Genomic DNA, 144,179 nt, shown 5'->3' on the forward strand with positions numbered 1-144,179 from the left:
TGAACCCGGACATATCCCCATTTTCATCCCTCCGGCCCCCCTCCCTTGCCCTGTGCTGGATTGCGCAGGGCAAGGGCTGTTTGTTTATATATTTTACACTGCTAAGTGTGGGTTTCCGCCCAGCAGTGTTCCCGGTGACAAGCTAGGGCAGCGCTAAAGTCCCCCCATTAGTGCCCGTGATGTCACCGAGGTCACTGCTAAGTGAACGCCTCCACTTCGTTTACCCACAGAGAGCCCGGTATTTCTCCGGATCTTTAAAAGGGTTGTCTGACCCCAAAAGCAGTTTTAATTAGGGAGGAAATATTGTTTATTGTTTAACTCTAGAATGGGGGGGTCAAAACCAGGTGTGTGTCTTTTTTCCTTAAAATAGGATTTATTATCTAGAGAAAGTTAATACAAGCCACTTACTAATGTAATGTTACTATCCATAATGCTTCCTTTGCTGGCTAGTTCCATTTTCCCATCATATTATGCACTGCTCGTTTCTATGGTTGCGACCACCCTGCAATCCATCAGCGATGGCCGTGCTACCATCATGAGTCTGATTGTCTGGTCACTTGCACTGAGAGCTTTTAACTCCTCATTTTATAAGTTGGTGGGGATCTCAGCACTCAGATCCCTAATGCTCGAAACCATTTGATATATCACAATATTAAACGTTTTTGTAAAGTGTAGCAACTCTTAAAGGGAATCTGTCACCTGGTTTGAGCATATTAAGGTGTTACTACTGCCATGTACAATAAAATACCTTATTTCTTGCTGTAGTCTTAATTTTTTGTTTCATGGTTTCATTAGCGATAAAATCCACTTTTTATGTTATGCAAATGAGTGTCCAAGGTGCCCAGAGGGGCGTTATTATCCTTCTCTGGAGCCCAGGAACTCCCCCGTACAGTGCCCAGCCGCCTTCCTTTAGAGCCCAAGCACGCCTCTTCCAGCATAAGTAACTGCCCACACCCGAACTCTGTGCTGCTGCCCCCCTCCGCTATGTGAAATCTCACGCAGGCGCAGTACCGCGGACTGCCTGCGCGATGTAGAAGCTCCTGAGGACAACAGCTTCAAATATGTTACTGGGTATGCGCCGAGCCCAGTGACAAATTTAAGGCGGGCTGGGCACTGTACGGGGGAGTTACTAGGCTTCAGAGTAGGATAATAACGCCCCTCTGGGCACCTTGGACACTGATTTGCATAACATAAAAAGTGGAATTTATCGCTAATGAAACCATGAAACAAAAAATGAAGACTACAGCAAGAAATAAGGTATTTTAATGTACATGGCAGTAGTAACACCTTAATATGCTCAAACCAGGTGACAAATTCCCTTCAAAGGAAATCACTGTCACCAGTGACTTCACTCATCCAACTGTTTGCAAACACACATAGCTGTGGTTAACCTAACTGTGGCCTGTTTCACACTGTCATTACTCGTTCCGGCCTGCCGGGTCCATAACTACAGTGTACATTCATCAGCTGACGGAAGTCCTCCCGGCCCCATTCACTATAATGTGGAGCGGCATAGATCCGGCCGCAGTACGGCAAATATGCCAAGAGGTGGGCGTTCAGTTCTGCTTTCTCCTTCCTCTATTACTTTTCTCTTTCACTATGGCTTCCCCCATTTTATACTAAACCAGTGCCTGCTCCTATTTCTAAGAGTAAAAGGCCAAAATCTGTATATTATTTCCAGCGTTCTGATATTTCCACTTGCCGTTTTCTTATTTGTTCATTGTTCACATTCATATACAGGCTGTACAAGTGGATCTTTCTCTTCTTACAATGTACCTTTATTATCACAAAGTTATATTTATGCTACAACTTGGAAGAAACACCAACAATAGGGTCTTTGTTTTTGCATTATAGAGTCTGAAGAGTTCAACTTTCTTTGGAATGTGCATTTTTTCAATCCTATCCCTGAAATATAACATTGCGGATGATGGTTATTACCTTTTAATGGGTACTAATGAAAAAATGTGTAACGTTTGTAGGGTATATTTGGTTTTAAATCTTTTATTTTTATGCTGAGTTATAACCAGTTACTGGCCTGAAGCTAATGTCTGCACTAATGAGAAACTGATTCGAACATGTCCCCCTCTAATTACTTTCTGGTTCAGTCCATATGAATTAAAGGAATCAATATCTACATATTGAGAGAGAGAGAGAGAGAGAGAGAGAGTATGTATGTACTGTATACCTGAAAAAAACATTTGCAGAGACCAGGCCACAGGGGCATGCATGAGACTGGCCAGAGGGGTGTGGTGGTAGTTGTGGTACTTATGGTTCTGGTGCTCCCTGGGCTGGCATGCAGTGATGTGAAGAGTGTAAAGTTTCTTCCCTACGGGGGCATTCTGGTTCTGGGGTTCTCTTGCCTGATGGCGGTTGAGGTGCCCTTGAGGTTGAAGTTTTTAAGGTGCAAGCCAAGATCTCATTTGTGATGATGCCACCACTTTGCAGTGTAGTAGTGCAGGAAGCAATGATGAGGCATTTGTGCATCAGAACAGTTCTTTACTGAAGAATTAAAATGCAAACAGATCAGGACAGTTCTTATCTTGCAATGGATCAGCAGCTAATAAGCAGAATGTCTGACTCTGTACTTCGCTAGCTAACATAAGCGTAAAGGCATGAGGTGTACTAATTCTCTTGTCAAGCAATACAACACAACCACAGGGCAGTCCCCTCCACAGCAGGCAAACTCTTCTGCACCTTCTTTGAACAGGTTGTGGATCCACATGTCCACAGCAGGATGTGGGAAAAGTAGTCATACAGTTTTCCAATCTGTAGCAGAAGTGTCTAGGTCCAGAAACTTTTATGCAACTGGACACAAGGGCCGTGGAGTCTATAAGCTTTCAGCAATGCAATTCACCCCTCAGAGATGGTTCTTTATACAACCACAGAGATGGTTCTATATGCCTCTATATTCTTTATTTTCATTCATCTGGTCTGCTTCAATGTTTTTGTGTTCTTTCTGGCCTCCCCATGGCTGACACCTTGGTCTAGGGGTGGATACCCTGTCAGCGACAGACATGGCTTCCTTCTGATAGCTCTACCTAGGATAGACTACTCTGGAATGTTCTAAACCTTGTGGGAAGAGGAAACAGCTCCACCTAGTGTCTGATGGAGGATGCAACAGCCTATTAACATATGCACGCTACATACAATAAATACATGGTTTACACAAAAATATATTCTTTTTCACTTTACAGTGTACTGCCAGTCTGCAGCAGGATGCTGCACATTGATGTGGATTGGTGATCTATATGAGGTCTTTCACAATGCATTTGACAAAAATCAGAGTGTTGGAATTAGTGCAACCTTATAGATTGATTTCTGAACTGGTGTACATGTGTTCCATTATTATTTTTTTTTAACTCATTTTATTGAAGTTTAACAAGAAAGGCATGTTACATCATCAAAAAGAAAAGATTAATGAATCAAGGGTAAATCCCATGCAGGGGATACAGTGTTAGCTCAGTACTACATGACAGTTCTGCAGTAGGTCCGATACAGAGAAAAAGGGTTTCCAAATCAAATAGCGTCGGGAAGCAGCATGAAAGAGGAGACATTGCCTCAGTACACACAATTTACATAATATCATACATCAGCTACTGAATACATGCAAGCATTATGTACAGTCAAAGGGGAGGCACACCATTCACCCCACACTTTGTCAAACTTTTGTGGACACTTCCTGTGGATAAAGACAACCTTTTCCATGCTAACAGCCTGATTAACCAACGACTTCCATTGGCCTAACGTAGGCGTTCTATCATCCATCCATCTCAGGGCGATAGCTTTCCTAGCAAAGAATAAAGTTTCACTCAGAAGGATCCTGTGATGATGGCCCCCAGACCTCCTCTAGGATGCCGAGTATACAGCTTTTAGGGCATAACGGCACTGCATTTGGGACTATAGTGGACAGTACTCCTACCACTGCTACCCAGAAGCTTTTCAAATATGTGCAATCCCACATGAGATGCCAAAAATCAGCCCCTTCCTGATGACATCTATGACACCTGCTATGTGGCAGTCTACCCATTTTATGCAGCCGAACAGGCGTGAGGTAACTTCTGTGCAAAATAAACAGCTGGATCAGCCTATTAGTGATTGACGGGGAGACCCTCGGAGACAACAGTGCTTCATTCCAATCGTCAGCCGATAGGGAAGGGATGGAATTCCTCCATTTCCCTTCAACAGCAAGGGGATTCATCAGCATGCGATTATTAAGCAGATGCGTATAGAGCACAGAAATTATACCTCTTGGGCCCTGTGATCTAAGAACTCCTATCAGAGGATAATTCGAAATTTTGCGGCCACCTGCCCCGAACTGTGCCGTTAGCGCATGTCTCAACTGTAGATATCTGAAAAAGAGAGTGCGAGGCAATTCAAACTTCTCTTGCAGCTGAGAGAAGGAGCACAGACTACTCCCAGCATATAAATCGCTCAATTTACTAACTCCCTGCGTCTTCCACCATCCAGCTCCCTCCAGATCTCTCAAGTGGGCAAACATGGGATTATCCCACAGCGGCATGTCATCTGGGATATCTTTAAACGACCACATCTTCGCAGCATTCCATACCTGATGGGCCATTCTATGAATGGGGAGCAAGCGCATGGAAATAAAGCGCGGTCCTTCCAAAACAGGCCACAGGGAGGACAATCCCAGATACTCCCTAAGATAGTATTCTGCATTAGGCAAATCAGACGTCTGAACCCAGGGAGATAGAAATTTCAGCTGCCCAGCTAGATAATAGAGAAAGAAGTCAGGCAAAGCAGCACCACCTTCTAGCTTGGGTCCATTTGTTCCATTTTTATATAGCAAAATATGAAATAATATGTTGTTCGGCTTTAACAGGCCCCATATCCACCATCAAATCCTTTTTGAAGACAATCTTCAGATGTTTCTTAGCGTCTTAAAAATGCCACAGCTGTGATCTGGATAGTCTTGTATGCATTTTTTATGTATGATACAAAGGTAAATCTGCCTTGTTCAGCCACATAAAGTACATTAAAAATAAAGTGACCCTTGTTCCCTTTAGCAAAAACCTCCCAGTGCATGTTAGAGAACAAGAGCTGAACTTTGGCTGAAATTAGGCAACATTGGTCCTGAAGGTCAGCAAGTATCCCAAAAAAATACATTTCAAAGAACATGCATTGTATCTGATCAAGCATTGTTGGCCATTCATCTTTCACCCTCTTAAAGGAATATGTTGATTCTGCTAGGTTCTAACAGCACATGCAGAGTCCTGATATTCGTGAGTTTCTGTTGTTCTCCTCCCCCTGCCACAGATTTTTTTCCAACTGAATTAGCAGCAGGGAGGTTAAGAAAGCCAGGGGCTCATAAATATTATGGACTCATCGTCATGAGCAGGAGCTGGTTAGGGCACCATAAAACTGGTGAGAGTCTCTTTAATTAGCAGGAAGAAAAGAATGCTTCTGAGTGAATGAGGTATAATACAAAATTCTACACATTTTTGGTCCCATATTTACATTTTGGTGGACAGCTAATTGAGAGCTCATGAACCCATTGTATCTATGCTATAAAAACATCTGGTACTTGTTTCAATTTAATGGAATCTTTCTTTATCTCGTATGCCTCCATTTTAAGGCTTTATTGCAGAGATCATACCTTGACCTTTAGGCCTCATGCAGACGACCGTTGTTTTGGTCCGCACAAAAAAATATAATCTGTCCTATTCTTGTCCGTTTTGCGGACAAGAATAGGCAGTTATATTAATGGCTGTCCGCGCCTTTCCTGAAAATTGCGGAACGCACACGGACGGCATCCGTGATTTGCGGATCTACAATTTGTGGACCGCAACACACACAACGGTCATGTGCATGAGGCCTTACTTTAGAAGTCTAATACCAGTAGCAGTAATACCAGTAGATGTCCATTCAAAAAGATTGTTCTTGGAGCCTTTCTTGACCCAATACCTTGACCCTGGATAGGTAGAACATACACTCGAGTCATGCAACTTTGAGCAAGATTGTCATTTTAATATTCATCATGGAATGGACATTTTGGATGGTCTGCCCATCTACAGAAAAGAGAAACAAAATATTTACCGTCATTACTAAGGATTGTGAATATTTATTATTGAAAAAATATATATATAACACTCATAACGAGACCTGACATAAATTTCATTCTAATTCTCTAAATCCTCTACAAGATGGGAGTACTACGGAAAGTCTGTTTTAAAATATCTTATAAAGGGAACTAGAGCTAATTGAAGCTGATATGTCCACAAATGGGTGGTAAGTAAGTCACATACTAAGACGTTACAGGTATACATTCTTCTTCTGGTAATTTTTCTATAAAGGTTCTTCAGAAAACTAAAACAACACTTAAAGGGGTTGTCTCACTTAAGCAAATAGCATTTATTATGTAGAGAAAGTTAATACAAGGAACTTATTAATGTATTGTGATTATTCATGTTGCTCCGTTGCTGGCTGGATTAATTTTTCCATCACATTATACAATGCTCGTTTCCATGGTTATGTCCACCCTGCAATCAAGCAGCTGTGGTCATGCTTGCACACTATAGGAAAAAGACCTAGTCTATGTGTGCTGCCATGGTCCCGGCCACCAGAGAGGCTGGCGCTTTTTCCTATAGTGTGCAAGCATGACCACCACTGCTGGATTACAGGGTGTTCGTAACTAGGGATGAGCGAATCGACTTTGGATGAAACATCCAAAGTCGATTCGCATAAAACTTCGTTCCACTTGGAACAGAACCAGAGTTCGGGAAATGTGTTTTTACAGTACAAATTCATTTATGAAGTTATTACACGAAGTCTTGTGAGACTTCGCGAAGCAATAACTTTGGCTCATCGGAGCCAGTACATTCTAAGGCCTCCTGCACACGACAGTATTTTTTAACGTCCCGCAAAACGTGGTTCCGTTGTACCGTGATCCGTTTTTTATTCCGTGGGTCTTCCGTGATTTTTGGAAGATCCACGGACATGAAAAATGAAAAGAAAAATCTAAGTCAAGTTTGCCATTGAAATCATAGGAAAAAACGGACACGGATCACGGACACGGATGACAATCTTGTGTGCATCTGTGATTTTTCACGGGCCCATTGACTTGAATGGGTCCGTGAACCGTTGGCCGTGGAAAAAATAGGACAGGTCACATTTTTTTCACGGCCAGGAAACACGGATCACGGATGCGGCTGCCAAACGGTGCAGTTTCCGATTTTTCCACAGACCCATTGAAAGTCAATGGGACCGCAGAAAAACACGTTAAACGGGACAACGGCCACGGATGCACATAACGGTCGTGTGCAGGAGGCCTAATACTTTATGGCGCTCATGCTTCGTACAGTATTGGAACAAAGTTTTATGCGAATCTACTTTGGATGTTTCATCTGAAGTCAATTCGCTCATCCCTAGTTGTAACCATGGAAACGAGCAGTGCATAATGTGATGGAAAAATAAATCCAGACAGCAAAGCAGGTAATATGGATAATAACAATATATTAGTAAGTAACATGTATTAACTTCCTCAGCATAATAAATCCAATTTGCAGAAGCGAGACAACCCCTTTAAGAAATCTGCACTCAGAAGGTCAATATTGTAAAAAGTTACCAGAGCATGCCTGTGTAAATTAAAAGTACTTACAGGCGTCCAGTTGTATAGCGCATATTTCTGTCAAGATGATTAAGAATGTCCATATCTTCTTCACTTAACTGAAAATCAAAAACCTGAAACATAAAATTTAAGAGAAAACTAAGTGGTACATATAGCAACGGGTGTATTCTTCCCACAGTTCCATGAGTATCTATAAATAGAGATGTCCTTGTGGTTCGCCCAGCGGTCGTTTTGCGGCGAATTTTGCTAGTTCGCGGAACATGCGAACATATGGTGATGTTGGCCGGCGCAATATTCTTTTGCATTGTGCCAAACTTTGACCCATGACACATCCATCAGGTGGGACAGGACAACCAATTGAGATGTTTCAGCACATGGACACACCCCCTACCCTATAAATAAACCCGATCTGGCAGCCATTTTACATTCTGTTTTTGTCAGTGTGGGAGAGGTTGCTGTGTGGAGCAGGGACAGACTGTTAGGGACACCAAATGCTAGCTAATAGAAGTAGCTAAAGTCCTTAAAAGAACTAGCTAAAAGTCCTTTTAAGTACTGGTATAGGTGTACTATCAATAGGTGCGACATACTGAGGGGTGTGATATACTTTCTAACATACAGTCGTGGCCAAAAGTTTTAAGAATTACACAAATATTAGTTTTCACAAAGTTTGCTTCTAAACTGCTTTTAGATCTTTGTTTCAGTTGTTTCTGTGATGTAGTGAAATATAATTACACGCACTTCATACGTTTCAAAGGCTTTTATCGACAATTCCATGACATTTATGCAGAGTCAGTATTTGCAGTGTTGGCTCTTCTTTTTCAGGACCTCTGCAATTCGACTGGGCATGCTCTCAATCAACTTCTGCGCCAATTCCTGACTGATAGCAACCCATTCTTTCATAATCACTTCTTGGAGTTTGTCAGAATTAGTGGGTTTTTGTTTGTCCACCCGCCTCTTCAGAATTGACCAAGTTCTCAATGGGATTACGATCTGGGGAGTTTCCAGGCTATGGACCCAAAATGTCAACGTTTTGGTCCCCGAGCCTCTTAGTTATCACTTTTGCCTTATGGCACGGTGCTCCATCGTCCTGGAAAATGCATTGTTCTTCACCAAACTGTTGTTGGATTGTTGGAAGAAGTTGCTGTTGGAGGGTGTTTTGGTACCATTCTTTATTCATGGCTGTGTTTTTGGGCAAAATTGTGAGTGAGCCCACTCCCTTGGATGAGAAGCAACCCCACACATGAATGGTCTCAGGATGCTTTACTGTTGGCATGACACAGGATTGATGGTAGCGCTCATCTTTTCTTCTCCGGACAAGCCTTTTTCCTGATGCCCCAAACAATCGGAAAGAAGCTTCATCAGAGAATATGACTTTGCCCCAGTCCTCAGCAGTCCATTCACCATAATTTTCTGCAGAAGATCAATCTGTCCCTGATGTTTTTTTTTGGAGAGAAGTGGCTTCTTTGCTGCCCTTCTTGACACCAGGCCATCTTCCAAAAGTCTTCGCCTCACTGTGCGTGCAAATGCGCTCACACCTCCCTGCTGCCATTCCTGAGCAAGCTCTGCACTGGTGGCACTCCGATCCCGCAGTTGAATCCTCTTTAGGAGACAATCCTGGCTCTTGCTGGACTTTCTTTGACGCCCTGAAGCCTTCTTAACAAGAATTGAACCTCTTTCCTTGAAGTTCTTGATGATCCTATAAATTGTTTATGGAGGTGCAATCTTAGTAGCCACAATATCCTTGCCTGTGAAGCCATTTTTATGCAACGCAATGATGGCTGCACGCGTTTCTTTGCCGGTCACCATGGTTAACAATGGAAGAACAATGATTTCAAGCATCACCCTCCTTTTAACAGGTCAAGTCTGCCATTTTAACCCAATCAGCCTGACATAATGATCTCCAGCCTTGTGCTCGTCAACATTCTCACCTGAGTTAACAAGACGATTACTGAAATGATCTCAGCAGGTCCTTTAATGACAGCAATGAAATACAGTGGAAAGTTTTTTTTGGGGATTAAGTTAATTTTCATGGCAAATAAGGACTATGCAATTCATCTGATCACTCTTCATAACATTCTGGAGTATATGCAAATTGCTATTATAAAAACTTAAGCTGCAACTTTTCCAATTTCCAATATTTATGTAATTCTCAAAACTTTTGGCCACGACTGTACAAAGCATAATATAGTGCATTTGTATTGTGCAGCAGTTGTGTGCTGTTCTGCTGCGATACTGCATCTAGATAGAGGGACAAACGCTAATGGAATAACTACTTGCAACTGGTGGGATATACCTTTTGCCCCCCCCCCCCCCCAAAAAAAAAAAAAAACTGATTGAGGGGTGTGATATACCTATAATATACCTTCTAACATAGAAAGTATATTATAGTGCATTTGTATTGTGCAGCAGTTGTGTGTGGTTCTGCTGAGATACTGCAGCTAGATAGAGGGACAAACACTATTGGAATAACTATTTGCAACTGGTGTGATATGCCTGTTTCCCCCCAAAAAAATGATTAAAGGGTGTGATATACCTGATTCCACAAAATACTGATTAAGGTGTTTGATATACCTGCTTCCACAAAATACTGGATTGAGGAGTGTGATACACTGGCTTCCACAAAATATTGATTGAGGACTGCGATACACTGGCTTCCACCAAATATTGATTAAGGGGTTTGATATACCAGCTTTTAGAAAATACTCATTAAGGGGTTCTATGTACCAGTTTCCACAAAATACTGATAGAGGGGATTGATATACCGGCTTACACCAAATTTTGTTTGAGGCCTGCAATACACCAGCTTCCACCAAATATTGATTAAGGGTTTGATATACCAGCTTCTAGCAAATACTCATGAAGGGGTTCTATATACCTGTTTCCAAAAAATACTGATAGAGGGGTTTCATACACCTGCTTCCAAAAACACTGCTCTTCTATAGGGACTTTGTCACAGGGTCATTTTGAAAATAACAGGCAGAGGAAGAGGCAGGCCATTCCACAGGGGTGGTAGGGGTCGGGCAGGTGCAACAGGCCGGAGCCTAAGTGGGAAGTTGGAGAAGGTGCATGCGATTATGTCAAAGGACACACCAGAGTTGGTTGAGTGGCTCACTCAGCCTTCCGCTTCTGCACCCTCCTCATCCTCTGTATCTGCACCCTCCTCACTCTCTGCTATGTGCACCCCCAAAGACACCACCACCACCATAGCCCCTCCACTCGAGTCAGAAGGAGGAGAAGCAGGCAGAACGCGCAGTGCACAGAAGGCAAAAAGCAGACTGCAAATGTATCTTGAGCGAGCCATCCACCATGCACAGTCACATCTGGCGCTCCCAAGATGCCAGCACATGGGTCTGCAGTGTGGGCTTTTTTTTAATCTTGTCAGCTGCTGACAATAGTGTTGCCATCTGCAGCCTATGCTGCAGCTAAGGCTGTCAACGCATAAGTTGCGGTAAGCCCTCACCCAGGGACAACCGCCTTAAGAAGGCACCTGGCCTCCCATCACAGAGCCCAGTGGGTGGGAGCAACACCATCAGAACCCACGAAGACACACTCCCAGCGCTCCATGTCCTGCCTCTTCTCGTCCCTACTCCCATTTGTCCTTCACTCAACCTTCCATCGTGCTGTCGTCGAGTTCATCTGGCAAAATGCAGGCTTCCGTGGCCCAAATGTTTAAAACGTAAAAAGTTGAAGACGCCGGATAACCCTCTTGCCCAATGGCTAGCCCGACAACTACTGCCATATAAACTGGTGGACTCGGAGACCTTTAGAAAATTTGTTGCCATTGGCACACAGCAATGGAAGGTCCCTGGAAGGAAATATTTATCCCAGAAGGGCATCCCAGAGCTATATGGCCATGTTCAGCGGCAAGTGAATGTATCTCTGCCACACAGTGTCGGTGCCAAGATACATCTGACCACTGACACGTGGTCTAGCAAACATGGGCATGGAAGGTACATAACTTTTACTGCCCACTGGGTGAACCTTCTGATGGCTGTCAAGCATGCAACCCGTGGCACCCATGTGGATTTGGTATTACCGCCACGAATTGCATGCAGGCCTGCCTCTTGTTCTTCTCCTCCTCCTACTCCATCCTTTGTCTCCTTGGCTGACTCCTCCTTTTCCACTGCTATACCCATTTCCGCTGCACCCCCAAGCTCCCCAGAACCTATTTGACGTGCCAGGTGAGACATTGCCATGCTGTGCTGCGGCTGTTGTGCCTGGAAGCCAAGAGCCACACCTGTCCTGCATTGCTTTTAGCTCTGCGGTCACAGGCTGATCAGTGGCTAACCCCACTCAATTTGACAGTTGGTAAAGTGGTGTGCGACAATGGTGCCAATCTGCTGAGCGCGCTGAAGCAGGGCAAAATGACACACGTGCCGTGCATGGCACACGTCCTGAACTTGGTTGTGCAGCGATTCATTGCCAAATACCCCGGGGTCCAGAACGTCTTGCGGCAGGCCAGGAAAATCTCTGGCCATTTTAGAAGATCTTACACGGCCATGGCTCACCTTGCTGACATTCAGCCGCGACACTACTTGCCCGTCAGACATCTGATTTGTGACAGCCAGATGCGCTGGAACTCCACCTTGTACATGCTTGATAGGTGTTGAGGAAGGGTTGAGACGTATGCATATATATCCATGCATGCCTGCAAACACGTGCGGGCATGTATGGTATATATGTGCATACATTAACCACAGCATCATGGGACGATGTGCGCAGATGTGCCCAGCATCTGCGCACGTCTGCCCATGGTGATCCCCAGGGGCTCATGGTGGCCCCTGTGGGAAATATGTGGTCCCTGGAAGCTGTGCCCCCTTATATTAGTATATATGTGTCCCCTTATAGTTAGTATATATTTCCTGTATGACCGTGTATATATTGGCCCTGTATGGCAAGTGGGGACATATGCATGTCCCCTGTATGTGATGCCCCAGATATATGCGAGGGTGTGTGTATATATAGATATGTGTGTATGTATTTGCACATGTGTCTATGTATATACACTTATGTCAGTATGACAGTATGTATGTGGGCTTATTGCTGCCCATTCATACCCCCGGTTCAATTCCAACTGTTATCAACAGAGTTGTTTAGAGTAAAACTTGTGCTGATAGCCTGTAGGATAACAGCTGATTAGCATCTAGTCCCCTTTTGTTCAGGCCTAAAGCAATCAGACACTTTGGCACCATTTGTGAGGGGACCTTCTAACCAGAGACATCAAAAACCACACTATGATGTCACATGCCTGAGCAAGGAGGAGGGGGCTGTTTTGGGGCTATAATAACCCAAACCGAACAGAGGCCTTGCCTTGCAACCAGACTGGATTCAGAGACACATGAGGACTGCTGCCTGAAGGAAGAGAGGCCCATTTGGCCCTGGAGATGGCTGAGTATACGCTGGCATGGCATTGTACCTCCCTTGCAGTGCCAACCATATTCTGTGCCCCTGATGTCCCTAACCCATTAACCCCTTCCCTGCCAGAACCCCAGCTCTCCTGCTGGTATTAACCTCAGCACTCACTGGCAAATAACCCTTGCAGTGCTGAATCTATACCCTCTTGTAACCCCGTAGGCACAGTATAGAGCTAGGCGGGTGGGTTGTTATACTTGTATGTGTGTATTGTATAGTTAGTTTATGGGTGGAATTGGGAACTTGTAGCGTAGTTTGAGTATTGTATATGTGTAGTGCTGTGTATTGTTAGTGTATTGCGTGCTTAGTGTGTTAAATAAATACCGTTATATTTGTACCCTTTGTGTAGCGTGTACTTGTTAGCGGTAGCGAGTTAGTAAGGCGCATGCAGCTAGTATTAGTGATTAGTGTAAAGCATAGTGAAAGTATTGTGTTGTTATTATATAAAGGTATAAATAGGTGGAGTCTTCACTAGACGGCTCCTCCTATTTAGGAATATTAATTATCAATATTCGCATAATATTGGTGATTAATATTCCCCCTTTACATTGGCGAGTCAGGCCCACTGCTTAGATTTTGAAATCTGTGTTTGGTTTTGAGGCTAGAGGTCGGTTGTCCTGTGAATTATCAGGCAAGAGAGACGTGGTCAGCAGTCTGAGCGTCTAGGAGAGACGTGGTCAGCGGTCTGAGCGTCTAGGACCTGATAATTCGGACAGGTAACGCGACTCTTCCTCACAGCACCAGGCGCAGATCAAAATCTTTAGCAGAGAATCTATAATTGTTCTGTGAATTAATATTTTGCTATTTGCTTTATACGGTCACTGCATCGCTCAAGTGATTGCGAGGGTGAAGAGGACACGTCACTGGAAGAGATCCATCTTCGTGGGAGCAGCGTACAAAGTCAGGCTGGTCGGGAAGAGGCGTTCCGGGAAAATGGACTTCTTCCAAGCAGCTGCGAGGAGGTACGGCCCCAAGGAGAAGATGGATGCTCAAACGGTGAGTATGGACTTCCCCACACTGCAACACTTGAGCAAACACAGTACATTCAATCCCATCCTCCCCACCACATACAAGTCAGCAGAAATGCTGTGGTCCGATTTGTTGGCACAGGCTTGTAGTTATGACAAGCTTTGTGTTAACAAACGGACGGTGTTGAATAAGGCCACTAAACGGCTTCGGATGCTGGCCAAACTCGTTCATACGTTTGAGGCTAGCATCTGTAAGCCAAAGGAAGTGGCGCTGGTGTCTCAGTCAACAGAGACAATTCCTCCGGCTGTTCACTGCCAGTGCTGTGCCAATAGTTCCGACCAGGTTTCGGCATTGCGGGCACAGCTGGCGGAGAATGTGCAGTCTACTGTTGACCGAGATGCGCAGGTGGCTCGAATACAGTCACAATTAGTGGAAATGCAGAAGCAGAAGGAGGAAATTGAGGCTCAGTTGACTCAGTCTTATACTGAGGTCAAGGCCTTCAAGGAACGCACTGCCTCTACTAGTGTGACGGTAGCCAAATTGAAGGCTCACGTTGCTGTAAGCTCCCAGATAATAACTGGCATGCAACAGGTCATCACCAAGTTGGTGCTGGCCCTTTCTTTTCCCATAAAGTCAGGGTCGGAATATCCCAAAATTTTGCCCTATGCAGGGCAAATAGGGGGGAGAGTAGTCTGTGATAGGCCAAATCACCAGACCAAGCCTGTCCAGACTAACAGAGATTTCTCCCTGACTTTGGGGAAAAGAAACATCGTGAAAAGTGCCTCCCTGAAGATGGAACAATTCAGGGAGCGCGGTTGCAGTGTGGACGGACCTAGGCCACACCGGGCAAACATCAAATGCTTTGCTTGTGGTGGCTTGGGTCATATAGCGAAGCACTGCAAAACACACAGGACAGAAAGCCCAATCAGGTGCTTCAGGTGTGGGAACAAAGGACACATTGCAAGGAATTGCCCTTGTGCAAGTAATTGCAATGTGTCCAGTGATGGGATTCAGGTAGCAAATCGTGCAGCGGGGTCTAGTCAGCTTGGCCATAAAGGGGTAACCTCTTGGCAGCATCATCAGCTGCTGAGGAGCCAGAGTGGCCAAGCTAGGCTAGGCAACATTTGACACCCCTGTACTATTTGTTACACCGTTTGTTCCCTATACATGTCCATGTTGTGTGTTTTTGTTGTCCATTGTAACGTTCTTTTTGATGTTGATGGTGGTCCTTGTCTATGAGTGTGTTCCACCAGGCTGATTTATGTAGTGTTGTAATGTCCCGTCTGCTGTCTTGTTTCATTCTGTGTCCCCTTGGAGTGGAGCAGTGTTATACTGTGGATCGAGAACGTATAGGGTCGCGAGCAGATAATATCACACGGGAAATCCTGCTGGTCGGGAGAAGGCATAAGGACCTTCTTCATGCAGCACACAAAGGATGATGTGATATTATTCTGGGCAACCAGGGTCTCGGATCGATACAGATAACACTGTTGTGCTCAAGGTTTTCGGTAAGGCTGTGTTGCGCTGGGGACTGGGGCGGACAGACAACATTGGTGTAATGTTGTGCTGCGCACTTAATTCTAGTCCGAGCAAGTAGCACAGCTCTGTTAGGGATTGGACGCGGAGTGTTTGGCAGCAGAGTGTGGACTGTGTTCTTGTGTTCTGGGGTCCTGAGGAGCCGGGGCATGCCTATGCCGTTGGTTCTGCGGGCCTCCACAAGATGGGATCACAGGGGGAGGTCAGCCTGGGTACACATGAGTGGACAGGGATGCGGTGCCATCAAGATGGTGCTTTGTCCACAGAACTCCAGTTATCCTAACCTAGTAGGGAGGCCATCCTTATCTGTTGGTGCAGAGGGATGTGTAGCAGAGGACACGCTCCTCTAATGGTAGGGTGTTCAGACACCAGTGTTGGGATAACGAGGAGTCCTGTGAGACAAAGGGCAGCCCAATACCTTTCTCTACCCATGGGTCAAAGGTATTGGTGCTGGGAATTCTTGTACATTTAACTGCACCGTTAGGGGAGAAATTCCCCTGGGAGCGCCTGGTATTTTCTTCTGCCATAGGTTTTATATGGAGCGGAAGAAAAACCCAGGAGAGGCCACGGAAGAGGCCAGCTATTCCCCCTGACGCTCTTGGGAGGCTCCAGAGGATCCCACTGGATTTTGGCAACCAAGCGACCTCTGCCTAGAGGTGTTCTAGAGATGGAAGACTGTGCCACAATCCAGCGGGAGCATTATTTAAGGCTCTGGAGGAAGATTCGGAGACGTTCGGGTGGAAGAGCACTTGTTTCACCCAGTGAAACTTCTTCTGGTTCTGGTGATCGTCATCTACAGTCGGAGGGTCAAGGGACTTATTGACCAAAATACACCAGAACCAGACAGAACTGTACAGAACTATCCGGAGGAGGAGGCTCAGGACATAACCAAACATGGTTCCTGTAGCCAAATATTATTGTATGGACACGTTTTGTTTTCAATGGGGGTTCGGGACGTATAACATGTACTACCCTGAAACCCCATAGCACATTGTATTGGATTTTGTTTGTCGGTCGATGGTGTACCCATAGACACTCTAGGTACAAATGTGTGACAGCCCAAAACTCGCCCAACGCACTGCGGTGAGCTATATTTTGACTGTACACATTTGTATCCTATAGTCGTTTCCCATTGACACAGGGGTCTACGACCTACCTGTGTCTTTGGAGGTAGAGAGGAATGCCAGGTTGCATGAATCTCTATGGGTACACATACATATAATGATTTTGGTGGTGTTGGGAGGGATGTGACATGTATTTTGTGTGAATGGGGATAAGGTTAGGTCACGATAGGGACAGGCATCATTCATTTGCCACCTTGAACCCTGGAACAGTGAAGTTCTTAAGGGAAGGGCTGGATGTGTAGTGTGGCGGAGGTGTTCTCCGCAGTAGAATTTAGGTACTATGACATCACCGCTTAAGAGTCTGACCTGCTATGTAAAGACCTATTAATCTGTCCACGGGAGAACCGCACCCGTCAAGATGGAAACAGACGTTGGAAAGTTGTGATAGAAGAAAGTTGGGACTGAGACTGTGAGGGTGAACCCGCTCCAGATTCCTTGGAGGCGGGCCATACCGGAAGATCGGCATAACTACCGAGAGACTGTGGGGGTGTGGTCACTCCAAAGTGGGGGTGGATGACACCAAGAGACGGATAAAAGAAAGGCCAGTTAAAGACTGTAAGGGTGAACCCGCTCCAGAATTGGGGGGGACGAAGATACCTGAAGATCGGCAGAATTACCGAGAGACTGTGGGGGTGTGGTCACTCCAAAGTGGGGGTGGCCGACACTAAAAGACTGTTAAAGAGATTGTGGGTGTGTGGTATCCTAAAGATGTCAAGAAGAAGACTGGGTATCCTGTTGACGGAGTAGTAGGTTACGGTGAAGGGCAGGTCGGAGGAAAATGGATTAGGGATGTCTAAGTACCTAAAGAACAGTGTACACTACAGTTCTTCCTGAACTTCCACCTAGGATGGGGTTGGGGGGGGGGGCAAATATATCTCAACCCGTTCCCCCAATATATTGTCGTATTATATAGTCCGACAACAGGGGGATTGTTGAGGAAGGGTTGAGACGTATGCATATATATCCATGCATGCCTGCAAACACGTGCGGGCATGTATGGTATATATGTGCATACATTAACCACAGCATCATGGGACGATGTGCGCAGATGTGCCCAGCATCTGCGCACGTCTGCCCATGGTGATCCCCAGGGGCTCATGGTGGCCCCTATGGGAAATATGTGGTCCCTGGAAGCTGTGCCCCCTTATATTAGTATATATGTGTCCCCTTATAGTTAGTATATATTTCCTGTATGACCTTGTATATATTGGCCCTGTATGGCAAGTGGGGACATATGCATGTCCCCTGTATGTGATGCCCCAGATATATGCGAGGGTGTGTGTATATATAGATATGTGTGTATGTATTTGCACATGTGTCTATGTATATACACTTATGTCAGTATGACAGTATGTATGTGGGCTTATTGCTGCCCATTCATACCCCCGGTTCAATTCCAACTGTTATCAACAGAGTTGTTTAGAGTAAAACTTGTGCTGATAGCCTGTAGGATAACAGCTGATTAGCATCTAGTCCCCTTTTGTTCAGGCCTAAAGCAATCAGACACTTTGGCACCATTTGTGAGGGGACCTTCTAACCAGAGACATCAAAAACCACACTATGATGTCACATGCCTGAGGAAGGAGGAGGGGGCTGTTTTGGGGCTATAATAACCCAAACCGAACAGAGGCCTTGCCTTGCAACCAGACTGGATTCAGAGACACATGAGGACTGCTGCCTGAAGGAAGAGAGGCCCATTTGGCCCTGGAGATGGCTGAGTATACGCTGGCATGGCATTGTACCTCCCTTGCAGTGCCAACCATATTCTGTGCCCCTGATGTCCCTAACCCATTAACCCCTTCCCTGCCAGAACCCCAGCTCTCCTGCTGGTATTAACCTCAGCATTCACTGGCAAATAACCCTTGCAGTGCTGAATCTATACCCTCTTGTAACCCCGTAGGGACAGTATAGAGCTAGGCGGGTGGGTTGTTATACTTGTATGTGTGTATTGTATAGTTAGTTTATGGGTGGAATTGGGAACTTGTAGCGTAGTTTGAGTATTGTATATGTGTAGTGCTGTGTATTGTTAGTGTATTGCGTGCTTAGTGTGTTAAATAAATACCGTTATATTTGTACCCTTTGTGTAGCGTGTACTTGTTAGCGGTAGCGAGTTAGTAAGGCGCATGCAGCTAGTATTAGTGATTAGTGTAAAGCATAGCGAAAGTATTGTGTTGTTATTATATAAAGGTATAAATAGGTGGAGTCTTCACTAGACGGCTCCTCCTATTTAGGAATATTAATTATCGATATTCGCATAATATTGGTGATTAATATTCCCCCTTTACAATAGGCTGCTCCAGCAGCAACGTGCCGTTAACGACTACCAGTACGAACTCTGCAGTAGGACAGGTTCTGGGTAGCTTGGTTTCTTTTCACCGCGCCAGTGACTGCTCATGCGCGACGCATGCAGACTTTTGCGGCCATTTGATGGGATAACTAAACTGGTCGGTCGCAGCCAGGGCACCATCAGTGACATCGTACCTTACGCCTTCTTTCTGGAGCGTGCATTGCGTCGTGTCATTGATCAAGCCATCGAGGGGCAGGAGCTGGAAGATGAGGAAGTCGTAATGCTGAATGAATTCCCAGGGAGGGCTACTCCATCTCAGACAAGTCAGCAGGAGTCTGAAGTGGAGTCAGAGGAGAATGGTGGCTGGGGGGAGGAGGAGGAGCAAGAAGAGCAGGCTTTAAACTTTTCGGGAATCCCTGGTGTTGTCCGTGGCTGGGGGGGGGGGGAGACTGAGGACGACATTCTCCTGGGCGATGAGCAAGAGCCAGGGCGCTCCACCGCTTCCAATTTAGTGCAAATGGGGGCCTTCATGCGCCAGTGTTTGAAGAGGGACTCCGTATAAAAAGCTTAAAGGTCAAGAACCTGTACTGGGTGGCAACATACTTAGACCCCTGTACAAACACAAAATGGTGGACATGTTACCAGCATCACAGAGGGCTGTCAGAATGCAGAATTTCCAGGCCTTGCTGCGAGAAATGCTGCATTCTGTTCTTGCGGGCACTGGCAGAGGAATTTCCACCCACAGCTAAACAGTTGTGGGTACCAATCCTACCGCGCCTACAAGAAGAGGGCAGTTTGAAGATGTGTTGGTCACTTCGGATATGAGATCATTCTTGCAGCCAACCCATCGACAGCCACCCTCTGGATCCAGCCTCAGGGAACGCCCAGACCGACAGGTGTCTGACTACATCGAGTTAACGGCCGATGTGGATGCTCTGAGAAGCGAGGAACCCCTGGACTACTGGGTGTGCAGGCTTGACCTGTGGCCAGAGCTGGCACAATTTGCCATGGAACTCTTGGCTTGCCCTTTGTCGAGTGTCCTGTCCGAAAGGATGTTCAGCGCAGCAGGGGGGATCGTGACCGATAAGCGCATCGCCTAGGTCACAACAGTGTGGACTACCTCACATTTCTAAAAATGAATGAGGCATGGATCTCGGAGGAATTCAACACCTGTGACGACTACATTTAATAGACTTTCCTCATGACAGCCCACACATATCCGCCACCACCCAGAACGAAGAATGGTCCCTGTCTTATGTAAATACAGTGGCATAAAAGGCCTTTTCTGTCCAGTGAATGCCTAATGTTTGGGGCCTGTACTCCAGTGGGCTACAGTAAAATTTTTATCCATTGACCACATAATGTACCTCAAGCCACATAATCATTTGTTCTTTTATGTCAGGTAAATGCCTAATTTTTAGGACCTGTACTCCCGTGGCCCAAAATAAAAAATTTCTAGGCTCCAGGGCACATTTTTGAGAATTTCCCTTTAAGACGCATAAAAATGGCCCCTGATTAAAATACATCTTTTTTGTGGGAATTTTTGTCATTTATCCCCCTCTAGTATGTCACTGTCCATGTTGTGCGACTTTTTGTGCACTTCTAGTAAGTATTTGGTGGCTGCAAATATTATCTGAAGGTTTTCCAGGTTCGCCTGCCATTAAAGTGAATGGAGCCCGCCGCGAACTTGCGGTTCAACATTTCATAGCATTCGCGAACCATCCCGGCCGATGTTCGCCCATCACTATCTATAAAATGTTTCATCTAATTGGTTCAGGTAGTGAAGATACACCCTTAAAGGGAACCTGTCACATTGAAAATCGTGTCTGAGCTGCAGGCAGCATATTATAGAGCAGGAGGAGCTGAGCAGATTGATATATAGTTTTATGGGAAAAGATTCAGTATAACTTGTAATTTATACATTTAAATTCCTGCTCTTTCTGGGCTTTAAAGTCAAGGAGTCGGTCCTATCAGTGACTGACAGCCTTCATTCTATGACTGTGGATACCGAGAGAGCTGTCAATCACTTATAGGACCGCCTCATTTATTTCAAAGTCCAGAAGGAGCAGGAAATTAAATGACTGAAATACAAGTTTTACTGAATCTTTTCTTAGAAACGATATATAAATCTGCTTAGCTTCTCCTGATCTATGGCATGATGTGTGCAGATTACTTATAATTTTCATGTTGATCAGTTCCCTTTAAGATGGTTGTATAAATAGTTATTTGCAAGATTGAAAGTTAAAGGCTATGTACAGTTGGGGGCATTTTTCTTTATTGAAATTGTACTCATTTTAAGATTTTTTTTATTTTTTATTGGTCTTTATTAAAAGTATGGAGTCCTTTTTTTGTGTACAAAACTGACATGCTCTAATAGCACCCTTTTGGATTTTCTGTCAGACTCCTTCTCTCTCTGCTCTCTGACGTCTTAAAACTTATTATAGCTCAGTTCTAATCTTACTGATAAGAATTTGGTTTAAATAAGTGTTTATGGCCTCTCAGTAGTTTAGAGATAAGGTTTATTAGATGATGGCACAAAGTGAAAGTGAAAGTACCAGTCACACAGTAAAAAAAAATGTTAACCCTTTGTGACAGAATGGCTCAATATTTTTAATAAAAGCCAATTGAAAAAATGATTTTTAGCCAAAAATTAGCAAAATTCAAATTAAAACAAAATTGCATCCAAAGCTGTACATAGCATTTAAAGGAAAGGTGTCATCAGAAAATTATCTATTATTTAAATCAAGTTTTTATATTAAACAGATTTGTTTAGAATTTTTGTTGATATTTTTTGACTTTCAGTGCCAGCTATATAATAATAATAATAATAATACAAAACTTCTAAAATCATGCAGTTTTACAGTGGCAACTAGGCCTAAAATATGTTGTTCCTGTTCTTAAGAGCAGTCACATGGGCAATTGACACAATACAGGAGTGGACCTCATTGACTTCTGTGGGAGAATTTTCAAGGCATGCTGTGACCTGAGCAGAGGTTGGAAGGGAGTAGATAAGCTGTGATATCACCTATTGTCAGTGGTGTGGTAAAGAGGTGGGCAGTCCGCCCAGGTGTCAGCTATACAGGGGGTTTCTGTGCTGGTAGCTGCACTGTGCTGGCCATCTGTGGCACTTCTGGAGGCGCACTGCGAGAGCGTATCCCACCATTGCCATTAAGTGAATCACTTACTGAATGGATCCAGTGGGATGAGTGCAGCCAGTGCCAGAGAGAAAGAACAGAGGCGGAGGGTTTCAGCAGCTACTAAGTTCAGCTACGAACGAGCGTGTGCAGGTTAAATGACCACATTAGTAACACCGGAGGCAAGGGGTGTGGCCATTACCAGAAACAGCACAGACGCCTATTAATCCACAAGGAAAACCTGTCAGATCAAACCATGTATTGCCAGTCTCACCGATCTCCTGCCATCTGTCGCGGGAACGTCCATGACAGCACCCCCCTCTGGGCACCCAGGACCGACCTTATCTAGGTGAGACCTGTAAAAAGCTTTTACCAAACAATTGGCCTTCACGTCAGATGCCGGTACCCACAGCCTCTCCTCTGGTCCATAACCCTTCTAGTGAACAAGATACTGAAGAGATCTACTGAGAACTGGAGAGTCAATTATCTTGGCGATCTGAAATTCCAAACTACCGTCCACCATAACAGGAGCGAGTGGCAATGAAGACAGCTCCATAGGTTCAACATATCTCTTCAACAAACACATTATGGATTTTCAGGGCCTTAGGAAGTTCAAGACGAAAACCTACAGGATTAATAATGGCAGTAATCTTATATGGACCAATAAATCTTGGACCCAACTTCCAAGAAGGTACCTTCAAATTAATGTTTCTTGTGGACAGCCACACAGAATAACCCACTCTTAAGTCCGGACCATTCATACATTTCCTGTCAGCCACAGGTTTATACTTGTTGCCCATATTCATCAAGTTATTTAGAATTTTCCGCCATATAGATGACAATGATGAGAAAAAACGTTCCTCCTCAGGGATACCAGAAGTATCAGAACCAGAAAATGTGCCAAACTGCAGGTGAAACCCATATGCCCCAAAAAACTGTGACTTTCCAGTGGACTGCAGCGATTGTTTATGGCAAACTCTGGCAAAGATAAAAACGAAGACCACTCCTCCTGGTTCTCAGAGACAAAACATCTCAAGTAAGTCTCCAGACTCTGATTAGTATGCTCAGTCTGTCTGTTCGACTGAGGCTGAAAAGTCGAAAAAAAGGACAGTTGTACCCCCATTCGAGTACAGAACGCCTGCCAGAATCTGGAAACAAACTGAGTCCCACGATCCGAGACCACGTCAGAGGGAATGCCTTGGGGTTTCATAATGTTGTCAAACACTTGTGAAAGTGTTTTAGCATTAGGTAGGCTCCGCAACGCAATAAAGTGCACCATTTTAATAAAGTGATCAACTACCACCAGAATAGTTGTCTTTCCTGAAGAATTAGGTAGATCAGTGATAAAATCCATGGATAGGTGAGTCCATGGTCTGGACGGGATGGGCAACAGAAGTAGAGATCCGGAAGGCCGGGTATGTGTCACCTTAGCACATGCACAGGTACTGCAGGCTGACACATAGTCCTCAACACACTTATGCAACCCCGGCCACGAGACTCTACGAGAGATAAGGTCGGCAGTGGATCTACTTCCAGGGTGTCCCGTAAGAACCGTACAGTGATGTTCCTCAAACACCTTATGACACAATTCCAATGGCTAAACAGTTTCCCAGAGGGACGAGAATCCGGTGCGTCTCCCTGGGCCTCTAACACCTTCACCTCTAGGTTGTCCCTTCAAACCAATGACGCCATTCCTCAAAAGCCAACTCAATGGCCAGTAACTCTCTGTTACCCACATCATAATTTCTCCCTGCGGAAGAGAGTTGTTTTTTTTAGAAAAAGGCACATAGACGCCATCTACCAGGTGACAGGGTCTGCGATAAAACTGCTACTACCCCCACCTCGGACGCGTCCACTTTCACAATGAAAGGTTGTGTGTGATACATCCGGCTGCACCAATATAGGGGCAGAAGAGAAGCATTCATTAATCGCAGAAAAAGCTCGCAACGCAGAATCAGACCACACTGAGACATCTGTCCCTTTCTTAGTCATTTCAGTTAAGGATTTTACTATTGTCAAATATTCTGAATACATTTTTGGTAATAGTTGGTGAACCCCAAAAACCGCATAAGAGCCTTCAGATTTTCGGGTCGATCCCAGTCCAATACAGCATGGACTTTCTCTCGATCCATTCGAAAACCAGAAGATGACAGCAGGTAGCCCAAAAACTGTACCTTGTGTACAGCAAAAATACACTTCTCTGATTTTGCATACAATTTATTGTCCTTTAAGATCTGTAACACCTGTCTAACGTGATCCTGATGTATCTCCACGTCTGTCATCCAAATACACGACTACAAACCTCCCCAGAAGGTGATGAAAAATGTCATTCACAAAATGCTGGAAAACCTCAGAAGCACTGGTCAACCTGAAAGGCATGACCAGATTCTCAAAGTGCCCCTCAGGAGTATTAAAAGCCATCTTCCATTCATCCCCTTTCTTGATCCTAACCAGATTACATGCCCCCCTTAAGTCCAACTTGGAGAACACCTTGGCACTAGGGATGAGCGAACTCGAACTGTATAGTTCGGGTTCGTACCGAATTTTGGGGTGTCCGTGACACGGACCCGAACCCGGACATTTTCGTAAAAGTCCGGGTTCGGGTTCGGTGTTCGTCGCTTTCTTCGCGCTTTTGTGACGCTTTCTTGGCGCTTTTTGAAAGGCTGCAAAGCAGCCAATCAACAAGCGTCATACTACTTGCCCCAAGAGGCCATCACAGCCATGCCTACTATTGGCATGGCTGTGATTGGCCAGAGCACCATGTGACCCAGCCTCTATTTAAGCTGGAGTCACATAGCGCCGCCCGTCACTCTGCTCTGATTAGCGTAGGGAGAGGTTGCGGCTGCGACAGTAGGGCGAGATTAGGCAGATTAACTCCTCCAAAGGACTTGATTAACTGATCGATCTGCAGCTGTGGATCATTGAGCTGCTGATCCTCAATTGCTCACTGTTTTTAGGCTGCACAGACCGTTTGTCAGTCTCATTTTTCTGGGGTGATCGGCGGCCATTTTGTGTCTTGTGGTGCGCCAGCACAAGCTGCGACCAAGTGCATTTAACCCTCAATGGTGTGGTTGTTTTTTGGCTAAAGCCTACATCAGGGTGAAGCTGTCACACCAAGTGCATTTAACCAGCAATAGTCTGTTCATTTTTTGGCCATATACAAAATCAGGGGCAAGCTGCGCCTGTCACCAAGTGCATTTAACCCTCAATGGTGTGGTTGTTTTTTGGCTAAAGCCTACATCAGGGTGAAGCTGTCACACCAAGTGCATTTAACCAGCAATAGTCTGTTCATTTTTTGGCCATATACAAAATCAGGGGCAAGCTGCGCCTGTCACCAAGTGCATTTAACCCTCAATGGTGTGGTTGTTTTTTGGCTAAAGCCTACATCAGGGTGAAGCTGTCACACCAAGTGCATTTAACCAGCAATAGTCTGTTCATTTTTTGGCCATATACAAAATCAGGGGCAAGCTGCGCCTGTCACCAAGTGCATTTAACCCTCAATGGTGTGGTTGTTTTTTGGCTAAAGCCTACATCAGGGTGAAGCTGTCACACCAAGTGCATTTAACCAGCAATAGTCTGTTCATTTTTTGGCCATATCCCAGTCTAATTCTGTCACTAAATCCATACCGGTCACCCAGCGCCTAAATACTAGGCCTCAAATTTATATCCAGCTAAATCTGTCCCTAGTGCTGTAGCTGGGCGAGTTATTTAGTGTCCGTTCAAGCACATTTCTTGTTCTGGGTTGAAATACAATTCCCAATTTAGCAATTTCATAATTTAGTGGTTCCTGCTATATCAGAGCTATTTGAAATCTATCCCAAAAAGGGTATATAATATTGAAGGTGCACATTGGGTCATTCAGAATAACTTCACACACACCCGCTACTGTGTATTTCCAAGTCTAATTCTGTCACTAAACCCATACCTGTCACCCAGCGCCTAAATACTAGGCCTCAAATTTAAATCCCTCTAAATCTCTCGTTACCCACCGCTGTACTGTTGTTGCTGGGCAAGATATTTAGTGTCCGTCAAAGCACATTTTTTGTTCTGGGTTGAAGTACAATTCCCAATTTAGCAATTTCATAATTTAGTGGTTTCTGCTATATCAGAGCTATTTGAAATCTATCCCTAAAAGGGTATATAATATTGAAGGTGCACATAGGGTCATTCAGAATAACTTCACACACACGCTTCTGTGCATTTCCAAGTCTAATTCTGTCACTAAATCCATACCGGTGACCCAGCGCCTAAATACTAGGCCTCAAATTTAAATCCCTCTAAATCTCTCGTTACCCACCACTGTACTGTTGTTGCTGGGCAAGATATTTAGTGTCCGTCAAAGCACATTTTTTGTTCTGGGTTGAAGTACAATTCCCAATTTAGCAATTTCATAATTTAGTGGTTTCTGCTATATCAGAGCTATTTGAAATCTATCCCTAAAAGGGTATATAATATTGAAGGTGCACATAGGGTCATTCAGAATAACTTCACACACACGCTTCTGTGCATTTCCAAGTCTAATTCTGTCACTAAATCCATACCGGTGACCCAGCGCCTAAATACTAGGCCTCAAATTTAAATCCCTCTAAATCTCTCGTTACCCACCAGCTGTACTGTTGTTGCTGGGCAAGATATTTAGTGTCCGTCAAAGCACATTTTTTGTTCTGGGTTGAAGTACAATTCCCAATTTAGCAATTTCATAATTTAGTGGTTTCTGCTATATCAGAGCTATTTGAAATCTATCCCTAAAAGGGTATATAATATTGAAGGTGCACATAGGGTCATTCAGAATAACTTCACACACACGCTTCTGTGCATTTCCAAGTCTAATTCTGTCACTAAATCCATACCGGTGACCCAGCGCCTAAATACTAGGCCTCAAATTTAAATCCCTCTAAATCTCTCGTTACCCACCGCTGTACTGTTGTTGCTGGGCAAGATATTTAGTGTCCGTCAAAGCACATTTTTTGTTCTGGGTTGAAGTACAATTCCCAATTTAGCAATTTCATAATTTAGTGGTTTCTGCTATATCAGAGCTATTTGAAATCTATCCCTAAAAGGGTATATAATATTGAAGGTGCACATAGGGTCATTCAGAATAACTTCACACACACGCTTCTGTGCATTTCCAAGTCTAATTCTGTCACTAAATCCATACCGGTGACCCAGCGCCTAAATACTAGGCCTCAAATTTAAATCCCTCTAAATCTCTCGTTACCCACCACTGTACTGTTGTTGCTGGGCAAGATATTTAGTGTCCGTCAAAGCACATTTTTTGTTCTGGGTTGAAGTACAATTCCCAATTTAGCAATTTCATAATTTAGTGGTTCCTGCTATATCAGAGCTATTTGAAATCTATCCCAAAAAGGGTATATAATATTGAAGGTGCACATTGGGTCATTCAGAATAACTTCACACACACCCGCTACTGTGTATTTCCAAGTCTAATTCTGTCACTAAACCCATACCTGTCACCCAGCGCCTAAATACTAGGCCTCAAATTTAAATCCCTCTAAATCTCTCGTTACCCACCGCTGTACTGTTGTTGCTGGGCAAGATATTTAGTGTCCGTCAAAGCACATTTTTTGTTCTGGGTTGAAGTACAATTCCCAATTTAGCAATTTCATAATTTAGTGGTTTCTGCTATATCAGAGCTATTTGAAATCTATCCCTAAAAGGGTATATAATATTGAAGGTGCACATAGGGTCATTCAGAATAACTTCACACACACGCTTCTGTGCATTTCCAAGTCTAATTCTGTCACTAAATCCATACCGGTGACCCAGCGCCTAAATACTAGGCCTCAAATTTAAATCCCTCTAAATCTCTCGTTACCCACCGCTGTACTGTTGTTGCTGGGCAAGATATTTAGTGTCCGTCAAAGCACATTTTTTGTTCTGGGTTGAAGTACAATTCCCAATTTAGCAATTTCATAATTTAGTGGTTCCTGCTATATCAGAGCTATTTGAAATCTATCCCAAAAAGGGTATATAATATTGAAGGTGCACATTGGGTCATTCAGAATAACTTCACACACACCCGCTACTGTGTATTTCCAAGTCTAATTCTGTCACTAAACCCATACCTGTCACCCAGCGCCTAAATACTAGGCCTCAAATTTAAATCCCTCTAAATCTCTCGTTACCGCTGTACTGTTGTAGCTGGGAAAGTTATTTAGTGCCCGTCAAAGCACATTTTTTGTTCTGGGTTGAAGTACAATTCCCAATTTAGCAATTTCATAATTTAGTGGTTCCTGCTATATCAGAGCTATTTGAAATCTATCCCAAAAAGGGTATATAATATTCAAGGTGCACATTGGGTCATTCAGAATAACTTCACACACACGCTTCTGTGCATTTCCAAGTCTAATTCTGTCACTAAATCCATACCGGTCACCCAGCGCCTAAATACTAGGCCTCAAATTTATATCCCGCTGAATTTGAATACAATACATTGGGCCAAATAATATATTTGTTGTTGTGGTGAACCATAACAATGAGAAAAACATCTAGTAAGGGACGCGGACGTGGACATGGTCGTGGTGGTGTTAGTGGACCCTCTGGTGCTGGGAGAGGACGTGGCCGTTCTGCCACATCCACACGTCCTAGTGTACCAACTACCTCAGGTCCCAGTAGCCGCCAGAATTTACAGCGATATATGGTGGGGCCCAATGCCGTTCTAAGGATGGTAAGGCCTGAGCAGGTACAGGCATTAGTCAATTGGGTGGCCGACAGTGGATCCAGCACGTTCACATTATCTCCCACCCAGTCTTCTGCAGAAAGCGCACAGATGGCGCCTGAAAACCAACCCCATCAGTCTGTCACATCACCCCCATGCATACCAGGGAAACTGTCTCAGCCTCAAGTTATGCAGCAGTCTCTTATGCTGTTTGAAGACTCCGCTGGCAGGGTTTCCCAAGGGCATCCACCTAGCCCTTCCCCAGCGGTGAAAGACATAGAATGCACTGACGCACAACCACTTATGTTTCCTGATGATGAGGACATGGGAATACCACCTCAGCATGTCTCTGATGATGACGAAACACAGGTGCCAACTGCTGCGTCTTTCTGCAGTGTGCAGACTGAACAGGAGGTCAGGGATCAAGACTGGGTGGAAGACGATGCAGGGGACGATGAGGTCCTAGACCCCACATGGAATGAAGGTCGTGCCACTGACTTTCACAGTTCGGAGGAAGAGGCAGTGGTGAGACCGAGCCAACAGCGTAGCAAAAGAGGGAGCAGTGGGCAAAAGCAGAACACCCGCCGCCAAGAGACTCCGCCTGCTACTGACCGCCGCCATCTGGGACCGAGCACCCCAAAGGCAGCTTCAAGGAGTTCCCTGGCATGGCACTTCTTCAAACAATGTGCTGACGACAAGACCCGAGTGGTTTGCACGCTGTGCCATCAGAGCCTGAAGCGAGGCATTAACGTTCTGAACCTGAGCACAACCTGCATGACCAGGCACCTGCATGCAAAGCATGAACTGCAGTGGAGTAAACACCTTAAAACCAAGGAAGTCACTCAGGCTCCCCCTGCTACCTCTTCTGCTGCTGCCGCCTCGGCCTATTCTGCTGCTGCCGCCTCGGCCTCTTCCTCCGCCTCTGGAGGAACGTTGGCACCTGCCGCCCAGCAAACAGGGGATGTACCACCAACACCACCACCACCACCTCCGTCACCAAGCGTCTCAACCATGTCACACGCCAGCGTTCAGCTCTCCATCTCACAAACATTTGATAGAAAGCGTAAATTCCCACCTAGCCACCCTCGATCCCTGGCCCTGAATGCCAGCATTTCTAAACTACTGGCCTATGAAATGCTGTCATTTAGGCTGGTGGACACAGACAGCTTCAAACAGCTCATGTCGCTTGCTGTCCCACAGTATGTTGTTCCCAGCCGGCACTACTTCTCCAAGAGAGCCGTGCCTTCCCTGCACAACCAAGTATCCGATAAAATCAAGTGTGCACTGCGCAACGCCATCTGTAGCAAGGTCCACCTAACCACAGATACGTGGACCAGTAAGCACGGCCAGGGACGCTATATCTCCCTAACTGCACACTGGGTAAATGTAGTGGCAGCTGGGCCCCAGGCGGAGAGCTGTTTGGCGCACGTCCTGCCGCCGCCAAGGATCGCAGGGCAACATTCTTTGCCTCCTGTTGCCACCTCCTCCTTCTCGGCTTCCTCCTCCTCTTCTTCCACCTGCTCATCCAGTCAGCCACACACCTTCACCACCAACTTCAGCACAGCCCGGGGTAAACGTCAGCAGGCCATTCTGAAACTCATATGTTTGGGGGACAGGCCCCACACCGCACAGGAGTTGTGGCGGGGTATTGAACAACAGACCGACGAGTGGTTGCTGCCGGTGAGCCTCAAGCCCGGCCTGGTGGTGTGTGATAATGGGCGAAATCTCGTTGCAGCTCTGGGACTAGCCAATTTGACGCACATCCCTTGCTTGGCGCATGTGCTGAATTTGGTGGTGCAGAAGTTCATTCACAACTACCCCGACATGTCAGAGCTGCTGCATAAAGTGCGGGCCGTCTGTTCGCGCTTCCGGCGTTCACATCCTGCCGCTGCTCGCCTGTCTGCGCTACAGCGTAACTTCGGCCTTCCCGCTCACCGCCTCATATGCGACGTGCCCACCAGGTGGAACTCCACCTTGCACATGCTGGACAGACTGTGCGAGCAGCAGCAGGCCATAGTGGAGTTTCAGCTGCAGCACGCACGGGTCAGTCGCACTACAGAACAGCACCACTTCACCACCAATGACTGGGCCTCCATGCGAGACCTGTGTGCCCTGTTGCGCTGTTTCGAGTACTCCACCAACATGGCCAGTGGCGATGACACCGTTATCAGCGTTACAATACCACTTCTATGTCTCCTTGAGAAAACACTTAGGGCGATGATGGAACAGGAGGTGGCCCAGGAGGAGGAGGAGGAGGATGAGGAAGAGGGGTCATTTTTAGCACTTTCAGGCCAGTCTCTTCGAAGTGACTCAGAGGGAGGTTTTTTGCAACAGCAGAGGCCAGGTACAAATGTGGCCAGCCAGGGCCCACTACTGGAGGACGAGGAGGACGAGGATGAGGAGGAGGTGGAGGAGGATGAGGATGAAGCATGGTCACAGCGGGGTGGCACCCAACGCAGCTCGGGTCCATCACTGGTGCGTGGCTGGGGGGAAAGGCAGGACGATGACGATACGCCTCCCACAGAGGACAGCTTGTCCTTACCCCTGGGCAGCCTGGCACACATGAGCGACTACATGCTGCAGTGCCTGCGCAACGACAGCAGAGTTGCCCACATTTTAACCTGTGCGGACTACTGGGTTGCCACCCTGCTGGATCCACGCTACAAAGACAATGTGCCCACCTTACTTCCTGCACTGGAGCGTGATAGGAAGATGCGCGAGTACAAGCGCACGTTGGTAGACGCGCTACTGAGAGCATTCCCAAATGTCACAGGGGAACAAGTGGAAGCCCAAGGCCAAGGCAGAGGAGGAGCAAGAGGTCGCCAAGGCAGCTGTGTCACGGCCAGCTCCTCTGAGGGCAGGGTTAGCATGGCAGAGATGTGGAAAACTTTTGTCAACACGCCACAGCTAACTGCACCACCACCTGATACGCAACGTGTTAGCAGGAGGCAACATTTCACTAACATGGTGGAACAGTACGTGTGCACACCCCTCCACGTACTGACTGATGGTTCGGCCCCATTCAACTTCTGGGTCTCTAAATTGTCCACGTGGCCAGAGCTAGCCTTTTATGCCTTGGAGGTGCTGGCCTGCCCGGCAGCCAGCGTTTTGTCTGAACGTGTATTCAGCACGGCAGGGGGCGTCATTACAGACAAACGCAGCCGCCTGTCTACAGCCAATGTGGACAAGCTGACGTTCATAAAAATGAACCAGGCATGGATTCCACAGGACCTGTCCGTCCCTTGTCCAGATTAGACATTAACTACCTCCCCATAACCATATATTATTGGACTCCAGGGCACTTCCTCATTCAATCCTATTTTTATTTTCATTTTACCATTATATTGCGATGCTACCCAAAGTTGAATGAACCTCTCCTCTGCCTGTGTGCTAGGCCTAAATATATGCCAATGGACTGTTGCAGTGGTGGCTGACGTGAAGCCTCATTCTCTGCTATGACATGCAGACTAATTCTCTGCTGACATGAAGACAGATTCTCTGTTACGGGACCTCTCTCCTCTGCCTGGGTGCCGGGGCCTAAATATCTGAGAATGGACTGTTCCAGTGGTGGGTGACGGGAAGCCAGATTCTCTGCTATGGAACCTCTCTCCAATTGATTTTGGTTAATTTTTATTTATTTAATTTTTATTTTAATTAATTTCCCTATCCACATTTGTTTGCAGGGGATTTACCTACATGTTGCTGCCTTTTGCAGCCCTCTAGCCCTTTCCTGGGCTGTTTTACAGCCGTTTTAGTGCCGAAAAGTTCGGGTCCCCATTGACTTCAATGGGGTTCGGGTTCGGGACGAAGTTCGGATCGGGTTCGGATCCCGAACCCGAACATTTCCGGGATGTTCGGCCGAACTTCTCGAACCCGAACATCCAGGTGTTCGCTCAACTCTACTTGGCACCAATAATCTGGTTAAACAAATCAGGAGTGAAAGGAAGAGGGTAAGGCTCATGGGCAGTAATCTGACTGAGTTCATGGAAATCCAGACATGGCCGAAGACCGGCGTCCTTTTTTATTAACAAAAAATAACCCTGCTACCACTGGAAATTTGGAAGTTCTTATGTGTCCTTTAGCCAAATTCTCGGCAACATACTCTCTCTTGGCCGGTCTTTCAGGTTCAGAAAGGTTATACAACCTAGATTTTGGCAATTTAGCTCCGGGAATACGATTGATAGCATAATCATATTCCCGATGTGGAGGTAAATCCTGGCATCCACTCTCAGAAAACACGTCGGCAAAATCAGATATAAAAGAGGGTAATGTCTTAGTAGTGTTGATCACGAATATTCAAATTGCAAATTTTAATTGCGAATATCGGCACTTTGAGAATTCGCGAATATTTAGAATATCGCAAAATATATTCGTAATTGCGTATTTTCCCTTTTTTTATAAATACCAGTTCATGCTAATTTTTATGCTAATTTTTATGCTAATTTTCGGAATCAAGAGAATAATGCCTGGAGATCACAAATTCGTGAATTTTTAAATATATGGCGAATATTCGTCCATTCGCGAATTCGAATATTGCCCCTGCCGCTCATCACTATGTCTTAGTAGTTAAAACAGAAAAAGATGTGTTCAGACAATTGTCAACGCAATAATCACCCCAACCCAGAATCTGTTTAGATTGCCAATCGATGATTGGATTGTGCTTGTTTAACCATGGTAAACCCAGAACCACCGGTACAGGGAGACCCTCCAACACAAAACACGAGATCAATTCTTGATGAAAGTCACCCACTCTTAATCTCATATAATGCACCACTTGAGGTTAACACTTCTGAGCTAGAGGTGCAGAATCAATAGCAAAAACAGGAATGTTTTTTTACTCATGCACTCGGTGACAACCCGTGCATATGGACGAACTGAGCATCAATCAGGTTCACCCCTGCCCTGCTGTCGGTAAAGACCTCAATCCCCACAGTTTTTGACTCTAGCACCACCTCAGCAGCCAGGAGAGATCGGGTACTACCTGTAAAAGACAAAAGCACATTTTCTGACTCTCCTCTAACCAGGGGTGTAACTATAGGGGAAGCAAGGGAAGTGGCTGCTTTGGGGCCCTGACCAGAAGGGGCCCATCCAGGAGGAGGAGGACTAAAAGATTTAGTCAGGGCCCCCTCAACAGTATTACACAATGAAATAATATTCAGTGGCAGTATAGACAGTGTAGAAAACGGATGGAACAGCTGCCAGGCCTGGTCTGAGAGAGTGATCTTTACTAGCCACAGGAATGGAGGCGGCATGAAAGGAAGGGGTTGCAAACAAATTACTGGAGGAGGGGGGCCCCATTTAAAAATTTGCTGTGGGGCCCAGTCATTTCTAGCTACGCCACTGCCTCTCACCCCTCCAAGAGTCAGATGGGAATTAAATGTCCTTCTTTTTTCTTTTTGCCATTGAAAGCATGGACATACTCTTCCTATTACCAGTATGCTTAAAAGCGGGTCCAGGAGTGGCTCCCCCTAATTGCACGGGTTCGCCCTCTGACATAAACCCAGGAGTAGCTTCACCCAAAGTATCAGAGGCGGACGATACATCATGTGATAGTACGTCATGAGAGTGGGGGCCCCTAGATCTCTCTCTCAGGCGTCTATCCATGCGTATAGCCAGAGAAATGACAGCCTCCAGAGACACTGGGGTTTCATGAAAGGCCAAAGCGTCCTTCAGCCTCTCTGATAACCCTTGACAAAACTGGCTATGGAGGGCAGGATCGCACCGCTCTGTATCCATAGCCCACCTCTGAAATGATTACCCTGACGAAGGCCGTGCAGCTTGGTTTCGGCTAGAGAGGATCATCATAGATAAGACTCAAAGCTTCGAAAAATTAATCTACCGACCGGAGAGACTGCGATCCGGTCGGCAAAGAAAAAGCCCATGACTGTGCATTCCCCTTAAGCAAGGAAATAACCACACCAGCTCACTGTTTCTCATCCCCAGATGAGTGTGGACGTAGCCTAAAATACAGTTTGCACGCCTCCCAAAATAAAATGAAATTATCATATCCCCCAGAGAATCTGTCCGGGAGGGCAACTTTAGGTTCAAGACAGGCCTGGTAATAACCACCACCACTAGGACCAGCAGCCTGTGGTCTCTGCATCTGCGAGACGGTCGTGTGGAGGTCAGCTACCTCCAAAAATAGCCCTTGCAGCTGACCTGCCAGTGCAGCAATAGGATCCATGGCTGCACACAAACAAAAAATTACTGTTTTGGCGGTTTATAATGTCACACTTTAGTGTGGGAGAGAAACACCACACTGAGCATAAGTGCGAAGGGGGGGGGGGGCAGGGAATCAGGCCTGGGAACTAGGGAAGGAAGATGAACATCTCCTAATAAAACCCTAGCCAAAATCCTGACTGACTACCAGTATGAACAGACCCCAGAGGTAGGTGAGCTCATACACAGGAATACCTAGAGTCCTATCTAGCTCTATAGGACCCTGGTACTAATGGCAGGGACAAGACTACCTGTTCCTCCAAAAGGAAGGATGAACAGGAGTCTCCTTCAGGCCTAATACAAACAATAGGGAAATGCAACACACAGAACTCAAACAAAATACAAAAGGGAAAGGAAAGACTTAACTTCAAAGGGTCTATAGAAGCCCCATTAATTCCGCTGAGATTTACACAACCCCAATCCACAACTGAAACTGAAGATATAAACCGTACAGCACTGTGGGAGAAGCAACAATAAATAAGGAAGGTTAAATGACCACATTAGCAACAACTGAGGCAAGGGATGTGGCCATTACCAGAAACAACACAGACGCCTATTGATCCACAAGGAAAACCTGTCAGATCAAATCACGTGTTGCCAATCTCAGTGATCTCCTTCCACCTGTCGCGGGAATGTCCGTGACAATGACAAACAGAAAATGGGCTAGGTACTTAACCCCCTCCCGCATTATCACGTACATGTACGTGAGCAAATGTGGCTCCTTCAGGTGCATGTACATGATAGGATCGTGCCCAGTTGTTACTGATAGCTGGGCCCCTGCAGCATCTGCCGGCATCGGTGTGTGTGGTGATGCCGGCGGATTAACCCTTTCATGTGCGGCAGTCAGCGCTGACCGTGGCATGTGCAGAGTATACAGAGGAAGGGGGCTCCCTCGGACTACATCGCCCCAAAAATATTAGTGTATAAGACTTTAATAAATAAAAAATATTAGGTATTGCCACATCAGTAACGACCTGCTCTAAAAAATATCACATGATTTAGCCCCTCATGTAAACACCTTAAAAAAAACTGTAAAAAAGGAATTTCTTTGTCACCTTACATCACAAAAAGTGTAATAGCAAGCGATCAAAAAGTCATACGCAACCCAAAATAGTTCCAATCTTACCGTCACTTTATCCCGCAAAAATGGGACTGTACCTAAGATAATCACCCAAAAACTGAAAAAACTATGGCTCTCAGACTATGGACACTAAAACATGATTTTTTTGTTTCAAAAATGAAATCATTGTGTAAAACTTACATAAATAAAAAAATATTTACATATTAGGTATTGCCGCGTTTATAATAACCTGCTCTATAAAAATATCACATGACCTAATCCCTCAGGTGAATACCGTAAAAAAAAAAAACACTGTAAAAAAAAGCAATCTTACATCACAAAAAGTGTAATAGGAAGTGATAAAAAAGTCATATGCACCCTATAATAGTACCAATCAAATCTCATCCCCCAAAAAAATAGCCCCTACATAAGACAGTCGCCCAAAAAATAAATAAAACTACGGCATTCAGAATGTGGAGACACTAAAAAAATCTTATTTTTTTTCAAAAATGCTTTGTTATGTAACACTGAAACAAACAACCAAAAAAAGTAGTTATATTTGGCATTGTCGCGTCCGTAACAACCTGCTCTATAAAAATTCCACATGAGCTAACCTGTTAGATGAATATTGTAAATAACAAAAAAAATGGTGCCAAAATAGCTATTTTTTTGTTACCTTGCCCCCTTGACGCCAAAAAAAGCCTCAAATATAGAGCAACCAAAAATCATATATACCCTAAAATAGTACCAAAATAACTTCCACCTTATCCCGTAGTTTTCAAAATGGGATAATTTTTGGGAGTTTCTACTCTAGGGGTGCATCAGGGGGTCTTCAAATGTGACATGGCCCTCCAAAAACCATATGGCATTCCTTTCCTTCTGCGCCCTGCTGTGTGCTCGTACAGCAGTTTACAATCACAAATAGGGTGTTTCTGTAATCTAGAGAATCAGGGTAATAAATATAGAGTTTTTTTTTTTGGCTGGTAACAAATTTATTAAAAATGGAAAATCTGCCCAAAAAGTTAAATTCTGAAATTTCATCTCTATTTTCCTTTAATTCTTGTGGGACACCTAAAGGGTTAACAAAGTTTGTAAAATCAGTTTTGAATACCTTGAGGGGTGTAGTTTCTAAAATGGGTGGTTTCTATTATGTAAGCCTCACAAAGTGACTTCAAACCTGAACTGGTCCATAAAAAGTGGGTTTGGGAAATTTTCAGAAAAATTTCAAGATTTGCTTCTAAACTTCTAAGCCTTCTAACGTCCCCCAAAAATAAAATGACATTCAGAAAATGATCCAAACATGAAGTAGATATATGGGTAATGTAAAGTAATAACTATTTCTGGAGGTATTACCGTCTATTATAAAAGTAGAGAAATTAAAATTTGCTAATTTTTCTAAATCTTTGGTAAATTTGGTATTTTTTATAAATAAAAATGAAATTTGATTAAATTTTACCACGGTCATGAAGTACAATATGTGACGAGAAAATAAGCTCAGAATGTCCTGGATAAGTAAAAGCGTTTTAAAGTTATTACCACATAAAGTGACACTTGTCAGATTTGCTAAAAATGGCCTGGTCCTGAAGGTAAAAAGTAGCTTGGTCTTGAAGGTGTTAAAGAGGTTGTCCTCTTTTTAATTGATGACCTATCCTCAGGATAGGTCAACAGTATCAGATAGTCAGGGGAGTCTGACTCCTGGCACCCCTAACTGTTTCAAGAGAAGGCAGCACTCGTACTAGTACTGCCTTCTCTTCATTGTTTGCCTGCTCGCCTTCACAACTGCAGTGGTGAGCAAGTGTAATTACAACTATGGTGTCCCCATTCAGTTCTATGAGACAGCTCTGTAGTATTCACTGAATTGAATGGGGACACTATACTTGTAATTACACGTGTTCACCGCTGCAGTTGCGATGGTGAGCAGGTGAACAGAGAAGAGAAGGCAGCAAATGTACAAACGCTGCTTTCTCTTCAAACAGCTGATCAGTGGGGTTGCCAGGAGTAGGACCCAATAATCTGATATTGATGGCCTATCAGTGTTCTTTCACTGCATCCATTAATAGAGTGTTGTGTGTCTGTATGAACTCTTTAGAGGGTAAGGTCAGAACAAAGACAAGAAAAGACCTGCACATCTAGCGACAGCCAAACAAGGAACAACAGGTAAGTAAAATAGAAAGAGGAGAAATCATAGTGTGGGGGATAAAGGGGTCAGTCTGTTGCAATGTTACAGTAGAGCTACTGTAGAGCAAACTGCTGAAAAATGTCATGCTAGTTATGAAAGCATGGGTGAGAATTAAAAGTATATGAAATTACTCAAATATATGGTATTTTACCTGGAAGTTCTCCTTAATCCTTTGAAGTTTGAAACTTTTTGCAAGCACCACAACACCACATTGCAGAAGATGTCTTATTGCCACCTGAGCAGGTGTTTGTCCATATTTTATAGCAACTTCAACCAAGACTGGATCTTGAAGAACATAGGGACTGTTCTGATCTATCCTGGAGGAATAGATTTGGAATAGGGAGGACATCTCCATATGTTATAGATTTTTAGATAGTCCTAAGGTCTCATGTAGCCAATGTCATTATGGGTCTCTGTGGTAATTATACATTATAGGATACCCATAGCCTCTACCCCATATGGTAGCACACAGAAGTCTTATTAGTCCAGGCCTATAAGGACTCGGTTTGTCGCTATACAAGTTCCATGCACTTCAGGTCTGGTTGGTAGATATCCATTATACAATGCACATACAGTTGCAAGAACAAGTATGTGAACCCTTTGGAATGATATGGATTTCTGCACAAATTGGTCATAAAATGTGATCTGATCTTCATCTAAGTCACAACAATAAACAATCATAGTCTGCTTAAACTAAAATAACACACAAAGAATTAAATGTTACCATGTTTTTATTGAACACACCATGTAAACATTCACAGTGCAGGTGGAGAAAGTATGTGAACTCCTAGACTAATGACATCTCCAAGAGCTAATTGGAGTGAGGTGTCAGCCAACTGTAGTCCAATCAATGAGATTAGATTGGAGGTGTTGGTTACAGCTGCCCTGCCCTATAAAAAACACACACCAGTTCTGGGTTTGCTTTTCACAAGAAGCATTGCCTGATCTGAATGATGCCTCGCACAAAAGAGCTCTCAGAAGACCTATGATTAAAAATTGTTGACTTGCATAAAGCTGGAAAGGGTTATAAAAGTATCTCCAAAAGCCTTGGTGTTCATCAGTCCACGGTAAGAAAAATTGTCTATAAATGGAGAAAGTTCAGCACTGCTGCTACTCTCCCTAGGAGTGGCCGTCATGTAAAGATAACTGCAAGAGCACAGCGCAGACTGTTCAATGAGGTGAAGAAGAATCCTAGAAGGTCAGCTAAAGACTTGCAAAAGTCTCTGGCATATGCTAACATCCCTGTTAGCAAATCTACGATACGTAAAACACTAAACAAGAATGGATTTCATTGGAGGATACTACAGACGAAGCGACTGCTGTAAAAAAAAAGAGCACCTGGATGTTCCACAACAGTACTGGCAAAATATTCTGTGGAAAGATGAAACCAATTTGAGTTTTTTGGAAGAAACACACAACACTATGTGTGGAGAAAAAGAGGCACAGCACACCAACATCAAAACCTCATCCCAACTGTGAAGTGTGGTGGGGGCATCATGGTTTGGGGCTGCTTTGCTGTGTCAGGGCCTGGACGGATTGCTATCATCGAAGGAAAAATGAATTCCCAAGTTTATCAAGACATTTTGCAGGAGAACTTAAGGCCATCTGTCCACCAGCTGAAGCTCAAGAGAAGATGGGGTTTTGCAACAGGACAATGACCCAAAGCATAGAAGTAAATCAACAGAATGGCTTAAACAGAAGAAAATACGCCTTCTGGAGTGGCCCAGTCAGAGTCCTGACCTCAACCCGATTGAGATGCTGTGGCATGACCTCAAGAAAGCGATTCACTCCAGACATCCCAAGAATATTGCTGAACTGAAACAGTTCTGTAAAGAGGAATGGTCAAGAATTACTCCTGACAGTTGTGCACGTCTGATCTGCAACTACAGGAAATGTTTGGTTGAAATGATTGCTGCCAAAGGAGGTTCAACCAGTTATTAAATCCAAGGGTTCACATACTTTTTCCACCTGCACTGTGAATGTTTACATGGTGTGTTCAATAAAAACATGGTAACATTTAATTCTTTGTGTGTTATTAGTTTAAGCATACTGTGATTGTCTATTGTGACTTAGTTAAAGATCAGATCACATTTTATGACCAATTTGTGCTGATCAAATCACATTTTATGACCAATTTGTACAGAAATCCATATAATTCCAAAGGGTTCACATACCTTTTCTTGCAACTGTAGCTTACAGCGCCATATGGTAGCACAGAAAGGGCCTGTGGGTCCGTAATACAGACCCATAGAGACTCTGTTTGCCATTGTACAGATCTGCCTGAACACTAAATTATGACATATGCTATACATTGTTTTGTGTGGATTTGAATGGTTGAGATGATAAAAAATATATTGCTACCAATGAATTTGTTTACTGCAAAAGGAGACGTATATGGTATATCAGTATTTTCATTTACATTACCAGTTGGCATCTCTACTAGATCCCAAAGCACCAAATGCCACCAAAGCGATTTCATGTGACTTGCAGAACTGCAGTAATTTACTCTGATTAAGGTAGATGTGACATTCCACCTGAGAAAAAACAAAGTTAATACTGTAGTTCAGATGTGTGAAAGTCTACACATACATTTCTATCCATAACTTTTCTTTTTTGAAGAAAAATTGACAGGGAAAGATATTGTTAATTTAATTGTCCATTAACATGTGCAGCAACCCAGAGGGAGCAGAGGATGGGAGTGCTAGTCACGATACTCATGCTGGCTGGATCCTTATCCTTAATTCCCAGGCCTCATGGTGAGCAGTTGCAGTGGCCAGGTAGGGGTGGATAATATTGTGTATTTGTAGTGACGCCAATTGCAGCGTGCACAGGGTACTATCCCAGGGCCCTTCCAAGGTATTATAACGCACGTCCCAGATTAGGAATGCCAGAATGGTGAAAATGGCCTATTATGTCTCTGTAATTTGGTGGTAGTTATGTCACGGTGTCTCCTACCTGGGTACGGCCGGACTCCCGGCTCACTTGCAATAATTTTGAGTGTAGTGATAGTGAGAGTAATAAACATTGCTTTACTTGAAATAACTTGCATCCATATGCAATACAGCTTTGGTCTCTTGGTTCCAGCAGGTTTTGGCTATGATTGGCAGGGATGAGTACTTCTGCTTTAAATGTGGAGCTTGCATGATAAAACGTCTGCTTGGTAGCTGTGTTACTGTGGCAGGATTAGCTTCTGCACTTATCTGCAACTTCTGCTGTGTGGGTACAGACTAGCTGAGGAGGAATAAGCTTCTTTTAGGATTCTGGACTTATCTCTCAGATGGATTCTCAGGGGATGCTTTCGTCCTGGAACTTCTGCTTTCCTAATCCAGCAGAGCTGAAGGTGCTCAGACTGGGTATATGGCCAAGTCTCAGCCGAGACTATGTCCTTGCCGTCCCTATGCAGGGGGTAAACTATATCTGGTTCTAACAGTTTTTTCCCTCCCTTGCTGCAGGAAGAGGGACAAGCCCACTCTCTCTAGAAGGGGGGGGGGGGCAGAATAGAACAGGATTATTCCACTCTGAACTGCCATAACATTAAGACTATCTCTGCCAATGATGCTGCCACCTGCTGGTAACCAGGCTAATTACATGAACCATTACAGTTAACATAGTTTTATATGTACATTTGTGGAGGACATGAGCAAAATCATATCTGATGACAGTATAAAGGCCCTTAGTAGTGGGGTAGAGGCGTGTAGTAAGGCTACTTTCACACTTGCGGCAGAGTGATCCAGCAAGCAGTTCCGTCGCCGGACCTGACTGCCGAATCAGGCAATCTGCATGCAAACGGACAGCTTTTGTAGACTGATCCGGATGCGGATCTGTCTCACAAATGCATTGCAAGAACGAACCAGTCTCTCAGTTTGTCATACGGACTAATGAATTTGTTTCTATATTTTTTTCACATTTTTACTGGTCTGTGCATGCACAGACCGGAAGGACAGATCCGGCATTCCGGTATTTTTAATGCTGGATCTAGCACTAATACATTTCAATGTAATATAATGCCGATCTGGAGTTTTGGACGGAGAGAATACCGGAGCATACTGCAGTATTTCCTCCATCCAAAATGCCGTTCAGTGACTGAACTGAAGACATCCTAATGCATCCTGAACAGATTTCTCTATTCAGAATGCATGGGGATGAAACTGATTAGTTCTTTTCCGGTATTGAGCCCCTATGACGGAACTCAGTGCCGGAAAATAAAAACGCTAGTGTAGGAGTACCCTAACACAACTCTGGGGTGTTACACAGTGAATGATAAGCAGGAGACCGAAGTAAAGTAAAATAGTTAACTGACAGTCTTTACTGAGCAGAAAGATGCAAAACTCTTCCACAAATGGATGCAGTCTTGGCATTTGGCAAAAAAAAAAAGGCTTTCCAATGTCATCTGAAACGTAATTCTTTAAAGGTTATGAACACCTTTGGGGGTGTTTTTTATGATTGTATTTTACTCATTTTGGGACTAAACTCATTTTTGAATTTATATTTATTAAATATTGTCAACAGTTTCTGATTACAGCCTTCACTTTCAACATATCTGCAGCCTTCACTTTCAACATATCTGCAGTTTATCTTACTTTCTGTTCTACAGAGAATCTGTCAAGCAGCTGCTCTGAAGGCTCCATGTGAAGCTCTTATCTTTGAATTCCTGACAGGTCATAAACACTCAATTAAGCAATATTCTTATCAAATTGATAAGATGCTCCATTAACAGTCTAGACTTCACTGCCTTCATTATGCAATGAGGGGCAGGCCTTTATTACATTTAGCTCCATCTTCCTCCTAGAACACATCTCAGTAAAGTATTTCTATGCCAATAATGGTAAAACTGTGGAAAACATTATGGAACATCAGAAATATGCACTTATCAGCCACTAGTAGTGTCTAGTTGCATTGCACAGCATTACCTGGTTACAGACAGGCTTGTGCTTCAATCCTTCCATGTTCAGTATAAGTTCCAACTGCCGCCGGTTGAAGCTTGAAACCCCAATTGATTTGACCAGTGCAGATTCTTTGCACTCCTCCATTGCCTGTAAGTTACAGATACATAACATACTTCATACTAGTGATGAGCGGGAGGTGCCATATTCGATTTCGCGATATTTCGCGAATATTCGAATGAATATTCGTGTTATATTCGTCGAAATCGAATATTCGTAATTATTCCAATTATCGCGAATAATATACGAATATATTTTTTCGTGTATTGCGATTATATATCTTGATAGTATAAGGCAACGTTCCTATGCTAATTGACAATGGCTAGGCTAATATGTGTTTTTTTACGAAATTTCGTGATTTGCTCTAACTTCGTCTCTTAGAATATTACGAATATTCTAAAAGACGAAGTTAGAGCAATATAACGAAATTTCGTAAAATACACATATAGATTGTAATTTAGCTAATATAGTGCTATAATCCCTTTTTTTTCCTCTAATTTTTTTTTGCCTCTTCTGAACTTAAGTTTTGTAAAATATGTACACTATTAAAAAATATTACTATAGCAGTATATTAGCTTAAATACAATCTATGTGTATTTTACGAAATTTCGTAATATTGCTCTAACTTCGTCTTTTAGAATATTCGTAATATTCTAAAAGACGAAGTTAGAGCAATAATAAGAACATTTGCAAAAGTCGAAATTGCGATGCGAGTAATATAATACGAAATAATCGCATGAAGATTTCAACTTAGCACTGCTATAGTCCATATTCTAGCCTAATATGGAATATAGCAGTGCTAACTTAGAATTACGAATATTCTAAAAGACGAAGTTAGAGCAATATTACAAAATTTCTAAAAGACGAATTTAGAGCAATATTACGAAATTTCGTAAAATACACATAGATTGTTTTTAAGCTAATATACTGCTATAGTAATATTTTTTAATAGTGTACATATTTTACAAAACTTAAGTTCAGAAGAGGCAAAAAAAAATTAGAGGAAAAAAAAGGGATTATAGCACTATATAAGCTAAATTACAATCTATATGTGTATTTTACGAAATTTCTTAATATTGCTCTAACTTCGTCTTTTAGAATATTCGTAATATTGCTCTAACTTCATCTTTCAGAATATTACGAATATTCTAAAAGACGAAGTTAGAGCAATATTAAGAACATTTGCAAAAGTCGAAATTGCGATGCGAGTAATATAACACGAAATAATCGCATGAAGATTTCAACTTAGCACTGCTATATTCCATATTCTAGCCTAATATGGAATATAGCAGTGCTAACTTAGCACTGCTATATTCCATATTAGGCTAGAATATGGAATATAGCAGTGCTAAATTGAAATCTTCATGCGATTATTTCGTGTTATATTACTCGCATCGCAATTTCGACTATTGCGAAATTTCGTAAAATACACATATAGATTAGATTGTAATTTAGCTAATATGGAATATAGCAGTAAGTTGAAAACGCCACTGACTGGAGCAGCCAGGAAGCCAGGAATCCAAAGGACAGGTAAGAACAACTTTAGAGAAGAGGGAAAGAAAAAAATATAATAATAAAAAAAAAAACGCATATTCGAATTCGCGAATATATAGAACGATATTCTAAATATTCGCGAAATCTCGAAATTGCGATATTCGAGAAAAAAATTCGCAATTCGAATATTCGCGCTCAACACTACTTCATACAAATAAATACAGACTTAAACCCAGAACCAATTGGTCTGGATTTTTCGATAATCCATCACTGATCTAAAACACTTTTAAAGAAAATAGCCAATGGTCTGAAATCTCTTGGGCAAATATGAGATTGCCAATGACAAAAACTTGAAAAAAACGAGGTCCGGGGTCACAATGAAAAATCTCAATGAAAATTTGAACTGAAATATCACACATCATTTATGGTATTGCTTTCCTGATATAGGGCAGAAAGACTTTGTAGGCCTGCTAAGGTTAAAGAGTCTATGTTCAACAGCAACTTCTGCACCCTTTATTGGAATTTCTAGTATGATGAAAATTATACTATGGTCACTTGAGGTTTTGCATTTGGCGCATCAAACCTCAGGTGCTATGCCAGAAAGAAAACTTGAAAGGGCCTCATGAGTATTTTAAATTGAAAAACATACCCATCTCCTCTCTTCCGTTTCCAGGTCTTAACCAGAGGTCAAATGAGCCCTTCTGAGACAATACTGATGCACCATGAGTTAACTGTTTTTCAATAATCTTGGTGGCCCCACATGTATTATGTGACTTTTAGATTTAGGGTTTTGAGAAAAATGTTCAATTTTTTTTTCTTAATGATTGAATATAGCATTATGTTCACTAAAAGTATACCTTCCATATGTCACGAATGTCTGTGTTGTGATAAATCACTTTTTCATTTTCATCTGTTGGATAGCGATCATCACCTGGCTTTTCAGTAGTTAGAAAAAAAATATTTTTTATATATAGGAACCTGCAAAATATGCATGTTATAGAGAAGGAGTTGATGAAATGAATATATAGTTTTAACGGGAAATGATCCTATACAACTTTTATTTTACTCTATTTTTTCTATGCTTAGTGGTCACATAGGTGACACTGCATGTACAATGCAACAGGTTTCCTTTGACATGAAAATGGAAAATAGAATAGAGATATGATATGATAAAAATGTGTGCAAATGATGAAAAATCTAAATCATTAAATTTTTACCTTCATCAAAAAAGAAACCTTCATGTTAAAAATGTCAAACATCTACATCATTATCTTTTTTTTTTTTTTTCTTAGTTTAGGAATTGGAATGATGTAGCCCTTTCTACCTCTTAGCAGGAAATCCCAGTATGATCTGAAGCACAAATAACCAGCATAATTTCATTGAAGCAACAGGCCAAAAAGGAATGTGTTTTCTAAATCTAAAAAGGTTTAAAACAACCTTAGCACATAAATCTGTTTTGAAATCCTATTGTTATGTCAACCATACCCACCTTGAGTTCCATAGGGTTGTGGATGAGGAATAGGTCAATGTAGTCCAACTGTAGATCTCTCAGGGATTTCTCCAAAGAAGGACCAACCCGCTCTGGACTTTGGTCAGTCAGCCACAGCTGAAAATGTCACACATCTATCAGTTTTGGCAATGAATTTCAGAAATATTGCTGGTACCAATGGGTCCCACAGTTCCCCCTCATGAGAAATCTGGTTTCTTGGATTTCAGGTAATACGATGGGATGCTAATTTCAGTGTAAGCCCAGGAAGATCTTGAAGCCGGCATGTGCATTGTGATGTGAATGCATGGGTTGCAGATGGTCCACTTAATGTGCCAGGAAGACACACGATTGGCCTGTGTAACATGCTGGGACTTGTTCATCAATAGTGTGTTAGTGAAATGCATAACTGCATGCCAGAGTGGCTTTCTTAGTGGGCTGGAGGCCTCACCAGTTTGTTATTTGGGAGAGTGTCAGTGGACTAGTGGTCAGTACAGCTTGTTTGTCCCAAGAAAGGCAGTGGGATGGAGACAGGAATGAGTGACAAATGGTTGTAGTAAAACTGTGTAGTTGGTCACCCGGTGTGCTCTTGGGAGACCCATAAGGCAAGAGATTATATCTTCTAGTAAGGCCTGGAGAATGTCACTGGAAACTATACCAACTGTTGCAGCTTTAGTGTAGAAAGCTGTGAAAGTCTAGCCAGGGGAAGGGACATCAAAGCACTATGGACTGAGCATGCTGTCAACCTTGGGAGGGGTAAGTTCTGCAAAGTCTACTGTTAGAGAGGTCAGCTTGGAGGAAGAAACCAGTTTGGGTGGTGCTAGACTCAACTCCGAGACAGTTTACAGCTGGTCTAGGAGTGGATGTTTGAGAGCATGTAGTTACATAGTTACATATAAAGCATTAATGTTGTTTACTTTTAAGAATTCATATAAACCCTGTTTAAAACGGTCCACTGTTCCTGCTGTGACCATGCCCTGAGGAAGTCTTTTCCACAGATTCACAGTTCTTACAGTAAAGAAGCTTTGACGCTTCTGGAGACTGAACTTTTTCTTCTTCAGTCGGAGGCAGTGCCCCCTTGTCTTTTGAGAGCATTTTACATGGAACAGTTTTTCACTGTATTTTTTGTATGGCCCATTTATATATTTGTATAGGTTAATCACGTCCCCCCTTTGACGTCTCTTTCTTCATAACTAAGACCCTCCATGCCCCTTATCAGTTTAGTCACTCTCCTATGTACTTTTTCCAGCTGTAATGCGTCCTTTCTATGGACTGGTGCCCAGAACTGAACTGCATCAACCGCACCAACGCTTTGTAAAGTGGTAATATTACATTCCTGCCCCACGAGTCCATGCCTCGTTTAATGCATGACAATATCCTAATGGCCTTAGAAGCAGCTGGTTGACATTGTATGCTGGTATTTAATCTACCATCTACAAGGACACCCAAATCCTTCTCTATAAGTGTCTCTCCCAGTGTTACATCACCTAGGACATATGAATCACAGAGATTATTACTACCAAGATGCATAACGTTACATTTATCCACATTGAACCTCGTTTGCCAAGTTGATGCCCAATCACTCAGAGATGTTCAAGTCAGCTTATAGTATATGGACATCTTCCATAGACTGTACAGTACTACATAGCTTGGCGTCATCTGCAAAAATAGAAATGGTGCTGTTAATCCCGTCATCGATATCATTAATAAATACATTAAATAATAGAGGGCCCAGCACTGAACCTTGGGGTTAACTGCTTATAACCCGGGACCATTCTGAATAGGAATCATTGACCACAACTCTCTGGACACGGTCCTTTAGCCAGTCTTCAATCCAATTACAAACTATACTTTCCAAGCCTATAGACCTTAATTTACCTAATAAATGTATATGAGAGACAGTATCAAAAGCCTTTGCAAAATCCAGAAACACTACATCCACAGCCACTCCTCTGTCCAGGCTACTACTCACCTACTCATAAAAAAAATCAGGTTAGTCTGACAACTTCTGTCCTTGGTAAACCCATGTTGGTTATCACTTATAATATTATTTATAGTCACACACTCCTGTATATAGTCCTTTAAGAGTCCTTCAAACATTTTTCCCACCACAGAAGGTAAACTGACAAGTCTATAATTACCTGTGAAGGACCTAGATCCTTTTTTGAATTTGGGCACCACATTTGCCAATCACTTGGCACTGTACCAATACCTAGAGAATCTTTAAAAATTATAAACAGGGGCACAGCAATGACTGAACTGAGCACTTTAAACACTCTTGGGTGAAATTCATCTGGACCCGGAGCCTTGTTCACATTTACCTTATTTAACTTAGCTTGGACCATATCTACAGTTAGCCAATTACTGTAGATACCGTATATTACTGGATGTGCTAACAGCCCCAGCACCACAGATATCAGCTCCTTTCTCTTTCTTTGTATATACAGAGCTAAAAAAAAAACATTTAGTAACTCTGCCTTTTCCTTATCTTCAGTGACTACCTCCCCCCATCACAATTATTTAGGGGACCTACCTGCTCGGACCTTGGTTTTTTAGCATTTATATATTTAAAGAATTTGTTGGGTTTTGTTTTGCTCTCTTTTGCCACCTGCTGTTCGTTGTAAGCCATGGGGGGGTTCAATTTTAGCCGTTTATACTTGTTACCTAAAGGAATACATTTTTTAGTGCAATTACTCAATGTGGATTTAAAGCTCTCCCATTTATCCTCATTATTATTGTGTGACACTAGCTGCTCCCAATCTTTGCCCTGAAATGCTGTCCTCAACCCAGGGAAATTAGCCTTTTTAAAATTCAGGGTCTTTGCTCTGCCTGACAGAATTTGCTTCTTATAGTTTAGGGGGAATATAATTATATTGTGGTCACTATTACCTAGTGTTTCTTGAACAGTAACATTTACAACAAGCTCTGCATCATTAGAAATGACCAGATCCAACAGAGCATTGCCCCTAGTGGGAGCTTCTACAAACTGGCTCATAAAGTGGTCCTGCAGCAAGTTGAAGAATCCTCTTTGCGGTTGAGGCAGAACCATGACCCCAGTCAATGTCTGGGAAGTAAAAATCTCCCATTATGACCACTGTACCAGCCTGTGCAGCCTGCTCTATTTGGTTATACAGTTGCATTTCTATCTCCTCTGTGATGTTAAGGGGTCAACAGATTTCACCAAGTATTATTTTTTTAGTGTTTATATCCCTTTGAACTTCCACCCATAAGGTTTCCACATCCTCTACATTAATCATGGTCACTAACAATATACATTAAATAAGTCACTATGTTATATTGTGCATTAGGTGGAGTGTATGGATTTACATTTTTTAATATTTTTTTTATTTCTGTTTATTTATCTTCTGTTTTGTGGTTTTGTGATTTATGAGCATAACCTATTATGTATTTATATAGGGTTTTATGTTCTCATTTGCATTCAAGTATTGTTTATTTATGTTAATTGTCGTTGTCTGTTCGTTTCTTTACTTTTCTTGTTTTGTCCCCTCGCCACATTGTATACAATGATTTTAAGCTACTTTTTGTTGTGTCTGTTGTCTTGAATAAATTTGATATATTTTTAAATGTGCGGCTCCAATCTCGGTATTCTTTGAACTATATTGCATATTTCATACCGTATGCCGGCACTCTTATTCTAATTTTGATGTGCCCCCGTTTTTTGAATTACATATAAATAATATACCCATAATTAATATATATATATATTTATAGAAAAAGAAAAACAGTGGCAGCACCGTCCCTGGTATGAAGTGGTGGATGCAGCTGGCCCAAAATGGATTAAAGCCAATCCAATACATATATTTATATATGTGTGATATATATATATAAATGCGTGTAAATATATATATAAATCACACATATACAAATATATGTATATATACAGTACAGACCAAAAGTTTGGACACACCTTCTCATTCAAAGAGTTTTCTTTAGTTTCATGACTATGAATTAACACATGTGGAATTATATACATAACAAAAAAGTGTGAAACAACTGAAAATATGTCATATTCTAGGTTCTTCAAAGTAGCCACCTATTGCTTTGATTACTGCTTTGCACACTCTTGGCATTATCTTGATGAGCTTCAAGAGGTAGTCACCTGAAATGGTCTTCCAACAGTCTTGAAAGAGTTCCCAGAGATGCTTAGCACTTGTTGGCCCTTTTGCCTTCACTCTGCGGTCCAGCTCACCCCAAACCATCTCGATTGGGTTCAGGTCCGGTGACTGTGGAGGCCAGGTCATCCGGCGCAGCACCCCATCACTCTCCTTCATGGTCAAATAGGTGTTACACAGCCTGGAGGTGTGTTTGGGGTCATTGTCCTGTTGAAAAATAAATGATGGTCCAACTAAATGCAAACCGGATGGAATAGCATGCCGCTGCAAGATGCTGTGGTAGCCATGCTGATTCAGTATGTCTATAATTTTGAATAAATCCCCAACAGTGTCACCAGCAAAGCACCCCCACACCATCACACCTCCTCCTCCATGCTTCACGATGGGAACCAGGCATGTAGAGTCCATCTGTTCACCTTTTCTGTGTCGCAGAAAGACACGGTGGTTGGAACCAAAGATCTCAAATTTGGACTCATCAGACCAAAGCACAGATTTCCACTGGTCTAATGTCCATTCCTTGTATTCTTTAGCCCAAACAAGTCTCTTCTGCTTGTTGCCTGTCCTTAGCAGTGGTCTCCTAGCAGATATTCTACCATGAAGGCCTGATTCACACAGTCTCCTCTTAACAGTTGTTCTAGAGATGTGTCTGCTGCTAGAACTCTGTGTGGCATTGACCTGGTCTCTAATCTGAGCTGCTGTTAACCTGCGATTTCTGAGGCTGGTGACTCGGATGAACTTATCCTCCGCAGCAGAGCTGACTCTTGGTCTTCCTTTCCTGGGGGCGGTCCGCATGTGAGCCAGTTTCTTTGTAGCGCTTGATGATTTTTGTGACTGCACTTGGGGACACTTTCAAAGTTTTCTAAATTTTTCGGACTGACTGACCTTCATTTCTTAAAGTAATGATGGCCACTCGTTTTTCTTTACTTAGCTACTTTTTTCTTGCCATAATAGAAATTCTAACAGTCTATTCAGTAGGACTATCAGCTGTGTATCCACCTGACTTCTCCGCAACGCAACTGATGGTCCCAACCCCATTTATAAGGCAAGAAATCCCACTTATTAAACCTGACAGGGTACACCTGTGAAGTGAAAACCATTTCAGGTGACTACCTCTTGAAGCTCATCAAGAGAATGCCAAGAGTGGGCAAAGCAGTAATCAAAGCAAAAGGTGGCTACTTTGAAGGACCTAGATGATGACATATTTTCAATTGTTTCATACTTTTTTGATAAGTATATAATTCCACATGTGTTGATTCATAGTTTTGATGCTTTCAGTGGGAATCTACAATTTTCATTGTCATGAAAATAAAGAAAACTCTTTGAATGAGAAGGAAACTTTTGGTCTGTACTGTATATCACATATATTTATTAATTATATATATATATATATATATATATATATATTTATTAATTATGGGTATATTATTTATAAGCGTTGGTGGTATAGTGTGTCTAAATATACTTTTTGTAAAATAATGGCACCCCATTTCGTTGGTGGTTGTAGTGGCTGCATGCTTATTAAGCAAATACTTACCTGAATCAAGCATCCAGCGACATCACCGGACTCTCCACCTCCTTACCAGCGATGCTGGCATCTTCTCTTTCGGGTGTAGAGCTGACGTCATCAGCGCAGGCGCACTGAGGAAGGAGCAGCCAAGCGAGCGTCCTTCTCTCAGAGCGCCTGCTGCGAATGAGGACCGGTACGGCGCAGGCGTGGGATTTCAGCTGCATACAGGGCCAGCAGAAGGAGAAGAGCGCTCGCTGGCCCTGTCAATCAAGTGGAGGAGGGGGCTTTTTTTAGACCGAGGATGCGGCGGCTACCAGCAAGTCCACCCAACTTGCTGGTAGTGAAGAAATTTGCATATCACAAAAGTACTATTTTTAAAGAATTTAAAGCACAGCCAGAGGTAAGAGGGGTATATATGGACTCAAAACAAACCCATTGAAAAGCAATTGCTTAACGCATTTAGTTGAATTTAGTTTAGATAACATGTCTCATAAAGCATGTGTGTTAACCCTGCTACATCCGTACAGCCCAGTCATGCGAAGAATCCAACTATGTCTCAGCCACACCAACTACATCTATGTGTTCTTCTAGAACTATAGCCTCCAGCTCCCCCATTTTGCTAGCTAGACTTCTGGCATTTGTGAAAATACATTTTAAATTGCTATTACCTGTAAAGTGAATAATTTGAATTTTTACCTTGGTTGAGGTTTGTATGTAACAGGTTCTTGTTACCACCAGTTCTATTTTTCATAAGTGTATAGTTCTGCCCAGTCTTTTCCCTATTTTCCTGACTAACCCCTAGCCCCACTAAATCTCCACGGTCCCCTCCTATATCCCACTCTCTATCTACACTATCTACCCCGTATTAGTATGACCCCCTACCCTCCCCCCCAGATCCTAGTTTAAAAGCTCCTCCAGCCATCTAACCATTTTTTCCCCCAGAGCAGTTGTACCCTCCCCATTAAGGTGCAGCCCATCCTTACTGTAAAGCCTGTAACCGACAGAGAAGTCGGCCCAGTTCTCCATGAACCCAAACCCTTCCTTCCTGCACCAGCTTCTGAGCCACTTATTTAACTCCCTAAGCCCCCGTTGTCTCTCTGGTGACGCTTGTGGCACTGGTAGTATTTCTGAAAACACTACCTTGGAGGTCCTGGACTTGAGCTTCTCTCATAGTTCCCTAAAATCATTTTCGAGGACCTTCTATCTCCCCCTGACTTTGTCATTGGTGCCAATGTGTACCATGACCACCAGGTCTTCCCCAGCCCCACCCAGCAATCTGTCAATCCGATCCGCAATATGCCGAACCCGAGCACCCGGGAGACAACACACTGTTCAGTATTCACGGTCTCGGCGACAGATGACCCTGTCTGTCCTCCTAATATTAGTCCCCTACCACCAGCATCTGTCTAACCTTTGCTGCACTCCTTTTCTCATCCCTCCTGCAGGGGGAATCCTCCTAGTTTCTAGGAGAAATGCCCTGCTGCAGTGTTGCTGGCCCTGGGCTTTCATCCCTAATATCAGCCAAACAGGCATATTTACTAGGGTGTTCCGGCTGAGGACTAGCCTCCCTGGCACTTTTCCCTCTACCCCTTCTTCCTACATTGACCCAACTGCTGACCTGATAGTCCTGATCTTGCCCTCCTCCTCCCACCTCCATTTCACTGACCCCAGTCAGTGCCTGCAGTGAGGTCTAAGCCTCTCTCCAGGTTTGCAATGCCTAAGTATTTCAAGCTGCTTATTTAGATCCAAGATCTGGGCTTCCAAATATGCAACATGATTGCATTTAGTACAAATGTATTCACCCTCGAAAGGCTCTTGAAGGCACACATACATTGCACAGGACACACACTTGGTAGCATTGTCCATGGAGCACATGTTTAAATGGGGATGAACAGTAAAGAAGGAAAACAGTACATATGAGTTAGAATTAGACCCTGTCTGCTGTAGTTAGAGGACTAGCTAGAATCAAGTCAACAATACACAAGGAAAATCTATCACACCTTAGTTTGTTGCTCCTTGTCTTAAACTCTGGTTCTTTAAACTCCACTTATTCACAAGCCCACTTTAAGACAGCAAGCCCAGGTAAAACGAACTCAGGAGGAGTTCAGTGGTTCAATTAATAACACCTGGTAGCACAAACCACTCCCCTTAACCAGGGACACAGCAGAGATAAAAAAAAAATGGGTTTAAATGTCAGTACCAAAATCCAAGCATTTAACTCACAATGAACTTTGCTATAAACTAATAAACTATATGCAGCAATTTGCAATCACTCCCACAAAATCACACTTGGCACCAGCGCTCCGGTTCTTTAAACTCCTCTTATTCACAAGCCCACTTAGTACAGCAAGCCCAGGTAGAGCGTTAGTGACATGGTAGATTCAGTCCTGTGGTGTAGTAGACAAAATGGTAAAGCTAGGAGTTGTTGGCTGAAAAAGGGCCGTGAGGAATACGGCTAGGAAAAGAAGTGACCCTTGTCCTGTTTATGTAAAGAAAGTTGTTTTCACAGTCGTTACTTCTGACTGTGACCTTCTGTCTATGCTCTCGCTGCAGCTCCGTTCCTGTGTGTTATTTGTGGTTCTTTATGGGTTTAACTCCCCTGTGTGCCTATTAGGAGTAAATCCTCTCTGTCTGCTCCATGGGTGTAGCCTCTCTGCTGCACCCATGGAACCTGTATTTAAGGCTGAGGTTTCCTCAGTTCTGGGTCAGCTCTCCTGGTGTGTGTTGTCTTGTCCTGCTCCTTGTTTGTACTCACTCACCCATGCTGCTGACCCATGGGATGCGTGTCTGTGCTCCTGTGGGGTTCATTCCCGTCCTCTTTCCTGTGTTTTGTTATCTGTTCTGCCAGTTATGTTTTAGTCACCTAGTTTGTATTCATATGTCTCTGTTCAGCAAGCCTTTGCTGCACCTTTCTTTGCAGCAGAGTGCCATGGGTATGGCCATGCAGTTTACTTCTGGTGGATCAAGTCCTTCTCTGCTCATTGTCACTCCTGTTTCCTTGCTATGAACTCCTGCTTGTGTTTTTAGCTGCCTGCTTGTATTTGCCTGTTTGTTATGTTTGCCTATGTACCGTCGGTACCTTCTGGTACCTGTTGTCCGTTTGCTCCTGTTGTCACTGTCTAGTTCACGCTCCAGAGTGGACCCTGGCAACTCCCTGCGGCAAAGCCTAACCCTACCATCTGGGGCCCTAGTGAATACCAGGAGTTGCTTAGTCACGCCCCTCTGGAGTATTACTAGACAGTGGCGCAGTAGAGCTCTCTATTTCCCTGTGTTTCCCTCCTTGGATTCTGTTTGTACAATAAACTCTTGTGTGTCTGTACCGTATTGCTGTTTGTTTATTGCTTGATGACACAGAGGTCTCTCCTGGGACCTCCAACTCGTGACAGTTGTGTTACTAAGTTATGAGTGAATATTCAAATGTGACAAGTGATAGGCAGTGCTGTTACATCAATGCTGCCCTAGAGATCTGTGTAAAGCTCTGCAGAGCTAACAGTGTCTTGCCACAGTTATATTTACAGCAATTTTAAAGATTAAGTTGTGTTTAAGAATGTTCAATCATTCGGCATCAAGAGTAATAGCATCACCGAAAGTGTGCTGCAAACATTACGTTTCTGTCTCTCATATGAGAGTTGTAACTATCAAGAGTACTTGTGCTGTTATTGTGCAAAGGCAAAAGTACATCTTATGTTTACAGTCTACAACATGAAAGGAGAACCTTTTGACCACTCTCTTACAAGGAAACTGACTTATTGTCACCTTGCTGGTATAGAAAACATCTTCCCTCTTCAGTGTACCATCTGCAATCTTTGTTCTGATCGCTCGGCCAACTTCAACCTCGTTACCGTATATAGATGCACAGTCAATGTGACGGTATCCAACATAAAGGGCCAATTTCACCATTTCCTCTGCCTCGCTCTTGGGAACCTTAAAAAAATGAGGGTAAAGTGCAATGTTAATATTGGTCAATGAAAGCCAAAGCTCATGGAGGAATTCTGCCAACTGAGAAGCTTTTTGAACATGGAGAGGTTTCGACTTACTGTATCCATGTGAGAAAGACTTGTAACAGTACATTCAGGGAGGACCTCAGAGGCACCACATACAATACGGCCTCGCATAGACTTGTGATCACTGTATATGATCCGAATTGTATTGCAGTTTTAAGGCACTGTATAGCAATATTAAAGAAGCTGTTATTTTGTCACTATGTATTTTGAGTGCTTTATGGCATTATTTACTTGGGTATTGCATGTCCATACTACTTAGGCACTGCACATAATACAGTATTTTGCAGTCTATGGCGGTGGTAGCACTGTAGAGCATTTAGTGTGGAAATATTTGAGTAACATAGAAACATAGAATGTGTCGGCAGATAAGTACCATTTGGCCCATCTAGTCTGCCCAATATACTGAATACTATGAATAGCCCCTGTCCCTATCTTATATGAAGGATGGCCTTATGCCTATCCCATGCATGCCTAAACTCCTTCACTGTATTTGCAGCTACCACTTCTGCAGGAAGACTATTCAATGCATCCACTACTCTCTCAGTAAAGTAATACTTCCTGATAGTTTTAAATTAGAGGGGCAAATGTTTAAAAGTATGTCCTCTTTTACCTTGTTGATTCCCTTTATGTATTTAAAAGTTTCTATCATATCCCCTCTGTCTCGTCTTTCTTCCAAGCTATACATGTTAAGGTCCTTTAATCTTTCCTGGTAAGTTTTATCCTGCAATCCAAGTACCAGTTTAGTAGCTCTTCTCTGAACTCTCTCCAAAGTATCAATATCCTTCTGGAGATATGGCCTCCAGTACGGAGCACAATACTCCAAATGAGGTCTCACTAGTTTTCTGTAGAGCGGCATGAGCACCTCCCTCTTTCTACTGGTAATTCCTCTCCCTATACACCCAAGCATTCTGCTAGCATTTCCTGCTGCTCTATGACATTGTCTGCCTACCTTTAAGTCTTCTGAAATAATGACCCCTAAATCCCTTTCCTCCGATACTGAGGTTAGGACTGTATCACTGATTTTATATTCTGCTCTTGGGTTTTTACACCCCAGGTGCATTATCTTGCACTTATCAACATTACATTTTAGTTGGCAGATTTTTTACCATTCCTCTAGTTTTCCTAAGTCCTTTTCCATTTGGTGTATCCCTCCAAGAACATCAACCCTGTTACAAATCTTTGTGTCATCAGCAAAAAGACACACCTTACCATCGAGGCCTTCTGCAATTTCGCTGATAAAGATATTAAACAATATGGGTCGCAGAACAGATCCCTGAGGTACCCCACTGGTAACAAGACCTTGGTCTGAATATACTCCATTGACTACAACCCTCTGTTGCCTGTCCCTCAGCCACTGCCTAATCCATTCAATAATATGGGAGTCCAAGCCCAAAGACTGCAATTTATTGATAAGCCTTCTATGTGGGACAGTATCAAAAGCCTTACTAAGGTCTAGATAAGCGATGTCTACTGCACCTCCTTCATCTATTATTTTAGTCACCCAGTAATCTATGACACCATACTACATGGCACTAATCATTGTGCACTGTGTATCATTGCTATTTGTACACTGTAGGGCAGTAAGCATCTTCAGAAGCCCCAACAGAGGCTACCACACAGGGTACCGTTCAACACAAGGACATTAACCATTGCAGATGACATCACGCACCTTTCCAGACTCCTGACTGGTAGAACTGCTCTTTTATCAAGGCAAACTTCTGCTCTAGACGCTTTCTTATTAGTTATTCCAGACTGTAGGAAAGCTGGGTGACAAGCCCTGAAAAAGATATTATGGTAATCCCATCAGTTGTCAAACAGCTTTCCTAGTGTCCTAAATGGTACCTGCATTGTATGTAGCAAAAAACTAGATTTCTCTCTCCACAGTGATCAAGTTTTTCTGCTCTACTAGTTGACTGTGTAGAACAACGTCAAATGTTATCTGATATCCTTGTAAAAGGTTAACCCAACTCTTCATTCTACATGATTAAACATTAACTAGTAAAAAATTATATACTGTAGGTAATAGAAAACGTAAATGAGGAGATGAAATACACTGAATATATACTGTTTACATATGTATATGGCAAATATATCACAATTTTTGGTTATCCTGTGAAATGAACCACAATAGGTGTCTGGCTTGTTTCACAAAAGAGTGGTTTTGGGATGTAAAAAAGAGAATCCTTACAAGATGTGTTCTCTCAACCTTTTGTTCATCTGTCTCATGTGCACCCTATATTTTGAAGTGGCTCACAATGGGTTAATAAATTGTGATCCATTACTTTTGAAATGAGCCCCTGAGGAGCTAGTGTAGAGGATGGAAGTGGTAGGTGTATGAGGTGCCGTATCATGGTGTACTCCTTTAGGCCATTGCTCCCTGGGGATCAATGCAGTGAAAAGATAGTTTGAATAATCAGGCCAGAAGTAAATGTATTACAGTCTGTCTACAGTCTCTTCCGAGCATTTAGTGCAAAATTAAATTTGTGGCACATCCAGCAGTATTAAGTACAAAGTACAGTTTCTGCCACCAGATGAGGAGGTATGGTGGCAGGTTGGATGGCAATAGATTGGCACTTGCAAGCACTTGTGGATATAGGTTTCCACTGTAATACAGGCTTGATGTTAGTCTGGCCTAGTGATGGTTTAGGTAGGTGGTGGTGTCTGAACTGTAGTCCCTCACCCTCATTGTTATATGTAGAAAAAGTCCAGATCCCAGACACAGGGCGGTGCTTGGAATGCCATCCCAGCAGCAATGACACAATGTTGAAACAAAAAGAGATGATTTAAACATTAAACAATTGCAGATACCCCCAGGTTGGGGGTACTTCACTCTTGCCCATGATTAGAGGGCCACAACCTTTATATTCTGTGCCTTGTTACAAAGACTTTGCTATGACTTAGAACACAAATTTTGTTGTTCAAAATGTATAAACATCTTTTAACATATCTGTAATGTTTTTAAGGATGCAACAATAAAGGTTTTTCATTTTTTCAAAAACTGCTGAAGGTTCTCTTTCCTGTGCATCGCGCTGCCAGTTTGGGTTTTTCTTCTTGCACTCAAGCCTGTGGTGAGCTGATTCCTGTTTGCTTATTTTCCATGTTTTTAGGATGCTTTGTGGCATTTTTGTAAGGGTAAGGGGCTACAAATATCATGTGCATGGGAATATAAAGGGGTTAGCTAATGCTCAGATTAGGTAATCATTAGGACATCGGAGGGCATCCGAGTCCCAGCACCCCCACCGATCAGCTGTTACAGGGAGTTGCCACGCTCACCAGAGCTCTGGTAAAAGCAGCCAGCTCTCTACAGCGCCATGCATAGTATTATGGCTGTGCTTGGTATTGCAGCTCAGTTCTATTCACTTTTTTTTTTTTTTCAATTTAACATCTTTATTACTATGAAAAGCAAATACACAAAGTACAGCTAAGGCTTATTAAAAATGTTCTCAACATTTTCCCTGCTTAACCCCATTATCCCACCCCCCACCCTGCGATGCGGCCACCCCCCGCCTCCACCCCCACCCACCATCGAAAAGAATAAGGAGAAGGGAAGAGGGAAGAGCAAGAAAGAAAAAAATAAAAATAAATAAATTCCAGATACTACCAGCCAGCCCATATCTTAACCCATTTCTCTAATCCACCTCTCTGCTTATAAAGAATCTGTTCATAGTTTTTCACCTTATTAACCAGGTTTATCCAATTGTTTACTGAAAGAATATTATCCTTCTCCCTATGCACCGTGATTCCTTTCTGTGTCCCCGAAGACAGACGTCTGGAGAACGTGTCAATGACAGAGGCAGAATGATGTCAGAAACAGTTCTATTTATTGTTCGTCGTACAGGGCCTTATATACTTTCAAACATACATACAAGAATAGCTGAGCTTTCATTACAATAATAGCAGTTCCTTATAGAGAGAGAGAGGCATCTCTCATTATAATAAATGCTGACGAGACACTTCTCCTTATAAAGACAGAAGGTAAATTTATACATAGTCACCCTTCAATATGATGTCACCCAACCTCTTGTCCTTCATACAGTTCTGTTTAACCCTTCATTTACCTCTGGGACATGACGTGCAAACCAGTTCCAAATAATCAGGAGCCTGGCCAATAGTAATGTTCTACCTAGTAGGATATTTTGGGGTTTATGGCTACTTAATGTGGAAAGATCGTTCAGTAAAATAATTGTGGCTCAAGAGGAATCTGTACTTTTAATTTATGGGTGAGGAGATTGATAATACCACTCCAGTATGCCCCAACTGTTCCATTCACTTAAATGGGGCTGTACTGCAACTTGGCCATGGGACCAATGTATGCTGATGGGAGGGGGAGGCTCGGCCACTTCTCAGTTATTATGCTTAGAATCCAAATGGATTTTTACTTTGGACACGGTGGCTCCCCATGGACTAAATGAAGAACTTACGTTTACCGGTTTCTACAGCACTTAGTCCTTTTTTTTGAAGGGGGGGGGGGGGGGGGGCTATGAGAATCGCTCGTCAAGGGTTATGCATATATTGCACATATTCATCTTTTGCTCAGGGATTCTTTGTTAGGGGCCAATCATGTTCTATTAGGTATATAGTCATGTAAGGTCTATACATATTTCATATAATCAGGGATTCATTGTTAGGGGCCAATCATGATTCATTAGGTATATAATCATGTATGGTTAAACTATACATATTTCACACTTACGTTTATTAATTTTCATATATGTTGTATAATGGGTGTAATTTTTATAATAAGCATATTTATAATAAGCATGGGCGTCATCGCTTATTAGTGCCCTAACCACACAGGGTGTTTGTATATATACTCAGTGCTGGTTTTTGCAACATAGTAGTAGTACATCAGGGTTGGGTTCTAGTTCACATCATCACTGTCATAATTTATATGCTATAATTATGTCATTATTCATATGCAATAATCATGCATTTAATTTTCAACAGGTCTTATTCACTTAGAGCACTTTCACTTCCTTCTCTTTCACCCCTTGCAATGTCTTTGTCTGTGTTTTTGTTCTTGCTTATGTTATACATGTACACACAACTTCACATTGTTCACCTAATATTTCTTATTCTAATACACCTCTTATGTATTATCCATCATGCAATAATCTTTCATGAATTTATGAATTATGATTTTTTTTATGAATTTTTTATGTACTTTCATTGATTAATGGTTTATTATCAATTAATGATTTTGTTATTCTGTGGTATATTTATAAAAAAAGCTGCTATTCATTTATCCTGGCCCTTGTTATACATATCCATATACATCTGCTTTGCATATATATATTCTATACTCTATAATGTATATTGGCTTCTATACCCTATAAATGTATATTGGCTTCTATAATGCGCAATCCCCTCGCTCAGTTGTAGCGCAGCCTGCGTTCCACGTCGGCTTGTTCCGCCTATGGATTCTGCTTTCCACTGCGGCCCCTCACTTCAGGTCACGTGATCTTTCGTACATCCGGTCCGCGATTCTTATAGAGGTTTCTCTATTATGTTCATTTCCTAGACTTTGTGGTAAAATTCTAGTAATTGGCGCATGCGATCCACATCCCCCATAGGTCCTCTAGGTGCCTCCGATATTCATTTATCCAGCCGCACTCTATAGCAGTGATTTGGGCTGGTAGAACGTATACTGCGTTCCACTCGCGTTTGTCAATTCCGGTCATGTGACCTTTTTTTTTTTACTTCCGGTCTTCGCTGTGTTGCTCATTTCATGACATGCTGCTACACCCCCACATTTCTATTACACAGGTGAATTTTATCATGCCTTATTGATTGTTTTCTATATCCTGTATATACAGTTGCAAGAAAAATTATGTGAACCCTTTGGAATGATATGGATTTCTGCACAAACTGGTCATAAAGTGTGATCTGATCTTCAACTAAGTCACAACAGTAGACAATCACAGTCTGCTTAAACTAATAACACACAAAGAATTACATGTTACCGTGTTTTTATTGAACACACCATGTAAACATTTACAGTGCAGGTGGAAAAAGTATGTGAACCCCCTAGACTAATGACATCTTCAAGAGCTAATTGGAGTGAGGTGTCAGCCAACTGGAGTCCAATCAATGAGATGAAATTGGAGGTATTGGTTACAGCTGCCCTGCGCTATAAAAAAACACACACCAGTTCTGGGTTTGCTTTTCACAAGAAGCATTGCCTGATGTGAATGATGCCTCACACAAATGAGCTCTCAGAAGACCTACGATTAAGAATTGTTGACTTGCATAAAGCTGGAAAGGGTTATAAAAGTATCTCCAAAATCCTTGCTGTTCATCAGTCCACGGTAAGACAAATTGTCTATAAATGGAGAAAGTTCAGCACTGCTGCTACTCTCCCTAGGAGTGGCCGTCCTGTAAAAATGACTACAAGAGCACAGCACAGACTGCTCAATGAGGTGAAGAAGAATCCTAGAGTGTCAGCTAAAGACTTACAAAAGCATCTGGCATATGCTAACATCCCTGTTAGTGAATCTACGATACGTAAAACACTAAACAAGAATGGATTTCATGGGAGGATACCACAGAGGAAGCCCCTGCTGTCCAAAAAAACCCATTGCTGCACATTTACAGTTTGCACAAGAGCACCTGAATGTTCCACAGCAGTACTGGCAAAATATTCTGTGGACATATGAAACCAAAGTTGAGTTGTTTGAAAGAGACACACAACACTATGTGTGGAGAAAAAAAGGCACAGCAGACCAACATCAAAACCTCATCCAAACTGTGAAGTATGGTGGTGGGGGCATCATGGTTTGGGGCTGCTTTGCTGTGTCAGGGCCTGGACGGATTGGTATCATCGAAGGAAAAATGAATTCCCACGTTTATCAAGACATTTTGCAAGAGAACCTAATGTATAGCTGTCATATTTTTATTTTTTTTGAGTATTGGATTGTGGTGATTAATATCTCCTTGGTGGCCCTATTTCAACTTTTCACTGTGTATTCAATTACCCCTTAATTCCACATTTTTGTTCCCTGTACTGCCTACTTTTACCTGTGCTTAAAATAGGGTTGCTAGGCATGGTCCGTCTATGTGTTGAAGGACGGAGGACGCAGAAGCACGCAGCGTGCAAGGTCACATTCCTGACAGCCAGGGACTGTAAGTAAATGATTAAAGCCAGGTCCTCCCCAGCAGCTGATAACAGTGCCTGGGTTGTGTGCACTTCTCCCTGTCCCTGCGCTTGGCAGACGCTCCCTCACTCAGCAGAGCTGGAGAAGTAGAGTTGAAGCAGCGCAGACCAGGGAAGGGAGATCTGCCATCTGCTCAGAGTATAAATGAAAGCAACATGTGGTAAGAGAACCCCTTTGTGCTGCAGGAGATTAACCCTTTAGGGGGGAGGGCTCTGGTTACTGACACTTTTGGGGGGCTATTGTTACTGGCTAGTGAGGGCAGGCAGGATTAGCCTCAGGGTGAGGGCAGTGGCGGCCATCTTAACTGAATAGTGAAATTGCAGTTTTATGCAGACTGGTTGCTAAGGGCTGAATCTTATTAAATATGGGGTAAGTCAGTCTAATAGTAACTGATTCTGGAATATCATGTTATTAGTAACTATATATAAGAAAATTGAAATTAGGGTCTAAGTGTGATAGTTATCCTTTAAGGCCATCTGTCCACCAGCTGAAGCTCAACAGAAGATGGGTGCTGCAACAGGACAATGACCCAAAGCATAGAAGTAAATCAACAACAGAATGGCTTAAGCAGAAGAAAATACACCTTCTGGAGTGGCCCCAGTCAGAGTCCTGACCTCAACCCGATTGAGATGCTGTGGCATCACCTCAAGAAAGCGATTCACACCAGACATCCCAAGAATATTGCTGAACTGAAACAGTTCTGCAAAGAGGAATGGTCAAGTATTACTCCTGACCGTTGTGCACGTCTGATCTGCAACTACAGGAAACGTTTGGTTGAAGTTATTGATGCCAAAGGAGGTTCAACCAGTTATTAAATCCAAGGGTTCACATTCTTTTTCCACCTACACTGTGAATGCTTACATGGTGTGTTTAATAAAAACATGATAACATTTAATTCTTTGTATGTTATTAGTTTAGGCAGACTGTGATTGTCTATTGTTGTGACTTAGATGAAGATCAGATCACATTTTATGACCAATTTGTGCAGAAATCCATGTAATTCCAAAGGGTTCACATACTTTTTCTTGCAACTGTATATGACACACTGACATTGGGCTCATTACCCTTGAGGAAGCCGGACTGTGCCGGCGATACGCGTTGGGCGTTTCTCATCTATTCAGGTCCACTGCACCAGGTGCCCACATAGGTTTTGGCTCTTGGTACTCGACCTTATTGTGGTCTGGTTTTATTGATTAGTGGCCTTACCTTATCTGACCTTTTCTCTACGTTGTTTATAGGTACATATTGTGTATAGCTGGGTTATATTGTATGTTCCTACCTAGTGGACGTTCAGTGGACTCTGTATGTGTCGGTGATATTTATTCTTACACCGACACGCTGTTCATTTTGTATACAATTTTAAATGTGTGTTTGTTGGTGTGTTTAATAAACTTCATATATTTTATTACCTGGTTATTGTTGGATGTGCATGTATAGGGTGGTTCTTGTGACTCTCTCTTGGGTCAGGTGTATTTTGTACTACTTTTTACCACCCTTTTGCACTCTCAGGATTATTTTCTCATTCATTGGTGTGCCCCCCATTTCTTAAATTTATATCAATGTATGCTGATGTCACATGGCCCAGGGAGAGGCCTCAACGTAAAAGTTCAGGTTCGGGTTCGGTGTTCGGCGCTTTCTTGGCGCTTTTTGAAAGGCTGCAAAGCAACCAATCAACAAGTGTCATACTACTTGCCCCAAGAGGCCATCACAGCCATGCCTACTATTGGCATGGCTGTGATTGGCCAGTGTAGCATGTGACCCAGCCTCTATTTAAGCTGGAGTCACGTAGCTCCGCACGTCACTCTGCTCTGATCAGTGTAGGGAGAGGATGCAGCTGCTGTTAGGGCGAGATTAGGCAGGGATTTACTCGGCAAAAACACTTAATGAAGTGATCGATCTACAGCTGTGAATCATTCAACTTCTGCTAGTTAATTGATCAGTGTTTTTAGGCTGCCCAGAGCGTGTTTCTGTCACTTTTTTCAGGGGTGATCGGGGGTCATTTTGTGTCTTGTGCTGATTGTTCTGGGTTGAAATTCAATTCCCAAAATAGCAATACCCTAAATCAGTGGTTTATGCTGTTGCAGGCCAAGTTTAAATCTGTCCGTAAAAGGGTATATTACACTCAGCGTGCATCTCCAATTGTATTTTTGTTCCGTAAAAGGGTATATTACACAAACTGTTAAATTACAATTGCTGAAATTTAAATTTGCATGCACTATTGTGCATCTCACATAGTGTATTTCTGTCCGTAAAAGGGTATATTACATTCAAGGTGCAAATTAAAGTGCTGATATGGTCATCCTCAATAACTTCACATGCTACCGTGCATCTCCAAGTCTAATTCTTCATCCAGGGCCAAAATACTAGGCCTACAATTTATATTCAGCTAAATCTGTGGTTACTGCTGTGCCTGTATTAGTGTAATACGGTACTTAAATAGATAGCCAGATAGTGTTAGGTGCCTGTAAAAAAAGGCCTGAATTTGAATTCAATACATTGGGCTAAATAATTTTTTTCTTATTGTGGTGAACGGTAACAATGAGGAAAAAATCTAGTAAGGGACGCGGACATGGTCGTGGTAGTGTTAGTGGACCCTCTGGTGCTGGGAGAGGACGTGGCCGTTCTGCCACAGCCACACGTCCTAGTGAACCAACTACCTCAGGTCCGAGTAGCCGCCAGAATTTACAGCGATATTTGGTGGGGCCCAATGCCGTTCTAAGGATGGTAAGGCCTGAGCAGGTACAGGCATTAGTCAATTGGGTGGCCAACAGTGGATCCAGCACGTTCACATTATCTCCCACCCAGTCTTCTGCAGAAAGCACACAGATGGTGCCTGAAAACCAAGCCCATCAGTCTGTCACATCACCCCCAAGATTATCAGGGAAACTGTCTGAGCCTCAAGTTATGCAGCAGTCTCTTATGCTGTTTGAAGACTCTGCTGGTAGGGTTTCCCAAGGGCATCCACCTAGCCCTTCCCCAGTGGTGAAAGACATAGAATGCACTGACGCATGCAAGAATGCACAACCACTTATGTTTCCTGATGATGAGGACATGGGAATACCACCTCAGCACGTCTCTGATGATGACGAAACACAGGTGCCAACTGCTGCGTCTTTCTGCAGACTGAACAGGAGGTCAGGGAGGAAGACTGGGTGGAAGACGATGCAGGGGACGATGAGGTCATAGACCCCAAATGGAATGAAGGACGTGCCACTGACTTTCAGAGTTCAGAGGAAGAGGCAGTGGTGAGACCGAGGCAACAGCGTAGCAAAAGAGGGAGCAGGGGGCAAAAGCAGAACACCCGCCGCCAAGAGAGTTCGCCTGCTACTGGCCACCGCCACCTGGGACCGAGCACCCCAAAGGCAGCTTCAAGGAATTCCCTGGCGTGGCAGTTCTTCAAACAATGTGCTGACGACAAGAGTGGTTTGCACGCTGTGCCATCAGAGCCTGAAGCAAGGCATTAACTTTGTGAAGCTTAGCACAACCTGCATGACCAGGCATCTGCATGCAAAGCATGAACTGCAGTGCAGTAAACACCTTAAAAACAAGGAACTCACTCAGGCTCCCCCTGCTACCTCTTCTGCTGCTGCCGCCTCGGCCTCTTCCTCCGCCTCTGGAGGAACGTTGGCACCTGCCGCCCAGCAAACAGGGTTATGTACCACCAACACCACCACCTCCATCACCAAGCATCTCCACCATGTCACACGGCAGCGTTCAGCTCTCCATCTCACAAACATTTGAGAGAAAGAGTAAATTCCCACCTAGCCACCCTCGATCCCTGGCTCTGAATGCCAGCAGTTCTAAACTACTGGCCTATGAAATGCTGTCATTCAGGCTGGTGGACACAGACAGCTTCAAACAGCTCATGTCGCTTGCTGTCCCACAGTATGTTTTTCCCAGCCGCCACTACTTCTCCAAGAGAGCTGTGCCTTCCCTGCACAACCAAGTATCCGATAAAATCAAGTGTGCACTGCGCAACGCCATCTGTGGCAAGGTCCACCTAACCACAGATACGTGGACCAGTAAGCACGGCCAGGGATGCTATATCTCCCTAACTGCACACTGGGTAAATGTAGTGGCGGCTGGGCCCCAGGCGGAGAGTTCTTTGGCACACGTCCTTCTGCTGCCAAGGATCGCAGAGCAACATTCTTTGCCTCCTCCTCCTACTCGGCTTCCTCCTCCTCTTCTTCCACCTGCTCATCCAATCAGCCACACACCTTCACCACCAACTTCAGCAGGCCATTTTGAAACTCATATGTTTGGTGGACAGGCCCCACACCGCGCAGGAGTTGTGGCGGGGTATTGAACAACAGACCGACGAGTGGTTGCTGCCGGTGAGCCTCAAGCCCGGCCTGGTGGTGTGCGATAATGGACGAAATCTCGTCGCAGCTCTGGGACTAGCCGGTTTGACGCACATCCCTTGCCTGGCGCATGTGCTGAATTTGGTGGTGCAGAAGTTCATTCACAACTACCCCTACATGTCAGAGCTGCTGCATAAAGTGCGGGCCATCTGTGCGCGCTTCCTGCGTTCACATCCTGCCGCTGCTCGCCTGTCTGCGCTACAGCGTAACTTCGGCCTTCCCGCTCACCGCCTCATATGCGACGTGCCCACCAGGTGGAACTCCACCTTGCACATGCTGAACAGAATGTGCGAGCAGCAGCAGGCCATAGTGGAGTTTCATCTGCAGCTCGCACTGCGGAACAGCACCACTTCACCACCAATGACTGGGCCTCCATGCGAGACCTGTGTGCCCTGTTGCGCTGTTTCGAGTACTCCACCAACATGGCCAGTGGCGATGACGCCGTTATCAGCGTTACAATACCACTTCTATGTCTCCTTCAGAAAACACTTAGGGCGATGATGGAAGAGGAGGTGGCCCAGGAGGAGGAGGAAGAGGGGTCATTTTTAGCACTTTCAGGCCAGTCTCTTAGCAGTAACTCAGAGGGAGTTTTTTTGCAACAGCAGAGACCAGGTACAAATGTGGCCAGCCAGGGCCCACTACTGGAGTACGAGGAGGACGAGGATGAGGAGGAGGTGGAGGAGAATGAGGATGAAGCATGTTCAAAGCGGGGTGGCACCCAACGCAGCTCGGGCCCATCACTGGTGGGTGGTTGGGGGGAAACCGAGGATGATGACGATACACATCCCACAGAGGACAGCTTGTCCTTACCTCTGGACAGCCTGGCACACATGAGCAACTACATGCTACAGTGCCTGCGCAACGACAGCAGAGTTGCCCACATTTTAATGTGTGCGGACTACTGGGTTGCCACCCTGCTGGATCCCTGGTACTAAGACAATGTGCCCACCTTACTTCCTGCACTGGAGCGTGATAGGAAGATGCGCGAGTACAAGCGCACGTTGGTAGACGCGCTACTGAGAGCATTCCCAAATGTCACAGGGGAACAAGTGGAAGCCCAAGGCGAAGGCAGAGGAGGAGCAAGAGGTCGCCAACGCAGCTGTGTTAAGACCTGCTCCTCTGGGGGCAGGGTTAGCATGGCAGAGATGTGGAAAAGTTTTGTCACCACGCCACAGCGAACAGCACCACCACCTGATACAGAACGTGTTAGCAGGACACAACATTTCACTAACATGGTGAAACAGTACGTGTGCACACCCCTCCACGTACTGACTGATGGTTCGGCCCAATTCAATTTCTGGGTCTCCAAATTGTCCACGTGGCCAGAGCTAGCCTTTTATGCTTTGGAGGTGCTGGCCTGTCCGGCGGCCAGCGTTTTGTCTGGACGTGTATTTAGCAAGGCAGGGGGCGTCATTACAGACAAACGCAGCCGCCTGTCTACAGCCAATGTGGACAAACTGACGTTCATAAAAATGAACCAGGCATGGATCCCACAGGACCTGTCCATCCCTTGTGCAGATTAGACATTTATAACTACCTCTCCTTAACCATATATTCTTGTACACCAGGGCACTTCCTCATTCAATCCTCTTTTTTTAATTTTACCATTATATTGCGGGGCAACCCAAAGTTGAATGAACCTCTCCGAATGAACCTCTCCTCTCTGGGTGCCGGGGCCTAAAAATATCTGACAGTGGTGGGTGACACGAAGCCTGATTCTCTGCTATGGGACTTCTCTCCTCTGTCTGGGTGTCGGGGCCAGTGGCGTAGGGATCGCCATAGCAACCATAGCAGTGGGTATGGGGCCACTGGGGGGGCCTTCTGTTGATTATTATTTTTTGGTTTTTACACACAGTGGCGTAACTACCGGCGCCCCGGCAGCGTGTGTGACAGTTTATTTTCAAGTTAGTTAAATATCATGTTCAGGGCCCCTTCACAGCAGCAGCTGACCAGGCCCCCTCGGTAATGTGATCTAATCTTACTGTCTCCTGATGTGTCTGGGATTCGAACCCACAACCTCCAATGTATCAGTGGCAAAGCATTAACCCACACAGCGATAAAGGTCGCCTTGAAATGCTGATCACTCCCCAATAACGACTGCTAGAGTTCAGAGTATGTCCATATGCAATGGCAAAGGCACGCAGTAAAGAAGGTAAAGTGCCCCCACATAAAAACATGTCACTAATGCCAGATAGAGAGCCCCCATACACAAAACCATGTCGTTGACCCCTGTCAGGAGCTTTTGTCATATGAAAAAAAGCTGTTTAGGTCCTCAAGGCAGTGAACTGTACTGCTCATAAAGGGACCAGTTTTTGTCACCCAAGGGGCTCGGACGTGTGCCTGTGCGGTGCATGCACCTCCTCTCTGGGGTTCTGGGCTGGAGCTAGAACATGTGTGCTTGGGAGAGAGACCTCCCAAGTAGTGGTAAAGGGCTGCTGATTTCAGAGATGACCAATAATAGTGTGCCAACTGCTGCCATCTTGCCTGCCACAGCCATATGTAGAGGATGCTGCAAAGAGGCAGCAGAGATGTCAGAGAGTGTCTGGGAGTGAGCTGGGCCAGCATCTGCAAACAATGTGAGAGGGGCAGAAGACGTACAACAATCAAGAAGGTGGGAGTAGTAGTGCAGATGGGAGGTGTAGTAGTCACAGAGAATACTCTCCCCCCCCCCCCTCCCTGAGGCTGTGCAATCAAATGATGATGCAAATGGTAGTGCAGTACGGTACAATGATGCAACAAGTTGCCTGTACTTTACTGAAGCAATTCAATAGATAATTTACACAGGCATTGGACATGTTAAACATGTTTACAGTTGGTATATGCAATTCCCAAGACTATGTATTGGAGGCAGTGGGTTAAAGGGGTTCTTCGGATTTTTACTGTTGATGACTTACTGTATCCTCGGGATAGGTCATCAATATCAGATATCGGGTCGGCATGGGTCCTACTTCCGACACGCAGTGCACATGTGCCTTCTCCCTTCTCTCTTCTTGTTCAGCGCTGCTGTCTATGACAAAGACTTCCTACTGTTACACTCCCTGTAGAATGCAGTAACTTCTTCTCTGAAGGGCTGATACATGCTGTCCCTTTGCACAGCTCTGCTCTTCAGCTGCTTTCAACCTCAGGGAGCCAAATTTATCATTTTAATGCGCCGGACGGAAGACAGGGAGCCTGAAAACCGGACTGTCCGGCCTAAAACCGGATGTCTGGCCACCATAAAGAAAGATTTCAGTTCAGGTGCATGGACTGCCAGATACTGTGCCTATTTTATGATGTGGTGTACTCCTCATCATAAATCAGGTGGAGCATCTTGCAGTTTACCTGGTTATCATAGCTGGGCCTATGCCGCCGGGCTACGATAAATCTGCCCCACTGTCTGCATCAGGCTGACATCACTTCCTGCTGAAGAAGAGGGTCTGTCAGCCCTGCCTAGCTACAGTACCTGGGGACCCACTGCTATCTCAATACAATACATTCATATTTGCAGAGGGACACAGCATATGGATGAGCAAGGAATGGAAGAAATGCTGTTGGGTGTAACAAAGACTGCAGGTCCCAGTTGGTCAGACTGGTGGTAAGTTGAGTGGCAAATGCCACTAGGTAGTGCTGTGTAAGGCATCAGTGAGGTGGCAGACTGCAGTCAAGCTGCCTTTCTGTTGTCTTTTATTTTTATTACAATGATAATGGACTTTTTTTCATGGAGCGCATTAAATCGTCATTTCTGGGCACCAGATCACAGGAATCTGCTGCCCAGGAACAATGAATTTTTATGAAAACAGGTGATAGCACTAGTCCCAATACAGTGTAGGTGACTGCCGCATGAAAATGCAGCACTTTCCTCCACTCATGAGCAGGCAGTTAATGGGAAGGGACAGGCCCTTCCCAATAATTGCCTGCAACATTGGCGCATGTACCGTAAATGTGCCTGATTTACTCTTCCCGGAGCAGGGATATCCATATTTAAAGACTCTCGGGGTAATTTATCATTAGGATATTTGAAGTCAGTTTTGCTTCAGTCTGTGTTGGAGTACTTTGTGCCACATTTATCAAATGTCACATGTTGTTTGATAAATTTGGCTTGTCCTTAAACCTAACACTTCTGTGTAGAGAAGCCACTCCAATTTTCCTACTCCACCGTGCTCCTGGAGTGAGATTTCAACTTATTTCCGACTTTTAAAAAAAGTCTTAATGATAAATCTGGAGTGAAACTCATTAACATAGCTAACCACACCCACTTTCCCATCCATATTACAAAACTGGAGTGAGTGGTGTACACATGCAAAAAGGCTCAAAATTTTGCGCAAGTGAGTGTAAAAAGTCGCGAATTTTTGCGCAATTGCAAAAAAAATTGCGCAAGCATGTGCAAAAAAGTCACAAAAGCCCTATTTTGGGCTTTTTGATGCCAGAACTCTGGAGTGAAGGTATGATAAATCAGGGCTTCTGTATATGAGACATCTGTCCTAAGAGAAGAGTAAAGATGACACTGCACATTGGTCTAAATCTAAAACCTCAAAACGAATAATTGCAACCAAAGCAATCGTTTTTCAGGTGAAATTCAACAAAGAATGATCATTTTAGTAGAACCAATAAAAGGCCATTATTGTCTGAAAAGTTATCAATGTCTGATAGTCGGACGAAAGATCCTTCTTTGTTAACATGTTCTCAGGAATATCTTTTGTCCATCAGTCTGGTTTCATTGTTACAGTGGTATAGGCAGGGGTGCACCACCAATGAGGCCTGGTGAGGCGATCGCCACAGGCAGCACCAGGTAGGGGCAGCGGAAGATCCATGGGCAATAAGCGCTGTCATTGTGGCAAAGGGGTTATGTTAAGAAATTGGCATTGGAAGGGAGGGGGGGGGGGCGCTGTTTCAGTTTCACCTCAGGCAGTAGAAAGGCTAGGTGCATCCCTGGGTATAGGTTTACCTTAAATGCTGCAGACCTTCCCTCTACCTGTTCCTACCAATGGTTTGCAGCTCCAAACTTCCATCATTCCTAGGGTTGGTGCAGTGGTAAGGGGATTGAACTTGCAATTAAGGTGAAAGTAGTTCCCATTCGAACCACCCTGTGTAAGAGTCTCCTGGCTGGACGAAGCTATGATACCTTTGGTGTTAGGGCTCATACACACGACCGTGTGCTGGCCAGGCCCGTGCTCCGGACAGCAATGCACGGGCACCAACCGCGGGGCAGCCGTATGCAGATCGCGCGCCTATTCACTTGAATGGCATCCGCGAACCGCACCACAAAAAAGTAGTGCACTTCTTTTTTGCGGTGCAGAGGCACGGCCAGAAACACCACGAAAACACTCCATAGTGTTTCTGTGGGGTTCCGATCCATACTTCCGCACTGCATCTCTGGGTTTGCGGACCCATTCATGTAAATGGGTCCGCATCTGTGATGCGTTGTGCACACGACTGGTGCCCCTTGTATTGTGTGCATGAGCCCTTAGAGTGCAGAAGAGTCACATGCAGTTGAACAAGTAATTCCAGATTTCTTTACTTGGCAGCAAGTTGCAGAACATGTCTAAACAAGATAGAGGTATACAGTCTTAACCCCTTCACTACCTAGCCACTTTTCACCTTAAATCCCAGGCCGATTTTTGCAAATCTGACATGTGTCACTTTATGTGGTAATAACTTTAAAACGCTTTTACTTATTCAAGCCATTCTGAGATTGTTTTCTCATGACACATTGTACTTTAAGATAGTGGTAAATTTCAGTCAATATTTTTCATTTTTATTTAGAAAAAAATTGAAAAAATTTGAAACTTTCCAAATAGAACCAGATCAGGTCTGAAGTCACTTTTGTGAGGCTTACATAATAGAAACCACCCAAAATGACCCATTTTAGAAACTACACCCCTCAAGGTATTCAAAACTGATTTAACAAAGCAAGGTTTAACAGCCAAACAAAACTCAATATTTATTGCCCTGATTCTGTAGTTTACAGAAACACCCCATATGTGGTCGTAAACTGCTGTACAGGCACACGGCGGGGTGCAGAAGGAAAGCAACGCCATATGGTTTTTGGAGGGCAGATTTTACGGGGATAATTTTAAGTTGCCATGTCACATTTGAAGACTCCCCTGATGCACCCCTAAAGTAGAAACTCCCAAAAAATAACCCCATTTTGAAAACTACGGGATAAGGTGTCAGTTTTGTTGGTACTATTTTAGTGTACATATGATTTTTGGTTGCTCTATAATACACTTTTTGCGAAGCAAGGTAGCAAAAAAATAGCTGTTTTGGCACAGTTTTTATTTTTTGTTATTTACAATGTTCATCTGACAGGTTAGATCACATGGTATTTTTATAGAGCAGGTTGTTACGGACGCGACAATACCAAATATACTACTTTTTCTGGTTGTTTGTTTCAGTTTTACATAATAAAGCATTTTTTTTTTAAAGCCATAGTGTTTGTTTTATTTAACAGCACAATGTCTTATGTAGAGGCTAATTTTTTTCAGTATGAGATGACTGTTTGATTGGTACTATTTTAGGGTGCATATGACTTTTTGATTGCTTGGTATTACACTTTTTGTAATGTAAGGTGACTTTGGCTTTTTTTAACACACTTTTTCTTTCTTTTTTTTTTGGTGTTCACCTGAGGGGTTAGGTCATGTGGTATTTTTATAGAGCAGGTTGTTACGGATGTGGCGATACCTAATATATATATATATATATATATATATATATATATATACAGTACAGACCAAAGGTTTGGACACACCTTCTCATTCAAAGAGTTTTCTTTATTTTCATGACTATGAAAATTGTAGATTCACACTGAAGGCATCAAAACTATGAATTAACACATGTAGAATTATATACATAACAAAAAATTGTGAAACAACTGAAAATATGTCATATTCTAGGTTCTTCAAAGTAGCCACCTTTTGCTTTGATTACTGCTTTGCACACTCTTGGCATTCTCTTGTTGAGCTTCAAAAGGTAGTCACCTGAAATGGTTTTCACTTCACAGGTGTGCCCTGTCAGGTTTAATAAGTGGGATTTCTTGCCTTATAAATGGGGTTGGGACCATCAGTTGCCTTGTGGAGAAGTCAGGTGGATACACAGCTGATAGTCCTACTGAATAGACTAGAATTTGGATTATGGCAAGAAAAAAGCAGATAAGTAAATAAAAAACGAGTGGCCATCACTACTTTAAGAAATGAAGGTCAGTCAGTCCGAAAAATTGGGAAAACTTTGAAAGTGTCCCCAAGTGCAGTCGCAAAAACCATCAAGCGCTACAAAGAAACTGACTCACATGCGGACCGCCCCAGGAAAGGAAGACCAAGAGTCACCTCTGCTGCGGAGGATAAGTTCATCCGAGTCACCAGCCTCAGAAATCGCAGGTTAACAGCAGCTCAGATTAGAGACCAGGTCAATGCCACACAGAGTTCTAGCAGCAGACACATCTCTAGAACAACTGTTAAGAGGAGACTGTGTGAATCAGGCCTTCATGGTAGAATATCTGCTAGGAAACCACTGCTAAGGACAGGCAACAAGCAGAAGAGACTTGTTTGGGCTAAAGAACACAAGGAATGGACATTAGACGAGTGGAAATTTGTGCTTTGGTCTAATGAGTCCAAATTTGAGATCTTTGGTTCCAACCACCGTGTCTTTGTGCGACGTAGAAAAAGTGAACGGATGGACTCTACATGCCTGGTTCCCACTGTGAAGCATGGAGGAGGAGGTGTGATGGTGTGGGGGTGCTATGCTGGTGACACTGTTGGAGGTTTATTCAAAATTGAAGGCATACTGAACCAGCATGGATACCACAGCATCTTGCAGCGGCATGCTATTCCATCCGGTTTGCGTTTAGTTGGAACATCATTTATTTTTCAACAGGACAATGACCCCAAACACACCTCCAGGCTGTGTAAGGGCTATTTGAACATGAAGACTGTTGGAAGACCATTTCAGGTGACTACCTCTTGAAGCTCATCAAGAGAATGCCAAGAGTGTGCAAAGCAGTAATCAAAGCAAAAGGTGGCTACTTTGAAGAACCTAGAATATGACATATTTTCAGTTGTTTCACACTTTTTTGTTATGTATATAATTCCACATGTGTTAATTCATAGTTTTGATGCCTTCAGTGTGAATCTACAATTTGGAATCTACAATCTTTGAATGAGAAGGTGTGTCCAAACTTTTGGTCTGTACTGTATATATATATATATATATATATATATATATATAGGTCTACTTTTTTATTTTTTTTACATTTAACACAATAAAAGCATTTTTGAAATGAAAAAAAATATCCTGTTTTAGTGTCGCCATATTCTGAGAGCCATAGTATTATTTTTTGGGGGGGAGATTGTCTTAGGTAGGGGCAAATTTTTTACGGGATGAGGTGACAGTTAGATTGGTACTATTTTGGGGGGCATACGCCTCTTTGATCGCTTGGTGTTGCACTTTTAGTGATGTAAGGTAACAAAAAATGTTTTTTTTAGCACAGTTTTTATTTTTTATTTTTTACGGTGTTCACCTGAGGGGCCTACAGCAAGGGCATGATGGGATTTGTAGTTTTACACCAGCTGGAGAGCCGCAGTTTAGGTCATGTGATATTTTTATAGAGCTGGTCGATACGGATGTGGCAATACCTAATATGTCTTCTTTTCTGGTTTTCTCCAAGTGTAAAAAAAAAAAAAATTACTTTATTTTAGGAAAAAGACGCTTTTACATTTTTTATACTTAATTTTTTTGTAAAACTTAATTTTTTCACTTTTTTCACTTTATTTTTTGTCCCACTCTGGGACTTTACAATTAGTAATGAGTGAGCATGCTCGGCCGAATACCTGTTCGACTTGAGCATCGCTATTCTCGGACATGGCGGTACTTGGCCGAGTACCACATGTGCTTGAGCGCCATGCTCGAGTCTCCTCCCCGCACGTTTGGCTCCTGCTAAGCAGCCAATTAAAGTGCAGGTACATATTGCCATCACTGTAATGCCAGTAGCCATGTTTTCTACTGGCATTACAGTGATTGGCTGGCCAGAACGTGTCATTGTGGGTTCGGCTCATTGTGAGTCAGGGAGAGCTGCTGTTAGAAAGGGACAGAAAGTGTAGGGAGAATTTGATAGCAAATTACTCATTTTAAAGAAGTTTCAAAGACCCAAAAGTAATTTTAAGTACTATTGTGTGTGTTGCAATGGCAGCAATTTGAAAGTGAATTTTTTTTTATAATTTACATATATTTCCCAGAATCCGACCACATTTTTCCAGTCTGCGGTTTAATCTGTTAATCTCAGTGCTCTGCATTTAAACACCGTCTGTGGTTTTCAGAGCCATACATTGGGAAAAAGTGAAAAAAATATATATAAATATTACCCAGAATCTGACCACATTTTTGCTGTCTGCGGTTTAATCCGTTAATCTCAGTGCTCTGTGCTCTGAACACCGTCTGTGGTTTTTTACGGTGTTCATCTGATGGGTTAGGTCATTTGATATTTTTATAGAGCCAGTCGATACGGACGGGGCTATACCTAATATGTATACTTTTTTATTTATTTATGTAAGTTTTACACAATAATATTTTTTAAACAAAAAAAATCATGTTTTTGTGTCTCCATATTCTGAGAACCATAGTTTTTTCAGTTTTTGGGCGATTATCTTAGGTAGGGTCTCATTTTTTGCGGGATAAGATTACGGTTTGATTAGCACTATTTTGGGGTGCATATGACTTTTTGATCGCTTGCTATTACACTTTTTGTGATGTAAGGTGACAAAAAATTGTTTATTTAGCACAGTTTTTATTTTTTACGGTGTTCATCTGAGGGGTTAGGTCATGTCATATATTTATAGAGCCGGTCGATACGGACGCAGCGATACCTAATATATATACTCCCCCCCCCCCCTATATTGAAAAAAAATTTTTTTTTACTTTATTTGGGGAAAATTACGTTTTTGTTTATTTTTGCTTAAGACTTTTAATTTTTTTTTGGGGGGGGACTTTTTTTTTCAACTTTTTTTTCACTTTATTTTTTGTCCCACTTTGGGACTTGAACTTTTGGGGGTCTAATCCTTTACAATGCATTCCAATACTTCTGTATTGGAATGCATTGGCTGTATGAGTAATACTGTGTGTATTACTCATACAGCTTCCGGCCTGCGAGATCCAGAGGGCTGGATCTTACAGGCTCATCACCGGAAGGCAGCGCGATACCTTCCTTAGGCATCGTGCTGCCTTCCATGCCATTGGGTCCCCCCTACAGCCGCATGGGGACCCGATGGCACCGCCGATCGCTGCCACCGCCGATCGCTGCCACAAACCGCAGGTCTGAATTGACCCCACTGCGCATTTAGCCAAGGTGCCTGCTCAATGATTTGAGCAGGCACCAGGTTCCAATCACTGCCCGCCAGGCGGCGATCGGAAATACACAGGACGTACCCGTACGCCCTGTGTCCTGAAGAAGTTAATATAATACACCATTTTGAGGGTCAAACACACTTTGTGCTGGGCTGGGCACCTGTGAAAAAAGAGGCAGAGCAGGCAGAGAGAGAAACTGAGGCCAGCAGCAGCCATTTCAGTACGATTAGAGCCAGGGGCGTAGCTAAAAGCTCATGGGCCCTGGTGGAAGAGTTCAACTTGGGCCCCCGTCCCTCAGTGCTTGTTGGCAAGGGGCAGGGGAGCACATAGCCTTCCTGCTGCCTGAGGGAAACATTGAAAGGGCACCTCCTCATGCCAAATTCTTAACCTAACCCCTTCCCTCCAGCCAGAGGTGTAAATTGACCAGTATGCACTTTCTATAATGCCAGTGTCTTATGTGGCACAAGGGTCTTTGGGCCCCCAGAGGCTCCTGGGCCCAGTAGCGACTGCTACCTCTGCACCCCCTATAGCTACGCCCCTGATTAGAGCCAATTAGAGCCAGTCTCTCTGCTGCTCTGAGTGCCTCTCACTCACACATCCCAATACCCTGCCCTGCTGCCCCTCAACATTCATTAAAATTTACTATTGATGGAGCTTTGGCTGCTGCTAGTCCTCCTTCTTGCTGCTTTCTTAGTTGCCACAATGACATTTCTAATCTGCAGCCCCCCACAGACCCTGCTGAAGCTGTGCTGGCACTGAGAAGACGGGGCGGGCACATTGGCGCTGGTGGGGATGGGCCCTCCTCTCCTCTCTTCCACTGCGGCGCTGATGGGGGTGGGACCAACCCGGCTGTTAGAGTCTGCAGCAGGTAGCTGTAAGTGAAGCGCTGCTGCTGCAGATACGTAATTTGCTATTACTTTGGCGCAATCGCGATGTCAACAAAATACCAAGTAAGGCCACACCCTAAAGGGTTGTGTGGTTTGGGGGGCGTGGCTTAACACAGGTGTGAAGTCGCTTTCATACTGTGGCTCCTCAGGAATATTAAAGCCCCCGTTAGCGCCCTCAGTAATAGTAATGCCCCATTATTGTGCCCCAGTAAGAGTAATGGCCCTATTAGTGCGCCCCAGAATGAATAATGCCCCCTATTAGTGCCCCCCAGTAAGAGTAATGCCCCCATCAGTGTCACCCATTAAGAATAATGCCCCCATTAGTAATCCCCAGTTATATAACCCCCAGAGTAATGTGGCCCTCATCCCCCGGGAACCGTCACTCGGGGCTGGCACACTGACTGTAAAGTGTTGTGTGAGAGTCCGGCAGCTTTCCTGGGCCTAGTAACGGAGATTGGGGAAGAGGGGAGGCGTCATGATAGGAAAGGAGCGCAGAAGAAGAGTCGGGGACGGGAGGAGCGCAGGCCCGCGGCTCGTTTCATTGTTATCCGGCCTGATCTGGGAGTAAGAGCAGCGCTGTCCTGGCGCGGCCGCCATGCTGTGGGGCGAGGGTTTGCTGCTCTCCTTCAGCAGCGTCTTTGTGCTCCTGCTCCTGACCACCCGCAGCCCCCAGCTCTTCGGCTTCCAATCCATCCTGACTGGCAGCCTCGTCCTCTTCAGGTTCGAGCCGGTCCAGGAGTGCCGTCCACTCACTCACCGCCAGCTGTCAGGACCGTGAGCTAGCAAGTCAGACAGTCTGCACTGCAGTTTGAAATTAATCCTGTGTCCGGGTCTGAGAAAGGCTTGTACCCGGGCACAGGATTACAAATCCCGTACGGGTGGCAACCCTAGCGATGGGCCATTTTGCCGCGGCATGGCAAACAATCTTCCAGGGCCCTGTCCTGGCCTGGCAGTTGGGGACCGTTGCTTTAACGGATACCTCAGACTGATTATTTAGAGAGGAAAACAGCACTACTCACTGGATGTATTCAAATATCTGTCCCAATGGTGGCGGTGCCAGCAGTGTTAGGTCCAGGCCCGACGGGCCCCCAATAATCCAAAAAGAAAATAATTACCGCAGCACTCTCTGTCACCAATCGTGCAACGTTTCGACTGCACATTCAATGCTTGAAAAAGACTTTGTGAAGTCGAAACGACGCACGGTCGGTAAATAAACCATATACAACTAAAGACAGAGAGTGCTGCGGTATTTTCTTTTACCTCAGTCTGATGCCATACAGTGATATTTGTTTACCATAGAGTTTAATAGTAAAAAATAAACGTATACGGTAACGAATACATTTTTTTACCAGACTCTGCAGGATACAAAATCGCGGTGTGCTATACTTTTGTATAATTTTTTTCCCAACGGATGGCAAAAACGTGATGTGAACCCACACTTACATGGAACGTACCTACCATGGAATTCCTAATAAAGTACTCAACAGTGCCAAATTCAGAGTGCGACCTTAAACAGTACCAGCCAGAGAGTATTTCCATACACAGTACAAACTTAAGTGCCCTAGAATATGCCCTATTAACAGTGGCAACCAGAGAACAGCTTGTTCACAGTACCAGATACTGAATACCCTAAAAATTGTGTCCGTTAGGGAGTGTCCACCTAAATTGTACCACACACATTGCCCTATAAACAGTTCAAACCAGTGTTTCTCTACTATATGCCAACCAGAGAATGTTGTCTATAACATTACCAGCCAAGAAATAAACAAGGTCACCAAGAGAGTGCCCCATAAACAGGGTCATATTTCCACAAATCAGCCAGTCTATATAAGACACTCACCTCCTGTGGAGCATAGGTACCAAATCCCACCACTGGCATCAGATGCCCATCATTTAGCCTTACACAGGAATCTGGTTTCAGAGCCATGATGTGTCTGTTTACTGTCGAGAGAAATCTCACTACAGCTCATTTATACAGGAAGTGACCTGGAAGAAGTCAATAAGCAATCAGTTACAGTCAATGACTCACCTGACCATACCAAGTGATGGTCCCTGTGGTAGATGCAATGAGAAACCTCACTTCACTGATAAGGAAGGCTGGATGTACCTCAACTTCACCCCTGTCAATAATTTCATTTACTTTCTGCTTGTTTCATGTGCTTGAAATTTTGTCACCATAACAAATCCGAGCCAGTTACGTTCCACTGACAGTTATTGTGCAATGCCAGCAACTCTGCTCCCTCCTCACTTGTACGGAACATGACATTTTGTTTTTCAATTGCTGGTAAATGATTAATAAAATCAGGATTAGAAGCAAAAAGCAAAAGATTCACAGATGGTGTCATTGTGTAGTGATTACAGCAAATATAATAAAAAAATAAATTGCGGCACATTTACTAAACTGGCCTTTTTTTGTTGAAAAAAAAAAACATGCATATTGGCAAAGTCTGTCTTCAAAATGCGCCTCATTTGTTATCCATCCCTAACTCTGTATTGTCTTTTTTTAGTTTAAGTCTGACATCTAGTGGCCGTGGCCCGTATTGCGGCCCACAAACATTGAATCCACAATATGTGGGCATCGGCCGCGTGCTCCCCGCATCACGTGTGCTCCCCTCCCATCTAATAGGTCCACAAGTTCTATTTTTGCGGTGCGGCAGCACGGACAGAAACACCAGAAACTTGTTCCATTTTTTTTTAAGTTGAATGGGTCTGGATCCGTTGCGGCTGCTGCACGGATGGGGCCCGTGCATTGGGGACCGCAAATTGCGGTCCCCAATGCACGTAACGGCTGCACAATGGCCATGTGCAAGAGGCTTGATTCAAATTCACTAAACTGGTCTAAATAGTAAATGCATGAAAATGTGGTACAAGTGAGTTGAATTTTGGCACAAATCTCCATGAAAGTAGGTAAATTGCGATGCAACTCATCACTCAAAACAGAGGCAGAAAAGTACGTCAGCCCTGGGGTGGCACAGAAATGAGGTCTCATGCACATTAACTTATTTATTGTCCGTGTGCGTTCCGTTTTTTTTTGCGGCCCATATGCGGAACCATTTATTTCAATGGGACTCCCAAAAATGGAAATGACTGTTACAATGGACCGCAAATAAAAAACGGATGTAACATGGACTTCACACAGATGTTTTTGTGGATCTGTGTATTGCAGACCACAAAATCCATACGGTCGTGTGAATGAGCCCTTAGACTGTTTTTGCAACAAAAACCTGGCGCAAAATAAGGTGCACCTACACACGCAAATAGGACGGAAATAAGGCGCAGATGTTTGAAAATTTCTGATTTTGTCTTAAAACTAAAAATAGGCGCAACAGGCGCAAATGCCTCCAAAACAGGCACAAAAACAGTTGGTAAATGAGACTAAAAAGACTGTTAAAATCCAAATTTTGGGAAAAATTCAGGATGAATTCCAAATTGATAGATCTGATTTCCTTAACTCCAGTATCTAGATTTATACATAACTCCTTGTGCTTCATCGAATTTTCCTTTTTTCCCCCACTAAGTTTTGCTGGTAGCCTCAAACTGTTCAATCAGTGCTTTTCATAATAAGATTTTTCTCTATTGCTGTTTCTGTATCCTTTCAAAAGACTTCTCTGGATAACACTACATGCACCCGGCCGTTGTTTTGTTCCTCGTCCGAGCTGAGTTTTGGCGGCTCAGATGCGGACCCATTCACTTCAATGGGGCCACAAAAGATGCGGACAGCACTCCGTGTGCTGTCCGCATCCGTGGCTCCGTTCCATGGACCGCTAAAAAAATATAACATGTCCTATTCTTGTCTGCGCTTTGCGGACTAGAATAGGCAGTTATATTAAAGGCTGTCCATGCCGTTCCGCAAATTGCGGAACTCCTACAGACGTCGTGTGCATATAGCTACTCTCTTTTCCAAATGAAAAGGAAGACAGAGTGTCACATACCAGGAATCCAGCTATTTCTGTATAACTACCCTTTAAGGGCAGGTTCACATCACCGTTTTGTTTTCGGTTCTTTTGATCTGTCAGAACAAAAAAAAATAAAGGATTTATTTTGGGCATCTGTTATGCTTATTTTGCATCCGTTATTTTAGACAGAAAAAAAGTCCCCCCACAAAGTGCTTTTTTTTTCATCTAAAATAACGAATCTCAGACACATATGGCTAAAACAGATGCAAAATCAGCATAACTAGCATGATGGATGCTCAAAATAAAGGATCCATTTTTTTTTGTTTTGTTTTCTGATCTTCTGATGGGATACCAAAACAGTGATGTGAACCCCAATAGAGCTGAGCAAAGAAACTTTCTGTGGCTGTCTAAGAGGGTACTATTTCTACTTATTGAGGGTGCTGAGTATGCATTGGGCATATTGTAAGCCAGTTAATGCTCCTCTGGGTTTCTGGGAAAAAATATATGAAAATTAGCACATCTCACATCTGCTGGTATCAGACAGGCTTAGGCTACTTTCAAACCTCCAGTGTGAATTCCAGCAGGCTATTTCGGCAGAGCACAGCCTTCTGGAATTCACTGAATATGGCACTGCCAGATGTGAATGAAATATTCGCCGGCCCCATCCATTAAGTATAGTGGGGTTCGGCGAGAACCGTATGCATTCAAGCAGAGAACTGACCGGACACAAACCTCTGCATGCTGCGATTTGTGTCTGGACAATTCTCTGGTTGTCTGCCGGAACAGCCATGTTGGAGTTTTACACTGGAGGTATGAAAGTAGCCTTAGGAACACGGCCGCACCACCAATTAGACGATGCCCTGGATCTAAGTGGAGGGCAGTGGCAGGGCCGAGGGAAACATTCATCTCTCTATATTCAACTATATCACCATACAGCTCGAGACACAGGCCGGAAGAGGCCTGCACCACATAGCTGATAACTGCATGGAGGTATATAGGGGCATTTTATACTGGCACACATGGGTGACATTATGAGGAAGGGGGGGCACTATGGGAATATCTACTTCGGCACTATATAGGGGTATTTAATATTGGCACACATTATGGGGGCACTGTGGGGACATTACCTCAACTGGGGGCACTAAGAGGAGGTATTTTTTGTACCGGAACACAGAAGGGGCAATTTTTGTACTGGCACACATTATGGGGACACTATGGAGACAGTGGATCTACTGGGAGCACCAAAAGAGACTATTTTTTTGTACTGACACACAGTGAGGGGCATTGGCACACATTATAGGGCACTATGGGGACATTGGCTCTACTGGAGGCACTAACAGAAGGTATTTTTTGTACTGCACACAACGGGGGCATTTTTTGTACTGGGGGTATATTTTGTACTAGTGCACATAATTTGGGTGCATTTATTTGTACTGGCTCACATTATAAGGGGGTATTATTTTATACTGGTGCACATTTTAACGGTGCATTTTTTGTACTGGCTTATACATAATTACTACTGGGGGGCCTATGGTGAACTTTATTACTACTGGGGGTCTATGGGAAACATGATTACTAGTATGGTGTGACTTTTGGGAGCACTATTACTGTGGGAGGCACCTTGGCACAGTACCAGCTTAGCACAATTATTTTTGGGGGACATTGTTTGCAACACTATTAGTATCAGGGCCACTATATGCTTGGCGCAGTTATTTTTTAGGATACTAAGTACCAATAATTATTGTAGGGGGCACTATATGTGTAGTACTAGTATTTTCACGGAGACTGTTTCTGCATTGTAGCATTGGGGAGCACAGCTGGCACAGTATTGGGGGTGCCAGGATGGGGTGTTCAGAAGGTGGGAGGATGATGAAAAAGTAGGAAACTAAGTAGTCTGTTTGTCAAACTCAACATAGACGAGATGCGGCTGAAAGAAATCAAGGTAGTCTGGTCTGAAAGATGAGGAAAGAGAACATCAAAAGAGACGTCACTAGATATAAAAAGGTTTGTGGCACCCTGTATGTTTTGCAGTGCTGTATGTAATGTTAGCGGGAAAGAGGCTAGGTTAAGAATTTGGCATAAGGATAAGGTGGAGGGGCACTGTTTAAATATTTGCCTCAGGCAGCAGAAAGGCTAGGTGCACCCCTGCTTAGGAAAGCTAATTTTAATATGTTCCCCAGAAACCCAGAGGGGCATTGCCTGGCCTACAATACTTTACAAATGTGCTACGCATACTAGTGTCTCTCTCTCTCTTTCTCTCTCTCTTTCTCTTTCTCTTTCTCTTTTTCTCTTTTTCTCTTTTTCTCTTTTTCTCTTTCTCTCTTTCTCTCTTTCTCTCTTTCTCTCTTTCTCTTTCTCTCTTTCTCTCTTTCTTTCTCTCTCTCTTTCGTTTCTGGGTCCAGTTGAAGAAAAGAGCATCCCCTCCCACTTAAGGTGGATAGACTAGGTCCCTAAAGATTATTAATTGAATGGTATTAGTGAGCTTGAGTAAAACTCTGTGGTTTTGTTATGGCGCCATTTTTAACCCCTTCAGGACTGAGCTATTTTTCACTTAACGACCAGGCCAAAATTTGGAAATAACATGCGTCAATTTATGTGGTAATAACTTTGGAATGCTTTTACTTATCCAAGCCATTCTGAGACTTATCCAAGCCATTCTGTGTGTTGGGCCATCTACCAACATCAAGGTGGCTCCTATGGATGGGTACCTAATTGTCACGGACGTCCCGGCAGCAGTGAGTGGCAGGAGATCTGTGAGACTGGCAACACATGGCATATGGTTTCATCTGACAGGTTTTCCTTGCGGATCAACAGGTGTCTGTGTTGTTTCTGGTAATAGCAACACCCCTTGCCTCCAGGTGTTGCTTATGTGGTCATTTAACCTTCCTTATTTATTGTTGCTTCTCCCACTATGCTGTGCAGTTTATTAGTGTTGTAGTGAGCCTGGGAAGAGATATATCCTCCAGATATCTAGCTATCTCTGCTTCTGAAACTGTAATACTATCTATATAACTTTTGGTAAAATTGTGTAAGTGTCTGTAGGATTCCATCCTGCGTGTTCAGTACTTGGCCCATAGGGTTCCTGACCGATAATATTGTTGAATTATGGTGGATAAGTTGGGCCACTAATTTAGCTGACTGGTTACCTAGTTCAAATGCAGTCAAATGCAGTCTATTAAAATCTGTTGGGTGGTGAACATATTGTTGTTCCAGTACATTACACTGAGTTTCCATCTCCATCTCCTGGCGTTTGGTGTCTTTTTTAATATGGAATATACTAGTGTGCAGGGACCCACGAAAGAATGCTTTTAAGGTGTCCCATACCAATGCTATATTGGGCTCATCTGCATGTACTTCCAGAAATTCTTTTAACTGATATGTAGGGATGAGCGAACTCGAACTGTATAGTTCGGGTTCGTACCGAATTTTGGGGTGTCCGTGACACGGACCCGAACCCGGACATTTTCGTAAAAGTCCGGGTTCGGGTTCGGTGTTCGTCGCTTTCTTGGCGCTTTTGTGACGCTTTATTGGCGCTTTTTGAAAGGCTGCAAAGCAGCCAATCAACAAGCGTCATACTACTTGCCCCAAGAGGCCGTCACAGCCATGCCTACTATTGGCATGGCTGTGATTGGCCAGAGCACCATGTGACCCAGCCTCTATTTAAGCTGGAGTCACATAGCGCCGCCCGTCACTCTGCTCTGATTAGCGTAGGGAGAGGTTGCGGATGCGACAGTAGGGCGAGATTAGGCAGATTAACTCCTCCAAAGGACTTGATTAATCGATCGATCTGCAGCTGTGCATCATTGAGCTGCTGAAATTCAAATGCTCACTCACTGTTTTTAGGCTGCCCAGACCGTTTGTCAGTCACTTTTTTCTGGGGTGATCGGCGGCCATTTTGTGTCTTGTGCGGTGCTGCGACCAAGTGCATCCAAGCTGCGACCAAGTGCATTTAACCCTCAATGGTGTGGTTGTTTTTTTGGCTAAAGCCTACATCAGGGTGAAGCTGTCACACCAAGTGCATTTAACCAGCAATAGTCTGTTCATTTTTTGGCCATATACAAAATCAGGGGCAAGCTGCGCCTGTCACCAAGTGCATTTAACCAGCAATGGTGTGGTTGTTTTTTGGCTAAAGCCTACATCAGGGTGAAGCTGTCACACCAAGTGCATTTAACCAGCAATAGTCTGTTCATTTTTTGGCCATATACTAAATCAGGGGCAAGCTGCGCCTGTCACCAAGTGCATTTAACCCTCAATGGTGTGGTTGTTTTTTGGCTAAAGCCTACATCAGGGTGAAGCTGTCACACCAAGTGCATTTAACCAGCAATAGTCTGTTTATTTTTTGGCCATATACTACATCAGGGGCAAGCTGCGCCCGTCACCAAGTGCATTTAACCCTCAGTAGTGTGGTTGGTCAAGCTGTGACACCAAGTGCATTTAACCAGCAATAGTCTGTTCATTTTTTGGCCATATACTACATCAGGGGCAAGCTGCGCCCGTCACCAAGTGCATTTAACCAGCAATAGTGTGGTTATTTTTTGGCCATATCCCAGTCTAATTCTGTCACTAAATCCATACCGGTCACCCAGCGCCTAAATACTAGGCCTCAAATTTATATCCCGCTAAATCTCTCGTTACCGCTGTCCTGTTGTGGCTGGGAAAGTTATTTAGTGTCCGTCAAAGCACATTTTTTGTTCTGGGTTGAAGTACAATTCCCAATTTAGCAATTTCATAATTTAGTGGTTCCTGCTATATCAGAGCTATTTGAAATCTATCCCTAAAAGGGTATATAATATTCAAGGTGCACATAGGGTCATTCAGAATAACTTCACACACACCCGCTACTGTGTATTTCCAAGTCTAATTCTGTCACTAAACCCATACCTGTCACCCAGCGCCTAAATACTAGGCCTCAAATTTATATCCTGCTAAATCTCTCGTTACCGCTGTCCTGTTGTGGCTGGGAAAGTTATTTAGTGTCCGTCAAAGCACATTTTTTGTTCTGGGTTGAAGTACAATTCCCAATTTAGCAATTTCATAATTTAGTGGTTCCTGCTATATCAGAGCTATTTGAAATCTATCCCTAAAAGGGTATATAATATTCAAGGTGCACATGGGGTCATTCAGAATAACTTCACACACACGCTACTGTGCATTTCCAAGTCTAATTCTGTTAGTAAATCCATACCGGTCACCCAGCGCCTAAATACTAGGCCTCAAATTTATATCCCGCTGAATTTGAATACAATACATTGGGCCAAATAATATTTTTGTTGTTGTGGTGAACCATAACAATGAGAAAAACATCTAGTAAGGGACGCGGACGTGGACATGGTCGTGGTGGTGTTAGTGGACCCTCTGGTGCTGGGAGAGGACGTGGCCGTTCTGCCACATCCACACGTCCTAGTGTACCAACTACCTCAGGTCCCAGTAGCCGCCAGAATTTACAGCGATATATGGTGGGGCCCAATGCCGTTCTAAGGATGGTAAGGCCTGAGCAGGTACAGGCATTAGTCAATTGGGTGGCCGACAGTGGATCCAGCACGTTCACATTATCTCCCACCCAGTCTTCTGCAGAAAGCGCACAGATGGCGCCTGAAAACCAACCCCATCAGTCTGTCACATCACCCCCATGCATACCAGGGAAACTGTCTCAGCCTCAAGTTATGCAGCAGTCTCTTATGCTGTTTGAAGACTCCGCTGGCAGGGTTTCCCAAGGGCATCCACCTAGCCCTTCCCCAGCGGTGAAAGACATAGAATGCACTGACGCACAACCACTTATGTTTCCTGATGATGAGGACATGGGAATACCACCTCAGCATGTCTCTGATGATGACGAAACACAGGTGCCAACTGCTGCGTCTTTCTGCAGTGTGCAGACTGAACAGGAGGTCAGGGATCAAGACTGGGTGGAAGACGATGCAGGGGATGATGAGGTCCTAGACCCCACATGGAATGAAGGTCGTGCCACTGACTTTCACAGTTCGGAGGAAGAGGCAGTGGTGAGACCGAGCCAACAGCGTAGCAAAAGAGGGAGCAGTGGGCAAAAGCAGAACACCCGCCGCCAAGAGACTCCGCCTGCTACTGCCCGCCGCCATCTGGGACCGAGCACCCCAAAGGCAGCTTCAAGGAGTTCCCTGGCATGGCACTTCTTCAAACAATGTGCTGACGACAAGACCCGAGTGGTTTGCACGCTGTGCCATCAGAGCCTTAAGCGAGGCATTAACGTTCTGAACCTGAGCACAACCTGCATGACCAGGCACCTGCATGCAAAGCATGAACTGCAGTGGAGTAAACACCTTAAAACCAAGGAACTCACTCAGGCTCCCCCTGCTACCTCTTCTGCTGCTGCCGCCTCGGCCTCTTCTGCTGCTGCCGCCTCGGCCTCTTCCTCCGCCTCTGGAGGAACGTTGGCACCTGCCGCCCAGCAAACTGGGGATGTACCACCAACACCACCACCTCCGTCACCAAGCGTCTCAACCATGTCACACGGCAGCGTTCAGCTCTCCATCTCACAAACATTTGAGAGAAAGCGTAAATTCCCACCTAGCCACCCTCGATCCCTGGAACCTGAATGCCAGCATTTCTAAACTACTGGCCTATGAAATGCTGTAATTTAGGCTGGTGGACACAGACAGCTTCAAACAGCTCATGTCGCTTGCTGTCCCACAGTATGTTGTTCCCAGCCGCCACTACTTCTCCAAGAGAGCCGTGCCTTCCCTGCACAACCAAGTATCCGATAAAATCAAGTGTGCACTGCGCAACGCCATCTGTGGCAAGGTCCACCTAACCACAGATACGTGGACCAGTAAGCACGGCCAGGGACGCTATATCTCCCTAACTGCACACTGGGTAAATGTAGTGGCAGCTGGGCCCCAGGCGGAGAGCTGTTTGGCGCACGTCCTTCCGCCGCCAAGGATCGCAGGGCAACATTCTTTGCCTCCTGTTGCCACCTCCTCCTTCTCGGCTTCCTCCTCCTCTTCTTCCACCTGCTCATCCAGTCAGCCACACACCTTCACCACCAACTTCAGCACAGCCCGGGGTAAACGTCAGCAGGCCATTCTGAAACTCATATGTTTGGGGGACAGGCCCCACACCGCACAGGAGTTGTGGCGGGGTATAGAACAACAGACCGACGAGTGGTTGCTGCCGGTGAGCCTCAAGCCCGGCCTGGTGGTGTGCGATAATGGGCGAAATCTCGTTGCAGCTCTGGGACTAGCCAATTTGACGCACATCCCTTGCTTGGCGCATGTGCTGAATTTGGTGGTGCAGAAGTTCATTCACAACTACCCCGACATGTCAGAGCTGCTGCATAAAGTGCGGGCCGTCTGTTCGCGCTTCCGGCGTTCACATCCTGCTGCTGCTCGCCTGTCTGCGCTACAGCATAACTTCGGCCTTCCCGCTCACCGCCTCATATGCGACGTGCCCACCAGGTGGAACTCCACCTTGCACATGCTGGACAGACTGTGCGAGCAGCAGCAGGCCATAGTGGAGTTTCAGCTGCAGCACGCACGGGTCAGTCGCACTACAGAACAGCACCACTTCACCACCAATGACTGGGCCTCCATGCGAGACCTGTGTGCCCTGTTGCGCTGTTTCGAGTACTCCACCAACATGGCCAGTGGCGATGACACCGTTATCAGCGTTACAATACCACTTCTATGTCTCCTTGAGAAAACACTTAGGGCGATGATGCAAGAGGAGGTGGCCCAGGAGGAGGAGGAGGAGGAGGAGGAAGAGGGGTCATTTTTAGCACTTTCAGGCCAGTCTCTTCGAAGTGACTCAGAGGGAGGTTTTTGGCAACAGCAGAGGCCAGGTACAAATGTTGCCAGACAGGGCCCACTACTGGAGGACGAGGACGAGGAGGACGAGGATGAGGAGGAGGTGGAGGAGGATGAGGATGAAGCATGGTCACAGCGGGGTGGCACCCAACGCAGCTCGGGTCCATCACTGGTGCGTGGCTGGGGGGAAAGGCAGAACGATGACGATACGCCTCCCACAGAGGACAGCTTGTCCTTACCCCTGGGCAGCCTGGCACACATGAGCGACTACATGCTGCAGTGCCTGCGCAACGACAGCAGAGTTGCCCACATTTTAACCTGTGCGGACTACTGGGTTGCCACCCTGCTGGATCCACGCTACAAAGACAATGTGCCCACCTTACTTCCTGCACTGGAGCGTGATAGGAAGATGCGCGAGTACAAGCGCACGTTGGTAGACGCGCTACTGAGAGCATTCCCAAAATGTCACAGGGGTACAAGTGGAAGCCCAAGGCCAAGGCAGAGGAGGAGCAAGAGGTCGCCAAGGCAGCTGTGTCAATGCCAGCTCCTTTGAGGGCAGGGTTAGCATGGCAGAGATGTGGAAAACTTTTGTCAACACGCCACAGCTAACTGCACCACCACCTGATACGCAACGTGTTAGCAGGAGGCAACATTTCACTAACATGGTGGAACAGTACGTGTGCACACCCCTCCACGTACTGACTGATGGTTCGGCCCCATTCAACTTCTGGGTCTCTAAATTGTCCACGTGGCCAGAGCTAGCCTTTTATGCCTTGGAGGTGCTGGCCTGCCCGGCGGCCAGCGTTTTGTCTGAACGTGTATTCAGCACGGCAGGGGGCGTCATTACAGACAAACGCAGCCGCCTGTCTACAGCCAATGTGGACAAGCTGACGTTCATAAAAATGAACCAGGCATGGATCCCACAGGATCTGTCCGTCCCTTGTCCAGATTAGACATTAACTACCTCCCCTTAACCATATATTATTGGACTCCAGGGCACTTCCTCATTCAATCCTATTTTTATTTTCATTTTACCATTGTATTGCGAGGCTACCCAAAGTTGAATGAACCTCTCCTGTGTCTGGGTGCCGGGGCCTAAATATATGCCAATGGACTGTTCCAATGTTGGGTGACGTGAAGCCTGATTCTCTGCTATGACATGCAGAATGATTCTCTGCTGACATGAAGCCAGATTCTCTGTTACGGGACCTCCCTCCTCTGCCTGGGTGCTGGGCCTAAATATATGCCAATGGACTGTTGCAGTGGTGGCTGACGTGAAGCCTCATTCTCTGCTATGACATGCAGACTAATTCTCTGCTGACATGAAGCCAGATTCTCTGTTACGGGACCTCTCTCCTCTGCCTGGGTGCTGGGCCTAAATTTATGAAAATGGACTCTTACAGTGGTGGGTGACGTGAAGCCAGATTCTCTGCTATGGGACCTCTCTCCAATTGATTTTGGTAAATTTTTATTTATTTAATTTTTATTTTAATTCATTTCCCTATCCACATTTGTTTGCAGGGGATTTACCTACATGTTGCTGCCTTTTGCAGCCCTCTAGCTCTTTCCTGGGCTGTTTTACAGCCTTTTTAGTGCCGAAAAGTTCGGGTCCCCATTGACTTCAATGGGGTTCGGGTTCGGGACGAAGTTCGGATCGGGTTCGGATCCCGAACCCGAACATTTCCGGGATGTTCGGCCGAACTTCTCGAACCCGAACATCCAGGTGTTCGCTCAACTCTACTGATATGCTGTCCCGTCTGCTGAGCCTAACAGGCCCAGCCAGAACAGATGTATACTCATTCTGTACATTACTAAAGATGTTCCTCCTGTTATAGTACCTAGTATTGGCGAATGGTCTGATATCCCTCTAGCTAAGTACAAACCGGATTCCCAAAAAGTTGGGACACTAAACAAATTGTGAATAAAAACTGAATGCAATGATGTGGAGATGGCTAATGTCAATATTTTATTTGTAATAGAACGTAGATGACAGATCAAACGTTTAATCTGAGTAAATGTATCATTTTAAAGGAAAAATACGTTGATTCAAATTTTCACGGTGTCAACAAATCCCCAAAAAGTTGGGACAAGTAGCAATAAGAGGCTGGAAAAAGTAAATTTGAGCATAACGAAGAGCTGGAAGACCAATTAACACTAATTAGGTCAATTGGCAACATGATTAGGTATAAAAAGAGCTTCTCAGAGTGGCAGTGTCTCTCAGAAGCCAAGATGGGTAGAGAATCACCAATTCCCACAATGTTGCGCAGAAAGATAGTGGAGCAATATCAGAAAGGTGTTACCCAGCGAAAAATTGCGAAGACTTTGCATCTATCATCATCAACTGTGCATAACATCATCGGAAGATTTAAAGAATCTGGAACAATCTCTGTGCGTAAGGGTCAAGGCCGTAAAACCATACTGGATGCCCATGATCTCCGGGCCCTTAAACGACACTGCACCACAAACAGGAATGCTACTGTAAAGGAAATCACAGAATGGGCTCAGGAATATTTCCAGAAACCATTGTCAGTGAACACAATCCACCGTGCCATCCGCCGTTGCCAGCTGAAACTCTACAGTGCAAAGAAGAAGCCATTTCTAAGCAAGATCCACAAGCGTTCTCACTGGGCCAGGGATCATTTAAAATGGAGTGTGGCAAAATGGAAGACTGTTCTGTCAGACGAGTCACGATTCAAAGTTCTTTTTGGAAATCTGTGACGCCATGTCATCCGGACCAAAGAGGACAAGGACAACCCAAGTTGTTATCAACACTTAGTTCAGAAGCCTGCATCTCTGATGGTATGGGGTTGCATGAGTGCGTGTGGCATGGGCAGTTTGCATGTCTGGAAAGGCACCATCAATGCAAAAAAATATATTCAGGTTCTACAACAACATATGCTCCCATCCAGACGTCATCTCTTTCAGGGAAGACCCTGCATTTTTCAACAAGATAATGCCAGACCACATTCTGCATCAATCACAACATCATGGCTGCGTAGGAGAAGGATCCGGGTACTGAAATTGCCAGTCTGCAGTCCAGATCTTTCACCTATAGAGAACATTTGGCGCATCATAAAGAGTAAGGTGCAACAAAGAAGGCCCAAGACGATTGAACAGTTAGAGGCCTGTATTAGACAAGAATGGGAGAGCATTCCTATTTCTAAACTTGAGAAACTGGTCTCCTCGGTCCCCAGACGTCTGTTGAGTGTTGTAAGAAGAAGGGGAGATGCCACACAGTGGTGAAAATGGCCTTGTCCCAACTTTTTGGGGATTTGTTGACTCCATGAAATTCTGATTCAACATATTTTTCCCTTAAAATGGTACATTTTCTCAGTTTAAGCTTTTGTTCCGTGATTTATGTTCTATTCTGAATAAAATATTAGAAGTTGGCACCTCCACATCATTGCATTCAGTTTTTATTCAGGATTTGTATAGTGTCCAAACTTTTTTGGAATCCGGTTTGTATGATATGGAGCATAGGTTCAACATGGTCATCTCATTTCCTAGCATATAATCTATTCGTGTTAGGGAATTATGACTTCCACTGTGGCAGGAATATACCCTGTCTCTGGGGTGTGTAATTCTCCAAAGGTCAAGCCATCTAGACTCGGTCAGAAACCTGTTGAGTCACGACAGACTCCCTGCACCCAACAAGTCCTATAAAGCAGTCTAACGAGGGGTCTATTGTCATGTTTATCTCCCATGCATATTATTCTGGAGTGTGGATAGGCGGCAGCAAAAGTGGCCAACATTTCCATTTTTGCTATTGATTCTGCACCTCTAACTCAGAAATTTATATCTTAAGTGGTGCATGATATCGGATTAAAAGTGGGTGACTTTCATCAATAATTTATCTAGTGTTTTGTGTTGGAGGGTCTCCCTGCTCCGGTGGTTCTGGGTTTACCGTGGTTAAGCAAGAACAATCCAACCATCCATTGGCAAGCTAGACATTGGGCAAGCTAGACTGGATTGGGTTAATTATTGCATTGACAATTGTCTGAATACATCTTTTTCTGTTTTAACTACTAAGACATTACCATCTTTTCTATCTGATTTTGACAATGTATTTTCTGAGAGTGAATGCCAGGATTTACCTCCACATCGGGAATATGATTGTCTTATCAACCATCTATCGGGGCTAAGTTGCCAAAATCTAGATTGTATAACCTTTCTGGATCTGAAAGACTGGCCATGAGAGAGTATATTGCCGAGAATTTGGCTAATGGACACATATAACCTTCCAAGTCTCCAGTGGCAGCAGGGTTCTTTTTTTGTTAAAAAAAAAAAAGGACAGAAGTCTTCGGCCATGTCTGGATTTCCGTGAACTCAATCGGATTACTGTCCGTGATCCTTACCCTATTCCTTTGATTTTCGATTTGTTTAACCAGATTGTTGGTGCCAAGGTGTTCTCCAAGTTAAACTTAAGGGGGGCATATAATCTGGGTAGGATCAAGGAAGGGGATGAATGGAAGACAGCTTTCAATACTCCTGAGGGGCACTTTAAGAACCTGGTCATGCCTTTTGGGTTGACCAATGCTCCTGCGGTTTTCCAGCATTTTGTAAATTACATTTTTCATCACCTTGTGGGGAGGTTTGTAGTCGTGTATTTGGATGACATTCTAATTTATTCTCCAGATACATCAGGATAACGTTAGACAGGTGTTACAGATCCTAAGAGATAATAAATTGTATGGAAAATTAGAGAAGTGTGTTTTTGCTGTACACAAGGTGCAGTTTTTGGGCTACCTGCTGTCATCTTCTGGTTTTCGAATGGGTCCAGAGAAAGTCTGTGCTGTATTGAACTGGGATTGACCTGAAAATCTAAAGGCTCTTATGCGGTTTTTGGGGTTCACCAACTATTACCGAAAATTTATTCAGAACTATTCGACAATAGTAAAGCGCTTAACTGCTTAACTGACATGACTAAGAAAGGGACAGATGTTTCAGAGTGGTCTGATTCGGCGTTCCGAGCCTTTTCTGCGATTAAGAAATGCTTCTCTTCTGCCCCTATATTGGTGCAGCCGAATGGCACAACCTTTTATTGTGGAAGTGGATGCGTCCGAGATGGGGGTAAGAGCAGTTTTATCGCAGGGCCCGTCACCTGGTAAATGGCGTCCATATGCCTTTTTCTCTAAAAAACTTTTCCGCAGAGAGAAATTATAATGTAGTTACTGGCCATTAAGTTGGCTATGGAGGAATGGCGACATTGGTTGGAAGGGGCGATTCATCCGATCACGGTGTTCACTGATCACAAAAATCTAGCTTACCTGCAGTCAGCTAAACGACTGAACCCGTTTTTCACCAGATTCAATTTCACTGTCACCTATCGTCATGGGGTTAAGAACATCAAGGCAGATGCCTTGTCATGTAGTTTTCCTGGAGGTGGTGATTTTAAAAATCTGAGTCCTATACTGTCGGAAGGGTTGGTAATATCTACTCTTTACACTGACATAGAGGTGAAGGTGCTAGAGGCCCAGGGAGACGCACCGGATTCTTGTCCCTCTGGGAAACTGTTTGTCCCATTGGAATTGCATCACAAGGTGTTTGAGGAACATCACTGTACGGTTTTTACGGGACACCCTGGGAGCAGATCCACTGCCGACCTCATCTCTCAGATTCTGGTGGCCAGAGTTGCGTAAATGTGTTGAGGACTATGTGTCATCCTATAGTACCTGTGAACGTGCTAAGGTGACACATACTTGTCCTTCCAGATCTCTTCCGTTGCCCATCCCGTCCAGACCATGGATTCACTTATTCATGGATTTTATCACTGATCTACCTAATTCTTCAGGAAAGACCGTTATTCTGGTGGTAGTTAATCGCTTTATTAAAATGAATGATGCACTTTATTATTGTTTGTTGACAACATTGTGAAACTCCATGGCATTCTTTCTGACGTGGTTTCGGATCTAGAAGGCGTTCTGTACTCGACTGAGGGTAAAACTGTCTTTTTCTTTGGCTTTTCATCTTCAGTCGAACAGACAGACGGAGCGCACTAATCAGAGTCTGGAGGCTTACTTGAGATGTTTTGTCTCTGAGAACCAGGAGGAGTGTTCTTCGCTTTTGTCTTTGGCAGAGTTTGCCATAAATAATCGCAGACAGTCCACTGGGAAGTCACCGTTTTTTGGGGCATATGGGTTCCACCTGCAGTTTGGCACACTTTCTGGTTCTGAAACTTCTGGTATCCCTGAGGAGGAATGTTTTTCATCATCATTGTCATCTATATGGCGGAAAAAAAAGATAACTTGATGAATATGGGCAACAAATATAAACGTTTGGCTGACAGAAAACGTATGAATGGTCCGGACCTAAGAGTGGGTGATTCTGTGTGGCTGTCCACAAGAAACATTAAGTGGAAGGTACCTTCTTGGAAGTTGGGTCCAAGGTTTATTGGTCCATATAAGATCACTGCCATTATTAATCCTGTAGCTTTTCGTCTTGAACTTCCTCAGGCCCTGAAAATTCATAATGTTTCATAAATCTTTGTGGAAGAGATATGTTAAACCTTTGGAGCCGTCTTCCTTCTGCTCCTGTCACGGTGGACGGTAGTTTGGAATTTCAGATTGCCAAGATAATTGACTCCATAGATCTCTTCAGTATCTTGTTTACTGGAAGGGTTATGGACCAGAGAAGAGGATGTGGGTACCAGCATCTGACGTGAATGCCAGTCGTTTGGTGAAAGCTTTTCACAAGTCTCACCCGGATAAGGTCAGTCCTGTTTGCCAAGAGGTCACCTGTAGAGGGGGGGTACTGTCGCGGACGTACCAAGACATACCAGCGTCCCTGCGACAGTGAGTGGCAGGAGATCTGTGAGACTGGAAACACATGGTTTCATCTGACAGGTTTTCCTTGTGGATCAATAGGTGTCTGTGTTGTTTCTGGTAATGTCCACACCCCTTGCCTCCAGGTGTTACTTATGTGGTCATTTAACCTTCCTTTTTTATAGTTGCTTCTCCCACTATGCTGAGCAGTTTATAACTTCTGTGCCTGTGGATTGTTTGTGGTTGGATCTCGACTAAGTTCCTGGTGCTTCCATAGCCTCTTGGAAGGTAAGTCTTTCCTTTCCCTTTTGTATTTTGTTTGGGTTTTGTGTGTTGCATTTCCCTATTTTTTGCATTAGGCCTGAACTAGACTCCTGTTCGTCCTTCCTTTTGGAGGAACAGGTAGTCTCATCCCTGCCATTAGTACCAGGGTCTTATAGGGCTAGATAGGACTCTAGGTATTCCTGCGTATGAACTCACCTACCTTTGGGGTCTATTCATACTGGTAGTCAGTCAGGATTTTGGTTAGAGTTTTCACTAGGAGGTGTCCATCTTACTTCCCTAGTTCTCAGGCCTGATTCCCTGTTTTTCTCTTCCTTCCTATGCTCGGTGTGGTGTTTCCCTCCCACACCGAAGCGTGACACTAATACTAACAGAACTGCCTCTCCTTGGCCTTAACCTAAGCCTACAATGTTCAGGGGGATATAGGAACCAACTATATTTATACTCTGCTTAGAAGCTCTGGCCCCATGGGCCTTACACACGTTTGATACAAAAATGTGTGCAAAGATTTCCATTTTTCAGGTATAGTAGGTAAAGTACAACTGTTATCCAAAATAATCCCTAATTCCTAGTTCTGTTGTTTGTCTGTATAACAGTGCTGCCATATGTATTTTGTTTGCTATCTACATTGTACTTCATGACAGTGGTATTTGAGTCGATATATTTCACCTTTATAAAAAAAATCCAAAATATACCAAAAAGCTAGAAAAATCTGCTTTTAAAACAGATAGCGATACCTCATAAAATAGTTATTATTTTACATTTCCCATATATCTACTTCATGTTGGCATCATTTTGTAAATGTCATTTAATTTTTTTGGTATGTTAGATGGAGTACAATTTTAGAGGCACATTTTTTATATTTTTAAGAACATTTCCAAAACCCGTTTTTTAAAGGACCAATTCAGTTATGAAGTCACTTTATGGGGTTTACATAATAGAAACCATCCATAAATGACCCCATTTTAGAAACGGCACCCCTCAAGTAATTCAAATATCATTTTACAAACTTTGTTAACCCTTTAGGTGTTCCACAAGAATAAAATTGTTTGCTCACTATATGTGCTGATGTTACTCGTAAATTTGAGATTCCAATTATTTTTATTAAGGTCTGTATTAATATTTATCAATCCCTGTTGTTCTCCTTCCCATATTAAAAATGTGCATAATATGTATTTTTGAATCAAAAATAACTGTGACTAAGACAGAAATCTACACAATCTAAAATAAATTTTCCTTGTTGATTCGACATTTCAGGATCATTTTTTAATTCCTCCTCAATTGCCCTGAGTTCCAATTATTTTGGGATAATTGTATATAATGATGTTACATCTACCGTAGCGAGCCACGTGTTTTCTTGACTTTGTCCTAGGTTTTTAATTAACTCAATGACATTATTTGTGTCCTTGAGATAGGAAGGAGCCCGGGTGACATACTTTTGGAGGAAAAACTCTATATATTCTGTCAGTCTACTTGTGAGTGAGTTAATCCCCAAGACTATGGGTCTCCCCGTGGGATTGGTCAGACTTTTATGGATCTTCGGCAAGTGATATATGACAGGCAGGGGTGTAGCTATAGGGGGTGCAGAGGTAGCAGTCGCTACTGGGCCCAGGAGCCTGAGGGGGCCCAAAGACCCTTGTGCCTTATGAGACACTGGCATTATATAAAGTGCATGCTGGTCAATTTACACCTCTGGCTGGAGGGAAGTGGTTAAGTCAATGTTTGCCTCAGGCAGCAAGAAGGCTATGTGCTCCCCTGCCCCTTGCCAACAAGCACTAAGAGAAGGGGGGCCCAAGCTGATCTCTTGCACCGGGGACCATAAGCTTCTAGCTACGCCCCTGATGACAGGGGTCACTGGAAACTTAATAGTCAAATAATTAAATGACTTTTTGTTAATAATCCCATTTTTATGGCCCTCTTTTATGGCCCTCCTTTTATATTCCATTGTAGGTTTTTTTTCAACATTTGATAAGTATCACCATCAGATAACATCCTCTGAAGTTCTTCATATTTTTCTAAATCCGCTATTACCACTCCACCCCCCCCCCCCTTATCTGCCGGCTTGATGACAATATTTGGGGTAGAGTCAAGTTTATTAAGAGCTAATTTTTCCTCTAATGTGAGGTTGTGGTATTTCGGCTTAGTATCCATTCTATCTAATTCCCTAAGAAGCCCTCTTTTAAACGCCTCAATACATTCATTATCTTTATTTTTCGGAAAAAAAGTGGATTTCTCCCACAATTGTGTATGGATAACTTCATTTTCAGCCTCTTTATTTTTAAAAAGAGGTGCCTGATTACTTAGACAATATTTGGTAGTATTAAGTTTTCTAATATATTTGTGGACATCCAGGAAAGCTTCAAACTTATTTAATCTTTTGGTTGGCGCAAATTTTAACCCCCTCCCTAGAACCTCTTTCTCTTTATCTGCAAGAGTATACCAACTAAGGTTAAAAATCCCTCTCACTTTTCTCTGCTCTTTTTGGGCTTTGGGCTCCTATTTCCCTTTTCCTCTCCTTCCTCTACATGACTTCTTTTTGGGGGGTCATTCCTGCAGTACTCTGACTGTCCTTTTCTTTCTCTTCTATTACATCCCTTCTCTGAATTCCTTTCATCGCCTGATGGGGAAAATGTTGTTTATTTTTCATTATTCTGTGTTTGTATTGGTATTGCTCTTTCATCGCTATTATTTTTATTACCTTGGAATGACTTTTGTGTTGTATTTCTATCTCCATATGCCCGATTGCAAAAAAAAGGTTTTGGTCTATATTGGTTCTTTGGGTAGTAATTTCTATATGGATACCGATTGCCACCATATGAGTTTCCCCCAGTTTGCATATATCTTGGGTGATGATAATTCGGAAGGGATCCATGCCAGGGTTTGGATCCATATATGTTCAAATTCATATTGTAATGGGAACCAAATCTCTGTGTTCTTATTGTTTCCAATAACCCCTTGGTGTAATGTATGTTCCAAGATTCCTTCCTGTTTATCCTTGTAATCTACCTGAATAGGTAAATCTGTGTCTCTGACCCGGTCTTAGGATTTTTTTATATAGGATTTATATACCTTATCCATATCATATTCCTCACAGACTTTAAGGAACTTCTTTAGTTTTTAATTTTTACCTCCATTTCCACTTTAACTATATTTGTCTGGCACTTGCTACACAGATCTATATATTCATTTTGATCTTTGTACGGTTGCAATCGTTTTTGGAGTTTTTTTTATATTCATACTTATATTTTTCAATTTACTCTTCCTTTTACATATAATAAAATTCATTACTTTAAAACCACAACCTCCTAGGTCCCAGGTTAGGATCCACAAATAGCTCCATAAAACGAATAACGAGGCAGCACTCCAAAGAATGTGAGGATGGTGGACCCGTTTATTACCCCAGTCGCAACGTTTCAGCCCAGCTCAATGGGGCTTTTGTCAAGCCTATACATATATATATATATATATATATATATATATATATATACAGTACAGACCAAAGTTTGGACACACCTTCTCATTCAAAGAGTTTTCTTTATTTTCATGACTATGAAAATTGTAGATTCACACTGAAGGCATCAAAACTATGAATTAACACATGTGGAATTATATACATAACAAAAAAGTGTGAAACAACTGAAAATATGTCATATTCTAGGTTCTTCAAAGTAGCCACCTTTTGCTTTGATTACTGCTTTGCACACTCTTGGCATTCTTTTGATGAGCTTCAAGAGGTAGTCACCTGAAATGGTTTTCACTTCACAGGTGTGCCCTGTCAGGTTTAAGTGGGATTTCTTGCCTTATAAATGGGGTTGGGACCATCAGTTGCGTTGTGGAGAAGTCATGTGGATACACAGCTGATAGTCCTACTGAATAGACTGTTAGAATTTGTATTATGGCAAGAAAAGCAGCTAAGTAAAGAAAAACGAGTGGCCATCACTACTTTAAGAAATGAAGGTCAATCAGTCTGAAAAATTGGGAAAACTTTGAAAGTGTCCCCAAGTGCAGTCACAAAAACCATCAAGCGCTACAAAGAAACTGGCTCACATGTGGACCGCCCCAGGAAAGGAAGACCAAGAGTCACCTTTGCTGCAGAGGATAAGTTCATCCGATTCACCAGCCTCAGACATCGCAGGTTAACAGCAGCTCAGATTAGAGACCAGGTCAATGCCATACAGAGTTCTAGCAGCAGACACATCTCTAGAATAAGAGGAGACTGTGTGAATCAGGCCTTCATGGTAGAATATCTGCTAGGAAACCACTGCTAACGACAGGCAACAAGCAAAAGAGACTTGTTTGGGCTAAAGAACACAAGGAATGGACATTAGACCAGTGGAAATCTGTGCTTTGGTCTGATGAGTCCAAATTTGAGATCTTTGGTTCCAACCACCGTGTCTTTCTGCGACGCAGAAAAGGTGAACGGATGGACTCTACATGCCTGGTTCCCACCGTGAAGCATGGAGGAGGAATTGTGATGGTGTGGGGGTGCTTTGCTAGTGACACTGTTGGGGATTTATTCAAAATTGAAGGCATACCAAACCAGCATGGCTACCACAGCATCTTGCAGCGGCATGCTATTTCATCCAGTTTGCGTTTAGTTGGACCATCATTTATTTTTCAACAGGACAATGACCCCAAACACACCTCCAGGCTGTGTAAGGGCTATTTGACCATGAAGGAGAGTGATGGGGTGCTGCGCCAGATGACCTGGCCTCCACAGTCACCAGACCTGAACCCAATCGAGATGGTTTGGGGTGAGCTGGACCGCAGAGTGAAGGCAAAAGGGCCAACAAGTGCTAAGCATCTCTGGGAACTCCTTCAAGACTGTTGGAAGACCATTTCAGGTGACTACCTCTTGAAGCTCATCAAGAGAATGCCAAGAGTGTGCAAAGCAGTAATCAAAGCAAACGGTGGCTACTTTGAAGAACATAGAATATGACATATTTTCAGTTGTTTCACACTTTTTTGTTATGTATATACTTCAACATGTGTTAATTCATAGTTTTGATGCCTTCAGTGTGAATCTACAATTTTCATAATCATGAAAATAAAGAAAACTCTTTGAATGAGAAGGTGTGTCCAAACTTTTGGTCTGTACTGTATATACACACACATACGGAAAAGCGGAACAGCACCTCCAGAGACAATCGCAGGTGCAAGCTACCAGGTAACAATGTAGAAAAACAAAAGAAGTAGCAGCACACTACTGAATGCACTAAGACTGAGTGAACAGGTGAATGTGTGAACAGGGTCAAATACATGACTCCAATACTTACTATTAAGCAAGGAAGAAGCTTATATAATAGAGAAATAGGCATCCTCTTTGGAACTTAGCACTCCCCGCTCACCCCCCACCCCGTGGTGCTTTTAATTAGAGTAACAATGGAGCTGGACTCTCCATGTTAGAGTAGGTCCCATCTGATAAGAAGCTACCTTGACGTCTGGTAGATGAACCCGACATATTTTTGATCAATAATATGCGCTAAGAGCTTCTTCCCTGCTTAATAGTAAGTATTAGAGTCATGTATTTGACCCTGTTCACACATTCACCTGTTCACTCAGTCTTAGTGCATTCAGTAGTTTGCTGCTACTTCTTTTGTATGTGTATGTGTATATATATATATATATATATATATATATATCTCAATATTTGATGTATGTTTGTGTGTGTGTGTGTGTATGTATGTGTGTGTATATATATATATATATATATTTATACACAATGTCATATCACCGCGTCAGCCCATGTGCACTGCCTGCAGGCAGGAGCGTGCCCCACCGGATTTAAATAGTCCGACAGCGGAGCACTAGGCAGTTGAGCCGTGCAGCCCAAGCAAGAATTATCCCCTGGAAAATGAGCATCCAGAATCAGAATCAACCCCTGGAAAATGAGCATTAAGCCCTCATCTGGCTGGCTGAGTATCATTAACCCCTTCAGTGTTCTTGCTTTGCCCAGTACCCCTGCATTAACTCATGAACTGCCACCACATACTCCTGCATTAACCCTTTATATCCCCATAACCCCTGCATTGCCATCCATAACCTATCCAACTGCCCCTGCCACATACCCTGAATTACCCCATCCATAATCCATCCCCTGCCATTAACTCCTGTTATCCCACTGCTATACATCCCATGACCTCTGTATTGCCCTGTTACCTTTGTATTGAGTTACCCCTTTAAGCGATAGTTTATAGTCAGGTTGGAGAGTACTGCTGTTATTGAGTGTATGTGTATATATATAGTGTAGGAAAAACCATATGAAAGGTTTACACTCTTAGCAGTCGAACTGGAACAGCATACAATAAATCCCCCCCAAGAAAGAGACAAGGCGTCATGTTGAGGGTCAAGCAGTGGTCAGCCAGAGCTGTGTGTTTATTGTTCTTATATACACATTCTTACACATTAGTACCACCCACAGGGTTTTGTAAAACAACCAGTAACCCCGTACAATAAACTCAGACCCTCCCACACAAAATCCTCCCCTCTGCCTGTGATACAATTACCTTACACAATGGGTTAATGTAATTATCACAGGCAGGAGAATACAGTTTTACACAATGTCTTCTGTCCTGGAGACAATTGGGAAGTAATCCAATTTATCTCCAAGGGCAGAGGCAAAACTCCATTAGCCACATGGTAGCAAAAGACAATAAAAGACTATTTAAAGAATATTTAACTGTGCAGCTATTGCATAAAACATAGACATTTAACATATCCCCAGATAGCTCAGGTCTGAGCGCATATTAGGTGAATGGCACTCAGACTAAAACAAATACAGTAGAATCGCCATGGAGCCAAAGTCTTTCACATAGTCTTTCGTTATCCGAATGGGCTCCATGGCATAGCTACCTGGGGTATCACTGTGCAAATAGGGCAAGTACCAAATTACCTGGCTTTCATGTCTTTGCAGGGGAAAATCAAGCGTTTCAACATGGGGCCATAGTCTAAAGGAAGCAGGCGGGCAACCAGGCTTCTCTAATGCAATGTGGCGAGATTGGTCTCGTCACATATAGTCATAGAGAAAAAAACTGTAAGACTTGTAGTTGTTTTAATAAATGCATTATTGTTGAAATATAGTACATAAAGTCTTTTGTCGCTGCCATAGTCCACTGCATGCAGTTCAGGAAAGGTAAAGAAATAGAGAGAGTTAGGAAATAGGCGGAGTCAGCAATAGCTGGATACGCCTATTTATTAATATTAATTATTGATATAAATCCAAAGTATTTCCTTTTAAAAGGCAAGTATAAATACTATATAGGGGACACTGGCTGTATACATACTTTATAGAGTGCACTGGCTGCATAACTACTATATAGGGGGCACAGGACTTCATAACTACTATATAGGGGCCACAGGAATGCATACAGTTGCAAGAAAAAGTATGTGAACCCTTTGGAATGATATGGATTTCTGCACAAATTGGTCATAAAATGTGATCTGATCTTCATCTAAGTCACAACAATAGACAATCACAGTCTGCTTAAACTAATAACACACAAAGAATTAAATGTTACCATGTTTTTATTGAACACACCATGTAAACATTCAGAATGCAGGTGGAAAAATTATGTGAACCCTTGGATTTAATAACTGGTTGAACCTCCTTTGGCAGCAATAATTTCAACCAAACGTTTCCTTTAGTTGCAGATCAGACTTGCACAACTGTCAGGAGTAATTCTTGACCGTTCCTCTTTACAGAACTGTTTCAGTTCAGCAATATTCTTGGGATGTCTGGTGTGAATCGCTTTCTTGACGTCATGCCACAGCATCTCAATCGGGTTGAGGTCAGGACTCTGACTGGGCCACTCCAGAAGGTGTATTTTCTTCTGGTTAGGCCATTCTGTTGTTAATTTACTTCTATGCTTTAAGTCGTTGCCCTGTTGCAACACCCATCTTCTGTTGAGCTTCAGCTGGTGGACAGATGGGCTTAAGTTCTCCTGCAAAATGTCTTGATAAACTCGGGAATTCAGTTTTCCTTCGATGATAGCAATCCGTCCAGGCCCTGACGCCGCAAAGCAGCCCCAAACCATGATGCCCCCAACACCATACTTCACAGTTGGGATGAGGTTTTGATGTTGGTGTGCTGTGCCTCTTTTTCTCCACACATAGTGTTGTGTGTTTCTTCCAGACAACTCAACTTTGGTTTTATCTGTCCACAGAATATTTTGCCAGTACTGCTGTGGAACATCCAGGTGCTCTTGTGCAAACTGTAAATGTGCAGCAATGTTTATTTTGGACAGCAGTGGCTTCCTCTGAGCTATCCTCCCATGAAATACATTCTTGTTTAGTGTTTTACGTATCGTAGATTCGCTAACAGGGATGTTAGCATATGCCAGAGACTTTTTTGTCTTTAGCTGACACTCTAAGATTCTTCTTCACCTCATTGAGCAGTCTGTGCTGTGCTCTTGCAGTCATCTTTACAGGACGGCCACTCCTAGGGAGAGTAGCAGCAGTGCTGAACTTTCTCAATTTATAGACAATTTGTCTTACCGTGGACTGATGAACAGCAAGGATTTTGGAGATACTTTTATAACCCTTTCCAGCTTTATGCAAGTCAACAATTCTTAATCGTAGGTCTTCTGAGAGCTCTTTTGTGCGAGGCATCATTCACTTCAGGCAATGCTTCTTGTGAAAAGCAAACCCAGAACTGGTGTGTGTTTTTTATAGGGCAATGCAGCTGTAACCAACACCTCCAATCTCATCTCATTGATTGGACTCCAGTTGGCTGACACCTCACTCCAATTAGCTCTTGGAAATGTCATTAGTTTAGGGGTTCATATACTTTTTCAACCTGCACTGCGAATGTTTGCATGGTGTGTTCAATAAAAACATGGTAACATTTAATTCTTTGTGTGTTATTAGTTTAAGCAGACTGTAATTGTCTATTGTTGTGACTTAAATGAAGATCAGATCACATTTTATGACCAATTTGTGCAGAAATCCATATCATTCCAAAGGGTTCACATACTTTTTCTCGCAACTGTAACTGCTATATAAGGAGAACCATGCTGCATAAATACTATATAGGGGCACTGGCTGCATACATACTATATAGGGGGCACTGGCTGCATAACTACTATATAGGGGCCACAGGACTGCACAATTACTATACAGGGGGCACCATGCTGCATACATACTATATAGGGGCACTCGCTGTATAAATACTATATAGGGGGCACAGGCTGCATAAATACTAAATAGGAGCAATGGCTGTATAAATACTATATAGGGGACACCATGCTGCATACATACTATATAGGGGGCACCTGGCTTAATATATACTTAATAGGGGGCACCGGTTGCATACATACTACATAGGGGGCACCGGCTGCATACACACTATATAAGGGGCACTGGCTGCATACATACTATATAGGGGGCACTGGTAGCATGCATACTATATAGGTGGCACCATGCTGTATGCATAGATACTATATAGGGAGCACTGGCTGTATAAATCTTATATAGGGGCACCGGCTGCATACACACTATATAGGGGGCACTGGCTGCATACATACTATATAGCAGGGGTGCACAACTTTTTCTGGTTGGGGGCCACATTGTCAGACTGAAGGAATCCCATGGGCCGAAAATAAAAGTTAAAGGGGTATTACCAACTGATATACTGTATTTATTGCATATTGTACATACAGTATACACCATAAATGTCTGCTTACACATCCAGGACTCCCATCTAATGGGAGAATACATGAAAAATGCATGTGAGCAGCCACAAGACATAGACATACATGTCTGTCACTAGATGGTTGAGGGCCGCACAGAATGATATAGAGGGCCGCAAGTGGCCCCCGGGCCGCAGGTTGTGCACCCCTGCTATATAGGGACACCATGCTGCATACATACTATATAGGGGGCACTGGTTGCATACATATTATATAGGGGGCACTGGCTGTATAAATATTATATAGGGGCACTGGCTGTATAAATACTATATAGGGACCACTGGCTGCATACATACTATATAGGGGCACCATGCTGCATACATACTATGTAGGGGGCACCATGCTGCATACATACTATATAGGGGCACTGACTGTATAAATACTATATAGGGACCACTGGCTGCATACATACTATATAGGGGGCACCATGCTCCATACATACTATATAGGGGGCACCATGCTGCATATATACTATATAGGGGGCACGCTTTACTACACAGTCTGGCAGTCTGCTTTACCCTGCTCGCATGGATAGTTAGCTATAAAGCGGTAAAAATTAGCCCTAATAAAGCCACTACAGTCGTGGCCAAAAGTTTTAAGAATAACACAAATATTAGTTTTCACAAAGTTTGCCGCTAAACTGCTTTTAGATCTTTGTTTCAATTGTTTCTGTAATGTAGTGAAATATAATTACTCGCACTTCATACGTTTCAAAGGCTTTTTTTTTATTCGCTTTATTGAACTCATAAAGCCAATTATAACGATTTTCATGTACAAATACTTCCATACATTATACATCAGCATAATAAAAGTGAGTTGTACATTTGACACATACATGGATAAAATGAATAAAACATTTAACACTTGTGCCGTGTCGGTAAGTCAATCCATCCTCCAGAGGGAAGGCTCACATTGCCAATAGAGGTATCAGCAGTATTAACTAGGGTGACGTGTCTAGATCTATATTATCCCATCTTCCCTGTCCTACAAAACTTTACAAGTGTCTGACTTGTTCTGCTTGCAATGCTTCTGTCAATCTACGAGCTGAATAGAGCGTTTGTGTTGATGAACACCATACCCCCCACACCTTTTGAAATTTAGACATACAGCCCCTGTTCTTAAAGGGGTTGTCCGGGTTCAGAGCTGAACCCGGACATACCCTTATTTTCACCCCGGCAGCCCTCCTGAGCCTGGCATCGGAGCATCTCATGCTCCGATGCGCTCCCGTGCCCTGCGCTAGATCGCGCAGGGCACAGGCTCTTGTGTTTACAATAACACACTGCCGGGCGGTAACTTCCGCCCAGCAGTGTGTTCGGTGACGTCACCGGCTCTGAGGGGCGGGCTTTAGCTCTGCCCTAGCCGTTTTACTGGCTAGGGCAGAGCCAAATCCCGCCCATCAGTGCCGGTGACGTCACCGGGGTTCCTGTCAGCCCCATAGAGAGCCCCGGTACGTCACCGGAACTCAGAAAAATGCCTTTGCCCTGCGCGATTTAGCGCAGGGCAAAGGAGAGCATCGGAGCATGAACTGCTCCGATGCTCATGTCAGGGGGGCTGCCGGGGTGAAAATGGAGGGATGTCCAGGTTCAGCTCTGAACCTGGACAACCCCTTTAAACACAATATTTTCATATGGAATTACGGTATTAACCAATAACTTCCAGTGTGCTAGAGTAGGTGCTCTGTCTCCCGTCCATCTAATGGCTATTGCTTTTCGTGCCAAAAATAGGGTTTCCCTTAAGAATATCCTTGTATGGTGAGAGTAAAGGATCTCATCCAATATTCTGAAAAGGCATATTTTAGGATGAAGTGGCACTGTACATCCCAATAAATCTGTGAGTAGAGTCACCACCTCCTCCCAAAACCTATTTATGTAAGGGCATGCCCATATAAGATGCCAGAAATCAGTATTTTCTGCTGCACATCTATGGCATCTGGAATGGGCAATCCTGCCCATCCTATGCAACCTCCGTGGAGACATATAACTTTAATGTATTATGCATAATTGTATAAACTTATTGTTTATGGCTGGTGATACTAATGTGGGGGATTCAAGTATTTCCTCATCATCTTCATTAGATAAATCCGGAATCATTGCCTTCCATTTTGACAGTGCTTGCATCGGCTTACCTCTTAGCTTGACACATAGACGATGGGTTTAAAGTGCTGATTTGAAGCCACGTGGACCTTGAGAGCATATAACTCCAATCATTGGAAATGTGGACAACAGAACTGGGATATCTCTATAATGTGTTTGCATGGCATGCCTTAACTGCAGAAACTTGTAGAATGTATTCATAGGCAACTTATGTCTATGACTCAAGGACTCAAAATCATTGAAGACATTATTATTATATAGGTTCCCCAGTGTGACAACCCCATGCTCCTTCCAGAACGCACCGTCTTGCAGTACCATCAGATCAGGAAACATGGGGTTATCCCAAACTGGTGTCTCCATTAGGTCCGTCTCGATTTTATGAAGATGTTTACAAGCCGACCATACTTGGACAGCCACCCTATGAATCGGTAGCAACCTACGGGGGAATAGTTTGGGTTTTTCCAAAACTGGCCACAAATTGGTGAGATCTAGGTATTCTGCAAGATGTTTTTCTTGTCTGCACAGAGTGCCATCCCGCGATAGCCAAGATTTTATATTTCTCAATTGCCCAGCTAAGTAATATAAGTGTATATCAGGCAAAGACATGCCACCTTCCTTTTTAAGATGTGTCAGATTTAATATAGACAGTTTCGGTCTATTCGTACCCCAGATAAAAGGTGACACTAAGGATACAAGCTTCTGGAAAAATGCCTTAGGGACTACATGGGGTGTATGTTGCAGTATATATAAACACTTGGGTAAAATAATCAATTTTATTAAATTGATTCTCCCAGGGACTGAAAGAGGTAATCCCTGCCACACTCTAAATTTATCCTTGCAATACTCTAAAAGAGGATGGATATTCAGAGTGTGGAAGGATGCGGCATCCTTGGTTATATATATATATATATATATATATATAGTACAGACCAAAAGTTTGGACACACCTTCTCATTCAAAGAGTTTTCTTTATGTTCATGACTATGGGAATTGTAGATTCACACTCAAGGCATCAAAACTATGAATTAACATATGTGGAATTATATACTTATCAAAAAAGTATGAAACAACTGAAAATATGTCATATTCTAGGTTCTTCAAAGTAGCCACCTTTTGCTTTGATTACTGCTTTGCACACTTATGAGCTTCAAGAGGTAGTCACCTGAAATGGTCTTCCAACAGTCTTGAAGGAGTTCCCAGAGATGCTTAGCACTTGTTGGCCCTTTTGCCTTCACTCTGCGGTCCAGCTCACCCAAACCCTCTCGATTGGGTTCAGGTCCGGTGACTGTGGAGACCAGGTCATCTGGCGCAGCACCCCATCACTCTCCTTCATGTTCAAATAGCCCCTACACAGCCTGGAGGTGTGTTTGGGGTCATTGTCCTGTTGAAAAATAAATGATGGTCCAACTAAACGCAAACCGGATGGAATAGCATGCCGCTGCAAGATGCTGTGGTAGCCATGCTGGTTCAGTATGCCTTCAATTTTGAATAAATCCCCAACAGTGTCACCAGCAAAGCACCCCCACACCATCACACCTCCTCCTCCATGCTTCACGGTGGGAACCAGGCATGTAGAGTCCATCCGTTCACCTTTTCTGCGTCGCACAAAAACACGGTGGTTGGAACCAAAGATCTCAAATTTGGACTCATCAGACCAAAGCACAGATTTCCACTGGTCTAATGTCCATTCCTTGTGTTCTTTATCCCAAACAAGTCTCTTCTGCTTGTTGTCTGTCCTTAGCAGTGGTTTCCTAGCAGATATTCTACCATGAAGGCCCAATTCACACGTCTCCTATTAACAGTTGTTCTAGAGATGTGTCTGCTGCTAGAACTCTGTGTGGCATTGACCTGGTCTATAATCTGAGCTGCTGTTAACCTGCGATTTCTCAGGCTGGTGACTCGGATGAACTTATCCTCCGCAGCAGAGGTGACTATTGATCTTTGTTTCCTGGGGCGGTCTGCATGTGAGCCAGTTTCTTTGTAGCGCTTGATGGTCTTTGTGACTGCACTTGGGGACACTTTCAAAGTTTTCCCAATTATTCAGACTGACTGACCTTCATTTCTTAAAGTAATGATGGCCACTCGTTTTTCTTTACTTAGCTGCTTTTTTCTTGCCATATTACAAATTCTAACAGTCTATTCAGTAGGACTATCAGCTGTGTATCCACCTGACTTCTCCACAACGCAACTGATGGTCCCAACCCCATTTATAAGGCAAGAAATCACACTTATTAAACCTGACAGGAAACACCTGTGAAGTGAAAACCATTTCAGGTGACTACCTCTTGAAGCTCATCAAGAGAATGCCAAGAGTGTGCAAAGCAGTAATCAAAGCAAAAGGTGGCTACTTTGAAGAACCTAGAATATGACCTATTTTCAGTTGTTTCATACTTTTTTGATGTGTTAATTCATAGTTTTGATGCCTTCAGTGTGAATCTACAATTTTCATAGTCATGAAAATAAAGAAAACTCTTTGAATGAGAAGGTGTGTCCAAACTTTTGGTCTGTACTGTACCCAGGTATTTATAACTAGGCACCACAGGTAATTCTCCTTGGGGGAATGTATCATCTAGTGGGTATAAAGGACATAAGGTCAATTTGGACCAATTTATCCTCAGTCCAGAATACTGACTGAATGACTCTGTTATAGTGATTGCTCTAGGTAGTGTGGTTTCTGTCTGTGACATGAAAAACACCATGTCATCAGTGTATAAGCCTATCCTATCCTCCTGCTCTCCTATTTTAATTCCATGGAATTGTGAGTCCGCTCTGATTCGCATATTTAACGGCTCTATAGCCAAGGCGAACAATAGTGGAGACAGAGGATATCCCTGTCGCGTACCCTGCCCCAAGCTGAAGCTATCTGACATCAACCCATTAACCAAAATACCTGCTTTGGGATGCTTGTACAACATAGCTATCCATTGGATAAAATTAGGACCAAATCCGAATTTGTGAAGAGCCTGGAACAAATAGGGCCACTCAGCGGAGTCGAACGCCTTTGCAGTGTCCAAAGACGCTAAAGCCCAGCGCTCTCTTTTCTGCATTCCGATTTGGGTCACCACCTGCATCTGTCTAATATTTTCAGTGGTAGATCTACCGGACAAAAATCCAGATTGATCCGGATGAACTAATGTACTAGCCACTTTCCCTAGCCGTATGGCCAAAATCTTTGGTATAATTTTATAGTCGATATTCAATAAAGATATCGTCCGATACGACCCACAATCGTCTGGATCCTTGCCCGGCTTAAGGGCTTAAGGAGCACCACTATGGTGGCGTCATACATTGATGGTGGAAAGCATCTTTTATGAAATGCCTCTTCATACATACGGAGTAGCAATGGGTTGATGTGAGTAGCATATTTAACATAAACCTCTAGGGGCAATCCATTGGGGCCGGAAGACTTACCCCTAGTTAGTTGTGCTATAGCATCTTCCAATTCCTGAGCTGATATAGGAGCTTCTAACTTGCCTATTGCCTCCTGTGACAATGTAGTAAATTCCAGGTCATCAAAATACTGCATGACTTCATCTGTCTCATAGTTAACTTTGGTCTCGTATAAGTCTTTATAATATTCTTGAAATCTACCCACTATGGGCTCAGGGTCTGTCAATATCTGACCATCTGAGGTTTTGATACGCAATACCGTCGGGGATGCCTGATTCTGCCTGACAATATGAGCGAGTAATTTGCTAGATTGGTTGCCCAGTTCAAAGTATGATTGTTTTGTAAAAAACATTTTCCGCTGGGCCTTTTCTTTAAGTAGGGTCAAATACTGACTCCCTAGTGTTAACCAAGATTCTCTATTCATATCATTAGGGTCAGCAACATAAGTTGCTTCTAGTCTAATGCATTCCGCCGCCGTTCTTTCCTCCTGTCTAGCTGCTGACTTTTTAATGAATGATATAGTAGACCTCAGGCATCCCCTAAGATATACCTTCATGGTTTCCCAGAGTAATGAGTAGTCTATGACTTCTCCATGTCCCTCTATAAAAACCTTTAATTGGTCAGGAATGCGATCAGAAGGTCCAAACAGGGACAGCCAAAAAGGGTTAATCCGAGTTGAGCATCTGATCCCACCCCCTTCCAGTCTCAACACTATTTGTATAGGCGAATGGTCAGAAATACCTCTTGGTCCGTATTCTATACTGTATGTTAAGGAACACATAGAGTTACCAAAGGCATAATCTATTCGTGATAATGTGTTAAGCCAGTCGAATGACAAGAATACTGTCTAGTATCAGGGTATTTAAGTCGCCACATGTCCATCCAACCTACCTCTCCCATTAATGCGGCCAGAGATATCATATTACTGGGGCGGTCGTCAAAAGCCTCAGCCGAGTGATGTCTATCTAGGTCTTTATCTAACGTTGTATTAAAAACACCAAGACCTATTATACGGGCTGATGGATATGAAGTGGCAAAACTCACTGCCTGCTGAACAATCTGTAAGGTGAAAGGTGGCGGAATGTAGATGCCCAGGATAACATATAGTATACAGTTAATATATGCAGCTATAAATACAAATCCCCCAGCCGAGTCTATTTGACTGGCTTCCATTTCCCATCTAAGAGATTGATGTACCAGTAACGATACCCCTCTAGACAGACTGGTGTTACACGAATGTTTGTGCCCATTGCACCCAAGGCTTCTGATTACGCCTAGTAGTTTCTGCCGTTAAATGGGTTTCCTGCAAGCAGAGTATATGTGGGTTGAATCTTCTGATTGCAGAAAAAAACATGGTGCGTTTTCTAGTACTGCCCAGTCCCCTAACGTTCTAGGACATTATAAGTATTTCCGACATGTCAAACTCGTGAAAAGGACCTTGTCGCCCTCCTGTCTCCCTCTCTGTAATTTACCTTTCCCGATCCGGCACATAACATATAAGATTTGATCAGGTGTACCTTAATGTAGGTTACAAGTGCCTGCATGGTAGAACGTTAAACCAGCTATAGCACTCCTAGCTGTTAAATACAAGACACTTCACCAGTTGTGTGGCACTTAAAAAAAAAAGGGGGGGGGGGGATATGGTGAATTACCAGTAGCACCTTATAACTTGTATCTTACTTATAGAAGCTACAGTCATGTGAAAAAATTAGGACACCCTTTGAAAGCATGTGGTTTTTTGTAACATTTTTAATAAAAGGTTATTTCATCTCCGTTTCAACAATACAGAGAGATTAAAGTAATCCGACTAAACAAAGAAAACTGAAGAAAAGTCTTTTCAAGATCTTCTGTAAATGTCATTCTACAAAAATGCCTATTCTAACTGAGGAAAAAGATAGGACACCCTTGCCCCTAATAGCGAGTGTTACCTCCTTTGGCTGAAATAACTGCAGTGAGACGGTTCTTGTAGCCATCTACCAGTCTTCGACATCGGTCTGAGGAAATTTTACCCCACTCCACAATGCAGAACTTTTTCAGCTGTGAGATGTTTGAGGGGTTTCTTGCACGTACAGCCCTTTTCAAGTCACCCCACAGCATCTCAATGGGATTCAAATCTGGACTTTGACTTGGCCATTCCAGGACTCTCCATTTCTTCTTTTTCAGCCAATCTTTGGTTGATTTACTAGTATGTTTTGGGTCATTGTCATGTTGCATGGTCCAGTTCCGCTTCAGCTTTAATTTTCTAACTGATGGTCTCACATGTTCTTCAAGCACCTTCTGATACACAGTAGAATTCATCGTGGATTCTATGATGGTGAGCTGACCAGGTCCTGCTGCAGCAAAGCAGCCCCAAACCATGACACTTCCACCTCCATGCTTCACAGTTGGTATGAGGTTCTTTTCTTGGAATGCTGTGTTTGGTTTACGCCAAACATGTCCTCTGCTGTTGTGTCCAAATAATTCAATTTTGGACTCATCTGTCCAAAGAACATTATTCCAGAAGTCCTGGTCTTTGTCAACTTTATCTCTGGCAAATGTCAGTCTGGCCTCAATGTTTCTCTTGGAAAGCAAAGGTTTCCTCCTTGCACACCTCCCATGCAAGTTAAACTTGTACATTCTCTTTCTGATTGTAGAGGCATGTACTTCTACATCAACAGTAGCCAGAGCCTGCTGTAGTTCTCGAGATGACACTTTAGGGTTTTTGGAGACCTCTTTTAGCATCTTGCGGTCTGCTCTTGGGGTGAACTTGCTGGGGCGACCAGTCCTGGGCATGTTGGCAGTTGTTTTGAAAGCCCTCCACTTGTAGACTATCTTCCGGACAGTGGAATGGCTGATTTCAAAATCTTTTGAGATCTTTTTAAATCCCTTCCCAGACTCATAGGCTGCTACAATCTTTTTTCTGAAGTCCTCTGACAGCTCTTTTGCTCTCACCATGGTGCTCACTCTCACTTCAACAGTCAGGAGCACACTAAACTAAATGTCTGAGGTTTAAATAGGGCAAGCCTCATTCAACATGCAGAGTAACGATCTACTAATTATGTGCACCTGGTGTGATATACCTGTGTGAGATCTGAGCCAATTTAAGAGGGAATACATGTGAGGGTGTCCTATCTTTTTCCTCAGTTAGAATAGGCATTTTTGTAGAATGACATTTACAGAAGATCTTGAAAAGACTTTTCTTCAGTTTTCTTTGTTTAGTTGGATTACTTTAATCTCTCTGTATTGTTGAAACGGAGATGAAATAACCTTTTATTAAAAATGTTACAAAAAACCACATGCTTTCAAAGGGTGTCCTAATTTTTTCACATGACTGTATATAACATAGTGACAATGGATCCAATGCCTAACCTCTAATAGTATCCAGATCCAAGACCCTAGTAAGAGGCCCACAGGGACACCCCATCGCTAACACTATCTCACTTCTGCTCAGACGGGAGCTATGACATAGAAGAACGATACACAACATATATATAATGCCCCTGCCAATTTCACATGTCCCTTCTTATCTAACTATGGACTTGATCATTCTAAGACTGGTGATGATTAGCCAAAAAGCGAGATCAGTGCAAAACAGTGGTGGTAGAAAATACTGATACTTAGTCTTTAGTGTTAGTGTCCCCGCAGGTCCCAGAGTCCGGATCCATAGATCTCTTCTCTGCCGATGGCGATGAAGAAATATGCGGGCCTTCATCTTGGAGGTCTGGCGTTTCTGCCCCTGCCATCCAGCCAGTTTGTGGCCTCTTCAGGGTTGTTGAAAAACCAGCTCACTTCCCCATCCACCACTCTTAATCGAGCCGGATAAGCCATGGAGTAGGCCAGGTTCTGCTCCCGGAGTCTTCTTTTCACCGTGCTGAACGTTGCTCTGCGCTTCTGTTATTCGGATGAAAAGTCCGGGAAGATCATGATGTTGTTGTTATCATACTTCAGCTCCTGCTTGTTACGTGCTATTTGATCTCTGTCTGTAGAGTTCAGCAGTCTCGTTAGTAAAGGTCTTGGAGGGGCTACCGGTGGAAGTGGCTTGGCGGGAACGCGATGTGCACGCTCAACAATGAAGGCCGATGAGATTGTCGCCTCTGGAAAGGTGTTACGGAGCCAAGTGGTGACGAATGCACATGGGTTATTACCCTCAGATTTTTCAGGTAAACCAATGATCCGCAAGTTATTGCGTCTTGTGCGATTCTCGTAATCGTCACACTTTTGCTGCCAGAAGTTGACTTTCTGTTCCAGCTCTTGAATCTTTGCGGGAATCGGTTGTACCCAGTCTTCCACTTCTGAGATCCTATTTTCGGTCTCTTTGATGCGTTCACGCATGGTCTGCATGTCATGGCGAAGCAGGCCGATATCCACCTTCACTTCCTCCAGCTTGCCCATCATTGACGAGCGGCAGACAGCTATTGCTTGCAGTAATTGCTCGGAAACCTGTTTCAAGGTCAGTTCTGTAGCTGCACACTCCGCGTCTTCTTGTGCAGGGCCATCTCTAATCCCGACCGGAGGCGGTGAGCGGGAGCCTGCACCATCTTGTTCTTCCACGCGGGCAAACTCCCGGAGTCTGTCAGCGGCCGACTGCGCTCTGTTACGGGCCATGGTTGTGCTGCGGGGCTTCCCTGACCTCCTGCCCGATCTGGATGAAATTTTTGCGGCAGATAAAGTACAGGATTATCATGAAGTTAGGGCTTGGGTCCAGAGATCAGCTAAGTGCGTCCGCTGATGTCAGCTTCCGGCCACGCCCCGTTTCAAAGGCTTTTATCAACAATTACATGACATTTATGCAAAGAGTCAGTATTTGCAGTGTTGGCCCTTCTTTTTCAGGACCTCTGCAATTCGACTGGGCATGCTCTCAATCAACTTCTGGGCCAATTCCTGACTGATAGCAACCCATTCTTTCATAATCACTTCTTGGAGTTTGTCATGAGTGGGTTTTTGTTTGTCCACCCGCCTCTTGAGGATTGACCACAAGTTCTCAATGGGATTAAGATCTGGGGAGTTTCCAGGCCATGGACCCAAAATGTCAACGTTTTGGTCCCTGAGCCACTTAGTTATCACTTTTGCCTTATGGCACGGTGCGCCATCGTGCTGGAAAATGCATTGTTCTTCACCAAACTGTTGTTGGATTGTTTGAAGAAGTTGCTGTTGGAGGGTGTTTTGGTACCATTCTTTATTCATGGCTGTGTTTTGGGGCAAAATTGTGAGTGAGCCCACTCCTTTGGATGAGAAGCAACCCCACACATGAATGGTCTGAGGATGCTTTACTGTTGGCATGACACAGGACTGATGGTAGCGCTCACCTTTTCTTCTCCGGACAAGCCTTTTTCCTGATGCCCCAAACAATCGGAAAGAGGCTTCATCGGAGAATATGACTTTGCCCCAGTCCTCAGCAGTCCATTCACCATATTTTTTGCAGAAGATCAATCTGTCCTGATGGGTTTTTTTTTGACAGAAGTGGCTTCTTTGCTGCCCTTCTTGACACCAGGCCATCTTCCAAAAGTCTTCGCCTCACTGTGCGTGCAGATGCGCTCACACCTGCCTGCTGCCATTCCTGAGCAAGCTGGTGGCACTCCGATCCTGCAGCTGAATCCTCTTTAGGAGACAATCCTGGCGCTTGCTGGACTTTCTTGGACGCCTGAAGCCTTCTTAACAAGAATTGAACCTCTTTACTTGAAGTTCTTGATGATCCTATAAATTGTTGATTGAGGTGCAATCTTAGTAGCCACAATATCCTTGCCTGTGAAGCCATTTTTATGCAACGCAATGATGACTGCACGCGTTTCTTTGCAGGTCACCATGGTTAACAATGGAAGAACAATGATTTCAAGCACCCTTCTTTTAACAGGTCAAGTCTGCCATTTTAACCCAATCAGCCTGACATAATGATCTCCAGCCTTGTGCTCGTCAACATTCTCACCTAAATTAACAAGACGATTACTGAAATGATCTCAGCAGGTCCTTTAATGACAGCAATGAAATGCAGTGGAAAGGTTTTTTTGGGATTAAGTTAATTTTCATGGCAAAGAAGGGCTATGCAATTCATCTGATCACTCTTCTTAACTTTCTGTAGTATATGCAAATTGCTATTATAAAAACTTAAGCAGCAACTTTTCCAATTTCCAATATTTATGTAATTCTCAAAACTTTTGGCCACGACTGTACAACTAAATATGCCTCTGCATCCTGCCCCTGCATTCCTTGCTCAGTTTTTTGCTTAATATAATGCTTCCTCTCATGACCTGCAAAAATCCAGGTATGTAATCACTGATAATGCAAAATATTACCCACATATTCCTCCCACTGCATGTATGACGACAATAATGTCAAAGCTCCTGGACTTTACATTACAGGGATCATGCTAAAGATAGGGTCAGTAAAGTCAACGGATCAGAGGGAAAGCAGCACATGTTACAATAGCAGATAGACTATTAAAACTAATACTCACTGATTTCATGTAATGCAGGTCTTGTCTGTCTCTGGTTAGCTGTGTGTGAGAGGATTCACACTGCTCTGGGGTAGGTGGGAGATTCTCTGCATTCTGATTGGTCTTGCTTGTCTTCTAGTTCATGTGAGGAGAGCAAGGGCTTATGGGAAATGAGGGAAATAAAGGAAGGGCAAATATCACCAAACACTGAAATAGCCATACGGTAGTGTGAAAGAGGCCTTAGGCATCGTGGTTGCCTTCCGGAGAGCCTGTGAGATCCAGCCCCCTGGATCTCACAGGCAAGCAGGATGTAAGTGTATTACATTCAGTAATACACTTACAGCCAATGAATCACAATACAGAAGTATAGTCATGCATTGTAAAGGGGATCAGACCCCCAAAAGTTGAAGTCCCAGAATGGGACAAGAAAAATAAAGTGAAAAAAAAAGTGAAAAAAAATAACATTTAAATAAAATTTTTACGTTTCAAGTAAAAAAAAAAGCATCTTTTTCCCAAAATAAAGTTTTGATTTTTTTCAAAAATAGGGAAAAAATGAAAAGTAGACATATTAGGTATCGCGGCATCCGAATCGACCAGTTCTATAAAAATATCACATGACCTCAGATGAACACCGTCTAAAATTTTTTATAAAAACTGTGCTAAAAAAACTTTTTTTTGTCACCTTACATCACTAAAAGGGCAACACCAAGCGATCAAAAAGGCATATGCCCACCAAAATAGTTCCAATCTAACCGTCACCTTATCCCGCAAAAAATTAGCCCCTACCTAAGACAATCACCAAAAAAAAAAAAAACTATGGCTCTCTTGTTTCAAAAATGCTTTTATTTGTTAAATATAAAAAAATAAAGAAGATAGAAACATATTAGGTATCGCCGCATTTGTAACAACCTGGTCTATAAAAATACCACATGATCTAACCCCCTCGGATGAACACCGTAAAAAAAAGAAAATAGAAACGGTGTCAAAAAAGCAATTTTTAGTCACCTTACATCACAAAAAGTGTAATAGCGAGCAATCAAAAAGTCATATGCACCCCAAAATAGTGCCAATCAAACCGTCATCTCATCTCACAAAAATTGTACCCTACCTAGGACAATCACCTAAAAACTATGGTTCTCAGACTATGGAGACACTAAAACATGATTTAATTTTTTTTTGTTTCAAAAATGATATCATTGTGTAAAACTTGCATAAATAAAGAAAAGCATACATATTGGGTATTTCCACATCTGTAACGACCTGCTCTATAAAAATATCACATGACCTAACCCCTCAGGTGAACACCGTAAAAAATAAAAAAATTTTAACGGTGCCAAAAAAGCCATTTTTTTTGTCACCTTACATCAAAAAAAGTGTAATAGCAAGTGATCAAAAAGTCATACCCACTCTGAAATAGTGCCAATCAAGCCATCATCTAATAATGCAAAAATGAGACTTTACCTCAGAATATGGAGACACTGAAACATGATTTTTTTAAATAAAAAAATGCTGTTATTGTGTAGAACATACACAAATAAAAAAGTATACATATTAGGTATTGCCGCGTCTGTAACAACCTGCTCTATAATAATACCACATGATCTACCCTGTCAGATGAACATTGTAAATAACAAAAAATTAAAATGGTGCCAAAACAGCTATTTTTTGTTACCTTGCCTCACAAAAAGTGTAATATAGAGCAACCAAAAATCATATGTACTTTAAAATAGTACCAACAAAACTGCCACCTTATCCTGTAGTTTCCAAAATTGGGTCTTTTTGTTGTTGTTTCTACTCTAGGGGTGCATCAGGGGGTCTTCAAATGTGACATGGCAGCTTAAAATTATCCCAGTGAAATCTGCCTTCCAAAAATCATATGGCGTTCCTTTAATTTTGCGCCTTGCCGTGTGCCAGTAGATCAGTTTACAACTACTTATGCAGTGTTTCTGTAAACTACAGAATCAGGGCCATAAATATTGAGTTTTGTTTGGCTGTTTACTCCTGCCAAAAAAATGAAATTCTTAAATTTCATCTCCATTTTCCATTAATTCTTGTGAAACACCTAAAGGGTTAACAAAGTTTTTAAAATCAGTAAATACCTTGAGGGGTATCGTTTCTAAAATGGGGTCATTTTTGGGTGGTTTCTATTATGTAAGCCTTACAAAGTGACTTCAGACCTGAACTGGTCCTTAAAAAGTGGGTTTTGGAAATTTTCAGAAAAATTGCATTCACAAAATGATCCAAACATGAAGTATACATATGGGGAATGTAAAGTAATAACTATTTTTGGAGTTATTACTATTATAAAAGTAGAGAAATAGAAATTTGCAAATGTGCTAATTTTTCCACATTTTTGGTAAATTTGGTATTTTTTTATAAATAAAAATGAAATTTTTTACTCAATTTTACCACTGTCATGAAGTACAATATGTGACGAGAAAACAATCTCCGAATGGCCTGGATAAGTAAAAGCGTTTTAAAGTTATTACCACATAAAGTGACACATGTCAGATTTGCTAAAAATGGCCTGGGTAGAAAGGTGAAAAATGGATTGGTTCTGAAAGGGTAAAGGGGCATTATTACTGTGAAGGAGGCACAATGGGGATTATTACTATGAAGGGGGCACAATGGGGATTATTACTATGAAGGGGGGACAACGGGGGTTACGACTGTGAGGGGGCACTTAGGGTATTCATACTCTGTGGGGAGGAACTAAGGAGGCATCGCAATGTGTCTGAGGCACTAAGGAGCATCATAATGTGTGGAGGCACCAAGGGATCACACTGCTATGAGGGTGCACTTAGGGGTATCATACTCTGTGGAGCACTAAAGGGATATCATACTGTCTGAAGGGCATTAAAGGAGCATCATTATTGTTAGGGGGCACTGAAAGGACATTCACACTGGTCAGCAGAAAGGAGATTAGGTGGGCTTGAAGGTGTGGATTATTGTAAAAAAAATAATAATAATAATAATGCAGTGCTACACGCCAATGGTGTTGTTGTCCCTCCTTATATATTTATTCTATTTGGCCTGTTGTCCACGGCCGTATAGCCGAGCATGGGGCTCAGGCACCCGCCATGACTGATCAAGTCTCCCCCCTTGCCGAGAATGTGCAGAGGATGAAGAAGCAGCTGGAGCAACGGGAACAGCAGCCCAAGGCCAGGAGAGGGACTCCCATACTAAGAGATCGGCCTACCCCTGGTCCAAGAGAAGATCAACGTCGGTCGACCAGTAGACTGTCAGACCGCGGGTATCGAGACACTAAGAAACTTATATTGTCATAAGCGTGAACACACCAAAACAGACTGGTGACAGTTAAACATGTTTCCCCTGAGGCCAAAATCCACCCCACAGGAGGAATAATACTAGGTCCCAAAGATTCAGCCTTTATGCCTAGATATGTGGATGCCTGCCCCGTGGTTGAAGTTAGCATCAACTGAGTGATGTTTCCCGCTTTGATTTATACTGGATCCCATGGAACTACCATCTGTCAATTAGCATTCTAAGAACGCTGAAGCAGAGCCCAGCTGACACAACCCCTGAAATCCTGACTCCACATCATAGCTACCAACGGCCAATCGGTACCTATATGAGGCTATTGGGAGCCTACCTTACAGATTGAAGATAACGAACTCTCACGACAAGGGGTAGTCGTGATCCAAGTCCCGGATCATAACAATTGCCCTGTGGTCCTGGGGATGAATGTACTTGGCAACTGTCACACTGAGGTACTGGAAGCCTTGAAGAAAACTCTACCAACCATGCCCCGGGTAACCCAACATGCCATACAGCCAAAAATTCAGCCACCAACAGAGCGAAATCTGCCGTGTCCACATCAAGGATGCTCAGCCTATCAAACTTCAGCCTGGACCAGAGACCCTGATATTGTGCTGGGTCTGCATCGGTATCCGATGTCCTCATGGAACCCCTGCATCTACAAGATCATCCCCGTGTCTTGGCCATTAGGAGCCTGGTCACTGTGTCACAAGGAAAGGTACCCATATGCTGGGTCAACCTAAGTGACCAAGCTGTAAAATTAAAGAAGTACTACCCAGTGCCCTATCTATATTACATCAGTCAGCAGGACATACTGGATCCCCCTACTGCGACTGCACAACAGTCGCTCCAAACGGTGGATGCAGCCAAAGACCCTCCTGAACAACCCTGGTGGGCCGAACTACATGTTGGAGATGTTAAGACGTCTGCCAAACAGATCAAAGGCGTGCTGCACGTCGCCAAGGAGCACCACCGAGTCTTCAGCAAACACCCCATGGACTATGGTCAAACTCGTCTAATACAGCACACCATTCCAAACGATACTCATGCTCCCATCAAAGAGAGATACAAGCTGGTGCCTCCTGCCATGTACCAGCAGGTGGCAGTGTGTCTGGCAGTGAGCTATAGCTAGAATCGAACTAACCATTCCATTCTCTCCCCATCTTTGGAGGAGTGGGCTTGCCGAGATCATAGTCATAGCATCATAGTCTGGACTTATTTCAGACCCTACCAAATACAAACTTTCTGTGCAGCCTCTATGCGGCCTGACCTTGGAGCGCCAGATCCAGGTAGGAGCACCATCACACCCATAATAGCCACTCCACTGCTCGTCATCATAACCCTGGAACTAGTAGACCCTCTGGGGACGGGCTTACTGCATGCTGCATTTCCTTAAGCCTAACCCCTTTTCTAACCCTAAACGTAATCCTAATTTAGGATTAGAGTCAGAGGTTAGGTTTAGGATTAAAGCTCAGCCTGTTTTACTGAAACCTTACTCAAGAGGGATGATCCCCGTCCCCCCTCCATTCTAGCCTGCGTCACACAGAACAGGCTACATTACTGTCTGGGACTCTGCTCACATTTATCCCAGACTCAATTTAGACTCCAAGACAGTTCAGGGCCAGGATAGCATCCTGTGTGTACGCTCAGAAGCAGGCGGGTGAATTGAGTCACGCTGCCACACCCCAGACAGAAGGAACTCCTGACTCCTTCTTCCTCCTTGGCACAGAGGCGGTGGGCGGTCTGTGTGGCTGTAAAGCTGATTGGTGTAGTTGCAGTAGTCCCTGCTCCACCAATAAGCCTATCTAGTACTACAGACAGTGCAGAGGAGAGGGAGGAGAAACGCTCCCCTCCTCCTCCCCTATGCAGCGGGCTGCAGAGTCCAGATTGCTTTACACAGGCACACAACGTATGCTGACATATATTGCTGAAGGTTTTTACACACTAACAACCCCCCTCCCTTATTCCATTGTGACCTGTTTAACTGGAGGGGCCGGGGGGAGTGTTAAATAAAAAAAGAAAGGAAAAAGAAAAACATGATATTTCTGGTGCCCCCTAGTGGACACTAGTCATGTGTCCTGTCTCCTGGAGTGCCTTTATTAGAAATAAAGCCCTGCATTAACATCTGACCCTCTTATCAGTGTGGGCTGAACCTAGACATAACCCATCTTCACTCATTCAGCATTTATGCTCCGTGCTCATCAGAGATTAGAGACTCAAATTACTGCTGATGGAGCTGGTGCTGCTCCTGCACCCCCCCCCCCCCTTCAGCAGCCATGGCAGTGAAGCGTGAGCTCAGAGAGTCCCCCTGGTCAGACCTTCATTAGGATGGGCGATGGCGCACATAGGCCAACTGACTACATAGGATGTCTCTATAGTAGTTGAGTTTATCATCCCTCTCACCGGGTGTAAAAAAGGCCCCCAGTTTGGCCCGGTAGCGAGAGTCTACCATTGTGAAAAGCCAGTAGTCATCCCTCTGCCGAATGGAGATAATAGGGCTGTCACTACTTCTGCCGTTAGTGCAGATAAATCAAACTAATTCTGTATACATTTCCTTAGTGTTAATGTCCTCTTGTTCTTCGTCCTCCTATCCCACCAGTTCAGCCCCCACAGGATTTAGTTGGCCGTGAGGGGTAGGTGCCACGTCTCCTGTCCCCTGGCCAGCCAGATTTATCAGCATCTGCTCCAGGAGTGGAATGACATCATTTATTCAGTAGTCCTTGCAACTTACAAAAAAAGTGGCTTCCTCAAAAGGCCTGAGCAAACGGCAGGTGTTACACATGAGTTGCCACTGGCTAATGTCAAAGTTACACAGGGGAGTACCCCTGTCTGCCTGCATCATCAAGAAACAATTCACGGCCGTCCTCTGCTCAGTCAGTCCAACATATGGAGGGTAGAGTTGCATATGAGCAAGTTTGCGGCGGGTCCCATTCATTTTAATGGCAGGCGAACCTGAAAAACCTTCAACTCATATTTGCAGCCAAGAAATAATTACTAGAAGTGCATAAATAGTCCCACAACATGGACAGTGACATACCAGATGTATTATTCGAATTTACAATCTCCATTCATTATTTTTTTCAATGCGAAATATCGGCAATATAATTTTCACATCTGCGCATGCGCGAATGCACTATACAGTACCCAAATGCACTATAAAGAAAGTATATTAGCATATAACACCTTGCTTCAATCAGTTTTTGGGGGGGACGACTGGTATATCACACCAGTAGAAATTATTTTGTTATTGTTCCAATAGCGCTTGTCCCGCTATATACCTGCAGTATCGCAGCAGAACCGCTCACAACTGCCGCACAATACAAATGCACTATAATATACTTTCTAACATAGAAAGTATATTATAACATTGTACACGGGAGGCAATCCATTAGAATATACATAAAGATAAAACGTAACCTTTAATAATGTTACTATGAGGGTCCATTCACACGTCCGCAAGTGTTTTGCGGATCCGCAAAACACGGACATCGGCAATGTGCATTCCGCAATTTGCGGACTGCACATCGCCGGCACTATAATAGAAAATGCCTAATCTTGTCTGCGATTGCGGACAAGAATAGGACATGTTCTATTTTTTTGCGGAAGTGGAAGCACGGATGCAAATGCGGATGTGGATCCGCGAATGCGGACAGCACATTCCGGCCCCATTAAAAATGAATGGGTCTGCACCCGTTCCACAAAATTGCGGAACAGATGCAGACCCATTTTGCGGACGCGTGAATGGAAAAGATATCCCTCAAAATGAAAATAAATTAAATTATTAACGTTAAGCAAAAAGCATAGATGTGGTAGGCAATAACAAGTGCTCGGCGGCATTAAATCAGGTGCTCGGCGGCACCAAATCAGAAACCATATGTCCTACCACAATCCAGGGGGTTCCAGTGCATATCCATGAATCCCAGAGGGAAAGCAAAAAACATCAATCCCTGGGCTAGATGATGATGTGGTATTGAAGGACAGGGTGGGCAAAGAACTGTCCCTGATATTGCTCTACAGGGGGGTGCTATTCTGGCCCTGATAGCCTAACCACAGACCACCCGCCCTGATAAGAGCGACCCCATCCGGAAACTTACCCTATATAAAAATAGCCCTAGTAAGCCCCTAGACCCCTGACTTCCAGGTGATCACTATATAGATCTATGTGTTTTAAACTCATTAGAAAAGTATATTATAAGTATATCGCACCCCTCTATGTATCACACCTATTAATAGCACACCTCTACCAGTCCTTAAAAATAAATTTGTGGCCCTATTAGCTAGCGTTTGGTGTACTTCACAATGTAAAAGAATAGGGCGGGCGCAAATATCTCCATATGTTCGCATGTTCTGCAAATCACGAACACGCAAAGTTTGCGGCGAAACGACCTCCTGGTGAACCGCAAGGCCATCTCTATTGGAGAACACTATTCTGCCTTTGCAGATCAAGGAGAGTGTGTTTTGCACGGTAAGAGTGACTGTTTTCTGTCCATTATCAAGATGTCTTGCAGTTGGCCTGCAGACTTAAGGAACTGGGTCAGTCTTCCTTGATGCAGCACCGATAGAATGTTCTTTCCATTATCAGTGACCATGGTTCCGATCTTCAGTTGGCGAGGAGACAGCTAGGATTCGATTTCTTGGTTGATGACACAGTGCTCTGCATAGGTGTATGCTGGAGGACCACTCCAAACTGTGCATACAGTGAAGGCTGAGGACAAGATGGCGTATGAGGAGGCAGAGGAGGATATTGGCACCGGAATCATATCTTGAGAATGCAAAGGCGGCATTGCCATCACCTTGGCCAAGTTGCCGGTGTGCATGGGCAGGAACCACATTTACACAGCGGGCAATAAAGAACATATGTTGTCGTTGACTCTAGTTACAGCTCCATACATTGGCGCTGCCGCAAACTGTACCAGACACCAACAGGCTCAAAGACTGGCTCACCTTCTGCCCAACATACGTGTGCAGGTCTGGGACAGCTTTTTTTAGAGAAGTATTGATGGCTTGCCACACTCCACCTTGGCTCGGCACAAGCCATCAGTTCTTTAGAAATGGGCAGAGTCAACCACATGGAAAGGGAGGGACTGTAGTACCAGAAACTTTGCCAGGACCACGTTCAGTTTCTGCGCTGTCGGAGGAGTCCACATATGCAGTTGTCTTTTTGCAATCGCCTTGGTGATTGATTGCTGGTGAAATGCATGGCGAGGAGTAAGAGTAGGAGGAGCATGAGGACCAGTAGATAATGGGAAGGAAACACAGCTCCCTTCTGCTGATGTGGTGGAGCCTTCACTGCTGGAGAAGGGATGCGGGCCACTGGAGATGCAGCTTTTCCAGCGTCAGGCTGTATCACTACATTAGCTCCAGAGTTTTCCCAGGCCATTTTATGGTGATGCTCCATGTGCTGATGCAGGAGGGCCGTGGCACCCTGGCTACTCTTCCCCTTCTGCCCACAGATCCTGCATATGGCCACGCTGACATCCTCTGGCAACTTGATACAAAATTTGCACATCGGGGAGTATGGCAGTTTACCTACACCACTGTGTACTGACTGACTGTCGCTGCCTCCATGAAGCCGTGCACCGCTAGTTGTTTCCGGACAGGTAGGCTCCTGAATATCAGATAGTTTACCCGGGCACATTTGGTTCCAGATTTCACACTACATCCACCCTGCTAACTCAAGGCCACGATTGCACCCTGCTGGCTCAGCCACACTCTGCCACCCTGCTGCTGTCTCACGTACAAGCTGCCACCCTCACCACCTGATGATGATTAAGCCCCTTCTTCACCAGGCTCCCATGTGCGATCGGTTACATCATCATCCATTACTGTCTGCTCCTCACTTATGTTACCCTCACCAATCTCATGGCCTCGCCTCTGACCGCTCGCAACACCTGCTTGCACGTGACCGTCATCGTCGTTACTTGCACACCTACAGGAGGAACCAGCGGACCTCTCCTCCAAATATGGACTGGGCAGTAGCTAACAGCATACAATACTACAATACTTCCCGAGCAGAAGGAGCAGAAAAAGAAAGAGGCAGGTTTAATACAGGTGAGGGCAAAGAGCCTGTCAATTGAGATGATGTTGAAGACAGAGTCAACCATTCAAGGACAACTGGATTGCTGGTAACAACATGACTACTGGATGACAGTGGCAGCTTTGGTCTGTTGCTGTGGCTGCTGCTACCCCCTCCCCTTATTCTGCTGCTAGTTCTGCCAGCTCCAGCAACATTTTTGCCATGTCCGTGCCCTCCTAGGGCCTTGGCACTAGGGTTGTTGCGGGTATCGAAGTTTCGATACCCAATCTATACTTTAGTCCCGGTATCGATACGATACCGGGATTTCCATTTTTTCGATACTAGGCTGCGCTGCTGTGCAGTCTAGTATCTCTGAACATGAGCGCACTGCTGTCAGCGCGCTCATGTTCCTTCAGCAGCACAGGGGAGAAGGATGCAGTCTCTCCCTCTAATTTTGCCGTGCTGCCAATGAGGAGAGAGGGGCGAAGGAGGGGCGGGCGCACTGCGCCACCAATGATAGGAGGACCTTTTTTATGGATTCGGACTTAGTTAAGTTAGCAGGACATGTAGAGCGGTGCCCAGGGATCTCCCTGCACCTACTATTATTCCTTGGCGCCGTTCCGTTTGCCCGCTGTGCCCCAGTTACAGTCTCCTGCTCCTTATGCTAATTACTACTATCGGAGCGATGGGGAGGAGACATCAGCTTCGCTCCTTCGTACCTGCCTCCTGTATTAAAGGTTAATTATCATTAGTGGCGCCATGCGCCCCCCTCCTCCCCAGTATTAAAATTATTGGTGGCGCAGTGCTCCCGCCCCCTTAACCCCCACAGTATTAAAATAATTAGTGGCAGTGGCCACAGAGTCCCCTCACATCCTCTCATTGGTGGTGCAGTGGCAGCTTCTGATCGGAGCCCCAGCAGTGTAATCCTGGGGCTCCGATCAGTTACCATAGCTGCCAGGACGCTACTGATGCCCTGGCTGCCATAGTCGGCTCCCTGCTGCTGTGTGCACAAAGCACAGGGCAGCAGGGAGAGTGTGAAGTCCTATTCACCCTGATAGAGCTCTATCAGGGTGAATAGGACAAGGGATAAAAAAAATCCCAGGTTCATAGCCCCTAAGGGGGGAAAAAGTAAAAAATAAAAAAAGTTTTATAAAAAAAACACCAAAATATTAAGTATTAATCACCCCCTTTCCCAATTTTACATATAAAATATATAAACAATAAATAAATAAACATATCACATATCGCCACGTCCAAAAAAGTCCAAACTATTAAAATATTTAAAAAAATCTATGCTTTTTTGTAAAAATGCGGAATGCACGTGGCTTTTTTGGCTTATTTTTTTGCGTGGTATCGATTGGTATCGAGTATCGCAATACTTTTTTAGGTTATTCAAATCGAATAAAAAATTTGGTATCGCAACAACTCTATTCGGCACCTGTCTTTTGGACAGACTGTAAAGTAACAGTAACTGTATATGTAAAATAAGTTATTCAATGTCAATGTGGAAACCCCAATGACAGTTAAATTACACTGCTTATTCACCACAATTTGAGAATCAAGGCCTAATAGAATTGCTTATCTATTTAACCAGGGGGACACCCCAAAAACAGTAAAAATAGACCGCTTATGCAACCCAATTTGAGAATCAAGACCTAACAGAATTACTTATTTATAAAACAAGGTGGATACCCCAATACCAGTTAAATTGCACAGCTTATTCACCTTAATTTGAGAATCAAGGCGTAATAGATCTGCTTATCTATTTAACAAGGGGGACAACCCAATAACAGTAAAAATAGACAGCTTATTAATTTTAATTTGAGAATCAAGGCCTAATAGAATTATAATAAAACAAGGAGGACACCTTAATAACATTTCAATTATATTACTTATTCGCCCGACTATGAGAATCAGGGCCTAATAGATATGCTTACCTTTTTAACAAGGAGTACACCCCAATAACAGTAAAAATAGACAGCGTATTTACCCCAATTTGAGAATCAAGGCCTAATAGAATTGCTTATATATTTAACAAGGTGGGAACCCCAATAACAGTTAAATTACAAAGTTTATTCACCCCAATTTGAAAATCAAGGCCTAATGGAATTACTTATTAATAAAACAAGAAGGACACCCCAATAACAGTTTAATTACACTATTTATTCATCCCAAACTGAGAATCAAGGCGTAATAGTTCTGCACATCTATTAAACAACAAACAAAGAAACGTATGGTAGCCCACCATTGCACATGCAAACAATAGAACTAGGGATTAGGGATTATTCGGGATTAACGTGGTACTATACCGACTATACATACAAAACGGAAGCTCTTTGCACACGTTTTTGCTCAAACGTGTGTTGGGCCCAACTACCGGCGTCAAGGTGGCTTCTGCAGATTGGTACCTAACACTAAACAGAACTGCCTCTCGTGGGCCTAACATAAGGCTACAATGTTCAGGGCGGTGTAGGAACCAGCTATATTTATACTCTGCTCAGAAGCCCAGGGCAGATGGGGGGTGCTCAATCTAAAGGAGGAAGCTACCCTCCAAACATGCTGCAAGAAAATTTAGACTAGCACATCTATCACAGGTACACATCCATAAAGCTAGCATGCAGATATCAAACAAAAAAAATGTATGGCAGCACACCATTACACGTGCAGACAATAGAACTATGGATTAGGGATTATTCTGGATTAAAGTGGTACTATATTGACTACACATGAAAAATGGAAGCTCTTTGTGCACATTTTTGATTAAATGTGTGTCGTTTCTGAGCAGGGTATAAATATATCTGGTTCCTACACCACACTAAACATTGTAGGACCAAAAGAGGCAGTTCTGTGTTAGGTACCCATCTGCAGAAGTCACCTTGACGCCGGTAGATGGGCCCAACACATGTTTCTGCTGTCTGTCTTGTTCACAGGAGCCCAGGATTGTACACAATACTCCATGTGTGGTCTGACTAGTGATTTGCAAAGTGGTAGGACTATGTTCTCATCGTGTGCATCTATGCCCCTTTTGATGCACCCCATAATCTTGTTGGCCTGGACAGCAGCTACCTGACACTGGTTTCTACAGTTTAGTGTGTTGTCCATTTAAAGTCCTTTTCCATGTCAGTGTTACCCAGTGTTTTACCATTAAGTATGTACAGGTAACTTGCATTATTCCTTCCCATGTGCATAATCTTACATTTTGTCATTGCTAAACCTAATCTGCCACTTCTCTGCCCAAGCCTCTAATCTATCCAGATCCATCTGTAGCAGTATACTGTCCTGTTTCTTGTTAATTACCTTACACAGTTTAGTGTCATCTGCGAAAAATTATATTTTACTATGCAAGCCTTCTCCAAGATCATTAATAAAATTATTGAAAAGAATAGGGCCCAATACTGACCCCTGAGGTACTCCACTAGTGACAGTGACTAGTGATATGCGAGCATGCTCGGCCGAGTTTCGGTTCGGCTCGAGCATCGCTATGCTTAGCACGTGGCGGTACTCGGCCGAATACCACGTGTGCTCGTCGCATTGCTCGAGTCTCCGCCCCGCATGTTTGGCGCCTCCTGAAGCATCCAATCAGCATTCAGGTAAGTAACTCCCTCCAGTGTAATGCCATAGCCATGTTAGCTATAAGCCTTACACTGGTTGGCTGGCCAGAACACGTGGTACTAGTTTATATAGGAGCCAACGTCCTGCGCTCGGATCATTAAGCGTCTGGGAGAGCCGACAGTAGGCAGGGACATATAGGGGTTTTCTGAAATTACAATGATTGAACTCCCAAAAAGCTCTTGAAAGACAAAACAGTCCTCTTCAGGACTAAAGTGTGTGTTTGACAGCAGTGCAGCATACATTTTTTTTTTTAAAGGGTTAAATTCAGCTGTATTAGGGACTGGCGTCTGCAGGAAGGGACAGATAGTGCAGGGCTGGAAAATCGCTGTGTTCAGCTTTCAAAATAAAGAAATCTTACATATCAGTGAGATCTACAGTACACCATCAGAAAGTAGTGTGTTTAGCAGAAATACTAACAAGGGGCTTATTCACTAGAGCGTGCCTGCTAGTGAGATATACACCGCTCCATCATAGAAATGTATTTTTCTTGGGAAATTTACCTAATTTGTGCGCGCTCAATCCACAAACGTTATATACAGTATTCCAACCTAGAAACATTTCTATTTGGGACAAATTTCACTAGTTTGGGTCACATCTGTGTCTGCATTTAGGCCGCAACCATATACACAGTAATTCTGCTGAGAATTCTTTCTATTTGGGACAAAAATCCCTAGTGTGGGTTTCATCTGTGTGTGAATTTAGTCCGCAAACAATTTATACAATAATTCAGCAAAGAATTCTTTCTATTTGGGACACATTTCCATAGTTTGGGTCAGATCTGTGCGTGAATTTAGTCTGCAACCATATATACAGTAATTCAGCAGAGAATTCTTTCTATTTGGGCCAAAAATCCCTAGTTTGGGTTTCATCTGTGTGTGAATTTAGGCCATAACCGTTACAGTAATTCAGCATAGATTATTTCTATTTGGGACTAATTTTACTAGTTTTGATCACATCTGTGCGCGAATTTTGGCCACAACCATATATACAGTAGTTCAGCAGAGAATTATTTCTATTTGGGACAAAATTCAATACTTTTGAGCACATCTGTGTCTGCGTTTAGGCCACAACCATATATACAGTAGTTCAGCAGAGAATTATTTCTATTTGGGACAAAATTCAATACTTTTGAGCACATCTGTGTCTGCGTTTAGGCCACAACCATATATACAGTAGTTCAGCAGAGAATTATTTCTATTTGGGAAAAATTTCTGTATTTTGGGTTTCATGTGTGTGTGAATTTAGTCCGCAACCATATATACAGTAGTTCAGCAGAGAGTTATTTCTATTTGGGACAAATTTCAATACTTTTGGGCACATCTTTGCGTTTAGGCCGCAACCATATATACAGTAATCCAGCATAGATTTATTTTTATTTGGGACAAAGTTCACTAGTTTGGGTGACTTCTGTGTGTGAATTTAGGCCGCAGCGATATATACAGTTAGTCACCAGAGAATTATTTCTATTTGGGACAAATTTCACTAGTTTGGGCGACTTCTGTGCGGGAATTTAGGCCGCAACCATACATACGGTAGTTCAAGCAGAGAATTTTTTTCTATTTGGGACAAATGTCACTAGTTTTGGGCACATCTGTGTCTGTGTTTAGGCCGCAACCATATATACAGTAGTTCAGCAGAGAATTATTTCTATTTGGGACAAATTTCAGTATTTTGGGTCTCGTGTGTGTGAATTTAGTCCGCAACCATATATACAGTAATTCCGCAGATAATTATTTCTATTTGGGACAAATTTAACTGTTTTGTGCCAAATATACTGTCCATCTACTGTGGATTCATTTGACAAAATCACATTTGAAATGAGTGTCTAAATAATCTGTGCATAATCTAGTGTCCATATTCTGTTCATTACTGGGGCATATACTGAGTCAAATAAAAAAATTGTGTGTCTAGTGACAAAATAAACAGAGAGCCATGGCGCGTGGCTCTCTGTTTCAAATACAGTACCACATGTGAAAACAGTGTATTTTTGTGAGAAGTAAAATATTTGTGCCACATCTACTATGTGTGCATTTCATACATATTACTAACATATACTGTACTTCATCCGCAGACGGTGTATGGTAGTCTGTGACATTATCAGAGCTACATCCCCTGTGTAAAGTGTGCGCATCCAAAATACATGTTTTAATTGATTGTCACGTACACGTACATATCCTGCAATACTGTAGGTGTTAGATACTTTTAAGCATATATAACATTTCATATTAAGAAGGCGGCCAGTACGGGATGTGTAACTGGCCGTGATGCTGATGGTTCATGCAGAGGCTGTGGCTCTGGGCTCAATGAAACAGAGTAAAATAATGTCGATGAGGGCCTCCAGGTGCCCTAACCCTCTAAAACAGTGAAGGGGATGGCGAACCTTTTAGAGACTGATTGCCCAAACTGCAACCACAAACACACTTATTTATCGCAAAGTGCCCACACGATCATTTACCCTGAATACTACAGTCCAATATAGTATATCTTCCATGTTCCTTATTATTTAGCTAGAGTGGCCTGCCTACAGTCAATGTGCTGCCTGTGCCATTCATGGCGTACCTGACGCTGATGAATGGCAGGAAAACTGTAAGGCATATTGGTGCACCATAGACTTTTTTCAAGAGTGAGGGTGCCCACAGAGATGGCTCTGAGTGTCACCCCTGGCACCTGTGCAAGGGTTTCGCTGACCCTATAAAACATTAGGAGCGAGGGCAGCCTAAAAAGCATGTTGATATGATGGAGCAGGAGGAGAAGGACGAGAAAAGGAATATTGAACCATATAACCTTTTTGGTGGTGGCAAAGGTGTATGTGAATACAGTGTATTCAGTACTTTACAAGCAACACTTTTAAAGTGCCTTGTTCTTCACCCGCTTTCCTCTGGTGGAGTAGAGAAGTCAGGGGCAATCCAGGCCTTGTTTATTTTTTTAAGAATTGACCTGTCAGCATTTTCAGTTGACAGACTGATGCGCTTATCAGTTATTATGCCCCCAGCAACACTATATACCCGCTCTGACAAAACACTGGCGGCAGGGCATCCCAGCACCTCTTAGGCAAGTTTGTGCCACGTGTCCAGCTTGGAAACCAAATAGTTGTAAGGCACAGAAGGATCACCGAGGACGCTGACACGGTCTGCTATGTACTCCTTCACCATCTTTCACAGACTGTTGGCACCATCAGGAATGGGGAAGGGGTACTCCAACCCTACCTCTGGCCCCGCATACCAACCCCATCTAAACCTTTTAATAACGAGACTGACACCGTTCAACTTTCAACCTTTTATTTTGTTGGGTGGTAATCGGCCACAGCTTTATTCCAACGGCAAACCATAACTTTTGAACCGTGCTCTCCGCCAGCCGCTGGTCTCCCAGCGGGCGGATTCGCCCATTTTTTCTCCAACACCTTTAAGCTGTAATAACTTGCCGCCAGCTGTGACTTTAAGAAAATTCCAACGAGGCACACCGCCCAGAAAACCACTTCCACGAACCACGTAGAAAAACCCCCTCGAAAGAGGCCCCACACTACCAACTCAAAAGGGGAGGGAGGGAGGGACAAATCGCTTCCGCTCAAAGAGGAAGAGGGGAGGCGGGACAGTGGCATATAAGCCCTCCTAGGCGCCCGCCTCCTCTCCAAAACGGATCCTCACATTAACCCCTAACTGCCCACACGAAAAAGGGGGTGCCAGCAGGAAACCAAACAAAGGGGGATAAGAGAAAGGGGGGGGGGGACCACCAGTCCCTGCCCACCCTCCCTAAGCTGTCGGGTGGCCACCAGACTGTTGGCACCATCAGGAATGGGGAAGGGGTACTCCAACCCTACCTCTGGCCCCGCATACCAACCCCATCTAAACCTTTTAATAACGAGACTGACACCGTTCAACTTTCAACCTTTTATTTTGTTGGGTGGTAATCGGCCACAGCTTTATTCCAACGGCAAACCATAACTTTTGAACCGTGCTCTCCGCCAGCCGCTGGTCTCCCAGCGGGCGGATTCGCCCATTTTTTCTCCAACACCTTTAAGCTGTAATAACTTGCCGCCACGGAGGAGAACCGCCCTCAAACGGGGCTCCGACCACCACCCAACAAAAACATGGCCTGCTCCACCCCATCCTGAAGACCGGAAAGGAAAATATCCAAGCCGATATCCGTCAGATGCACCCCGTCAGGTCTCATCAACGAGCGATTATCGCCCTCCAGCTGTCGGTGTCTGACCACCACACCACCCCGGGACCGAACAAAACGGGAGATACGGGCATTAATCGTCCTCCTACATCTCTCCACCGCCTCCCCACCCTGCCATACCACCCGAGGGACAACCTCGGACCACACCAGTACCACCTCACGAAAGAATGAAGGGAAACGCTCCAAATCAGACCTAATGAGGGCCAACAATTCCACCAGGGGAACAGAACCTATATCGTTCCCCCCCGCATGCAAAACCAGAATCACCGGGCCACTGGCCTGCAAACCAATGTCGACCACTTGGGACAAGAGCTGAGTCCATCGCAACCCACGGATTCCTCTCCAGGACACGTCCACCTCCCGGAAGCCGAGGGACCTCCCACCGGGCCGGCAATCGGCTCTCTGAGCCGCCCAGAACACATATGAATGGCCTAGAATCCACACAGCCGGACGCCCAGGACCTGCAAGAGAATAGAATTAGCACCAAGCAAATACCACACAAAACCAAGAGATTCCCGCAAACAAAAAGACATGTCAACAAAACATCGCATAAGTACAGCACCTAGAAACAAATAAGCAGCATAAAATGATTTTTTTTTTTTTTTTTTTTAACATAACAGAAGGTCCGGTCTAATATACCTAGCAAAGCAAGCGGACTTCCACCTGCCAATCCTCATAACCTCCGATTCGGGTAAACCTGCCCTGGCTGCTTCCGTGGCCGCCCCAATCCGGAACGAATGAGTACCGAATTCGCTGGGATTCACCCCAACCAACTCCAAACAAGACCGCAAGACCCTGGTGAACTGGAACTTGGTCAAGGGAGAACCATCCGCATGCGCAAAGAAATTACCGCTCACCGGGCGCACCGCACTATAGCTACCCACCAACCGGACAGGGCAAGAAATACCCGCCACCGGATACAGAGGAATCCAGGCACCCCTGCCGAACTGGTCAGTCTTAGACCGCCGGACCCTAATCCTCAACGAATCACTGCCTAACACCACGTCCTGACACGAAAGGCCCCCCGGTTTGCTACAAGAGGGGGAAACTAACTCGCCCAACCGCAGTGCCGCAAAGAAGGCTACGCTAAAACAACACGAGAACAACGCAGTCTCAAAGGGCGAAGCGCAAACCGCAGGAAGCCCGGCAATAAGCCTACCTAGCAAAGCAAACGAGATCGGCCTCCGGCTCTCACGAGAGACAAACTCCCTCCTCCAACCCCTCAGAGCCTGACGGATAATAAACTGCTTGGTTACATCTACCCAACCGCGCAACTTGAAATGAAAGGCAATACCTGCCAAACGCCGCTGCGCGACCGCCGCAGAAACGCGCGCAGCTCGCAAGCGCAATAGCCATTCCGTCGTGACTTCCAAGCGCAGGTCAACCCGGGAAACCACGTCTCTGCCATCCACCATTTCCAACCACTCACCCCACGCCTTACCATGCGCCTGCCAAGTAGCCGGTGTAATCGATGATCGGACCAACGACATCAGCTCCTGTCCACCAGGTCCCACAGGTACGACGGGCACGTCCTGCCCTCCAAATCCGCCCCCGGAAGAAAGGACCTGAAATCCTGCCAACGAAAACGGGAGAGAGCATCAGCAATCTTATTATCCACACCTGGAACATGACGAGCCCTAAAATAGATGTTACATTCGAGGCACCGAAGTACAAGATGACGAAGCAAAGCTAGAACCGGGAGGGAAGAGGAAGACAAGCTGTTGACAGCATAAACCACACTCAAATTGTCAGTCCAAAACGAAACATGCTTATTGGCCAACCGGTCCCCCCATAACTCCACCGACACAATAATCGGAAACAGTTCCAACAACGTGAGGTTCTTGCACAAACCAGAGGATCGCCAAGTGTCAGGCCATTCACCGGCACACCACTCGAAACCCAAAATCGTACCAAAACCACACGAACCGGAAGCATCCGAAAACAGAGACAGCTCAGAATTAGGGGTCACCTCAGACATGTAGCAAGTATGACCATTGAAAGAGCGCAGAAAAGCCTTCCAGACCCGCAAATCCTCCTTCAGAGACGCAGTGATCCTAATGCGATGATGGGGAGACCGCGCACCCCTGGTAGCGAGAGACAAACGCCGGGCAAAAACCCGGCCCATGGGCATCACCCTACAAGCAAAGCACAAGAGACCCAAAAGAGACTGCATCTGCAGGAGGGTAACCTTCTTGACCGCCAGGAACCCATCAATCAAACCCATAAGCTTCTGAAGCTTATCACGCGGCAACCGGAAAACCATGCTGACTGTGTCAATTTCAATGCCCAAAAAGGACAAACACGTAACCGGGCCCTCCGTCTTCTCCATAGAAATCGGTACCCCAAACCGAGCCATCCTCTCCAAAAACAGATTCAGCAATACCAAGCAACCCTCACCGGACCCTGGAGAAACAAAAAGAAAGTCGTCCAAATAATGCAAAACTGACGTAGAGCCCGACTCATAACGGATGACCCATTCCAAAAAAGAAGCAAACAACTCAAAATAGTGACACGAAATGGAGCAACCCATAGGAAGACAGGTATCATAGTAAAACTTACCGTCCACACAACAACCTAGCAAATGAAAACAATCCGGGTGAACAGGAAGCAGACGGAAAGCAGACTCAATATCTGATTTGGCCAAGAGAGCCCCTTGGCCCGCCTCCCTAACCAACGCGACCGCACGGTCAAAGGAGACGTAAGACACCGAGGCATCCTCTGGGCTAATGGCATCATTAACAGACGAACCCTTCGGGTGGGACAAATGATGAATCAACCTGAACTTACCCGGTTCTTTCTTAGGGACAACGCCAAGCGGGGAAACCCGTAAATTAGGAAACGGCAACACCTCAAACGGCCCCCTAATCCTACCCAACGCAACTTCCTTAGAGACCTTTTCCCGAAGAACCTCCGGCAACTCCCGGGCGGATTTCAAGTTATCAGAATAAACCGGTAAGCGGTTAAGCACAAAAGGGATAAAAAACCCATAGGAAAAGCCAAAACGGAGCTGGGCAGAAGCTTGTTTATTGGGGTACCTGTCTAACCAGGGGCCCATCTCTGCCACGCTCACCGGGGTCCTTAACTCCCCCTTGGTCAAACTGCCTGGAAGGCCTAATCGCGGGGCGGGAGCACTTACCAGCCGGGTGAGGGCCGCCACAGGCGGAGCACTCATGTTTGAATCTACACAATCCGGCAAACCTGCAGTTCCCCTCGTTGAACAACCAACAAGACCCTGGGCGGCGGACGGCCACCGGTCCATGGGAAGGTGATCCCCCTGAACCAGCGGCCGCCGCTGGAAAGGGAGAGGGCCTCTGCGCAACCATTAACCTCAACCACACGTCCGTCGCCTTCACCCCCCACCCCATCTCCGGATGTAACGCCAACCGACGACGAAACTCCTCATCATACCGCCACCAGGCGCTGCCCCCGTGCGACTTATAAGCACTATAAATAATATCCTGATAGACAAACAGCTCAGACCAACGCTCAGGGTGGCGCTGACCCATAACGCAACCCAAAACCGAAAAGGCCTGCAACCAATTATTCATGGTCTTGGCCACCCGGGGCCTACGCTCAGAAGGTCTATCCGAGAAACGCCGTTCCTTGTCAACCGTGTGTTGGTCAACCGATATGAGGGACCAAACATCCACATACTGGTTAGCCCACACCTTTTCCCTAACAGCCTCGTCCAGGTGGGAACCAAGGAGGCTAACCCCACAATAGCACGAATCCTTGTGCACCCCCGCCAGAACAGGCGCTTGTTTAACGCTGGGAGGAGGGGGATCCGGAACCTGGGCAGGCGGTTGCAAACGGTCCAACAACATCTGCAATAACTCCGCCGTGTTCGCATCACCCGCCCTCTTAGACACATCGGCCGCGCTCGCATCCCCCGCACCCGCCCCCAACACACCCACAGAATGGTACTCACCGGACGCAGAAACAGGAACCACTGGAGGAACAGGCATCGGAACCGCAGGCTGAACAATCGCCGCAGGAGCCAGGCAACGGACCCTGGATGAGTGACGCCGCGACCGTCCACCGCGACGCGAACGTGCTGCACGACCAGACTCCTCCGACGCAGCCAGCGACCCCTCAGAGGAGGACGGCGAGCGCCATCTGGAGGATCTGGAGCGCCTGCTCCACGCCGAGCCGCCTGACCTGCGGCGGGAGCGACGACTGCGGGAACCGCGCCGACCACGTCTCCTGCTCTCCGGAGAGGAGGACGACGAGCTGGATTGAACCCTGCGCCGGCGTGACCCCGGGGGAGGGGGAGGGGGGGGAGGCAGGGAGAAAGAATCGACAGCAGGGGCAGGAGGAGGATCCACCCGCGCCCCATCATTAGTGTGAGCAGGAGGGGGGGGCACCTCCACAACTGCCGCAGATGGCAGAGCCCCATCCACCTGCAGCTGCTCATGGGGGACCGGAGGGGCCATTTGCTGGGAAGCTGGAGGAGTGGGAGGGAGACTATGGGAGGAGGAGCTGCTGGCCTGGGCACCCATCGCTGATCCGCCGCTCCACGCCGCAGTAACACAAGCGGCAGCAGGACGGGACACGAGGTGAGAGGGAACAGGAAGGGGCGGAGCCACCAAAGCCTCGGCAGCACAGGGGACATGCCGGCCAGCCTGAGAAGCAGAAGCGCCGGTGGCAGCAGACAAGGTACGGGGAACTGGAGGGGGGGGACTGTGCCTGAACCGAGCGGGGGGGCGGGTGAGCCGAGCAGACCGCCTACCCCCCACCACAGAACCGGGATCCATAGCCATTACCTCCCCAGGGTGACACGCCAAGCCAGGGGAGGAGGAGGGCTGAGGGGAACCGAGGCTGCTCAAGAATGAGCGCAGCCATCCCTCACCCCCCTCCGCCATTCTCGCCCTCAGAGCCTCCATCAGGGGAACGTCAGAGGCGGACATCTTCATGCGGACAGAGCACAAATCGCTTCCGCTCAAAGAGGAAGAGGGGAGGCGGGACAGTGGCATATAAGCCCTCCTAGGCGCCCGCCTCCTCTCCAAAACGGATCCTCACATTAACCCCTAACTGCCCACACGAAAAAGGGGGTGCCAGCAGGAAACCAAACAAAGGGGGATAAGAGAAAGGGGGGGGGGACCACCAGTCCCTGCCCACCCTCCCTAAGCTGTCGGGTGGCCACCAATCTTTCCCTCCTTGTGACACTAGGCCGCGCATCAGGGTGAAAGTGCTGGCGGGGTGTCATGAAACTGTCCCAGGCCTTGTAGAGTGTTGTCCTGCCTCTGTTGGAACTGCTGTGTGTTCCCCTCGTCTCCCCTCCTGGGTTGGCCAAGGAACTATGTACTCTGCCACCAGCGTCAGCTGTAAATATTTCTGCAATGACATTCTTTTTTGTTATTATTATAGTTTTTGTTTGTATTATAGTTGGTATTATAATTGTTATTATGGTTTATGGTTGTAAAATATGTCATGGTTATTTGGTTATGTGTTAATTAACAGGCCCTGTTATTGGTTTACCTCCACTCTCTGCTTCCACTGTTGTCATATGGAAATTTTCTAAGCAATTTTTAAACAAGGACATTCTGTTATTGCATCGTTTTGCTCGTCCTCTTCACGAGGAATGGAAGTTCCCTTTGTGTGTGTGTGGGGGGGGGGGGGGGGGCGATAAGGGTGAACAACCAGTAATCCGTGTTGTCTAACATGCGTGTAACGCACGGATTGCGGGGAAAGCAGACTAACATGAAGTCAGTCATGTGTGCCAGATTCCCAACAGGCAAGACCTTGCTGTCATCATCAGGAGGATGATTCTCCTTATCCTATTCCTCCTCTCCTGCCCATCTATGCAGAACAGATAAAATAAACCTGCTATGGGTACTACCCTCTGTAGCGTAGGCAACTGTCTCTTGCTCCTCCTCATTATCCAATTCACACTGAGAAGCCGAACTGATGGTGTTCTGTGGCTATTACCCTGTGTTATGTCTTCCCCCTATTTCCACCTCTTCCACATGTGAGGTGTCCGCCTTCATCGTTTAGCAGCCAGCGTTTCACTAGACACAGAAGTGGTATGGTTCGGCTGATAATGGCGGCATCACCACTCACCATCGGTGTTTATCCCTCAAACTTGCGTAAAACCTCACAGAGGTCAGATATACAAGAGCATATTGCAGATGGTTTTCCACTACTGCCCTCTGCTGCTCACAAAGCCTGGACCACATGTAAAACGTAGAGTTCCAGCGCGTACTCACGTCGCACAATAGTCTGTTAGCTGGCAAATGCAAGCGCTGCAGCAGCATTGCCAAACCGACAGCAGCTGTAGATGACTCTTGGAAATGGGCACACACACAGCGCACCTTCACCAGTAGCTCAGGCAAAATGGGGGAGGTTGGGAGAAAATTGAGAACACGTGGCCTAGGCATGGTATGGCTGGATTCTGGACATTAAGGTGGGATCTACATGGCCATATCAGCATTTGCCCCATGTACAATTTTACCTTCTTCACTGGGCTGTCTTCTGCCCCTGTGATGGCCCTGATTTGCTGAGGGCTGGGCCTGTTATGTTCCAGGATTTCATGTTTTTATTGTTATTGTTTGAGTTTGATTTTCAGACTAGGCTGTAAAATAAAATATGTTATGGTTATTTGGTTATTTATGAGTTCTTAAAAAGTTAATGCCATTGGTTTAACTCCACTCTTGTTTGTTAGGTTTTTAGTTATATTAGTGTATAAGTTTGGGATGTATGTTGTGCATGGTACATATATGCTGTATGATTGCCATGTGTGTGAGCTTGCCGAGCTACAAAGCTATCAACAACTTATGGCTGTTATCAGACACAGCCAACCTAGTCCCTTATACCCTGCCCCAGCTCTGCGGCGGTGTGCTTTTTGTCACCCAAGCAAATTAATTTCAGCTGGGCCTGTTGCCGCTTCCCCATAAGAATTCAGAGTTTGCAGTGGAGAAGGAGGCGGAGGAGAAGGTTGCTGCCACTAATGTAAGTGGTGGCAGAAATCCTGATGGCAGTAGTGCCCTTTTAATCCTTGCGTCGGTGGCACCTGTGCCATCCCAGGGTCTGACTTGCTAACGGCCTACACAAGGTTCACCCAGTCTGCTATAACAGAAATGTAGTGTCCCTGGCCAAAAGCACTTGTCCATGTGTCCGTCGTTAAGTGGATCTTCCCAATAACTGCGTTGGTCAGGGCACGGGTGATGTTACGGGACACACACACAATTGCTGGTGTAATGCGGGGACGGCACACAGTGAAAAACAGCGGCGGCTGGGGACTGAGTAACAAAGGATGGCTGTCTCCATGAGGCTGAGGAAAGCCTCAGTGTCCACAGGCCTAGATGGTAACATTTCCATGCCTACAAATTTTAAAGGTGCGCATTTAGTGGGTGGGTGGGTGGCAGGGTATTAGCGCTTACGATCAAAGGCCTGGGGACATCTGTACGCTGTGCTTGGACACAGAAAGGGGTGTGCTAGCAGATGGTGCTGGCGAAGGCCCAGCTGCAGGGCGGGAGTCATCCAGGCCTGCGTCTAGGACAGAGGATTGACCAGCACATAACACAGGGGAGGAAGAGGAGGCAGTGGTGTGACCCACATACACTGATTGTGGAGCCAGGAGTTCGGCCCACCAATTAGGGTGCTGTGATGCCATGTGGTGGATCATGCTTGTGGGGTTTAGGTTGCTACTGTTCCCACCCCTACTCATTTAGCCTCCAGTGTACAGTCTTCCCCCATTATGTTCTCGTGTTTGAGTTTTTATTGTTATGTTTTTAGTTAGTTTATTAATAGGATGTAAAATACGTTATGGTTATTGTTATTTATTAAATGTTGAGTTTTTATTTAGGTATAGCACAGTTACAGTTAGCAAATTCCAATTCTTTTATCATCCCCACCTTCCTCAACAAAGGCCTAGACTGCGAAACACCTACCCCTTGTCAAGGGAGATTTGCACAAAGGGGAACAGTTGCGGGCCTATTTATTGTGGCCCACCTTCTCCCTTTTGCCACCACACAGCCTCTTCCAGCCTATTGTGGTGCTGTGAATCCCTCCCCCTCTGTCCTGCTGTCCTCGCTTGGCTTTCCACCTTCCCAGGTTGGGTCAGTGATGTCATCGTCCCCCATCTCCAAATCCACTTTCTCACTCTGGTCATCCTCCTCACTTGTGTTGACCTAACAAGACCCTACTTATTGACAACTGTGTCTCATCAACATCATCCACCAAGTGAAACACTAATTGCCCCCCCCCCCAGTCATCTTGTTCTGACTTTGGAGTCTTAAGAGTTTGGGGATCAGTGCATAAGATATCCTCATGTCCCTCTTCAGGGAGGATCAGCTCACCTGCAGGCCCTCACCTAAAAAAATATTTTCTATG

The 144,179-nt window shown here is 44.2% G+C and overlaps 1 protein-coding gene across 6 annotated transcripts; it reads right to left on the bottom strand.

The window, feature by feature from the left end:
- Positions 1–2,479: 2,479 nt before the first annotated feature.
- Positions 2,480–80,704, bottom strand: LOC122928540 (aldo-keto reductase family 1 member C3-like). Of its 6 annotated transcripts, none has more exons than XM_044281470.1 (10): positions 80,575–80,704; positions 80,308–80,453; positions 55,507–55,674; positions 46,114–46,230; positions 45,482–45,559; positions 43,098–43,220; positions 40,612–40,721; positions 38,339–38,504; positions 7,619–7,701; positions 2,480–6,029 (listed from the first exon to the last, which is right to left on the bottom strand). In XM_044281470.1, exons 2-10 carry the CDS (start codon positions 80,392–80,394, stop codon positions 5,987–5,989), a joined length of 975 nt encoding a protein of 324 aa, XP_044137405.1. In that variant the 5' UTR covers positions 80,395–80,453; positions 80,575–80,704; the 3' UTR covers positions 2,480–5,986. The 6 variants fall into 6 exon arrangements, 5 of the variants coding, with proteins under 5 accessions (XP_044137405.1, XP_044137406.1, XP_044137408.1 ...); XM_044281471.1 differs by having other exon boundaries at positions 80,308–80,408; positions 80,497–80,651; XM_044281473.1 differs by lacking the exon at positions 80,575–80,704 and adding an exon at positions 57,424–57,531 and having other exon boundaries at positions 80,308–80,364.
- Positions 80,705–144,179: the final 63,475 nt, after the last annotated feature.

Source organism: Bufo gargarizans, chromosome 2 (genome assembly GCF_014858855.1).
Source record: "Bufo gargarizans isolate SCDJY-AF-19 chromosome 2, ASM1485885v1, whole genome shotgun sequence".
Taxonomy (NCBI): domain Eukaryota; kingdom Metazoa; phylum Chordata; class Amphibia; order Anura; family Bufonidae; genus Bufo; species Bufo gargarizans.

Bases quoted from the DNA above. Each gene is read 5' to 3' on its own strand.
- LOC122928540 (XM_044281470.1), bottom strand. From the start codon at position 80,394: ATGGCTCTGAAACCAGATTCCTGTGTAAGGCTAAATGATGGGCATCTG. The intron at 46,231-55,506 runs GTGACAATAAGT...TGACATTTTCAG, and splicing joins ATGTTTTCTATACCAGCAAG to CTGTGGCTGACTGACCAAAG. The intron at 40,722-43,097 runs GTAATGCTGTGC...GTTTTTTCTCAG, and splicing joins ACAAGCCTGTCTGTAACCAG to GTGGAATGTCACATCTACCT.